This window comes from Girardinichthys multiradiatus, chromosome 4 (genome assembly GCF_021462225.1).
Source record: "Girardinichthys multiradiatus isolate DD_20200921_A chromosome 4, DD_fGirMul_XY1, whole genome shotgun sequence".
Classification (NCBI taxonomy): domain Eukaryota; kingdom Metazoa; phylum Chordata; class Actinopteri; order Cyprinodontiformes; family Goodeidae; genus Girardinichthys; species Girardinichthys multiradiatus.
Window position 1 is genome coordinate 30,410,696 of NC_061797.1, and position 144,179 is coordinate 30,554,874.

General features: G+C 40.2%; 6 protein-coding genes and 1 long non-coding RNA gene across 8 annotated transcripts; 2 read left to right on the forward strand and 5 right to left on the reverse strand.

Moving 5' to 3' along the window:
• Positions 1–11,460: 11,460 nt before the first annotated feature.
• Positions 11,461–14,894, reverse strand: irf8 (interferon regulatory factor 8). The gene is made up of 9 exons (XM_047363407.1): positions 14,743–14,894; positions 14,409–14,619; positions 14,019–14,202; positions 13,815–13,915; positions 13,529–13,586; positions 13,081–13,128; positions 12,602–12,994; positions 12,346–12,461; positions 11,461–12,227 (listed from the first exon to the last, which is right to left on the reverse strand). The coding sequence occupies exons 2-9, from the start codon at positions 14,577–14,579 to the stop codon at positions 12,030–12,032; spliced, it is 1,269 nt and encodes a 422-aa protein (XP_047219363.1). The 5' UTR covers positions 14,580–14,619; positions 14,743–14,894; the 3' UTR covers positions 11,461–12,029.
• Positions 14,895–19,421: 4,527 nt separating this feature from the next.
• On the reverse strand, positions 19,422–49,372 carry dusp22a (dual specificity phosphatase 22a). The gene is made up of 7 exons (XM_047364120.1): positions 49,068–49,372; positions 43,308–43,341; positions 38,796–38,878; positions 38,375–38,424; positions 33,830–33,904; positions 31,795–31,966; positions 19,422–20,639 (listed from the first exon to the last, which is right to left on the reverse strand). Exons 1-7 carry the CDS (start codon positions 49,086–49,088, stop codon positions 20,469–20,471), a joined length of 606 nt encoding a protein of 201 aa, XP_047220076.1. The 5' UTR covers positions 49,089–49,372; the 3' UTR covers positions 19,422–20,468.
• Positions 49,373–53,148: 3,776 nt separating this feature from the next.
• On the reverse strand, positions 53,149–57,650 carry LOC124867454. The gene is made up of 5 exons (XM_047363908.1): positions 57,571–57,650; positions 56,820–56,896; positions 53,857–54,021; positions 53,587–53,718; positions 53,149–53,454 (listed from the first exon to the last, which is right to left on the reverse strand). The coding sequence occupies exons 2-5, from the start codon at positions 56,893–56,895 to the stop codon at positions 53,318–53,320; spliced, it is 510 nt and encodes a 169-aa protein (XP_047219864.1). The 5' UTR covers position 56,896; positions 57,571–57,650; the 3' UTR covers positions 53,149–53,317.
• A 57-nt stretch (positions 57,651–57,707) lies between these two features.
• Positions 57,708–60,862, forward strand: emc8 (ER membrane protein complex subunit 8). 2 transcript variants are annotated; one of them, XM_047363906.1, is made up of 5 exons: positions 57,708–58,210; positions 58,906–58,982; positions 59,073–59,142; positions 59,340–59,434; positions 59,549–60,862. In XM_047363906.1, the coding sequence occupies exons 1-5, from the start codon at positions 57,998–58,000 to the stop codon at positions 59,706–59,708; spliced, it is 615 nt and encodes a 204-aa protein (XP_047219862.1). In that variant the 5' UTR covers positions 57,708–57,997; the 3' UTR covers positions 59,709–60,862. The 2 variants fall into 2 exon arrangements, with proteins under 2 accessions (XP_047219862.1, XP_047219863.1); XM_047363907.1 differs by having other exon boundaries at positions 59,340–59,438; positions 59,549–59,689.
• Positions 60,863–63,053: 2,191 nt separating this feature from the next.
• On the forward strand, positions 63,054–66,432 carry gins2 (GINS complex subunit 2). The gene is made up of 5 exons (XM_047363655.1): positions 63,054–63,277; positions 63,360–63,474; positions 64,962–65,061; positions 65,147–65,273; positions 66,032–66,432. Exons 1-5 carry the CDS (start codon positions 63,188–63,190, stop codon positions 66,152–66,154), a joined length of 555 nt encoding a protein of 184 aa, XP_047219611.1. The 5' UTR covers positions 63,054–63,187; the 3' UTR covers positions 66,155–66,432.
• Positions 66,433–67,938: 1,506 nt separating this feature from the next.
• gse1b (Gse1 coiled-coil protein b) lies at positions 67,939–105,338 on the reverse strand. Its single transcript, XM_047362896.1, has 16 exons — positions 103,429–105,338; positions 95,861–96,058; positions 88,279–88,487; positions 81,967–82,133; positions 81,470–81,670; positions 79,795–79,962; positions 79,320–79,678; positions 77,555–77,885; positions 75,611–76,254; positions 75,386–75,498; positions 74,997–75,267; positions 73,975–74,088; positions 73,419–73,781; positions 72,301–72,639; positions 71,678–71,781; positions 67,939–71,171 (listed from the first exon to the last, which is right to left on the reverse strand). Exons 1-16 carry the CDS (start codon positions 103,544–103,546, stop codon positions 71,031–71,033), a joined length of 3,840 nt encoding a protein of 1,279 aa, XP_047218852.1. The 5' UTR covers positions 103,547–105,338; the 3' UTR covers positions 67,939–71,030.
• Positions 105,339–119,805: 14,467 nt separating this feature from the next.
• LOC124866878 lies at positions 119,806–140,268 on the reverse strand. The gene is made up of 2 exons (XR_007037942.1): positions 139,591–140,268; positions 119,806–121,043 (listed from the first exon to the last, which is right to left on the reverse strand). It is a non-coding gene; the product is annotated as an uncharacterized LOC124866878 (long non-coding RNA).
• Between the last annotated feature and the right edge of the window lie 3,911 nt (positions 140,269–144,179).

Below are 144,179 nucleotides of genomic sequence, written 5' to 3' on the forward strand. Positions count from 1 at the left end.
GGTTCGTTTGTCAGATTAAAAGAAACTGTTGAAAATAACAACCTTTAAGCGGGTATTAAATGTAACTTTCATTAAGTCCCAGTCTCTGAATTAAAAATGTTTTTTATTGGTCTTTAATATTCTAATCTTAAATGTCAAGTTTTCATTATCTGTAAGCAGAAAATCATCATAATCAACATAGATAAAGGCTTGGAAAACATCAGTCTGTGTGTAATTAATCTATATAATGTGCTTCAATTTGTGAACTGAGTTACTGAACTAATGTACTTTTCAATAGTATTCAGATTTATTTAATATGACTGAATATCTCTAGCTTCTTATGATGGATATTTGATTTTTCCTGGCACTTCTGAGCCCATGTTGGCATACATGTTGGCAGTGTTGCTTTAGGGATTGATCCAAGACTTCTCAGAACTGGTCGAAACCTTTCACAAAAGGAAGCTGTGAGGACATACAAAAACGAAAGTTGTTTTTTCAGTATGCTTAATTTCATTTTCATTCTTAATTGATTACTGGTTCTCTAATGGACTTCATTTTTAGAACAATAATTCCTTTCTGTGCATCATACATGCTTGTTTTATACCCAATCCTGTTTTTATTAGTTTTTCAAGTCATCGCAGGATTTTCCAAAACAATTTTTAAAGTGTTGTCTTTCGGCTTCATTTTCTTTCCAGAAAGCATTTTTGAGTGTGTTGTTTTAGTGTGAATTTATTAAAATTAGGACATCACTAGGTTTAAATATTCCCGCAAGATTTATTGCACTTTATATACAAAATTCAAGAAATTCAAACATCTTGTAAAGTAAACAACGCACATATTATGATGCCCATCAAAACAGGAAATACAAAGTTGAGGCCTCATAAACAATGAAATGCCTGATTAATCAAAGCAGTTAGAGCCAGAATTGAATTTCTACAATATTTCAAAATATTCAAAGTTCCCTAAGATCCAAGTGGATCTGGAGTTGATCCCATAATTCCCTTTTCTCAACTCTGAATGAGCTCCTGGTACTGTCAGTGAGAGGACATAAACACTTTACCCTCCTCTACTTTTTTATTTAATATACACATGTGAAAAAAATTGTTGGTACTGCTCAGTTAATGAAAGAAAAACCCACAATGGTCACAGAAATAACTTGAATCTGACAAAGGTAATAATGAATAAAAATTCTATGAAAATGATCAAATGAAAGTCAGACATTGCTTTTCAAACATGCTTTAACAGAATTATTAAAAAAAATAAACTCATGAAACAGGCCTGGACAAATATGATGGTACCCTTAACTTAATTTTTTGCTGCACAATCTTTTGAGACAATCACTGCAATCAAATTATTCCTATAACTGTCAATGAGACTTCTGCACCTCTCAGCAGGTATTTTGACCCACTCCTCATGAGCAAACTGCTCCAGTTGTCTCAGGTTTGAAGGTTGCCTTTTCCAGACGGCATGTTTCAGCTCCTTCCAAAGATGCTCAATAGGATATAGGTCAGGGCTCATAGAAGGCCACTTCAGAATAGTCCAATGTTTTCCTCTTAGCCATTCTTGGGTGTTTTTAGCTGTGTGTTTTGGGTCATAATCCTGTTGCAAGACCTATGACCTGCGACTGAGACCAAGCTTTCTGACACTGGGCAGCACATTTCTCTCTAGAATCTCTTGATAGTCTTGAGATTTCATTATACCCTGCACACATTCAAGACACCCTCTGCCAGATGCAGCAAAGCAGCCCCAGAACATAACAGAGCCTCATCCATGTTTCACAGTAGGGACGGTGTTGTTTTCTTCATATGCTTCATTTTTCCGTCTGCGAACATAGAGCTGATGTGCCTTGCCAAAAAGTTCAATTTTTTTCTCATCTGTCCATAGGACATTTTCCCAGAAGCTTTGTGTCTTTTCAACATTTTTGACAAATTCCGGTCTGACTTTTTTATGATTTGTTTTCAACAATGGTGTTCTCCTTGGTCGTCTCGCATTAAATCCACTTTGCCTCAAACAACGTCGGATGGTGCGATCTGACACTCATGTTCCTTGAGCTTGAAGTTCACCTTTAATTTCTTTAGAAGTTTTTCTGGGCTCTTTTGTTACCGTTCGTATTATCCATCTCTTTGTTTTGTCATCAATTTTCCTCCTGCAGCCACGTCCAGGGGGGTTGGCTACAGTCCCATGGATCTTAAAGGAACATGAAGCTGCTTGGAGATGGTCTTATAACCTTTACCTTTAACAGGCTTGACTATAATTTTCTTTGTAATCTCTTGAGACAACTCTTTCCTTCGCTTCCTCTCGTCCATGTTGAGTGTGGTACAAACCATGTCACCAAACAGCACAGTGACTACCTGTAGCCCTATAAATAGGCCTACTAACTCATTACAAGAATGTAGGCACCTGTGATGCTAATTAATAGACACACCTTGATTTAACATGTCCCTTTGGTCACATTATTTTCAGGGGTACCATCATTTTTGTCCAGGCCTGTTTCATGAATTCCTTTTTTTAAATAATTTTGCTAATATGTGTTTAAAAAGCAATGTCTGACTTTCATTTGTTCATTTTCATAGAATTTTTATTCATTATTACCTTTGTCAGATTCAAGTTATTTCTGTGACCATTGTGGGTTTTTCTTTCATTAACCGAGGGGTATCAACAATTTTGTCCACATGTGTAGGTTAGTGAATAAAAAGAATAGGATCAATAATAGCTTTACAAATATGCCAAACATTCAGTCTTGAAAAGACAAAGCAAACCATCCAATACAAGAATATTATTTATATGGAATATACATATAGTTACATTGTACTGTGGCACTGAAAGAAGGTTGGTTCACATAATAAAAGTAAGCCTGGCTATGCATGTCAGTGACATACAAGGACCAAATTTGATCTGTTTTTTAGTTTAGTAAATTATTTCTAAATCAGCTTTCTCTTCAAATTATATAAGATGAAAAGTTGAAGGAGGTTATAGTTCTAATTACATAATTCTTTGCTTCCTAATGAGTGTTTAATGCCAGCATTGAGCGCAGATTATTAGGTAAGGCCACATTAGCCAGTGTTATTAAATTTACTGGAAATACTGGCCACATCTAAACATACTGTGTGCATTTCAAGGGTAGACAGATTCAGCTTTCTGTGACAGTTTCTGAACTTCCTGTTCTGTGGAAATAAGCCTGTACAGCCTCATTATAATAATATCCAATACACACACACACAGTGAGTGAGTTAGACCCCCCCATCTGTGTTTTTGTTCAATGAACCGTTCACTCACTATTCTAATTTAAGTGAAAGGTAATATCCAGAAATGTCATATGAAGTGCACATGACTTCTTTAACAAGGTAATTTTTGTGACTCATTGATTTAAAAAATGGTTAGAAACTGATTTTTTGTGGTTGCAAACATGTATTTACACTTTCTTGCAACTGTATTGCATTTTTTTGGATTGAAACCTGAAACTTAAATGCATTTCTTGAACTTTTATGTGACAGACAAACATTAGGTACTTCAAATAAGTCCACTTGTCTGTAATGTAATCTCAGTAACTCCATCTGTTCTCTGAAGGTTTCAAAGATTTGTTAGAAAACTTTCATGAGCAATCAGCACAATGGAAACCCTAGGAACAAACCAGAGAGGTAAGGGATGAATTTGTAGTAGTAGTAGTTTAAAGTAGGGTTAGGTTATAAAACAGTATCTCAAGCTTTAAATATCCCATGCAGCATAGTTTAATTAACTGAAAATGGAAAGAATGTGGAACAACATAAACCTACCAAGACATGGCATGTCCACCTAAACTGACCGACTTAGCAAGCAGATTATTATTCAGAGAAGCAGTTAAGAGTACCATTTTAACTCTGGAAGAGTTGCTGAGATCAGGAAATGTTTGTTCACAAATGCTGCCCATATGAACCCACTGAGTTTGAGCTATTTTGCAAGAAACAATGAATACAAAAATTCAGTCTCTAGAAGTTCAAAGCTGTTAGAGATCTACCCCAAAAGACTTGGTTCTCCACAATATTGAGGGCTGGATGTCAGATTTTTATTTGCAAATGATTTTCAAAACCATTCCCCTTTTTTTTCATCTTCACAATTATGTACAGCTATGTGTTGGTCAATCCCATAAAATTGCAGTTAAAAACATTAAAGATGGTGGTTGTAATGGGACAAAATGAGAAACAGTTCTAGGGGTATGAATACCTTTGCAAAACACTATGTATTTTACGGTATCTTGTTTCTAAAAGGGGCATTGTCATGCTTTGTAGATTGTTAGCAGGACCAAAATGCAGACAAGAGCTCGGAGGCAGCATAATGCATGGAATTATTTAACAATGAAATAAACTGCAAACCTACAATAGAGAGGGAAGACAGGACATGGAGCCTGGGCAAAGAACCAGGAAAAGAAACAGTACCACAGAGTACAGGTCAGGAGAATGGAGTAACAGAAGAACCCACCAGTGAGAGAAAACAACCAGAGACCCTAAACACAGAGAAGGAATGAGGAGAAAAACATGGCAAGCAGGTAAGAGTAATCAGGTGGGAAAGAGTAACAGCTGAGATCAATGAAGGCAGAAGAGCTGAGGAAGAAAATTAACAGACAGGAACACGGGGAAGAAATCGAACAGAGAATAATAATACAAAATAAACACAAGAATGAACTAAGAACCCAATCAACAACGACTTAACTGAAATGGGAGCAACTACAAAACATAAACAACAGGGAAGAAACAGAAAGAAACCCAAAGCTCAAGCACCTAACACCTGATTTGAAACAAATCAGATATTTTCTGAACTTCTTCAAACTTTCTGGCAACTTTCAATGAAAGCCAAAATCTACTTTGATCTGGGAATTCACTCAGTAATAGGGCTAAAGTTCAAAATGACCTGTAGAAACCTAAGCCTTTTTTGTAGTAGGAACTGAAAACAAAAACACACACAAACTCACAGACACAGTCATTTTTAAACAATCACTGTTTGGTGTCTCATCACTGCAATAGAGACAATCCTGCATCACCGGAATATGACGGAGGCCTGCATCTTAGCAGATAGCTAACATGTTACTCAATAAGGAACCAAGAAACACATCGTACGTTTAGGGTGTTTACGTGAGACACTTGTGAAACTGAAATTCAGATACATATATACAAACTTCCTCCAGAGGAAAGCAAAGGAATCTATTATGTAGCTCATTGTAGGTACTATTAAAATAACCCTACTTAGAAATGGGACACTACTTTAAGAAGCTGGTACATTATCAGTTCTCATTGATAACATGTACATAAACATACATGACTTAATATACTTATACATGAATATGAAGCTAAATGTACAATTTAGACAAATAATTATTATTTGACGTAGTGCCAATATGTTGATGAAAATATATCTAAAGGTATTGTATATAATGGTTTCAAAACAGTGTACTCTATTCTTCAAACATATATTAACTACATGAAGAAACATAGGATTGAGGCTCATAGGGTTCATCTCCACTGTCTTGAGCCGGTTATGGCTGAAGACAGTGGAGATGATGCAGGAATTCTGGAGAACAACCCCACACTCCCTTCCCTCATCATCCCCGACAACACTGTGTGTCTACTGTGGATCACTTCTCGTTCCTAGCAATCACCCTTTCTTGGGACCTGAGATGGTCCACACACATTGGCACTTCCAACTTAAAAAGTGCGACCTACCACAGGAGCTGCTAGTCATCTTCCACACTGACATTATTCAGTGTGTCCTGTAGACATCCATCACTGTATGGTTTGGCTCATCTACAAAACAGAACAAGTCCAGACTGCAACGATCAATCAGGTCTGCAGAGAGGATCGTCAGGGTTGACTTTCTCTCCATCCAGGACTTGTGCCTGTCTGGGGTCAGGACAAGGGCAGCTAACATCTCTGCAGAGCTCACACATCCTGGACACAAACTGTTTATACTTAAACCTTCGGGTCAATGCTACAGAGCACTATTTGCAAAAACCAGCCACCAGAGAGACAGTTTCTTCCCCCAGGCTGTCTCTCTGATGAACACCTAACAGTCAGAGTGACCAGATTAATTTTATGCATTTTTACACTAATTCAACCATGTATTACTCTTTTGTAAAAACAATATACATATATACATATTTACAAGCATTTTTAAATATATATTTAAATCTAAACAGTATGTACATTGAGAGCAAAATGGAACCAAAGTTAAATTCCTTGTTTGTGGGAACAAACTTGGCTGATTAAGCTGATACTGGTTCTGGTAATACTGGGTGGCAACGGGTTAAATGGAATCCAACAAAAGTTCACTTTGATACGATTCAGCTTATTAGCAAGGCTCACACTTACAATAAAAATAATTTCATATTAAGTTGTGTGATAAAGTCTTTGTCACCTTACAGGTTTCTTTTGTTTTGGCTTTTTTGTCTCACTTAAATGTTTTAGATAATCAAATACATTTTGATATCAGATAAAGATAACCCAAGTCAATAAAAAAAGCTGTTTTCAAATGATTATTTCAAGTGTTTTTGAAAATTTTTGGAAAGATGAAAATTTACCAGACCACATCCAGGCCTGATTACTCCCAGACATGAAGACATGAGCCTAAATAGAACCCGTCCTCAAAGATCTCAAAAAGCAACAAATCATGACCTGGTATTAAGAAATTCAGACGAGATGCACAGATTAAAAAAAAAACACTGACATCTATCAATCTGAAAAGGGTCTCATGGCCATTTGGATGACCTCGGGACTCCAGCAAACCATAGTGAAAGCTATTATCCACAAATGGAGAAAACATGAAACTGTGAAGTGGCCGACCTACCAAAATTACTCCAGGAGCACACAGACTGAGCAGAAACAGCAGCTATGAAAAGATGACAACATTCAAATTGCTGCTAACCAAAAAGAACACAAAGGCCCATCACACATTTACCAAAAACATGGTGATGATCCTGCGAATTGTTTTGGGAAAATATTCTGTGGTTTGAGCAGACAAACAATTGGAACTTTAAAAGATTGTGTTCTGTTACGTCTGGCATAAATCTACAGTATTTAAGGAAAAGAACATGGTCCCTAAAGTCAAACATGGTGGTGGTAGTGTCAGGGTCTGGGGATGCTTTGTTGCTTCAGTACCTGGGTGATTTTCTGTTTTTGGTGGGAGCCTCAATTATACTCTCTGCCAAAACATTTTAAGGTAAAATGTCTGGATATCAGTTTGGGACGTCAAGCTTAAGCACACTTCGGACATGCGGCAAGACAACAATGCAAAGCATACCAACACGTAACCATTCATTTCTGTGTGGGAGTGTGTTCAAATGTGAATATGTACCTACATGATGCAACAAGTAAACGCACTTCCCTTCAAGTGTTGTCACTATGTGCCATTTGGCATTTAATATATTGCTGTCCTGTCCTTCTCTCAACGAGCAGCAGCATGAAAAATGGGAGAAGGAGAAGAATGAGATGAAGGGATCTCACAATTATGAATCACTGAATCACTCAGCAGCAGTTGGTCAGTTCTGTTCCTGTCTTTTCTCTGTTAGTCATCAGGGAAATGTGTCTAAAAGGTTCCCTGTCTAGATCTTTCTTTTACTTTCAAATAAGGTTTTAGTTTCATCACTTTAAACTCAGGGTGAATAACAGTATTTGTTAATAAGTAATGAATATCTCAATGGTGGAGGAGGTCCCTTTGTGCAAAGTGTTTTTTTATTATTGTTGATGTAAGAAATCCCCTTTGGAGGTACTTTTACCATCTAATGTAAATATTCCTGGTCACTATGATTAGGCTTTTTTTCCCCCCAAAATGTTCCTATTAATTGAATAAAGCAGTTTAATTGTAAATGTGAATATTGTTCTCATTTGAAGCCAACATAAAAAATTACGTTAAAATATGTTTTATGTTTAGACATATGGAAATGTACCTATTTTAACAATACTTAAGTTTTTTAACTCATTCAACAAAACATTTAAAGCTGAAAAAAAGTAGTAGGTTTAAAAAAAAAAAAACTATTTGAGGTGAGGAATACATTAGAAGACTGTTGCATTTTCTCCTACTTAAAATGGCTAGAATCAAATAAGTGTATCACATCAGGTGTTTATTATTACAACATTGTTACTTACCATTCTAAAGGTTTGTCCTGTTTAAACATTTGTGTGCTCCTGGCTGGGGAGTGAGGGTGATACCATGGTGAGATCGAAACATCTGTCTGAGGCCTATAGAGAAAAGATTGTACTAGCTTATGAGTCTGGTAAGGGATTTAAGGAGGTCCCAAAAGAGCTTGAAATCAGGAAAAAAGTCTACAAGTGGAAGATGAACAAAATAAATACCTGCATCCCCAGGTCTGGCCTTCAAAGCAATTGTCCCCTAAGATTTGACTAAAGTTTTCCAGAGAGATCATACATAGAGACCAGGACTTCTAAAAGTTTTTTGGTCAGACAAGTCTAAAATTGAGGTATTTTAACATTAACAGAAAAAATATTTGTCAGAAACCAAATACAAGGTTCCATGTAAAGAACCTCAAAGAGACTGTGTAGCATGGAGGTAGAAGTGTCATGGTTTAGGAATGTTTCCTGCACCAGGGTCTGATGAACTCACCATCATAGAATCCACAATGAATTTTGCGGTAAAAACATTGACGCTAAAGTAGAACTGGACCCTGCAACATGACAAACACACAGTAAATACACCAACAACTTGCTAAAAACAAGGCACAGTCAAAACCCAACATTTCTCCTACTGAAATGTTTTGGAGTGACTTGAAACAAGTTGTACAAGCAGGAAACCCCTCAAACAAACTGATTTTAAAGATGACAGATGGCAACAAGAAGCATCTCACTGAAGTCACCATTACACTAATATTAGGTGGTAGGGTGTCCTAACTTTTCCTTGCCTAGAAAATATATTGTTGGTATTTTAGTTTAATAAGTATAGCAATCTTAATTGCTGTTGCTTAAATGTAATTTAACAACTTTCTTTTCCAGAGACAAAATAAGATTACACATTGTTATGTGAACATTTCTTGAGGTGCCCAAATGTTTTCACAACTGCAGGACTGCACCCTCTCATTAAATCAAACTCCAACAAAAAGTTAATTTGTTTATTTGTTCAGGAGTTCAGTTCAAAATGTGAAACTCCCATATCATATAGTTTCGTTTACAACTAATAAAAAGTAAAAATTCAGTTTATAAAAATTTTTTATATTACATCAGAGCAGTAAAACCATATCTTTTCCACAGAATGTGTATTATTTTATAAACTCTGCAATCATGGAGAAAACTGATGACTTGACAGTTTTCCAGTAGAGAGTCAATGACACTTTTTCCCAGGGAGGGTTGTCAGCCAAAGATAATTACTAAAGTAGCTGGGTGTTCACAAAGTTCTACATTGGAAAGTTGAGTGAAAGGAAAAAATGTGGCAGAAAAAGTTGCACTTAACAAAGCTGATTCAAGAGGTGGAGATTTGCTGCCTTGACTTCCTTAACAAATCAGCACTGACACAGGTTGAGGTGTTTCCTCTCTGCCACATTGCAATGATGCAGTATTTTAGGTAACATTTGAGTCCCTTATAGTAAAATATCAAGACATATTTTTCAGTGGGTCGACATTTCTGTATTAAAACTCTTTGTTAATTATTGGTCTTATGTAATATTTAAATTTTCTGACAAGTTTTGGGTTTTCGTTAGCTGTAAGCCACTGTCAAAAATAAACTCGCTGAAAATCTATCACTCATTGTAAACTGAATATACACTCCTTAATCCTTCGTGGCATAGATTCAACAAGGTGGAAACATTCCTCAGAGAGTTTGGTCCATATTGACATGATAGCATCACACAGATGCTGCAGATTTGTCGGCTGCACATCATGATCCAAATCTCCTGTTCCACCACATCCCAAAGGTGCTCTATTGGATTGAGATCTGGGGACTGTGGAGGCCATTTGAGTCCAGTGAACTCATTATCATGTTCAAGAAACCAGTTTGAGATGATTCGTGCTTTACGACATGGGGCGTTATCCGGCTGGAAGTAACCATCAGAAGATGGGTACACTGTGGTCATAAAGGGATGGACATGGTCAGCAACAATACTCAGGTAGGCTGTGGCGTTGACACGATGCCCAATTGGTACTAAGGGGCCCAAAGTGTGCCAAGAAAATATTCCCCACACCATTACACCACCATCACCAGCCTGAACCGTTGATACAAGGCAGGATGGATCCATGTTTTCATGTTGTTGACGCCAAATTCTGACCCTTCTCTCCGAATGTCACAGCAGAAATCGAGACTCATCCGACCAGGCAATGTTTTTTCAATCTTCTATTGTCCAATTTTGGTGAGCCAGTGTGAAGCCTCAGTTTTCTGTTCTTATCTGACACACGGTGTGGTCTTCTGGCACTGTAGCTCATCCGCCTCAAGGTTCGACATGTTGTGCATTCAGAGATGCTCTTCTGCATGCCTTGGTTGTAACGAGTGGTTATTTGAGTTACTGGTGCCTTTCTATCAGCTTGAACCAGTCTAGCCATTCTCCTCTGACCTCTGACATCAACAAGGCATTTGCACCCACAGAACTGCCGCTCACTGGATATTTTCTCTTTTTAGGACCATTCTCTGTAAACCCTTGAGATGGTAGTGCGTGAAAATCCCAGTAGATCAGCAGTTTCTGAAATACTCAGACCAGTCCGTCTGGCACCAACAACCATGCCACTTTCAAAGTCACTTAAATCACCTTTCTTCCCCATTCTGATGCTCAGTTTGAACTGCAGCAGATCGTCATGACCATGTCTACATGCCTAAATGCATTGAGTTGCTGCCATGTGATTGGCTGATTAGAAATGTGCGTTAACGAGCAGTGGACAGGTGTACCTAATAAAGTAGCCGGTGAGTGTATATTTGGGTTTTCAATCGAATTGCTGAAATAAATGAACTTTTTAATGATATTCTAATTTAAGGGATGCACCTGTTTTGTGTTTTGTGCAGCCAAGCGTCATATACAGCACACATGTTGGTGTCTCTCATTCTAGTGCAAAAATAGCATTTATTGTGATGTTTAATTAGCTAGAATAAAATAAGTATATGGCATGAGACAACCAGAACAATATTATGTAAGTAATAAAGGCTTGAAAGTAATAATTTGAATCACTTAAAAACATTTTTGATACAGACGGTAGAGAGGAAATATGCTTGACCCACTGTGCAGTTACATTTTAAATATTGGTTTCACACCTGATTAACCAAAGATTTGAAGAAGCAGACATTAACATGTCATAGGCATTAATGTAAAATGAAAGCTTGCTTTTTGGTTAATAGGTGTGGTGAACTAACACTTATCTTGACAAGTTGTAAAAACAACAATATAAAGAGCAATGTAATTTTTAAAAATAAGGGAGGAAAAATCTGATCTGAATTTTAGTGCTGTGATCTGTCTGAAATACTTTCAAAAGTGACCCAAAACTCAACTTGTGCACTGCTTGACAATTGTTGAAAGACAAGCACATGTCAATTTCAGTAAAAATCTTTATTTAAAATACAGTTCACTCAAATAACTGTCTGATAGTAAAACCTATCTGTACTTTTATGCGACATTGCATCCAAAACATTGTGCAATTTCTGTCAATTATTATAAAAAATATTTTCATTTTCTGTAGAAAATACGATGCGATGAAATATTATTTGGCGGCGTTTTACTTCAACACACAAAAAAAAAATCATCTGAAATTCTAAAACTATAAAAACGACGACGAGAAATATTCAGCTTAAAAACTCAACTGCCTAGTTATATAAACCTGGTGCCAATGAAGCTTTGGGGATGTGAAGTATTTATCCCCACCTGTTTGTAATATAATGTCTTAAAATGATAACGTTTCTATGTACCTTGCATAGGTGTGACCTAAATTACATGCAAACCTAGAATGGAAGCTTTTAAACTATCATCGCTTTTAAAGTCCAATTGTCAGGGAATAGATGATGCTCTCTTATCCTCAGTTGTTTTTCAGTTCCCCTTCTCAGTGCACATGAAAAATATATAAAATGTCTGATATGTTGCAAAATGAATGTTGGTGAGATGGTCAGGCAGTGATGGGCATGTTGTCCCTGTAGCACGCTGGCCTCTGGGGAACACTGTAGCTGCACAAGTCCTGGTAGATTCGGGCCATCTGCTCAGTGGCCACATCATCACTCATCTCCACGTTTGGGTTGCTGCTGTAAGGCTGTGAGCGCCGCATGTTCAGGGACTCCAGCATGTGTTGGCAGTTCACCATGGTGATCTGTCGTCAGAGGAGAAGAGAGAAAGGTGTGTTTTGTTGGGTGAAGGCGTCGGCAGTCAATAATCTTCACCAGATTCAGAATTACTTAGCTGTTCTGTTGTGAGTTAACATATCTTACCTGCACAATGATCAGTTTGCTCTTGGCACTGCTAAGGTCATTCAGTTCCTCTCCAAAACACAGTGTCACTGAGGGATCAGGAGCAGGAATCTGACCTTCCTGATAGAGCTGTAGAGCTGCAACATTTGTGACAAAAAAAAAAAACTCCTTTAGATTACCTTATGATATCATCATACCTTCATCATCTCCTGGCTTCGAATAAAAATGTTAAACATTGATTTTAACTCTCATAACCTTTCCAAACATTGAGGCTCACCTTGAAAAAACCTTCCTGTGTCAAAAATCTTGACTACAGAATCCCTCTGGAGTTTCCCAGGCATGGAGCCATACTGGGAGCTCCCATCCCCCAGCCCACTCCAGAAGACGCGGCTCTGGCACAGCCTTTTGATGAAGATACCTTCTTGGTTTGCACGCACCAGCACACCTCTCTCCAGATGACCCAGCAGCTTGCGGGTGACGTAACGCTGCCGGTCATACTCTATAAGCTCTGCTCGAGGGAAGTGAACGCTCTGCATGCTGTCTGAACTGTAGGGGGCGCCATGACCCAGGTGCTGCTGGGGGGAAATCCGGCAGCCTTCTGGATGAGTTACCACTGTGTTGTACATCAGCTTCCCTCCATAGTAGAAACTAATCATCAACTGGGAGAAAGCTAGAAAAGAGAAAACTGGTTTAGAAAAAATAGAAAATATGGCAGTTCATTGATTTTAGAGCATGTCTTAATGAGGAACTATTTACCTGAACTGAGGTTGCCTGATGGCATTGGGTCCTGTTGCAGAGGGAAAGCTGGGAAACAAAAGGAAGACATGATTTAAAGTCACACTTTTACCACAGTGGACACAACCTCAGTGTCATGTCTGTGCTTTGCTGCATCATCAGAAATAACATACCCTTAGCACGATTTACAGAGAAATAATCACTTAAGTCAGCAAAGTTAAACAGGATATTAGTCAATTGTTCCATTGCAGAATTCAACAGACAGACAAGCAAACAGCTTGTATTTAGCACCCACAGCAGTTAGGACAAACGGCTGAGCTTTCCACTGGGGTTATTTTTAATGTAAAATAAAGTCAGTGCCCCAGAAATACTAAACAGTCTTACAAGGTTTAGGGAAAATTGAGATGCAGACCAATAGTTGTCTCAAAGCAAAAACACTTAAAATAATCATCAAGAAAGCAAGTTTTACCATTCATGCTGCTCTGGGACCAATACTCCGGACTGGCCTGAATGCTGCAGCCTTCCTCCTGCAAAAAAGACACACTTCAGTTTACATTTGCAGGTGGTATAGAACAAAGGCAGTAGGGTAGCCATACTCAGTGCAACAAGTGTTGAGAGAGGCAAATGCAGGTGACACTGAAAGGAAAAAAGTGTCATAAAAGCTGAAAAATGCCTAGAGGTGATTAACGTGAGAGCATCAAGAAGCAAAAGCAAGCATGAAGATGAACTCTTTGAAAGGAGAGGCGTTAATGTACCTCTTTAATGAGCTCCTCTATTTCTGCAGGACTGCAGTCCATATCTGTGAGATCACCAGAGCTGGTGGTACCTGTCATTGGCATCACTGGTACTTTACCATCTGAGGGTGAAGGAAAAACACATTAGGATTCTGTTACGATTTTCCAAAAAGGCATTAATTATACAAAATCATGACATGTTAGCAAGTTTAAAGGAAAACCCACGCTTCTGCTCCTCTTCAGGAACGATGCGATACACCTTGTAGGGCTCGGAAATGTCCAGCTGTGACCTCTCAGTCACTTCCTCAAAGTCAGGACTTTTGTTGAGGGCACAGCGGAGTCTGGTCTTCCATGTTGCTGGCTCAGCTTTGTCCCCCTCCTTAAACTTGCCTTTAAATACAGCCCAGGCCTGTGGAGGCGGCAAGAAACAAAAATGTCAAGGAAAGTGTTAAGAAAGAAAGAAAGAAAGAAAGAAAGACTTTTCTAGTTTGATTAGGCTACAAAAGAAGGACACACAGAAAGCAAAAGTTCTCTCGAAAATCAATGAAGCTTTTGTTTTACGCGCAGCGCGGAAATAAAAAAAAAAAAAAAAGCCTGTTTCCAGAGAACTCAAACCTTGAAAATGGATGCGTCAATTTCTTGGTTGTAATCCTGCTTTCCTGCGTGTTTCCACGGAATTCTGAACATGGTGCGACTTTCATCCTCCCACTGCAGCCCAGAGTACTGTGCGCTTTGGATCTGCTCCATCAGCCACTGCTTCAATCTGCGACCTCCTGGGTTTGACATCTTGACAGCGCGTCTTTTACCTCAGATTGTTCACTTTCACCTAAATACAGAAATACATAAATGAATCCCATCACTCTATTAGGTGTTACTAAAACTGAATCTCTTAAATGAACGCTTGTAAGTACCATCTTTAAACTTTAAAACCAAAAGTAAAATCACTTACAGTCAAACAGTCTGGTGCGCTCCAGGCTCTGTGTGTGATGCTGATTGATGCCTCAGAATAAATCAAGTGCTCTTCCCTGAACAAGCTGTCTGTAAAGTTTGTTGTGCTACATGAATGAAACGGTAGGGGCGGGGGCTGCTAACGCTGCCTCGGTCCGACCAATGAATGCGCCTCTGACGGCCCATTGAGGAAGGCTTCCTTCTCCGAACTGTGGGTATTTACAAGAAATGGCCTGACACAGGCGATGGTTGTAAAGCTGCTGCCCACGCTGAAGGCTCCGCGGACTTTGAGCATATATTAAAAACCGTGAAGTCACAAGTTACAGTGTAAAGTGGGGGATTTCTGCGCGGACGAACGAAGAGGTTGTGCGTTCCTATCCTCACCCCCTGAAATCTAATGTGAAACCGCAAAAAAGAAAGAAAGCAAGCGGCTGCGCTGCCACAGTGGCGCTCAGTGTAAAATGGACCAAAACCAAGTTCCAGATTTCTTCAGAAATATCTATCTGGGTATTCATTATAGAAAAAGATCATTTGAGAATATGCTGTCAGTATAAACAAAGGTAACAAATAAAAGAGGCCTCATAACTGGTATTTGTGTTTAAAACGCGATGTTCCTATTACTTTTCTTCGTCATAAAACATTTCCTCTAAGCTCCTAAACACAGGTTGAATAAATGAAGTTAGGTAAATAATTACTTGTCGATTCATATAGTTTTGTTCAAAATAACAGAAAAAAAAAAGTTTAATGCTCAGAGTTCTTAAGCCTGTTTTTATTTTTTATAAATGCAAATGCATTGGAAACACTGCACATTCCACACAGAAGCAACACTCCCAAAAAAAAACTGATTAAATGTGTTATTACTCACATAAGGTAAGCAGTAAAGGAAAATTAGGCAGGTCAGGAAGTGAAGTACATTCTGCAGTTCCTCTATATTTCTTGGTTTTGCCCAAGAAATGCAGAGGAACACTTGCAATGTCACCCTGCAAGCGTTCCTATCGAATTAAAATCCAAGATCCAAGGAGTCCTTATTTTGCTGAAATACTCATTTCCACTTTGGAATAAGGCAGCATAATCTGTTCAACTAATCTGATGATCCATGATCCATCGTATGTAATAAACAGGCCTGACATCATAAGTCAACGTGTTCTTTAGTCATTTTTCTATAATTTGAGATCCTTTTAGCTGAGCAGCCAATCATTTTCTGCACTATTTTATGTTTTCCTCTTTCCAATCAACTTTTAATGAAAGCAGGCTTGTCCTCTGAACAATGTATGGAACGACATATTTGTACACTATAACCAGCATGTACAAGAGTTGCTGCCTTTGTCCTCATATATGGGCCAACAGTTTATTTGGTTGGTTACACTGCTATCATTTAAAACTCAAATTTTTCAGTTAACGATTATGATACATAGAAACAGCAACAATGACTGCTGTTGGTTTTCTATTACTCTACTACACCTACCAAGCCATGTAGAAACATCATTTCTAAAAACAGTGTTTTATTTTGTTGGTGATACCGGATGGATCTTATTTTGACTGCAACTGTATAACAAAATAGCCTAGCCCACTGATTCTCTAACGTCTTATATCACAACACCACAGCACTGCTTAGTTTTCCAACTACCAACATACTGACAGACATGTTAAAACATCCTTACGACAAGACGTTAGCTTTTTCAGTCTGTTATGTCATAAAAACATGGAAAATGGAAAAAAAGAGAAAATCAGAACAGTTTAAAGGGTGCGATTAAAATGTTCAAGTTTGTAAAATAACCTGAAGGACCCCTTTTTACAAGTTTCTCACCAACATTATTGCCAAAATCAAACGTTATATAAAAAAGTTTGGAAAAAAAGGAAAAAAGGCTTATAAACACTGTTGAAGGTTTTCATCTCATTAAATTTTTCATACTGTACCATACCACCTGTTTTGTGAAGGCAACATAGGGACTGAAAGTACAGTGTTGAGAAATACATTGTTAGATTGTATTGGCAATAGCAACCTGGTCAACAGGCACATCAATCTCCAAATTCCACTGATTTTCCAAGACATGAATAATTTGGGATTGATGTCACTCCCAGATCCAAACTTCAGCTTCAGAGGCAAAATGAGAGTGGCACGAGCAGCAACCAGCACTTGTTGCTCCTTCACTATTGTTCTGCTATGGTTTGTTCTGGAAGTTCTTGGACATTTCTCCACTGCACAAAGTTTTTGATGAAGCAAAGTGCTTGAACAATTTATCTTTCTGCCAGTTAGTTCTTATTAGTCTGAATAAGCAGGCTTTCTCAGATTCAAAGCAGAAATGTCAAACATTTCCAAGATTCAACTTCTGAATTTTAGAGATTTGAATTTGACCTTTTGTCATTAGAGCCAAATATAAGGCATGTTACAGGGTAAAACAAGCAAGTAACAAAACAAAAAGGCAAATGTTGAAATTATTTAACATTATTATGTTTCTATAAAGGCTGCACGGTGGCGCAGTTGGTAGCACTGTTGCCTTGCAGCAAGAAGGTCCTGGGTTCAATTCCTGACCAGGGGTCTTTCTGCATGGAGTTTGCATGTTCTCTCCGTGCATGCGTGGGTTCTCACCGGGTACTCCGGCTTCCTCCCACAGTCCAAAGACATGCCTGTTAGGTTAATTGGTCACTATAAATTGCCCTTAGGTGTATGAATGAGTGTGTGCATGGTTGTTTGTGTGTTGCCCTGCGATGGACTGGCGACCTGTCCAGGGTGTACCCTGCCTCTTGCCCATAGACTGCTGGAGATAGGCACCAGCTCCCCCGTGACCCACTATGGAATAAGCAGTAGAAAATGACTGACTGACTGTTTCTATAAATGGAAGAGATTTTTTATTGATAACCTAAAAACCCAGACAACCTGTTTGATTTGGTGGAATGGGGATTTTCAACAGTTCTTACTTTTGTTTTCTAGACTTACAGTATGTGTAACCGTCTGTTCATCCTTACACATTAAGCAACACTTTCTGGATTTGCTGCCGGGAACTTGCACGTCGAAACATGCCCAGCTGTAGTCATACACATGTTCATAGGATCAGTTTAGTCTGGAGCTACAAGCATTGCATGTGCTTCTCAATAAATAAAAATATTATTAAATTGTTGGTTTATTTCACTGAATACATTAAAATGTAGATTGATGTAGATTGATTACACACTGAGCAATACATAACTAGTGTGATTCTGTAAATTTTTCTTGATTATGGTATACAGCTACTGAAAACTGTTCAGATCACCAGAAAACTTGAATAATACACAAGACCAATTAAAAAGGTACAGTCTCTGCACTCAATATGGGGTCTGGGTTCTCTTGAAAGAATTGCTGCATCAGCGCTGCCTAGCATGGAGGTGATCAACCTGTGGCTCTGCAGAGATGTGCAGGAAGCACAGGTTGCTTTAATGGTGGCCTCCAGTTTGAGTCTGGTGTCTCTCATCTTCCTCTTGACAATACTCCACAGATAGGCCAATCAAACAGTTATACCAAGGTTATAAAAGCAGGTTCTTGTACCATTAGGAGTGTGAGCAGGTGTAAAGTATTGCTGGAAAATTGAGATCAGCATTTTCATAAAGCTTCTCAGCAGAGGGAAGCATGAAGTAGTCATGGTTGCACACTGACTGGAGTTAATCAATCACAGTGGACCAACATTAGCAGATGACATGGCTCCCTAAATCGTCAATGCCTGGATTCGGATCCTCTCCAGTCTTCCTCCAGACTCTGCGGGATTAATTTCCAAATGAAATCCAAACTTTACTTATTTCCTTTCTATGAAAAAACAAATATTGTGGTCTAACCACCCAGTCCTCTGTCCCTTCAGCAAAGGTAAGACCGCACTGCTCCAAATACGCCTGTTTTGATGTGTCCCTTGAAGCTCCGACTCTTGATGCCATCCAAGCCTTGTGGGTTTTACTTCACAATCCTCTAAAAGCTTTAGTTTTTCCTTTTGCTTGTCCACATTTTTCTACAACACATTTTCCTTCCACTCACCTGTCCATTACAATCATATGAACAACTCTCTGTGACCAGGCAGCTTCCTTGGCAATAACCTTTCACGACCTTCCCCTAATTCAAGAGTTATATGCTAACAACTGTAGTCAGCAGCAGTTCCTGATGGATGTTTAGCCCATAGCATAAAATTACTGCATTATTAATAATTTTATGATTGGTGTTTAAAATTATCTGAGAAAACTGAATTTGGGTTACCAACTGTAAACCATAATCATCAAATTTTATATTAAATAAAGCAGTAAATGTGTCCCTCAGTGTGTAACAAATATTTTATTATAAAATAAACTGAGTTTGAATTGAAAAAAAAAACTAACTTTTCAACCAAATTACAATAAATTGAGATCCACCTGTATTAGTTTAGATACTGTACACTCTGTGAAGCCTTCTGGTCTCCCTTCTAGGGTATTTGAAAAGGAAATTACTAAAACATCTTATGTGTGTAATCTCTTCAAATTATGTACATAATATGGCGAGATGATTAAGTTTAAAAAAAAAAAAAAGGGTCAGCTTATAATTGAGCTGGGCCTAGAGCAGGCTGTTACATGCAAGTAACCATCAGATGTCCGATCATATATGATGCTTCAGAGGAAATACATCTCTAATATCCTTATCAGTTCTTTTTGTATTACATGCTTTAACTTGGCTTATACACTCAAACATGTCCCAAAGGTTCAGATTTATTTGCAATTAGGCAATTCTTTATAAAATACAACAACAAAATGAATCATAAACACACCATTAAAACACAGATTTAACAAGAGTCCCATAAAATTCTGCAGGAACTTAAAAAAGATAAATTAAAAGGAAGACAGGTGTTTGGAAAATAGAGGGTAATTACTCTTCAAACTTCATGGAGTTTATTTTACCCCAAATAACATTTTGTAAATGTTAAAACATTTTCAGTGTTTTCAAACCACCATATATTATATGGGGCAATTAAAGAAATCCATTACCAAATGTCACCTTTGGGCTTTATTGTTTGGCTGTTGGTTTTTTTCCCCGCCTACAGCCTGATGATGCGCATAAAGTTAACTTCTCAGCGGGGAAAGTCGGAGTTTGTGGGATCCCCGGCTCACCTAGTTTGTGAAATCGTCATTATTTACACCAGGGTCAGGAAGTTTCACAGCTGGGTCCAGGTACGGGATTTTGGTGGGGGTGGTGTGATCAAATAAAATAAATGTTCCTCTTCTTTTTTTATCCAGATGAACCTAGTAAAATATTTCCATCACATACACTAACCTCAAAAGCTCCAGTTTACTTCTGAGAACCTCAAACTAGTGCATGTAAAAATAAAACATTTTGGTTAAACTTGAGTATTTGATTTTTTTTTTTACAGAGAAACATCTTACAATTAAGACAGCATTAATCATAACTTTAAGGTTGCGGAGTCAATGATAACAAGAAGAAAACAAAGAAACATTTATATTACTCAGTATGGCTAAAGTGCTAGGGTGTTTATCATAAGGCGTCTGTGAGCACCAAAACCCTCTGTAGAGGCAGTGCTTGGTGATATTAGGAATTAAAGTCTGTGGAACATTTCTAAATCAATATCCAGGACTTAAAAAAAGCTGACAAAAAAAAATTATATTTCTGTAATCTTTGCTTTTAGGATTTTCCAAAAAGCTCTAATGTTTTGGAGTTCATTTGTGCACAGAGCAGTAGTTCCAGGTGGCCCTGGGCATAAATTTAGATGGAAAGCAGAGGTTTCAGCTGCTGCCTCCAGGGTCATCGGTGACTACTCCCCGGTTCATCCAGCGGTGGTCCACCCCTCTCCCCTGGCTCTCCTGCTGCTCAGCGTACTGGTTCAACAGAGCTTCCACCTGCTGCTGGTCACTGAACGGACTGGCACGGAAACTGGACTGAAGCCATGCTCGGTACTAGAGACAAAAGAAGCGGGCAATAAAAGGCGTCATTACCTCATGTAATGCTATTAGTGCATCCAATGTTAAACAAAACTGATGTTTTTCTTCAAAAAAAGGGAGCAATGCCTTATTAAACATTTGTATCAGCCTCCAAACCAAGCTAGACAAGACTGGTAAAAGTAGCAAAAATAAAACCGGGAAGTTCTGAATATTTTTGTTGTTTTATTTATTACTTTTTGGATCTTTTATTACGACTCTCCACTGTGTGCAGTTTTAAAAGGGTGTTTTTCCATTTTTTTCAAAGGTAAAATGAATACAATACAACATTCAATTCAATTCAATTCAAAAATACTTTATTAATCCCAAAGGGAAATATACCAATAACATGATTTTTAAAACTAGGACAGGGTGCCTAACTTTGAATTTATAATGGTCAAAAGGATAAACCTAGGCTAAAATATGTTAATAGATGCCCCCCAAATATCCCTTGACCATATGATTCTTCTAATCATCAACAAGCTCCTGGCAGAGTTTTGGCTGAATATCTGACCACTCTTCATAGGAGGGTCCATTTAGATGAGATGGTTTCATGCGGTAGACCCAGCTTTTCAGAATAGACTACACATTTTAATAGGGTTTAAAATGATTTAGCCCGACTTGTTCCATACATTCCGAAAATATATTTAAAAATGTGCTTGGGATCACTGAAACATCCAATTGTGTCCATGTTTCAAACATCTGATCTTAGCAGCCTCCCTCAGACAACAGAAAATCAGTTAGGATGTTTAAGAAAAATCCAAGAACTACCACAGACCGAGCATATTATGAACTACATTATGCTGGAGCACTATGGAGGTTAATTTGTCTCAATATTATTCAATCAAACAAAAAACTAATTTCAATAAAAAAAACAAAAAACTAATCTCAATCAAAAAATATTAAGTTGTGATCAAAACTTTCAGAGTTGTAACGATTATTTTTTTTTTTATGGAATATTTTATTTTGGGGAGAAAAAAAATTGTTTGATAAAACTTTTTTTGATTAAAATAACTCATTTTTTCTCACGAAGAGAAAACAGTTATTTGCAAAACATAAACTTTTATTTGCGCATGTCAAAAATCTTTGGTTACGAGTCTCGCTCTTTTGGTTTTGACGCTCTCTGTTTTTTCTTCTGTAGAGTTGATGTCTCCTCACTGAAGCGACGCTGCAAGCCCTGCAGTTCGAGCAGAGATGCGGGGGATCAGAGTCTATGGCTTTAGTCAGCGCTAACCAATAGGGAAACGTCTTACATCGTTCGTCTTTAGGCCCCGCCCAGGATGTTCATGTTTCCAGGACTCAAAATTCTTTGAGTTCAACCAAAAACAGAGAGCGTCAAAACCAAAAGAGCGAGACTCGTAACCAAAGATTTTTGACATGCGCAAATAAAAGTTTATGTTTTCCAAATAACTTTTTTCTCTTCGTGAGAAAAAATGAGTTATTTTAATCAAAAAAAGTTTTTTCAAACAATTTTTTTTCTCCCCAAAATAAAATATTACATTTTAAAAAAAAATAATCGTTACAACTCTGAAAGTTTTGATCACAACTTAATATTTTTTGATTGAGATTAGTCTTTTTTTGATTGAATATTCCAAAAGTTTGACCACAATTTAATTTTTTGATTGAGATTAGTTTTTATTTTTTTTAATTGAAATTAGTTTTTTGTTTGATTGAATAATATTGAGACAAATTTACCTCCATAGAGCAACAGTGTCACTGTACACAGTGACGTTACAAATAATCAGCCCTTGCACCAAAAATCAACACCTTCAAGCTCGACTGAAATTGCCCACATGGACAAACCAAATGACCTTTCAAAAATTTTTATGGTGTGGTGACACAAAAGTTGAGCTATTTGACCTCATGACTAGAAGTATGTTTAAAGAAGTGAGTACTATACCCACTGTAAAGCATGGTGGTGATAGCATCATGCTGTGGGCATGTTTCTGTGCCAGTGGCACTGGTGCGTCGCTCAAACACTAACAATAAAAACGGAGGACTACCTCCAAAATTGTTCAGCTTCACCTCAAACCATCAAACTTGTGCACCCAATGGTTGGCTTTAAGTCCTTGAAGTGGTATTTTGTTTACTTTTAATACTCTTAAAAATAAAGAATGATTCAAATCAATTATCAAAAGCTAAAAATTAATATGATGTTCATGTCATGAACCCGTGATGAGGTTATGTAAACTCCTCAGTGAAACTCTAGAAGAACTTGAATTCTGTTACAGAGAAGTGTGAATAACCAAAAACAAGAGCATCGCAGTTTTGTTTTTTCTCTTTTTACACAGTGGTAATTTGTGTTATAGTTATCATTCATATCATTTGGAAAACCTTATAAGCTCTAGATTATATTACATTTACTTGCTTTTGTTTTAACAAGTTTCTTGAACATCAAGAGAAGGAACAAAAGTAAGGAGCTCCAATCTCTAAAATGATATCCAGGATTTATTCACTAACTTTGTGACATACTGTATTCTTTGACAAATAAATTGAAGTGAAAGTCATTGTGAAAGCAATACGTTCATCTTGCTAAAATTAGTGTTCTCACATTCATCCAGAAAGCCAAATAGCACATTACAACACTGACTCATTACATCAACACAGCTGTAAAAATGCTGAATTTAAAGAGGGTAGAAGCAGAGTAGATATAACATCAATAGGAATGATCAAGATGTCATCATGTCATCCTGAAATCCTTTATAAATCCTGCCAGAAGCCTGACAAAGCACTTTTAGCTCATAGCTGAAGAAAGGAGTTTGCAGATCAGGATACTTCAAAGGTGGCTCATCTGAGGCAAACAGCGCAAAGTGACACAACTCAAAGCCCCATATTTTACCAGACTTAAACTTATACAGTAAATCTTTTTCTGCAATAATAATAAAAAATAAAAAAGATTCTGGGCATTTAAGCATAAAGCATCAACTCTGAACCTGCTTGAATTGTAATCAAGTCTTATTATCAGAAGGATTTACAATGAAATAACACAACGCTGTAATCAGTGGTCAACTTCTAGAGTGTAATATTGGGCCGCTGCTGTTGTGGCATCTGAATTAACTTAGATCCGCTCTTTTTCCAAATCTATAACTGTTGGAGATGTCAAATAAGGAAGAGAGTCTCCAAGACTTAACACAGATTCTTTAAAACATGTTTGTTGATTTTGGTTCCTGACCTTTTTCTTGTTTAAAAGAATTCCAAACAACAGCGGTTTTAGGGCTTTAATGGGCATTTTAGACCCAGTTTAAGCACCACAGATCCATGTTAACTTGAAATCAAAGTTGTATAGAGACCAAATGGGTAGTAAAAATGTTTTTTATTTTTAAATAAGTGTGCATTAATTCAGTTAGTGAAAAAGAAAATTACTGATGGGTATATGTTAAAAGAAATCAATGGGAAATCATTAGAGAAATTCAATTCAATTCAATTCAAAAATACTTTATTAATCCCAAAGGGAAATTAAATGTTGTTATAGCTCATATTATGAAGGTTTCCTCAAAGAGCTGTTGTAGATGCGGATGGCTGTGGACAGGAAGGATCTCCTGTAGCGCTCCGTCTTACAGCAGATCTGAAGAAGCCTCTGACTGAAGACACTCTGTTGTTGTAGGACAGTCTGATGAAGAAGATGCTCAGGGTTCTCCATAATGTTCTTCATTTTATGAAGAATCTGTCTTTCCACAATGATCTCCAGAGGTTCCAGAGGAGTCCCCAGAACAGAGCAAGCCTTTTTTATCAGCTTGTTGAGCTTTTTTAAGTCCCTGGCTCTGATGCTGCTTCCCCAGCAGATGATGGTAGAAGAGATCACACTTTCCACAACAGACTTATAGAAGATATGCAGCATCTTGCTGCAAACACCAAAGGACCTAAGCTTCCTCAAGAAGTACAGTCTGCTCTGTCCCTTCTTGTAGATGGCTTCACAGTTGCATCTCCAGTCTGTTGTCCAGGTGAACACCGAGGTATTTATACTCCTCCACCACCTCCACTTCTTCTCCCATGATAGAAATAGTTTTTGACTTATTCCTGTTTCTCTTAAAATCTACAATCATCTCCTTTGTTTTAGTCACGTTCAAAATGAGATGATTGTTTCCACACCATGCCACAAAGTGGTTTACCACCTTCCTGTACTCAGCTTCTTGTCCATCTCTGATCCACCCCACGACTGCAGAATCAACCGAGTATTTCTGCAGATGACAGGAGTCTGTCTTGTACTGGAAGTCTGAGGTGTACAGAGTGAAAAGGAATGGTGAGAGTACAGTCCCCTGTGGTGCTCCTGTGCTGCTGATTACCTGGTTAGACTCATAACCCTTGAGTCTCGCAAACTGTGGTCTGTTTGTCAGGTAGTCTTTGATCCAGGAGATTGTTGAGGCCTCCACCTGAGTCTTCTGAAGTTTCTGACAAAGCAAATCAGGTTGAATTGTGTTAAATGCACTGGAGAAATCAAAGAACATGATCCTCACAGTGCTACTGGCTTTGTCCAGATGACAGTGGGTTTGTTGAAGCAGGTGTATGATGGCATCTTCAACTCCAACTCCACAGCGATAAGCAAACTGAAGAGGGTCCTGATGGTTTACTGTTTGCTTACTCAGGTGAGCCAACAGGAGTCTCTCTAGGACCTTCATGATGTGAGATGTCAGGGCAACAGGTCTACAGGTCCTTCTCAAAATATTAGCATATTGTGATAAAGTTCATTATTTTCCATAATGTCATGATGAAAATTTAACATTCATATATTTTAGATTCATTGCACACTAACTGAAATATTTCAGGTCTTTTATTGTCTTAATACGGATGATTTTGGCATACAGCTCATGAAAACCCAAAATTCCTATCTCACAAAATTAGCATATCATTAAAAGGGTCTCTAAACGAGCTATGAACCTAATCATCTGAATCAACGAGTTAACTCTAAACACCTGCAAAAGATTCCTGAGGCCTTTAAAACTCCCAGCCTGGTTCATCACTCAAAACCCCAATCATGGGTAAGACTGCCGACCTGACTGCTGTCCAGAAGGCCACTATTGACACCCTCAAGCAAGAGGGTAAGACACAGAAAGAAATTTCTGAACGAATAGGCTGTTCCCAGAGTGCTGTATCAAGGCACCTCAGTGGGAAATCTGTGGGAAGGGAAAAGTGTGACAGAAAACGCTGCACAACGAGAAGAGGTGACCGGACCCTGAGGAAGATTGTGGAGAAGGGCCGATTCCAGACCTTGGGGGACCTGGGGAAGCAGTGGACTGAGTCTGGAGTAGAAACATCCAGAGCCACCGTGCACAGGCGTGTGCAGGAGATGGGCTACAGGTGCCGCATTCCCCAGGTCAAGCCACTTTTGAACCAGAAACAGCTGCAGAAGCGCCTGACCTGGGCTACAGAGAAGCAGCACTGGACTGTTGCTCAGTGGTCCAAAGTACTTTTTTCGGATGAAAGCAAATTCTGCATGTCATTCGGAAATCAAGGTGCCAGAGTCTGGAGGAAGACTGGGGAGAAGGAAATGCCAAAATGCCAGAAGTCCAGTGTCAAGTACCCACAGTCAGTGATGGTTTGGGGTGCCGTGTCAACTGCTGGTGTTGGTCCACTGTGTTTTATCAAGGGCAGGGTCAATGCAGCTAGCTATCAGGAGATTTTGGAGCATTCATGCTTCCATCTGCTGAAAAGCTTTATGGAGATGAAGATTTCATTTTTCAGCACAACCTGGCACCTGCTCACAGTGCCAAAACCACTGGTAAATGGTTTACTGGCCATGGTATCACTGTGCTCAATTGGCCTGCCAACTCTCCTGACCTGAACCCCATAGAGAATCTGTGGGATATTGTGAAGAGAACGTTGAAAGACTCAAGACCCAACACTCTGGATTAGCTAAAGGCCGCTATCGAAGCATCCTGGGCCTCCATAAGACCTCAGCAGTGCCACAGGCTGATTGCCTCCATGCCACGCCGCATTGAAGCAGTCATTTCTGCAAAAGGATTCCCGACCAAGTATTGAGTGCATAACTGTACATGATTATTTGAAGGTTGACGTTTTTTGTATTAAAAACACTTTTCTTTTATTGGTCGGATGAAATATGCTAATTTTGTGAGATAGGAATTTTGGGTTTTCATGAGCTGTATGCCAAAATCATCCGTATTAAGACAATGAAAGACCTGAAATATTTCAGTTAGTGTGCAATGAATCTAAAATATATGAATGTTAAATTTTCATCAAGACATTATGGAAAATAATGAACTTTATCACAATGTGCTAATATTTTGAGAAGGATCTGTATAGTCATTGAGGACTGATGGGTGAGTTTTCTTTGGTACCGGAACAAGACAGGAGGTCTTCCACAACAACAGAACCTTCTTCTGGGCCAGGCTAAGGTTGAAGAGGTGCTGCAGAATCCCACAGAGCTGCTCTGCACAGGCCTTCAGGACTCTAGGGCTGACATGATCTGGACCTGCAGCCTTATTCCTATTCAGTCTCTCCAGTTGTCTCTTCACCTGACTTCTTGAGACACACAGGTGGAAGGGGGAAGCAAAGGAAGCATCGGCATCTTCTGATATGGTTGAAGGCAAACATGTAGAAGCAGAAGGGTTTAGGGCTGAGGTGGAAGATAAAAAATGTGAGGTGTTACTGGACAGCTGTGGGTCCTGTGGGTCAAAGGAAGATGGAATGTCTGTTTGGCTGTGAGCAGGAGAGGAGGATGTGAAGCTTGTTTCTGAACTGAACCTATTGAAGAATGTGTTCAGTTCATTGGCTCTGTCCAGACCTCCATCGGTCTGATCATCCTTCTGCTTGAAGCCGGTGATCTTCCCTGTCCACACATCTCTGATATTGTTTTGCTGGAGCTTGCTCTCCAGCTTCTTCTTGTACACCTCCTTGCTGTCTCTTATCTTGACTTTAAGTTGCTTCTGTATAATCCTCAATAATTCTCTGTCTCCCTCTCTGAAGGCTCTTTTTTTCTTGTTAAGCAGGTCCTTCAGGTCATTGGTGATCCAAGGTTTGTTATTGGGGAAGCATCTCACGGTTCTGGTGGGGATGATGTTATCCACACAGAAGTTTATATAGTCGGTTACACACTCAGTCAAGGCATTGATGTCCTCTCCATGTGGCTGGCACAGTGAATCCCAGTCTGTAGCCTCAAAGCAACCTTGCAGAGCTTCTTTAGCTTCCTGTGACCATTTTCTCACAGTCCTCTTTATTACAGGTTGCCTCTGAACAAGGGGCTTATATTTCGAGCAGAGAAAAACAAGATTGTGATCTGATTTGCCTAGAGGAGGTCTTGCTGTAGAGATGTATGAGTCCTTGACATTTGCATAAAACAAATCCAATGTTTTGTTTTCTCTGGTAGAGCAGCTGACAAATTGTTGAAACGTTGGAAGTGTAGCAGAGAGTGAAGCATGGTTAAAATGACCAGAAATTGCCACAAAAGCATTGGGGTTTTGTGTCTGTAGCTTAGCAACAACTGAGCTGATGGCATCACATGCAGTGTCAGCAACAGCGGAAGGTGGAATGTAAACTGTTGCCAAAATAACACTGGTGAACTCTCTGGGTAAATAATATGGATGAAAACTTACTGCCAACAGTTCAATATCTGGACTGCAGAGTTGACACTTCACAGTAACATGTCCTGGATGACACCATCTGTTGTTCACAAATACTGCCAGTCCACCTCCTTTACATTTGCCGCTCCTCTTTAAATCTCTGTCTGCTCGTAAGGTTAAAAAGCCCGGCAGAGAGACACTGGAGTCGGGGATATGATCCTGCAGCCATGTCTCAGTAAAACACATGATACTGCATGCCCGGTACTCTGGCTGGGTCCTTTGTAGGGCTTGGAGTTCATCCAACTTGTTTCCCAACGATCTCACATTGCCCATCAAAATCGACGGAAGAGATGGTTTGAACTTCCTCCTTCTCTCTCTTCTCTTAGCTCCTGCTCTGCATCCACGGCGTCTCCTTTTCAACTCATCAGGGATTTGGGGTTGTAGCTGAAGTATTATTTGAGCTTTTGAGATATTAATCAGCTGCTCCCGGTTGTAAGAAACAACCCCGTTGCCATGGCAATGCATCATAACAAATGTCCAAAAATAGAAAGTATTAAGAAAAATCCTCCAAGCTGCACAGCATCCAACACTGGAGTGGACAGTCATCCAAAAAAAATCAACTGTATCCACCACAAGAGGAATAGTTCCCAAAAAAGAATAAATCAGAATCAAAAGTAACAGAGCTACTCCAACCTGCTGCCACCTTGAGCGGCGCAATTCTAGAACTAGAAAGCATGCAATTTTAATATAAATCAGTGCAAATACTCCGCATTAAAAAACTTTTGTCCTTTAGAAAATTAAAGAAAGAACAAACTCTGGAAAAATCTGATGTTTTTCCATACTCAGTTTTCTTTTTTCCTCACTTATCCATAAATCTTTTTAAATGTCAAATGTTTTGGTCCCAACACAATTATTCAGTTTCAAGGTAGAGATTAGATAATGATCTTAATGATCTGATAACTTCACCAATGTTTAGTGTCGGCGATTTTTGTGGGATCTTTTAGACAAATGTGTTTAGATAAATAATAATTCAAAAGATCTTGTTAATAGGATAACATTGGATCCACAAATCATCCATGGAGGTCCAACTTTCTCTCTGACACACGTGGGAAAATCACAGATGCAGAAAAAGCATTTCCTCTTAAAACCTAGAAATCAGTGCAACGTCTCCAAACAATGAGCAGGTTTTTTTTTTTTTTTGTCATGTTATGTTGCAAGATGCTGACAGTAATGCCTAACACGTGATGAGCAGTACCCAGGCTAATGCAATCCAAGCAAACCCCCTGCAGTTCCCCTTCTCTCACACCACTGTCATGGAATCAAACACTCTGTGTGTCTTCTGCATAAGACACAGCCAGCCGCTGCAAGCATGTTGGACATGATCAGTTCTACACAGATCCCATTCTTCTGATGAAGAAATTTACATTACTTTAAATTTACTTGGATATTTTTTTGCCTTGAGAAAATGTCCAAACCATAACAGATACACAGTGCCTTGCAAAAGTATTCATACCCCTTTAACAACGTTCTGTGTATTTTATTGGTATTTATGTAATAGTGCAACATAAAGCACTGTACAAGTAAAAATCTGAAAACTGTGGCATGCATATTCAGCTTTGTAGAGCCACTATTAACCACATTCTCTTCTTCTTTGCAATATACCTCAAGCTCAGATTGGATGATGAGCATGTGTGATCATCATACAATCATTCTCAATTAGATTTATGTGTGGACTTTGACTGAGCCATTCTAAGACTTGCATATGCTATGGTCTAAACCATTCCATTGTAGCTCTGGCCTGTATGTGCAACATTGTTGTCAAGCTAGAAGGTGAACCTGTAATCAAGTCTCCAACAGGTTTTTTTCCAGGATTGACCTGCATTTAGTTCCAGCTATCTTTACATCGACTCTGACCAGGTTCCATGTTTCACCAAGTTCACGGTGGGGATGTTGGTTTCAGTTTGGTGTGCAGTGTCAGTTTTCTGCCTCACATGGTGTTTTGCCTATAAGCAAAAAAGTTACATTTTGGTCTGATCTGACTAAAGCACCTTCTCTCACATGGCTGTATGTTCCCTACTTGGCTTGCAGCAAACAGCACTTCTTATGGCTTAGTTTCAACAAAAGTTTTTCTTCAAGCCACATGGAGTCTAGATTTGTGGGGTGCACAAGTAACACTTGTCTTGACAACAGATTCTCACACCAGAACTGTGGATCTTTGCCGCTCCTCCACAGATGCTGTGGGCCTCTTGGATACTCCTCTGGTAAATGTTCACCTTGACTGCCTTGTCAGTGTAAGTGAGCAACCCAGTCTCGTCTTGTTTGCAGTTGTGTCTGTTTCCTTTATCAGATAATGGATCGAACGGTGCTCATAGAGATCTTCAAGGCTTAGAATATTGTTTTATAACCTAAACTTGCTTTAAACGTCTCCACTACTTTATCCCCGACCTGTCTGCTGTGTTTTTTTTTTTGCTCTTGGGGATCCTGTTTGTTCACTGACATTCTCTAAGAAACCTCTGAGGCCTTCACAGAACAGTTGGAGTTATCCTTATTTACTAATTAAGTGACTTCTGAAGGCAGTTGGTTGCACTGGATGTCATTTAAGGAAATGACATTAAAAAGGGAGTGAATATATTTGCATGTCACCCATTTTAGATTTTCATTAATAAAACGAAATAATTTAAACCCACCTATCCTTTTCCTTGCACTTCACAGTTGTGTGCTGGTCTATCACATAAAAACCCAAAAGAAATACATTGAGATTTTTAGTTGTAATGTGAAAACATGTGAAAGGTATATGAAACATTTTGTAAAGCATTATAGATGTAGAAATTTAAATGCATTCTTGGAAAAATTCTTGTGAACAAAAATTTAAAACAAAATAAAAAATTTGAAGGAGTGGAAGAAATTTATAGATTGCATTTCTGTTTAACTACCATTTTAGTACAAATACAGTATATAGCTGAGAATGTGAATAATGTCATCTTACAGTCATATTCAATAAATTAGAATATGTGTTCTGATGAGGCTCGTTTATGAGATTAAATGTACCTTCTGAAAATAACAATCTTTAAGCAGGAATTAAACATACTTTTCATTAAGCCACGTGTTTAGGACAGAAATTAAAATGTTTCAATTGGTCTGATACAATATTTTAATCTTTAATGTCCTGTTTTTATTAGTTGTTACCTGAAAATCATCATAATCAACAGAAATAAAGGCTTGAAAATATCAGTCTGTTGAGGTTTTTCAATAATATCCTACTTTATTTATTGTGTCTGTAGATCTCTAACTTCTACTGTTTACAGTTACACAAATCATAGTTGCTTGTTGTCCTCTGCAGGAAACAGAAATTAACCCGTTTTAGGAGACTGCTCTAAGCTTATGTGAGATGGCTGCGATTAACAGTTGACAGGTTAACCACAGTCTGCATGTGCACCATGATGGCTGCACGTGTCACATCCTGCCCCGGCCTGAGCAGAGAATCACAATTAACGCATCAAACAATTATAGAGCAGTAACTTACTGCAGTTCATTTTAAATTAAGATCCATAATATTTGTAGCTTCAACATTCAAACCACCAAAGAGTTTTCCTCTCTGCTTTTGCTTTCGTCATGTTTACCTCTGAGACTTTTGTGTTCTCATACTCCTGCAGCTGCTGCTGGAAGCCATAGTTTGGGCCGACAAATGAGCGAACAGCTTTGACTGCAGAGAGACACTCCTCCCAGCTGCAGTGGGTGACGGTCATCAGGTAGGCCACCACCATGGTGGTACTGCGTGACACACCTGCAAGGCTACAGTAACATAAGAATAGTGTAACTCAGCAATCCAGGAACTGAGATTGTAAACACCCTCAGGTATGGCAATGAGTAATTACTGAACTGGTCAAACACTCAGCATGATCATTCATGTCACAGTGCTTCATTGATTCATAAGCACTGCTTTAATAATAAAACAGAGTGCTCTGGAATGAGCATACAACAAACAACTGTAGCAAATTCTTTCAAAAAAAACAAAAAACCTGGGTGCACATTTTTAAATTCATTGTGGATTTTATCACATCCAGACTGGCACAAAGTACCACGCACCACAACAAGCGCCTGGCATAATCCTGGACGGACATTTGATTACTCCGTTTGGCGACATTCATAGAGTTGTTTTAAATGGACTGGTTTCCTATTTTCGACCCTAGCTTTTGTATCCAGTTTGTGCATTGCATCATACAATTATATTAAACAGTTGATAAAGCACCCATTAACAACAACTGTCATCAAGGTATAATACATTATAGATTTATTTACAGAAATATTTAACAAAATCAGACCAACTGACAGAAATAACATGAACTCCAATTTTGTTCTAGTTGTAATAATGAACTCAAACTCAGTGTTTACTGCCAGTTGATAACAGGTTATCTATCTAAAAAGCCCAACCTATTGCATTAAGTCTATATCTATGCAGCAACCCCCCCTCCTGAGCAACCACTCCCTTTTAACAGGAAGAAGCCTTCAACAGAACCAAGGTCAGTGTGAACAACCATCTGCCTCAAGCAACTGAGGGCCTCAGAGGATAGAACAGAGAGAAGCACTGATCCAGAAGTACTTTTCCTTCTGGCTGCATGAAAAACAGAACCAGAGGATGTGCATCATCTAAAGAGAGACCATGTCCATGTGCAGAACTGCAAATTATAGACAAGCTGTTTTAGAGGAGGGGATTTTATCTTCTTTGACATGCTCTCAGGCTTGAGCATTGGTAGCTCAGCTCCTGGGCTCTTCCTGATCATCCCAGCCACTCTACTCTGAACTGAGGTCCATAGTTTGGGTGAGATGGTGGAAACTTGGACACAAGGGGGTGTTCTAACCACACAATGATCTGCTGGTTTTGGAATGAATAAAACAGGCTTTCAGAAAGTCTTACAAATGGCTGTGTCTGGCAGGACCTTTACCCAAATATTGAAGGTATATTTATATATTGGAACGTGTACATATAGCGTGGATAAGAGTAAACCGACAATTATTTCAAACTGCTTGTAAAACACGTATTAATCCAGTTTAGATGTATTTTAATCAAAGAGGTCAGTCTATGGAACAGTCCTGACTATAAAATGAAAACATTCAAGCCAATTTATATGTTTAAAAACTGAAATATTTTCAATGTCACAAAAATATAATTTTGCTGAGTAGCAGATCGGGTTTTGTTTTCAACTGTTATTATGATATTGTGATTTAATAGTACAGCTGTGTTGGACAGCTCAAAAGAACTGGAAATGTCAATAATTTTGTGTTGATAGTGGGCAGATATTATAAGCCATTGCTAATTTCTGCTCCTTTTCATTCATTATAAATGCTGTTGTTGCATTTGATTGACAAAAATGGAAAAAATGGAAATGGAAACTTGTGCACCCAAGTCTTGTTTTAATTGAAGTTGTATGATAATTATACCTTGGTAAAAGAAGGGTTTATATGCATTATCAAAAGGCCAAAATAAATAGAACATTCATGCCCACTATGGGTGGATGTACCCTTTAGACCTAAAGGCCATGTCACTTATTGAAAATGCCTTACACCAGAAAGAGTATTTTTCATAACCCTTATTTAGAGGGACGACTTGACACTCTCAGCTACCATGAGGAAGCTGGTCAAATCTCAGAAACCTACCAGTGAACCAAACAGGCTCCACCGTTGAGGCGACACTCGTGGATGAAGGCGATACACTCTTTGAAATGCTGCAGTCTGGAAGGGAACACATGAGCAACATGGACCAGCAGAAAAATATGCAAGACTGTGCAACATGCAATACATGCAAACAAATGTCATAAAAATAAAAAAATAAAAAATAAAATACAGCGGCTCATGAATTATGGGAGAGAAGCTTCTTGTTTGTCAGTGATGCAGGTTGTGGAGCTAAAAACGGGTTACATTTTATGGGATCTGAGAAAAGACACCTTGAACTGAAACTCCTGTAAAGGCCAGAGCAATGTGCTTCCAATGTTTCAGAAAACATGATGGTGTCTCAATGGTGGCATTAGAAACTGCAAATGCACTGAGTGGCTTACAGATTATCATGAAGTTGTTTTAATAGATTTCAGTCGTTTCTTAGAAACTGCTTGTTGGTAGGTTTTCTTTTTCCGTTTCTACAACTCCACTCATATGATAGAACTGTTGGCTCTGCTTAAACAGAGTTTGTGGTAGACGAGGGAACTGACAGCAGGGTCAGACAAGGGAAGTAGCCGTCTATATTTTCTTTATGCGCAAAATGACACCACTTTCAAGCTTTGATATAAATACAACAAAATAAAATGGCACCAATACAGAGCTGATGTAGTAGTGTGACAAATACTCCTCGGACATCTTGTGTATTCACAGTCTGAAAACAATGATATCCTTTAGTTTCTGCATAATCAAGAAGTGCATTGCTGATAACGCCGTCTCTGGAGGAGCAGATGCTGGTTACTCAACAGCAGACTCAGTAACAGACTGGATCTAAAATAGACTGACTGTCGCTTTTTCTTTTTTTTCTCCTCCTTGTGATCCGAACTCTTCTTTAAAATGTCTTCCTCAGCACTTCGCTCTGTCCTCCTAGCACCGAGGTTTCCGGCGGTGTTGTTCGATGTGCAGAAAACTGACTTGTGACAGAGAAGTTTGAGGTTTTAATAAAACCAAAAAAAAAATAGAGATTAAAGCTGCTATATGTATGAAATGCAATATAAGCTTCTGCAAATCTGTGGTATAGTTCATGCTGATTTGCCTTTTTTCTTAAATTACAATGGTCTGTTTAGCACCAGCTTGGACTTCAGAACAAATGATTTCTGTGCATTAAAAAGAAATGTTCATGAAAAACAAAATGAGCTTCCAATGCATGAAGAAATATAAAGAGTAGCATATATTGCAGTTTTGCCGTCACTCTTAAGCCAGATAAAGTAAGTAGCCTATCGGAACAGTAATGTTGTTCTCTGTTGTCTACCAAACACATAAGAGGGGCCATCAAGTCTGACCGTAGGGGGCCCCTGTGTGATGGTAAGCGTGGCGGGACGGCAGTTGGCCTCACCCTCTCCTCAGTCAGACCAGTGATTGTGACAGAGGGGGCTTATTATAAAGGCCTGGGTGGTCGAAGGAAACAGCCAGATGTCACTGGGAGGTTTCCTTCCTCTGTCGCCGGAGGGAAGGACGCCTGATTGCGACAGTGGAGGTCAGACAACCCCACCACAGCACACCACACCCCACCCCATCCCAGCCCAATCAACAACAGCCAAACAGCCACAACAGTTAGAATCTCATTAACCAAGAGTTTCAACTAAAACAAGTTCCTCTTCAGACCCCAGATAACTTCGGCAGCTGAACCGACTAACGCTGTGCAGTAACTGAGGTTAAAATGGAGAAAACTCAGATTTTTTTTAACCTAATAGAATCAATTCTTTTAAGCTGTCAGGGCCTCACAGGATATAATGCTTCAGAAAAGCTTTCAGCCACTCTTGACACATCAGTGCTGCTGGCAGAAACATCACCGATAACCTATAAATAAAAAATCCCAGTGCCCTAAACAGAGAGCGTTTCTAAAACTCTGAAACACATCGCAAAATCAGTCATCAGTGTGCACCGCAACAAAGACGACGGCTTATTAATCCTCTAACTGTTTGTGCACAGAGTGTAATTAAGAGTTGAAACGAACAGTGTCATATGAAGTCACAGACCTCATAGAAAGAAGCATTACTGCTATGACTAGTGTGATTTGATAGCAGCCACTGCTGAGAGTGGAGGTGCTGCTCATATCTCTGTCAACACTCCACCTGCCTGCTGAAGACACAGCAGTCCATTTGCCTTGAAAACACACAAACATAGAAGATCTAACGTGTGGTTAGTTTAACTGTTACTAGAGAGGCAAAGTTTTCGTTTCAGGCTCTACTTCTTTGGAACCGGGTCGTAGTACGGGTCAAAGACACCTCTTTCATTGCAATTATCAATGGAGCAAAATACAGGTACGTCTAAGTAAATTAGAATGTGCGTTCTGATTAATTCAGGTTTGTCAGATTAAAAGTATCTTTTGAAAATAATAACCTTTAAGCAGGTATTAAACATACTTTTCATTAAGCCCACATATCTGTATTCAAAATGCTTTTTATTGGCCTGATTTAATATTCTGATTAAATGTCATGTTTTCTTTGGCTGTAAGCAGAAAACATCATAATTAACAGAAATAAAGAAAAGAAAGTAAGAAAACATAATTCTGTGTGTGTCATTAATCTATATAATGTGTTTTAGTGAATAGAGTTACTAAAATAAATGAATTTTTCAATAATATTCCAATTTACTGATAAATTTTAAACTTTTTGGTTTTTCTCATCACAATAAAATACCTGTCTAGAATATTGAGCACTCCTTGAAAAAACATTCAAAGAAAATATTTATTGAAAGAACCAGCCTTGGTAGAAAACAGAAAATCAAATTCTCATTGGGAGTACAAGAAGAAAAACTGGGGGAAATCTGAAAAGACAACGTGTTCTGTTCTGTATACGCAGAACATTTGAACTGAACCGCACTATGATTTTAACTTCCTGTTTGGTAAATACTCAAAGCATACAATTCAAAATAGATAAAATGATCAAAAAAACTATTATCCTGTAGGATTTGTATTTTAAATCAGCCTAAATAATAAGCAGCTGAATGTCTTTCTTGTAAACAACAAAATGGTGTAGTAGCCTTCCTTCAGCCAGCTGACCAGCAGTGTGCAGCAACAGGTGATGGATCCACACTGTTATACAAAGATCCATACATTTTATTGAATGGACTTTAAACAATAAAAACAGAATACTACTACTACTACTACTAATAATAATAATAATAATAATAAAAATAACACCTTTCCTTTACAATCTCTTTAAATGAGACAATGTCACAAGAATAACCTCACATGACATCTTAGCTTGTGGCATTATTAGCTGCAAAAGCAGCGTATGAAGATACTGAATCTCCATCGAAAGCAAAATGATTGGGTGACGCAACATGAATGTACATATAAACAAAAAAGCTGGAAAACATTCAAGACCACACCTGTTCTTCTCAGAAGTGTACATCTCATGAAGTTCACACTGAGGTCAGACTGTGCAATGCTCAGAGAAGCTGCAAATAACCCAAGGCTCACATCTTAAGACTCCATTAGTACATTAAAGTTGGACACAGTAAAGTCAGAGAGAGAAAAAGTTAATCAAGTACGGTTGTTTTAAAAAGGTTTCTGAGAGAAAGCCTCTTCTCTTTAAAATAAAACACAGTAATACAGATTAGATTTGCAAAACTGCTTCTAAACAGACCACAGGCCTTAGGGAACAATTATTTCCTTTCGATAAACAAACACATATTTGAGATATTTAGTAACAACCCAGAGCACCGAGTTTGGTAAAAACTCGGTGCTCTGGGTTCAGCAAAAACACCTGACATTAACTAAAACATGGTAGTGGAGAACTCATGGTTAGGGTTTGCTGTACTCTCACAGCACAGTCAAGAAGTGACCATTACATCCTCTATATACCCAAGCATACTTCCGTAAAATGTGAAGACATCTGTTCAAAAGATGATGGTTAGTTCAAACTAGGTCAACAAAAACAGCAGGGAGGGTGGAAAAAGAAACTAACCAAGGTCCACCAAAGTCCAGAACTGAACCTGACTAAAATAATGCATTTAGATCTTCTAGAGCTGCACATAAATGAATGTCCGCATACCTCAAGGAACTAAAGGACCACTGGAAAAAAAAAGGTGGGCCAATCATGTGAGAGACTGATAAGTTATTTAGGAGAACAACTAATTACATTTATTACTGTTAAAGTCACCTTTTACTCCTTGCTTTGGCATTTTCACCCAGTATCTGTTAAATGAATAACGAGACACTGTAATATGCCATGTCTCTTCATCTGAAGTAGTTTACCTCATTTTAAAAAAAAAATTTCTCCAATATATCATAATATGTTGAACATGAGAACTTAATAAATAAGCTAATAAAGCTGATTGGAATTAAATTAAATACTGCAGGAAATTTTTCATTAAATGTATCTCCATTACAGAGATGAATAATTCAGAGATGAATTATTAAAGAAGGATGACCAGTATTTCTTTCATTCTAACACTTAATATTAACCGAGCCAGTCATGGCGGTAAATACAAACAAAAAGCAAGCACCGATGACTCTAAAAATAAGTCAATTTGCTTACTCACAAGTTCTGGCTGGAAGCATCAGCTGCATGAATACAAAGGTATGTAATGTCCTGTAAAACAAGGATAAAAACAGTGAACTGCAGCATTCTGATTGTGATTATGGTATATTTACATCTCTGTTTAATCTGCTCTACTGTGGGTTATTTATCATGAACTTTGATTTTTTTTAGTTCAACTAAACCAGCAGCATAACATCTGACATTTTAGTTTCTGCCACAAACTCTCAATCGAAGGTCACTTGCTCCCCCTGCTGGCTAACAGGTTGAAATGCACTGTATTAAGAGGCACAGCCTTTACAAAACTTGCCAGATAAAATTTTCCACAGGAAGCACTGGTCTGATGCATTAAAAACACAACACGAAACAGCAAAAAATACCCCCTCACACACACACACAGCCCCCAGGCTGGTTTCTTCACTAACCTCATACACCGGCTTAGCATTGTTGTACACAGAAAGGATGTGGGTGATTCCGTTTTTGGAGAGACTTTCTCTGTTTTCCGAATCTGTGACAGGAAAAACAAGAAGCACATCAATCAGGCAGTTGTTTGATTTATGTTTAATTGTTGTCAGCTTAACAGTACGTTTTTCTTTCAGAAAAAATTTGAAGATAGACCGGCAGTTTTCAAAAAATGTGGATTGAATTACACCTAATAACCTTTTCTGAACTGTTTTTGTGTAACAAGTTTCACAACACCAATTGTTACAAAGGCAGTACTGTACAAATTCATCTATGATAGGCCATCATCAGACAATGATCTCAGCTGACTCAGAGACAAAGAAACGCAGTGCCTTGCAAAATTATTCAACCATTGCATTTTACCTATTTTGTTACATTCCAATCTGTAATTTAAATGTTTTTTAAACTTATGTGATGGATCTGAAAAAAATCGTCTACGTTGGTGAAGTGAAATGAGAAGAATATACATAAAAAAAATTTAAACTATAAATTGGCATGTGCATATGTATCCACCCCTTTGCTATAAAGCACCTATAAAGTTCTGGTGCGACCAATAACCTTCAAATGTCACATAATTAGTGAAATTAAGTCCACCTGTGTGCAATCTAAGTGTCAAATGGTCTGTCAGTAAGTTTTCTGAGGCCCCAGAGGCTGAAGCACCACTAAGCAAGAGACATCACACCATGTAGACCAAGAAGCTCTCCAAACAAGTCAGGGACAAGTTGTTGAGAAGTATAAGTCAGGGTGGGGTTATAAAAATTTTCAAATCCATCAGAATACCATTAAATCCATCATTTTCAAATGGAAAGCACATGGTACAACAACAAACCTGCCAAGAGAAGGCTGCCCACCAAAACTCACAGACTGGGCTAGGAGGGCATTGATCAGAGAGGCAAAACAGAGACCAAAGGTAACCCTGAAGGAATTGCAGTTTCACAGGAGAAATGTTCTGTCTGACACAAACCCAACACATCCCATCACCCCCAAGAATAGAGTCAGGTTGGGTCTTGGGCTGCTCCCTCTCCTGGATCGGCTCCCCATCAAATGTGGGGCCTATACCCTCACCACCACACTACCTGCATATTTTTATGGAGAAACCTTGTATACACAAGTGCGCTCACACTTAGACCCACAGGCGTTTAGATTCAGGTGTTAACAGATACACAAATGTTCTATATTGAGCCGCATTTACCACTAAATACGTCTTGCATTGATAAGTACTGTGCACTTTTCGGTAAAAAACTGGTAATATGAACGTTTCTGCAGGTGTAGAAGCAAGCAGAGTGTTCTCTTCTATTCTCTTGATCCTTCTTTCTTTCCCCCATTCTTTTATCCTTCTCTCCCCTTTTCCTTTTTGCACACCTTTCTCTCTTTCATGCTTTTTTTTCCCTTTGCATTTCTGTCTCTGTAACAACTGGAATAATCCCAAAGCAGTTTCTAATAAAGTTTATTTTTATAAATATCAAGCAGAGCTTTAAAGGATTAGCTGTAATGCTCCACTTGTGAAGGTAAATCCTTCGGGCTTTTTCTTGACACTCAGACAACAATTCTGAGCGCTACTCTGCCAGACAGGACACAGGACAAAATAACAGAAAATGTCAGTGTTGATTTATTTATTTATTAACAATTTGTTGTTTAATTCACAATAAAAACAAATAATATACCCTTAAAAGTTGTAAGCATGTTCTTTAAATGAAATGGTGCAAACTCTCAAACAATCCATTTTCATTCCAGGTTGTGAGGCAAGACCGGGGGGGGGGGGTGAATACTATTGCAAGGCACTGTATTTCTTCAAGGTAATGTCGCAGCAAATATCCTGTATCAACATGTCGAATGTGCAGAGAAGTATGATTATTATGATTATTCCATAGACTGCAAATCAGATTAGAGGTGGGGAAAAAACCAAATGTCATTATATGGTATTACTGATATAAAATCATTAGTTATGCAAAGGACAATAACAATTAAAAAAAAGAGGGCTGGTCTAAAAATGTTATTTGTGAAAATCAGCATTTGGTAAGTATTAAACGTATTCTTTTGTTTTTATTTTGCTGTCTGCTGTATCATCCGATAAATCATCAGTGTAGAGGTGGCTTGGTAGATAAACATCTCCACAGCTGGATTAGCTCAGCATATACTTAAATGCCTTTAACTGTTACTGTTGTGATACAACCTGACTAAAATAGAGCCACCTTTGTATTAAAGTTTTTGTTGTAAGCAGACAATCACCACTGCAGTGAAAATCAAGCACATGACACTTCTAAATCTCTGGGTGAGGTGCCCGTTTACTAAGTCTTCAAGCTATTGCTGTCAGACAACATTTCTTTGGCTACCTTCTCCTCACCAGATAACCCCCAGTATAAAATGTTTTTGAGTTTCTGAGTTTAGATGGAAACTATAGACTCTGCTATTAATATTTTCCACTTGAGTGGGCACAGTGTTTTATCTTGATGCCAAAGTTCAGTGTCACAAATGTAACATCTTCACTTTTTGGCAACATTCAGCATCATCCTCAGCTGCTGTTTTTACCCATTTCATCATTTCAGACATTGAAATGACTAGAACTATAGTGAACTACACATCTAAACAAAACTGAAAAGATGTTAAAATGAGGATATGTGCTTCCTTTGTAGTAATCCCTTCTGTGTCAATATTTTACACAAAATAAACAACTTTGACCTGTAGGACTAAAAGCTCTTGCTGAGGCAGTTCTGAGAACAGATTATTTGCAATAGTTAGTCCTGTGTTCTCTTGCTCCTGCAAGCTGGACTAATTTTAGCCGTGGTGCTTCTGCCATCATGTGGGGGGAGCTAAAATTAGCGGACATGCAAATGCCAGAGAAGCTGGGAAGAGGGTGAGTGTCTGGCAAAACCAGCTATCATAAAACTCACATGATCACTGATTCTTATTGCAGTCTTATCAGCAACTTGTTCTAGATGATACTTATCTTAATCAAACACAAACAGAAATCAGTTTGTGACATTGACCCATAAAAAAAGTCAGCTACATGACCAGGGCCTGTATTCACAAAGAATCCTAAAACTAAAAGTAGCTCCTAGTGACGTCATTCTAAGCTTTCATCTTAGCATCTTAGGCCTTAAGAGAGCTCCAAACATGAGGAAATGGAGTAGTGAGGAGGACTTTCGGTGAGCCTAAGTGTGTCTTAAGCAGAGAAGATGGCGGAAAGGCGGAGAGAAATTTTCTGTACTAGAAACAACAGTGAATTAATAAAAAGCAACCGGCTCGACCGTGCAGAGATCCAGCCCCTTAATAGTCGAGTAAATAAGCACACAAACTTCTATAACAATCATATAATTATTAATTCAGAGATAATAAATATAGAGATAAGATAAACCTTATCATAGTTCACTGTTGTTTATTGTATGGAAAATATCTCTCCTTTCTTATCACCTTTTCATACTGTAGACCAAATACAATACAATAATCTAAGCACTATATACATAGAAGGAAGACGTAAATGAGGTGAATAAGTATTTTGCTGTATTGTACATGATGTCAGCAGCCTAAGCCTAAATGGTCTTCTACAACGCTCCCCCGTCTGTGGAGAAGCTCGCTGGTGTGCTGCAATCTCCTCTCTACCTTCCGATCACAGCAGGTACGAGCGGTGCTCACACTGCAGGCTGGTGCTGAAAGCAGAGGGAACGACGCATTGATCTGCTTGGGAACGCCTGTTTGTTCGCACCGTGATCCCAGGTTCTGCTCCTCTGTCCAGTTCGGTTTTCTCCACTTTGTTTTATACATTATACAAGAAGGCATTGACAGTAAAATGCTGAATATTAATATGAAATTTATTAATATGAAATAGATGCGGTATGAAAACGACCAGCATGGGGAGTAAACATGATAATAAGTAAATCAAAATAATGACGAGCATGTAAAGAAGCTATTTTCAAACATGTTGATGCTGTCTGACAATTCATTTAATCTTGCTAAGTTTTCTGATCACGATTTACACATTTCTGAATCCAGTCTAAATTCTATCATCGGTTAATTTCTCTCCATTGATTACTAGGATTGCTTTTTTTTGCCGTTAATCTCACCTCTTAGAAGACAGCGTTACACCAATCACCACACCTCCTCACTAAGATAGTTTTCTGTCCTCTCCTAGCTCAGACTCGCTCTCAGCAGCGAACAGAATCTTACTTACTGGAAGGTTTGTTAGGTGATATTTACAGGACAGAGCATGCAAATTACTAGTGAGTACTTTTATATTTTAAAGCATACTGTGTAGTATTACCCAATGACCTTGAGATAAAACAAAATCATATAAAATTGGTTTAATGGAAGACTGTATGTGTGTGTGTGTGTTGCATCAATCAATAAAAAACAAGCTTAAATATTTTATGGTATCAGTTATCCAACACAGTTATTCTGACTAAAAGGCTAGTATGGCCTGTTTGTTCTGCATTTCCTAAATTTAAAGCAGTAACACAGCAGTAAACATGTTTTCTTACCTCTGATGTTGCCCAGGTAGAGGCCATCAACAACCTGTGAAGCAGCAGCCACAGACATGTTGCATTAAAATCATTCTCTTATCCATTCCAACTCAGAAACCAGAACTCTGCTCGTTCCAGGTCAGGCCAGGTTGGATTTAAGGCTTAAGAACTAAGCAAATGCCCTTCACAGCCATACAAGGCATGATGCGGCCATGCAGAGTGATGAGTGACACCGGAGTGCTGCTTTTGGACCAGAACTGTCACCCTAAAAAAAGCTGATTTCCCTCGTTAATAAAAATTGGACATAAAACCTTAACATCATCTCAGCAGTAAGGATAGAAATATTTTTCCCACTTAGCGTCCTCATTTAATACATTATTAAGATCTGCTGAAATGTACTTTAATATCTTAATGATACTTGATGTACAGGTCCTTCTCAAAAAATTAGCATATTCTGATAAAGTTCATTATTTTCCATAATGTAATGATGAAAATGTAACATTCATATATTTTAGATTCATTGCACACTAACTGAAATATTTCAGGTCTTTTATTGTCTTAATACGGATGATTTTGGCATACAGCTCATAAAAACCCAAAATTCCTATCTCACAAAATTAGCATATTTCATCCGACCAATATAAGAAAAGTGTTTTTAATACAAAAAACGTCAACCTTCAAATAATCATGTACAGTTATGCACTCAATACTTGGTTGGGAATCCTTTGGCAGAAATGACTGCTTCAATGCGGCGTGGCATGGAGGCAATCAACCTGTGGCACTGCTGAGGTCTTATGGAGGCCCAGGATGCTTCGATAGCGGCCTTTAGCTCATCCAGAGTGTTGGGTCTTGAGTCTCTCAACGTTCTCTTCACAATATCCCACAGATTCTCTATGGGGTTCAGGTCAGGAGAGTTGGCAGGCCAATTGAGCACAGTTATACCATGGTCAGTAAACCATTTACCAGTGGTTTTGGCACTGTGAGCAGGTGCCAGGTTGTGCTGAAAAATGAAATCTTCATCTCCATAAAGCTTTTCAGCAGATGGAAGCATGAAGTGCTCCAAAATCTCCTGATAGCTAGCTGCATTGACCCTGCCCTTGATAAAACACAGTGGACCAACACCAGCAGCTGACACGGCACCCCAGACCATCACTGACTGTGGGTACTTGACACTGGACTTCTGGCATTTTGGCATTTCCTTCTCCCCAGTCTTCCTCCAGACTCTGGCACCTTGATTTCCGAATGACATGCAGAATTTGCTTTCATCCGAAAAAAGTACTTTGGACCACTGAGCAACAGTCCAGTGCTTCTCTGTAGCCCAGGTCTGGGGAATGCGGCACCTGTAGCCCATTTCCTGCACACGCCTGTGCACAGTGGCTCTGGATGTTTCTACTCCAGACTCAGTCCACTGCTTCCGCAGGTCCCCCAAGGTCTGGAATCGGCCCTTCTCCACAATCTTCCTCAGGGTCCGGTCACCTCTTCTCGTTGTGCAGCGTTTTCTGCCACACTTTTTCCTTCCCACAGACTTCCCACTGAGGTGCCTTGATACAGCACTCTGGGAACAGCCTATTCGTTCAGAAATTTCTTTCTGTGTCTTACCCTCTTGCTTGAGGGTGTCAATAGTGGCCTTCTGGACAGCAGTCAGGTCGTCAGTCTTACCCATGATTGGGGTTTTGAGTGATAAACCAGGCTGGGAGTTTTAAAGGCCTCAGGAATCTTTTGCAGGTGTTTAGAGTTAACTCGTTGATTCAGATGATTAGGTTCATAGCTCGTTTAGAGACCCTTTTAATGATATGCTAATTTTGTGAGATAGGAATTTCGGGTTTTCCTGAGCTGTATGCCAAAATCATCCGTATTAAGACAATAAAAGACCTGAAATATTTCAGTTAGTGTGCAATGAATCTAAAATATATGAATGTTAAATTTTCATCATGACATTATGGAAAATAATGAACTTTATCACAATATGCTAATATTTTGAGAAGGACCTGTATTTTCATAAATTGTTTTCCAAGAGTAAATTTATAACATGACACCTGCAGACATAATCACATCATTATAGTAAATATAGAAATTATTTAAAAAAATCACCAGGACTAAGGTAACCATCCACCACAGCGCCACGTACCTAACAATCCTAGCTTTGCAAAAACCAGGTAATTAGCGTTTACCACAAACGCATGAACTGGTCGCAAATGAGTTTCAGTTATGTCACGAGGTAATATAAGTATTAACGATTTAAATCGCAGAAGAACCCCAACATTAACAGCCAAGTCTGCTCCATATCTATCTTGCTTTTTCTTGGAGGTCTTTCTAGATGGATCATCAGATCAATTTGAGTGACAGTAAAACATCACACTGCCTGAATAGAGAGTGAAGTTAGAGGGACCACAAACAGAAATAGAAAAATTAGCATTTCCTGCAAAAATGCAGTGTGAATGCTGTAAGCTGAATTTTTTAGCTGAAAGCTGGCAGAAACAAGCTGAAATTGACTGCAGAGAATCTGCTGAAATCTGATAAATTAGTAGAAATAGCAGAAAATGCAAAGAAAAACTGTCATCTGATCTGTTTGAGCAGGAAGACTATTAGCTATAAAACAGCTTAACAATGTAAAGTTACCTCAAACCTACTTGTTGAAAGAGTTGTTGAAAGAACTGACAAAAACTTTAAAAAAGCAGGAAAGAGCTGCCATAGATGAGCTGAAAAAGCATAGACTGAAGCAAAAATATAGCTTAAGTTGAAGTCAGTGCTAAAATACATAAAAAGTGCAGAAATTTCAGAAAAAAATGAATTAACAACAAATACGCTGAAGAAACACAAAAACAAACAAAAAATTGCCTAAAATACGCAAACGTTTTCTTCAGCTAAGAGAGAAGAGAGGATAAAGAGAAGATAAAATGATAACATTAGCATATTGGCTATCACTAGATGAAGGCTGATATTAATTTACCCCATCTACTATGCAAAAAGCAATATATAGCTAAAATTAGCTAAAATGGTAATGCTTACTACAGCATATATTCAAAAGTCTATGAAATTGCCTTTTAAAATTATTCACTCTTCAGCATTCACACAATAATAATAGTAATAATTTAGGCTCTGTCTAAATTTCGCACCAAGAGGCAGGCTCCGTCTAAATTTCGAGCCTGCCTCTTGGTGCGTGCTTCTCGGACCAGAGCCAAAGGTTGTGGGGCTGTGGTACAGAACCAAAGCAACAGAACGGTGTGCATTATGACTGAGGATAGAAGGTTAAGATGTATATCTAGACCTGTTCTTGTTTCACCAGTAATTATGTGTCCTTGCATTGCTTTGGCCAGTTTAGAGATGTGTAGTAATAGGTGCCACCAGGCAATGCCATGGGAGTCAGGCCACTCACTGTTCTCCCTTCATTGCTATGGCAGGCCCCAACTAAGGAATGTTGAGGGTTATATTTTGTAAATATCAGTGTTTGTTTTGAAAGGATAAAGTAGATCCATTTCCATCACAGAGTCCCAGAAATAGTGTTTAGACCAATGCTGCAATTATCGCTGTGTGAAATATGAAGACGTTTATTTTGTAGGGTATGTCTAGGTGTTGTTTTGAAAGTCCAGTATAGTTGTCCTTTCAGGTCTGGCGTACTTCCACTAGATATAAAGAATGTGGTTGCTATTCTAAAATCATTATGTATGCTATTATCAGCTTAAAAAATTACTACTACCTCTGGAAGACTGAGGCTTTAATTTTGAATGTTTCAGTAAGCTTTATTTTAAAAGGCCAACATGGTCCTATTTCCAACACTGGATGAGCTCCAACATTAGTGTGAAGCCCAGTGCTGCAATTTTCTATATTTTAAAATGTAAAGGCTTTTATTTTGTAGAGCATTTTTTGTCTTATTTTGAAAATCTAGCAGGGTTGTCCTTTCAAGTCTGGGTTATTTCCATTAGTCATATACAACCTGCTTGCTCAGCTGAAATCATTGTTTATGCTATTATCAGCTTTAAAAAATAATTTGTAAATATGGAAGGTTGATGTTCAGTGTAAAAAGAGGCTTTTATTTTGTAGAGTATGTGTAGGTCTTATTTTGAAAGTCTAGTGTGGTTGTCAGCTGTGACTGACTTATTGTGATCATTCATGGAAGCTTCTGGCCTGAGGTCAGCCTCAGAGCCAGTCTCTGTCAGAGGTTACTTAACTTCACTGGCAGCTGTGTTCTGTTGCTATGGTAATTAATGAGCGCCCAACCGCTGCTGTTTCTCACTCACACAGCACCACACTTTGTGTCTCATCATGGCCTGGCTTTATAACATGGTGGCACATGCTCCCGAACTACTGCCCATAACTCGGAAACCGTAAGGGCTATCAACGTTATTCTTGGACCGTTTTTCTCAGAACGGACAGGGAAACGAGAATATTAACACATTTTTGTTGAAAATATAATAATAAAGGCACAACGCTAGGTGAAAAAAAGGGAAAAATTGAGAAAAACATAGAAATGCCTGAACATGCTCTTGAACACCTAATAACTCGGAAACTATAATGGCTATCAGTTTGATTCATGCAATGTATTAATCAGCAGGCCCTGGTGAACAATCATGGAGCTTCTCAATTTTCTACAAAAATCTGTCTGGGAGGTGTGACCCTGTGAAAAGTGGATAATTTTGACCATTTTTAACCTGAGTGAAGGTGAATTTTTCACTGTCAAACAAACCTACTTCACGAGGAAACGATAAAAGGTATCCAACTAATTTTTGGACCGTAGGTATCAGCACGGATCGGTGAACAATCCTAGAGATTTTCATGTGTCTACATAAATCAGTGTAGGAGATGTGACAGTGTAGAAAGTGGATAATTTAGAAATTTGTTAATTTCAAGCAATTTTGGGAAGGACAGATTTGGTACTCCTAAACAAACCTTTTTTATGACAAAACGATAAAAGGTATCAAAACAATTCCTTCACTGTGAGCGCCAGCAAGGTCTGAAGATGAATTGGTGCAAAGCTCATGTCTCATGTCTTGAACGGTTTACGAGAGACTGCGATTTGAAAATGTGTGAGTTTAAGGATTTTTTGCTCTGATTTTTTCTGAAATTCCTATAGGTTTTCCATTGAAGGTGTGTTGACTTTGCGTTGCTCCCGGGCGTGTTGCGTGAAATCCATTAGTCCCACATCAATGAGGGTGACATTTTCTGAATCGCGAAAGAGCATCCTACATTTTTATACCTAATTTGTGCCAGTAGAGTGAAAATTGAGCAAGTGAGGAGAGTTTGTTCGTACTTTCTCAGGTTATTCAAAAACCTAGAGTGTACACTAGGTCTGACACTGTACAAAAACGTCAAAAATCTTGCATAAAATTTGAATCGCGATGGTAGAAGAACAGTAAAAGATATCAAAAAGCTGAATCATTTGAAGATAGCTTAATGTCTTGTGAACATTTTAAAAGTTTAATGGTGTTTCTAGCTGAAAATATGCAGAAGTAGTAAGCTGTGAAAGAGCACAAAGTTTTAGCTGAAATTTGTGGAATTTTTAAGATTTTCCATTCATTTCAATGGGCCGAAAATCGGCACAAAAAGCTGAATATTTTAAAAAGTATAAATAGTATTAATACCAAAAGTCATAGTCGTAATTTCCTAAATGAGCTGAACAGTTTTAAAGTTGAATGGCCGAAATAGCACAAAGAATGAAGGAGATAGGTGCCACAAAAAAAAAGTATTAGCTATACATAATAATAACAAAGAGAAACAGGATCTCAATTGTGTGAATGCTGAAGGCATTCACACAATCACGCCTGCTAATGCACAACTGACCTTGTTCATTCCATTTCCCATGGTGTCTCCGGACCACTTTACGGTGAGCTACGCCAGTTCGGATACCTGGAAAAGCGGCGGTATGTAATCATGGACCTGGAGTCCAAAACGCGACGCCGAACTGTTTTAGCTCTGACTCATAAAGCAGACAGTGGCCGACGCCTATTTTACAGCGTAACCCACAGGTTCATCAGGTTTTGTTTCTATGAACATTTAGGATCACTGTAACCTTGACCTCGACTCCGCTCCAGCCACAGCTCAGTCATGCTGCACCGTCTTCCGGATTGTGGTAAGCGGCAGTTCTGTCAGACCCTCTGTATGGCAGGCCATTGTAACATATAATACAAACTACAACCAACTTGTTCTCATTTCCCAAACAATGATAGTATTCTTTGCAATCATGACATGCTAGACAAAACTGTACTATACAGTAACTACAACGCCATTGTAAAAATATTATTTCAAACCTAATATCAGAACAGAAAAAAAAAAAAATCCTTACATAGAGGATAGAGCTTTGTTTAATGCACTGAAGATGGTGATTCAGTGACAGGTAGAGGCTGGCACTGTGAGCTGGGTGAGCTTCTGGTGGAGGATGGGTTGATGATATTGAAAGCAGAGCTGAAGTCCACAAACAGGATCCTGGCTTATGTCCCTGGGTGGTCAAGGTGGTGCAGAATGTAGTCCCAGATTGACTGCATCATCTGCCGACCTGTAAGCAAAACTGCACGAGCCCTGTAATTAGAGCTGAAACAATTAACCGCAATAACCAATATTAATTGATTATGGAAATAATTGTCAACTAATTTAATAATTGAATAATTGACAGTAGTATACAGAACCAGACTGTAAATATGCTCTATCCCAAAGTCCTTAACTTGCATTGTTTTAGCTTCATTTCACTCAAATTCTGTAAAAAATCTCCCAATTATTGAAAAAATTGTCAACAGATAAATCAATTAGCAAAATAATTATGGTGGAGCAGTTGAGGCAGGAGGGAACCTCACACAGCTCTAAAGACTTGTTGAAGATCTGAATGAAGATGGGAGCCAGTTGGTCAGCTCAGGTTCTCATACACAAGGTGTATTATCAGGTCCTGGAGGATTCCTGGTCTTCTGATGCTTTAAGAGCCCATTTACATCTTCCTCAGGAAGATCTTAAACTCTACTGCTATGCTATGCCCTGGCTTCCTCAGATTTGAAGTGAACAATGGTTTATTGTTGATGTATGTGTGAAAGGTCTCTATCTGCACCCGTGTGTTCACAAAAACTGATGTATGACGTCACAGCATCAGTAAATTGGCTTAGATCAGAGGCTGAAGCTTCAAAAACACTCCAATCTGTGTAGTGAGTAAGCTTGTAAAATCTGTTTTGACTCATCAGCAGTGGGTAATCCAGGTCCAGAAAGTGAAAACCCTGCCTAGTTTTCCTTCATTCTGTTCAATTAACAAAGTAATTAGTCTATGTTGTGGAGCTGGAAATGCAAATGGTTGAAACTAATCTCTGTAGAGGCTTTTTACTTTCTGGACTTGGATTAACCACTTCTGCCAGTCAGTCCACTTCCTAACTGTCTAAAACACAGATTTAATTTCTGCCTATAGTTTGGAATGAGATGAAGCAGTGATCAAAGTCCTAAAATGGATCTTTAAAAGCTGTGTAGCAGTGGTCCAGTGTGTTTTTATTCCTGGTGGGACACTTAATGTCTGCATTTTGGATGTTCATTGGAGGGGAGTTCGCTGTTAAAATCCCCCAAAACAATGAGCGAGTCTGGGTCTTTTTTCCATGTCCATCAACTCAGGGAACTGTTTTTCAGCCTCTGGTATGCAGGTCTGTGTCCAGAACAAATGAGTTTGTGGCTGATTGAAAAAAGTGGTATCTAGCCAAGATGTTTTTGGTGTCAATAATGGACAGAATAGCTATGCAGACAGCTATGTACAGGTCCTTCTCAAAATATTAGCATATTGTGATAAAGTAAATTATTTTCCATAATGTCATGATGAAAATTTAACATTCATATATTTTAGATTCATTGCACACTAACTGAAATATTTCAGGTCTTTTATTGTCTTAATACGGATGATTTTGGCATACAGCTCATGAAAACCCAAAATTCCTATCTCACAGAATTAGCATATTTCATCCGACCAATAAAAGAAAAGTGTTTTTAATACAAAAAACGTCAACCTTCAAATAATCATGTACAGTTATGCACTCAATACTTGGTCGGGAATCCTTTTGCAGAAATGACTGCTTCAATGCGGCGTGGCATGGAGGCAATCAGCCTGTGGCACTGCTGAGGTCTTATGGAGGCCCAGGATGCTTCGATAGCGGCCTTTAGCTCATCCAGAGTGTTGGGTCTTGAGTCTCTCAACGTTCTCTTCACAATATCCCACAGATTCTCTATGGGGTTCAGGTCAGGAGAGTTGGCAGGCCAATTGAGCACAGTGATACCATGGTCAGTAAACCATTTACCAGTGGTTTTGGCACTGTGAGCAGGTGCCAGGTCGTGCTGAAAAATGAAATCTTCATCTCCATAAAGCTTTTCAGCAGATGGAAGCATGAAGTGCTCCAAAATCTCCTGATAGCTAGCTGCATTAACCCTGCCCTTGATAAAACACAGTGGACCAACACCAGCAGCTGACACGGCACCCCAGACCATCACTGACTGTGGGTACTTGACACTGGACTTCTGGCATTTTGGCATTTCCTTCTCCCCAGTCTTCCTCCAGACTCTGGCACCTTGATTTCCGAATGACATGCAGAATTTGCTTTCATCCGAAAAAAGTACTTTGGACCACTGAGCAACAGTCCAGTGCTGCTTCTCTGTAGCCCAGGTCTGAGGAATGCGGCACCTGTAGCCCATTTCCTGCACACACCTGTGCACGGTGGCTCTGGATGTTTCTACTCCAGACTCAGTCCACTGCTTCCGCAGGTCCCCCAAGGTCTGGAATCGGCCCTTCTCCACAATCTTCCTCAGGGTCTGGTCACATCTTCTCGTTGTGCAGCGTTTTCTGCCACACTTTTTCCTTCCCACAGACTTCCCACTGAGGTGCCTTGATACAGCACTCTGGGAACAGCCTATTTGTTCAGAAATTTCTTTCTGTGTCTTACCCTCCTGCTTGAGGGTGTCAATAGTGGCCTTCTGGACAGCAGTCAGGTCGGCAGTCTTACCCATGATTGGGGTTTTGAGTGATGAACCAGGCTGGGAGTTTTAAAGGCCTCAGGAATCTTTTGCAGGTGTTTAGAGTTAACTCGTTGATTCAGATGATTAGATTCATAGCTCGTTTAGAGACCCTTTTAATGATATGCTAATTTTGTGAGATAGGAATTTTGGGTTTTCATGAGCTGTATGCCAAAATCATCCATATTAAGACAATAAAAGACCTGAAATATTTCAGTTAGTGTGCAATGAATCTAAAATATATGAATGTTAAATTTTCATCATGACATTATGGAAAATAATGAACTTTATCACAATATGCTAATATTTTGAGAAGGACCTGTATAGTTTCTACAAAGCAGAACTGAATTTCAGATATCTGATTTTAGGATTATTATATGAGCCACCTGTTTGCCATAAGCAAATATCCAATTTTGTTGGTACCAATACATCACTTGAATGACATATATTTTATGAAGATCCTGAGAATACAGCAGAAAGCTGTCATGGATCCTACCAAGCCAAAAGGCTTTTATACTGACATCTGGAAAGCCAGTTATCAGCATGACTTGTAAGACAACCCTGACATATAGTTGATGAACCTGTAACTAAAGTGTTGGTGAAAGTTTTGTACTGTCCAATGTAATGACAGCTTTAAGAGTAACTGGGCTTCTTGCAAATGCACAAATGCTTAAAATATACATTTCTCCAAATATTTCCATCTCACAGGTGATTAGAGAACATGTTTACAAAAAGCATTTGCACAAAAGGTCAACAGAAGTCCTATTTTAAAAACCTGAAAGTTTAATATAAACTTACAGCGTTAATATTTTTAAGATAACCCTATAAAGTAGGCCTCGTCCTTTGGTGATGCCTTCCTTGGGAACAGATGGAAAGGAAAGAAATAACTGTAGAGCTTTTATTTGGTTTAACGCGTTATTTTATTATACACAGGGACCTTAGGAGGAAGTGGCCTTCCACAACGCTCAGATTGCAGTAATTGGAACAATTGATAAAACCAGAAATATAGATATTCTTGTATGAGTTGGATTTGCACAGATCCAAGCAATGGCAGTGGTTGTGTTGGCCAATTACTTTTTCCACTGCTTGTTCTCGTAGTCCCACTTGGCTGAGAAGCCCTCAACTGGGTTGATTCTCATGTCCAACATCCTCTGTAGTTCCTGCTCCTTGTACAATGTGTCAAATGTGTGTGGGGTTGGTCCATACACTGCAAGTAGAAAGCATCAACAAACTATTGAATCAAACTGCAAAAAAATTGACTTTTACCTCTGAAACTAAAATAGTGTAAAAAATTTACATAAAATTACATTTGCTTGCAAATAGATTTTTCCATATTTACCATATTTCCTCTGCCAAAGAACAACTAGGCCAGTGAAACCCAGGAAGAACATGATGCCCCCAACCACACTCTTCCACTCTGCTGATCCCTGGTTCATCTCAGCAAAGCTGTCTTTGAAGCTGATGCGGTACACTAAACATGGCAGACACACAGGTCTAAATAAAGTCTTTCACATATTAGAAAATAAGAATATAACAAGATAATGTTTTTTCTTATGATTAAAACTGTTTTGACTAGAGAGAAAAAAGGCTATGTGTCATTAAGTCTTACAGGCAAGCTTTTCCTCATTAGTGAGTGCAGCCCAGGAGCCCTTCTCCTTCTCCTTTAGAGACTTTTGTTCTGATGTAAGTTGCTGCACAAAAGCCACATCAGGAAGAGGGGTCTCACGCCTGTCAAAGTAGGGGGGGAGAGTGTAGTCCTCGACCTTAGCAACACCTGCAGAAAAATACACAAAGGCTTGTGTGAAATTGTATGTTGAAATCAACATATGCATTCAAAGACCAAAGACAAAAGAGTCAGAAGCTTCTGACATCACCAAAGGGTATGATATGCAAGATTTCCTCCTGTGGACCCTTACTGGCTTATTTTGAAACAAAAGATAACCAAGATAGTCTTCTAACAGCATTTTTGGGGGGTAGGATAAAATGAAGAACGTCAGGCTGAAACAATCTAACCCATGAGACATAAACTGGTCACAATTTGATTTAGTCATACTTGTTTTATTCTAGTCTGTGTGACCCAGCTGCAGGGGAAAAATCAATTTTCTGCTTAAACTGAAAACATTCATTAAGTTCAGAAATGACTAAATACACCATCCAGACACAAAAGCAATGAATTGCATCACATTGTTCTGTTAACAAACGACTTATCAGTCAACTTAACTGACAATTATTTATTGCAATGGTTTAATATTACTACCTTTGATATATTTACGTTTAATTTTTCCACCAGCAGGCATTTAATAGTTTAACTTACAAAGACAATTAACTTATATCAATATGTAATGCGAACTATTTGTGTTACCAAATCATATTAATGATAATTACCATTGAAATAGACGACTTAAATAAAAACCAACAGTTGATATCAACAGAAAAGTGTAAAGATATAAAGATAATAATATAAGGATCTATCTTAAACCTAAAATGAGGCATCCTAAATGCAGTGTAATAGTACCCCAAATCAGTCTAAGGCTATATAAGGTAGAACTGTCTGGTAACTTTACTTATTAGTAAACTTAATTTACCTATTGTAATCGCTCCGTTTATTATTATTCATCCGGCAAATGAATTGGCATTTTTGGAGGCCACACATGTATAAAAACTCATCGAATTTTGCACGGGCGTCAGTCCTGATGTTAAATTACATATGTCATGCAAAAAGTCAGTGGAAGGTCCTAAAACCAACAGAAAGTCGGCCATTTTCAGTCAAAGGGTCATTTGACATTTCGTACATGTTGAACTTTGACGAACTCCTCCTAGGGATTTTGAGATATCAACTTCAAATTTGGTTAGTATGCTCTAAAGGCATGGGGGATTAAAAGTGATCAAAATTGTGAGTTTTTGAAAATGCTGAAGAGGCAGGACCAGGCCTCAAATCTTGACTACTCGACAAGAAAAACAAAAGTGTTACAGCTCCTACAAGGAAAGTCGCAGAGACATGAAACCTTCTGGGACTGAGCCTGATCTGGCTCCAAAAACTATTCACTGGTTAAATGCAGACATCACTGAAGCCTCGCCCCCTGAGAACAGGAGGTGTACTGTTTTAATTTGGAAGGTCCAGATATCATCCTCATCCTCTATGGTTGATCTTTATCAACCCACAAATGGTTATTTTGGGTAACATTGGAAAATGGATCAACAGTGCGCCCTAAGAAATTTCAACCGCTTGATCTCCCTCATATATAATCAGATTCACTTTAAATTTGGTATGCATCATCATAGATGAATGCTGAACACAATCGCACAGTCAACTGACGACATCACATTAGCCCTGCCCACTAACAACCAAGTGAGCGCAGCTTCCATTGGGAAGGTCGGATTTCGCCCAAATTTTAAACACTTCTCGCCGGAGCAGAATTTAGCATGAACGAAGGTCGTATGAAATCTTGCTCACAGTGCTGCCTAATGGCGAATTGCGTAACTGAGTGGTGGACTCGTCAGTTGTGTGGAGGCGGCGATGCCAAGCTACCGCAGTCGCTACACAAGCCGAGCGGCGCCGAACTGTGAGGGCCACTGAAGGCTGCTTGCAGTCTTAATTTATACTTTTAAAAAAATATATTTTTATCCGACTGGGAAAGAACAAGCATAGAGTCCCTTACTGACCATAAATCAAACAAAACGTGTGATTAACTAAAAGTATCTCCACACTAAACAATCAAAAATAACAAGAAATTAATTTGTCCTTAATTCAAGAAGCAATGCTGAACTTCTCTCAAAACAAATGTTTACAGTTACAACTCAACTGAGGGAGAAACCACCAGATTATTAAATCCCTGGTGGCATATTCAACGGTTATTTGAGTCCAACAGTCTTCACAAATCACAATAGAAAACATATCATCAGATGCCCGAAATTTCTGTATACTGCTGATTAAAAACAGGCATGTGGGGATGTCAACCACATGTATACCATCATTACCAGCTTTTTGTATTCACGTTCTGCTGTTGCTCTTACTAACACAATAAGAACATGTGCACACGTGTGTTCTCTCCTGATTAAGGTTAGCCATTACCTGTAGCAGAGGTATCCATCATCTAACTGCATGAGCGCCAACAATATAATAATGTTTGGTAAGAAAACATGCAACATTAACATGCCCACTCAGAAATATTTTGCTAGTTCCCCGAAGTCCTCAAGTAGGAGCTCCTAGTGAAAACTTTAAACTGCCTGTTTGTATTGAGGTTGTGTAAATAGAAATGTGATCTGAAGCTGTTCCTTTAGCTCGCATTATACCGCTTATTGTAAAGTGATATATATATATATATATATATATATATATACACATACATACAAGTGAACATGAGAACTTTGTTGTTGAAAATACAGCACCTTTGCAGCCACATTCTGCAATGACATGAATACTATTTATGGACCAATAAACTCTAGTTTAAAACGTTACATTTTAAACCTCGTTTCAGAGCCGTATAATTTTACCTGGCATCAGCTCCTTGTATTGTTATATCAACCGCCAGAAAAGGAAGCCATTAAATTCAGTTTGGCACCATGACCTACCATGTCCTCCACGTACACAGACAGATGTAGAAATGGCACGTTTGCCAATAAGGCTCAGGGCTCTTGTTGCCAGCATTCTGTGGAGACAATGGGAGATCAATTTCAAAACAAGTTGGCCAACTTTTTTTGGACTTTATATTCAAAACGGCAGCCTATTTTGTCACAGACCCGGTTAAAACCGCATATGCATCAAATGAATGTAAAACAAAATATATAATCCTACTTCTTAGGTTTCTATCGGGTTAAATGATTATTTGCGGTCGTCATTAATATAACTCACTTCATGTCATTTATACTTGGTGAAGCAGATATATTGTTTAGGCAGTGCGACCAAACTAAAGGTTTTCCGTTCATTGTTAAGCTAAGCTAATGTTAGCGTTAGCTACAAACACAAGGTCACAGAGTCCCGGAAAAAACAAAACCAAAATTGTGAAGATTTTTAAAAACAGCATTGTGTTAATAATTGTGTTTTTACGCTCGGAAAAAACATTCCCTTAAGCCCATGGCTCAGCAATAAAACCTTTTCTACATCCACATCTTCAGCCTGTGCAAAATTTGACTACGAATGCTAACGATAGCTAACCGGTAAATTAGCTCAGACTCGCTCTACAAAGTGACCGAAAGAAACTGCCGTTCCCCGGCTGTACTGCATGTTGTTATGATACGTTTAACGTTACACGTTAAAATTAAAGGCAACTGTGTTATATTTTCGTACAATCCAAAAGATTTAGATCAATTTTGAACAAACGACCTGCAGCGTTTTCCTTTCTCCTGTCCGCCGACGGTCTGAAGAGAAGTGGGTCGCCGTGCGGAAGAACGTAAGGCCTTTGCGACCGTAGGAGCTTTACGACTACTTGTTTCTGGTTTACGGTAACACTGGTGCTACAGAAAAGAATGGAAGGTGGGCGCAAGATTAGCTTCTCTGACTGAAAACCAGTTACTCATTTTACAAAAAAAATGCTTTTATGATTACCAGTAACTACAAAGAGTGTATGTACTAATCTGAAGGCATAACTGACTCCTTGTATTCAGACAAAAAGGAAACTGCTGAGGTATATTTCTACTTTTCTTCGGGCATGATTGGTAACGACAGCTAAGCAGCACCAGTCGCTCTTCGCCGCATCTAGCCGCTCCGACACTTTGAAAGGAACTGTCCCCCCACCTGCTTTCTTACAGACATGCCTATTCAGTTGACTAGTCAGGCGTACTGTAAAATGCTTTTACATGCTGCTAAATATCCCCACTGTGCTGTGAATGGGTTGCTGGTGGCTGAAAAGACAAAAGAGAAGAAGAAAGATGGTCACAGTGGTCCAGTTTTGTGCGTGGACTGTGTCCCTCTTTTCCACGGTACTCTTGCTCTAGCACCAATGCTGGAAGTAGCTTTGACACTGGTAAGTTTTCACCAATGAAACTCTGCACGTAGCTGTTAGTTTTTGTGGCAGATCAGGTTGGAATGAATGTATTCTGAGCCTAGCTTTATTTAAAGCTTCTATGGGATTCACTTGGTTGTTGAAATGCACACAATTTTAGTGTGCTGAATTGCGGGTCAGTAATTCAATATTTTCACCCCTGTAATTCCACTGAGGAAAAAAAAAAATAGTTGCAGGTTTTACTACATAAAATCAGGGTGACATTATTATTATTTATTAAAAAAACAAACAAACAATACCTTATTAGGGTTAAGAATTTGGGATCTAACTTGTTGATTTATTTTTTTACTAACTCATGTCTTTTTATTATTATTTAAAAAATTCTAATAAGATTAACATAAAAAGAAAATGCTACAGGTTTTTTCATAGAGGAAGTAGTTTTGAATCTATGCTATGATGTGAACAACAGAGTTTAGTTAAGTTAACAAAATAACTGTAGAATGGACTAGACTTTAGACTTAGCACTGCAGCTCCCAAAATTAAGTCAACTGTTATCACATATAGTTTTAACAAAGCCATCATTTTGTTGAAATTGTTTTCTGCTTTGTGCATTTAATAAAATTACAGTTTAGTTCTTTGTCTCTTAAAAACAATCCTAATCTGACCTCAGCTGCCATTCTGACCCTACATGTTTTCTTCCTTCTTTCTTTTGTCAGATTGATACTTGGTGTAAAGAAAATAACTACATCATTGTTGGATATTATCAAGCCAATGAACAGACGCAGGATTCTAGGTACAAAGATTTAAACCAGTATCCCCTTACTTTTTCAGTAAAACGAAACCCATTAGTAATCTGTGTTGCATAATTCTTTCATCTTTTCAGGCCAAATCAAGTTGCTCAAAAAGTGGCTGCCAGGATTTCTGAGAACTTCAATGATGCAGTTATTGTTATGGTAATGTTTGATCTTTTAAACTAAATCAGCATCAAATAGTTTTATTGTGATTTGTTGATATTTCAGCTTAGAGGTATATTAGAACCTACTGTACAGATGAATTAAACTGACTTTGGTACATATCCCAAATATTTGCAGCACATATATAATCACATCTTCCCAATAATCCCTTTCCCTTCCTCATCATATGTTTGTAGGTGGACAGCAGCAGATTAACAATGAGCTGTTTTGAGCCTATTCTGTTTATCTATGATTACATTGAAAACAAGTGGAAAAAGAGAGAGGTAACAATGTAAGTAAGTATATGTTTGCATGTCCTTTGTTTCCTGCACATAAACTGTGTTTTACTAAAGCCAAAGTAGATTAGCATGTGATTACTGGGTGGATATTTTTGAATATCTTCTAGGGATGCTTTTGAGGACTGGAGCGAAGCACAGAAGATCACATCGGCTTTGCTGGTGGGCAGGTCCTATGAGAACTTGATTGACTTTGACAACCACTTGGATGATCTAAGAAATGATTGGACCAACCCTGCCATTAACAAGTGTGTCCTGGATCTATGTTAAGACAATCAGCCCAAGTCTTCAGAGTACCATGTGAAATTTTGCAGCCATTTCTGCTTGCATGATGCTAAATCAGAAACCTCCTGCACTGAAAGAATCGGTGGAGCACTGATCCCCAAGGCTGAAATCTCTCAAGTGCAGTCACCACACATGCACTGTTAGCCTGTGTCCACCTTTACAAGGTGATACTTAGGTGATAAAAGCAGTTTGTTCTTAAATTAAACTTTTCTGGCTTTTGAAATGGTTTGTTTATTTGGATATGTGCAAAAGCTCTAGAGTATTTGATTTCTGCTAATTCAATAGCTAGTAGCCATGATGAAATCAAGTTCTAACTATTTAATGAAGCATAGGTAATGATTTTATTTTAAAATGTGAGAATAAATCTAAAGAGATCACTTCTAAATGTTAAGCTTTCGGAAGGTTCAAAACAAAATTCACATATTTAAATGTGCCCTGATGCTGGAAAACCTTCCCTGACCTACTTTAATGCTTCATGCATACACACGTCTGTGTTGTTTTTTTTGCTTATTTTCATCACAATGTTTTTGGATGTTAGTTTTGGCTCTACAAGAGATGTACAGAAAGGTTTAAATATGCTGTACGTATTTAAATGTCGGAACTGTATCGGGTCAAAGGAATGTGTGGATTTTGTTTTGCAATAGATGCTTGCTTGAATGACTAGTTTATAGGTTGTGTGTGTGTGTGTTCTTAATTGACTTCTCTAAACCACTTAAATGTTTTAATTATAAACAGATTTTCAGGTTATAGGGCTGCCTTTGAGGTAGAACTGTGCAGAATTAACAAAAGATTTGTTTAAAAACGTGACATTTTTACAGAACCTGTATGAACTGAATGTAGAATGAAATTGATTTCTGAAAGAGTCAGGATACTCACTGAACTCTTTTTCATTTGTGAAATAAATTTCCAATCTTTTATGCAACTGTCCTGATTGTTTTTAACACTATAACAAGGGTATTGCAGATAAGCAGTGCCATACTAAAAGTTTCTTGTTATATAACATACTTCAATCTGTTGATTCGTACTAAAATTCTGAAGTAAAAATGTAGAAAAAGCAGTGATGAATATTTGGAAGTGAGAGTTTGCATTTCTGAATATGATTGTGATGAATATAATAAAGTAAAATAACATGATCCATACACAAGAAAAAAAGTAATTGTTTTGATGTGCTATGTGTTTATTTTGTTTCTGGAAATTTATTGTTTTAAGGTGCTATTATTACAGTAAATAAATGTGTATATATATGTGTATATATATATATATATAATATGTAAACAATTTTAGAAACATATTTACATTAAAAAGATAAATTCAGAACCTCTTACACTTGAAAACTTAGTTTTATTGTAGATCAGCTCTTGTTCAAAATCAATTAGCGGTTTTTTGGGTCTAAATGCTTCTAACTATACAGGTCCTTCTCAAACAATTAGCATATTGTGATAAAGTCATTATTTCCCATAATGTCATGATGAAAATTTAACATTCATATATTTTAGATTCATTGCACACTAACTGAAATATTTCAGGTCTTTTATTGTCTTAATACGGATGATTTTGGCATACAGCTCATGAAAACCCAAAATTCCTATCTCACAAAATTAGCATATTATTAAAAGGGTCTCTAAATGAGCTATGAACCTAATCATCTGAATCAACGAGTTAACTCTAAACACCTGCAAAATATTCCTGAGGCCTTTAAAACTCCCAGCCTGGTTCATCACTCAAAACCCCAATCATGGGTAAGACTGCCGACCTGACTGCTGTCCAGAAGGCCACTATTGACACCCTCAAGCAAGAGGGTAAGACACAGAAAGAAATTTCTGAACAAATAGGCTGTTCCCAGAGTGCTGTATCAAGGCACCTCAGTGGGAAGTCTGTGGGAAGGAAAAAGTGTGGCAGAAAACGCTGCACAACGAGAAGAGGTGACCGGACCTGAGGAAGATTGTGGAGAAGGGCCGATTCCAGACCTTGGGGGACCTGCGGAAGCAGTGGACTGAGTCTGGAGTAGAAACATCCAGAGCCACCGTGCACAGACGTGTGCAGGAAATGGGCTACAGGTGCCGCATTCCCCAGGTCAAGCCACTTTTGAACCAGAAACAGCGGCAGAAGCACCTGACCTGGGCTACCGAGAAGCAGCACTGGACTGTTGCTCAGTGGTCCAAAGTACTTTTTTCGGATGAAAGCAAATTCTGCATGTCATTCGGAAATCAAGGTGCCAGAGTCTGGAGGAAGACTGGGGAGAAGGAAATGCCAAAATGCCAGAAGTCCAGTGTCAAGTACCCACAGTCAGTGATGGTCTGGGGTGCCGTGTCAGCTGCTGGTGTTGGTCCACTGTGTTTTATCAAGGGCAGGGTCAATGCAGCTAGCTATCAGGAGATTTTGGAGCACTTCATGCTTCCATCTGCTGAAAAGCTTTATGGAGATGAAGATTTCATTTTTCAGCACGACCTGGCACCTGCTCACAGTGCCAAAACCACTGGTAAATGGTTTACTGACCATGGTATCACTGTGCTCAATTGGCCTGCCAACTCTCCTGACCTGAACCCCATAGAGAATCTGTGGGATATTGTGAAGAGAACGTTGAGAGACTCAAGACCCAACACTCTGGATGAGCTAAAGGCCGCTATCGAAGCATCCTGGGCCTCCATAAGACCTCAGCAGTGCCACAGGCTGATTGCCTCCATGCCACGCCGCATTGAAGCAGTCATTTCTGCAAAAGGATTCCCGACCAAGTATTGAGTGCATAACTGTACATGATTATTTGAAGGTTGATGTTTTTTGTATTAAAAACACTTTTCTTTTATTGGTCGGATGAAATATGCTAATTTTGTGAGATAGGAATTTTGGGTTTTCATGAGCTGTATGCCAAAATCATCCGTATTAAGACAATAAAAGACCTGAAATATTTCAGTTAGTGTGCAATGAATCTAAAATATATTAATGTTAAATTTTTATCATGACATTATGGAAAATAATGAACTTTATCACAATATGCTAATATTTTGAGAAGGACCTGTAGCTCCCGTTAAGTCCTCAATAACTTTAGGGCACATAAAGTTACCAGTCAATAAATGGATGGCATAAAACATCGCCATCTAGTGGCGAATAGCGGAGACTTCCGTCACATGGTGCTGCTCTTCCTGTACTAACCGAACCCTTCATGGTATGGTGTGTGTCGTCATCAGCTGGCCACTGACTCGACAGTCAACACTGTTCAGACAATATATTTATTTTTTTAATCAATCGGATCCATCTGCTGCAATAAACTAGAATATATAGCTGTAAAATACTTTAAATATATTTCAGAGCACGCGCTTCATTTTGCGGTGTCGTACTTCCGGGTGATGACGCAGTTGTCCACTACTTGTTTACTCTGTAGGTTTGCGCAGCTCGTAGCGCGGGAACTCTCGGCAGACAGAGTGGTTGGTATGAAAAAGGTTCTGAAAACACATTAACAGTCGGTTATGGATCCTTCAGAAGTTGAATTTCTTGCCGAGAAAGAGTTTGTGAAGATAATACCAAATTTCAGCCTGGACAAGATCTATTTAATCCGGGTAAGTATGCAAGGAGCGTTGTGTCAGATGTGTTGTGTATATTCCTGAAAACTTACATTTTAACATTTATTTCTTACTTCAGGGCGATTTGGGACCATTCAACCCCGGACTTCCTGTTGATGTCCCCGTGTGGTTGGCCCTAAACCTAAAACAGAGACAAAAATGTAGGATTCTTCCCTTTGAGTGGATGGATGTCGGTAGGTTGTCCAATGCCTTGCGTAAATATTTCATACTCCTTGTAATTTTCACATTTCGTCAGTTTTCAGCTAAAACCTTTAATACAGCAAATACTTGTGAAGTGGAATTAAAATCATACGTGGTTTTGTTTTTGAAAATATTGTGGCGTGTATTTGTATTCAGCCCCCCTCCGTCAAGACTTTGTTTACCCTCCTTCGCTACAATAACTGCTGTCTTGTGATGTGTGTTATATCAACTTTGCATATTCAATTCAATTCAAAAATACTTTATTAATTCCAAAGGGAAATTAAATGTTGTTATAGCTCATATTATGAAGGTTTCTTCAAAGAGCCGTTGTAGATGCTGATGGCTGTGGGCAGGAAGGATCTCCTGTAGCGCTCCGTCTTACAGCAGATCTGAAGAAGCCTCTGACTGAAGACTCTGTTGCTGTAGGACAATCTCATGAAGAGGATGCTCAGAGTTCTCCATCTGGAGTCTCAAGCTCAGTCAGAGGCGACGAAGAGCGTCTGTGAGCAGCAATTTTCAAGCCTTGCCATATATTTACAATTGGACTGAGGTCTAGACTTTGACTGGGCCATTTTAACACATGAATGCATTTTGATCCAAACTACTCCATTCTAGCTATGGCTTTGTCCTACTGGAAGGTGAACTTCCAGTCCAGTCTCAATTCTGTTGCCGACTCTAACTGGTTTTCTTTTAGTATTGCCTTCTATTTAGCTCCATCCTCCTTTTCATGAACTGACCAGCTGAAAAGCATCCCCACAGTATGATGCTGCCATCACAATTTTTTTACCGTAGAGATGTTGTGTTCACGGTGACGTGCCAAGTTAGTTTTCCAGCAGAATTTAGTTCAATTCATCGAAATATTTACTGTGTTCTCTGAATGGCTTGTGGCATATTGTAACCCAGATTTCTAATCGGTTTCTTTCAACTCTTGTCGTCACCTTCCCTGAATATCAGATATGTGGAGAGAGCAAATATTCTTTTAGTTCAGATGATGGACTGAACAGAGCTCCATGGGATGTTCAAAGCTTGGGATATCGTTTTAAAACAGAAACCTGCTTCAAACTTCTCTGCTTTATCCCGGCCCTGGCCTGTCTGTTGCTTTGTTTTCACGAGGCTTTTTGATGTTTTCTAACAAACAGAATAAATTACACACAGGTGAACTACGCTGGATTTTATTACGGGCTATCAGAGTAAAGAGGGCTGAGTGCATATTCATGCCACACTGTTCAAATATTTACCTCTAAAAAGTTTTAAAAACTACGTACCGGTATCCTACCACTTCACAACAACAAAAATACGTAAAAGCAGAAACACAGCAGAGGAGAGATGCATAGAGAAGAAAAGGGGGGAAAATTAAAAACCGTTGAGAAGTATTGGCACAAAAGAGAAGAATTTCACAACAAGCATTTTTGCTGTGAATTATGTACACTTCTTTTTTCTGGCATGGTCTTGTTGTGAATACCTTCCCTCGGTCATGCAGAGAAACTGGAGGAGATACGAGAGCTTGAGAGAAAAGAAGATGCCTTTACTCCTGCTCCCAGTCCGTACTACATGGAGCTGACCAAACTGTTGCTGAACCAGTGAGTCACATGCCGCCGTCCAACCCGAGTCGGTCTTTGCTGAGGTGACCCTCGATCTTACGTGGCCGTTTTTGTCTTTCTGTAGCGCGTCAGACAACATTCCCAAAGCGGATGAGATCCGGACGCTGGTCAAAGACATCTGGGACACCCGAATCGCTAAACTGCGCCTGTCTGCTGACAGTTTCATCAGGCAGCAGGAGGCTCATGCTCAGGTAACACAGATCATGGGACTAAATCACAAAGCTGTTAGATTCATCTCCTATCAGCAGGAGATACAAGCAGAACCGATGCACATATAAGATTATTCTGAACTCACTTCAACATCTGTGGTTTTTATTTTGGGTGTTTGCAGATCAGATATAAAAATTAGTCTTGTTTTTTGTCGAGGAAACCTGACTTGGTAAGAACTCTAAAACTGAAGTTTTATCTAACATGAAATGACACAGAGAGTGAAGACAAATGTGATTAGGTTCATCATCGGCTGGTCCACATTAATTTGGCAAACTTAAGCTTGCAGCACCTGTTGCGTCACATAACAGGATTACCAGTCATAGTCGCAGCGTCTTGCAAAATATTTCGGATTATCCTTTTATCCCTTTAGCCCATGTCCCGGCTGGTTCCTGTTTTGCTCTGACAATGCAACTGACTCTAGAGAAAAGGCAACTTTAAGATCCTCTGGTGTAACATGAAAAGTCAGTAAATGTTTTATTTATTTATTTTCCCAACTATCGTCATTGTGTAAGGGAGACGAGTTGTAGACAACGTTGTAAAAAGAATAAATACCTGCCTCTAAGTTATACTATGGCCTGCTGCTGGCAGAAGCCACACAATATTTCTTTAAAAGCAGCTTTATCTCTTAATAATTTCAATATTATGCATTTAGAAATAGTAAATACCTGTATTAGGATGTTCCCTGCCAAGTGTCAGAGCACCAGATTTCCTGTCTCATCCTGTGTCCTTCACTCTGCAGCTGGACAACATGACACTGATGGAGATCAACACCATTCGAGCGTTCCTCCTCGACTCTCTCAACTGCATGTACAAGCTGCGCTCCAACCTGCAGGCTGGTTCCACTAAGGGCCAGTTTGTTTGATCCGAAACAACGGGGCCTTTTGGATGTTGTCTGAAGATTTTTAGAAGACTGGACTTCAGCCGTTGAACTATAATTTGTTTCTACTAACGAGGCGCTGCATTTCTTGAAGTTTGAGCAGCATTTTAAGGAATCACACTTCTTTTGTGTGGAAGATTTGGATTCATATAAAGCATGTGGATCAGCTGTTAGTGATGAATAGTGTTAATTTAAATGTGTCATGGTTGCTAAATGTTTGTTTTTAATGTGTGACAAAATAAATGTACTTTTGTGCATGTTGACTAGTTGTTTTGTGCTGTGGTGTTTTGGCACTTCATTTGCACAATAATGAATATAACATCTACAGTGCTCTTAAAAAGATTTCCTGTTACCAGACATGAAGAATGAATCACTTAAATAGAACTACAGAGAAAGCAATATGTCATCCCCTTATCTAAAGAAAATTGTCATTGACATCCATCAGTCTGGAAAATTTATAAAGGCTTTGGGATTCAATTGAACCACAGTCAGAGCCATTATCCACCAATAGAGAAAACATGAAACAGTTGTGAACCTTTTCGCAGGAGTGGCCAACCTATCAAATTCATCCAAGAACCTAGAACCACATTTAAAGCAAAGCAATGCCTTACCTCCTTCATTTAAGGTCAGGGGTCATGATTTAACAATAAGAAAGAGGCTGGCACCCACGGAAAAGTTCTAAGGCTAAAACCTTTGCTGATAATAATCCTTAACAGCAGGAGGCGCCTATTTCCAACGGTCATTGGGCGAGAGGCGGAGTACATCCTGGACAGGTCAACGGTCCATCACAGGGCAACACACACTTTAGAGAGACCAGTTGCGTTTTTGGAGGAAGCTGGAGTACACGGAGAGAACACACGTAAATGGACTGAATTTAAATAGCGCCTTTCCAGTCATACAGACTGCTCAAAGCGCTTTACACTAGAGCCACATTCACCCAATCACACTCACACATTCATACACCGATACACAGATCGGTAGTTAACTTGAGGTGAAGTGCCTTGCCCAGGGACACATCGACATACAGCAGGAGGAAGCTGGAATTGAACCCACAACCTTCCGATTGCAAGATGACTACTCTTCCTACTGAGCCACAGTCGCCAGATGTGCACAAGGAGAACATGCAAACTCCATGCAGAAAGACCCCAATTCTGGACCTTCTGGCTCCAAGGTAACAGTGCTAGCAGCTGGAGAATATCCACCTACTACTTCGTCACCTTAATTCTAAATCCACCGGGGTTATCTGCAGGACAATAATCCAAAACACACCATTAAACTCTGAATGGCAAAAACAAACCAAAAAAACAAAATGAAAGTTTTAGTGTGGCCTAATCAAAGTCTGGATTTTAATCCAATTAAAATGCTGTGGTTGAGTTAAACAAGTCTGTAAGGAGTGGACGCAAAGCTTTCCACAGAGACTTAATGGCCGTTGCTGCTGACAAGGTTGCTCAACCAGTTTTACGGCACACGCTTTTTCACATAGGATCAGGCTGGTTTGGGTAGCTTTTTCCTATCAATAAATTAAATAATTGCTTTTTCATGTTTCTCTACTTAGGTCTTTGTGTGATAAATTTGTTTAATGATCGGAAATGTGACCAAAAAGCAATAAGATCAAATATGCAAGTATAATCTAAGCACTTTAAGAAAAACATCTACCAATCTTTACCATTTTCATAAAAAATTTAAACATACTATATGGGAATCGAGTCAGCTATCCATTCCTCAAAGAAAATTCCCATCCAAAACACAAATACTCCCACATTTTGATGTTTGACATTTTGACAAAGTATTTTTATTTTCTTTTTTGTCTGAAATCACAGCCATATATTCATAAATACCTAATTACTACATTCAACAAAGAATATATTACATTACAATGAATTTAAACAGGTACATTTAAAAAAACAAAAACAAAAAAAAAACAGGATTTCACAGCATCTAGACATCCTCCACTGAGTAAACAGGGCTATTGCATGGGAGTGCGTGGGTTGGAGATGGAGACCCAGGGAGGCTGAGTAAGAGCCTTATCTTACTGAACTTTCCTCTCCAGCTAATTGGCAGCTTACCTCAGCATGCCTGCGTCCTCATTTACCGATAGGCTGCACGGTTGGCTCTCTGCTGCTGTGGAAAAGTAACAGAGTGCACTTTTTAACTCTCATCTGGTTTAAGCCTTGCTTATTCAACAAAAAAAAAAGGTTGCAAGTGAAGTGATTTGTGTTTAGAAAAACGCATTTAGTGTCATCTCTTTGACTTATTTAAAATGTGAGAGATACTGCAGACACTTGGATGTAAAGTCCCTGATCGCTCAACGTGTGGACAGCGACTAATTCACATGCTCCCAAATTCCTGAGGCACTTGGAAGTGATATAGGGTTCGTGTGGCATAGTTGTGCTTTAATCTTTGTTATAAATCGACTTTAGGTACATTTAAAATCATTTCTCTTTGAACGAATTCACCCTTTTACGTCAACACCTTAAAAACAATGATGTGGTCGTGTCACTGATGGCCTCCAGGGTTTCAGATGGCACATCCAGCCCTAAAACTGAGGTTGAATGATTCTGACGGTAAAAGCAGTCTGTGTAATACTGGACAGAGTTCAGGGCAGACGAGGGGTTATTTTAAAAAAAAAAAGAAAAATGTATGAAAGGTAAAGCAAACCCTTCCTAATCATGTCCAGTTCAATTGTGTAACTTTTGTGGCTAATAGGGTTGAACATGTTGACAGCTTTAGGCAACAGGGGGATTCTTATTAAAAAAGGTGAAGATGAGAGGAAGGTTCTCAGTTGAACGTTTGGCTCTCCAATTGCAACTCTAACCAAGTCAAGATTATAAAATGCTTCGATTTATTTGGCACTGTGTCCTTTAATGGCTGTTTGGTAAGGACTTCCTTTCAGCTATCATTACTGCAGCTCCAATGTACTGTTTTAAAAGCTAAAATAAAGTTCCAATATTTAGATAAAGCATGAAAAAGCAGTATCTTCTGCTGGCTGCTTATGAGATTATTTATATCTGTAATGGTGCATCCCAATAACTTGGACTATCAAAAAGTCAATTTATTTCAGCAATTCAATTCAAAACTGACATGAATGGCAACACAAGTCAGTGATGATTTGGGGTACCCTGTCATCTGCTTGTGTTGGTCTTCTGTGTTGCATTCATCTTCCAACAGGATTTGGCACCTGTTCACACTGTTTAAAGTACCAACATCTGCCTAAGGACCCTGTTATCACTGTACTTCATCGGCCAGCAAACTGGACTGAACAAAAACCCACATAGAATATTTGAAGTTTTGTAAAGAGCGAGATGAGAGACACCAGACCCAAACATGCAGAGCAGTTGAAGGTCTCTATCGAAGCATCCTGGGCTTCCTTAACACCTAAGCAGGACCACAGGCTGATCGCGTCCATGACACGCTGCACTGATGCAGTAATTAGTGCAAAAAGGAGCCCTGACCAAGTTTTGAGTGCAGACACCGCACAGTACATGGAAATAGTTTTCATGTCTGTTTTTAAAATCTATTTTCCAAAAAACAAAATTTTTTTTTTTTTTATTAGATGCAAGACCATCAATAAAATTAACCAAAAATAATCACTTGTAATAGATCACTCTATATATAATAAATCTCTGTAATATTTATTGTAATATTTATGTAAGCCTTGTCAATTGAAAAACTGAATAAATTCTCAATGATATTTTTAAGTATTGAGATGCACCTGTATATCACTGTGAATGTGGTTTATGGATGAGGATATCACAAGCTAACTAGTCATGCCAGCAGCAGTGAAGCATAAAAGAGGAAGAGTGAAAACACAGGTATGTTGCTGTGCAGCGACGGGGAGACTATGTTTCAGGGTCTCCGAGCCAGCTTTGCTGAGCTCAGAGGCCAGGTGAGGTGGGCTGTGGCTGGGTCTCAGCTGCTCAGTCCGGACAGAAACGTCCTGCTTCTGTGGAACATCTCAGAGTTAATGTTTTCCGGCCAGCAGCAGCAAAAGCAATAAAAGCAAGGCTTTTTTTTTTTTTTTTCAACCCCCCCCAAAAAGCATAAACATATAAAAATGGCAGGCTTTTTGTTTTAAAAGAACAATGAATAAAGTAATAAAAACATACAAAATTCATTAAAGTCTTCATAGTATGTACAATACAAGGCTGAAGCACCCTTTAAAATTCTTATTTTCAAACTTTCTATTTTGAAATAAAACATTTCCTTAATTCTTTTCAAAAATGTACATTTTCTAGGTTTTTCTCTAATTTGAATAGTTCTTTATTGTAACACAGTACCACCAGGTAGTTCTTCAGCTTTTATTCTTAAGTGCATTTCCAGTTCGAAAGCTCACGTGGCCGATGTCGTAAAAATCAGTCCCAACTGGCCGGAAGCCTTCGTTTGGAGATTTGGAGCTTTCAAGTCTTGTGATGAAACCCTCCCCCGGGTGGGGGGAGGGAGGGGGCAGCTGCTCCTTCATTGGCAGGATTGTCTGTGTGACTGTGGGGATGCAGGGACAACACAGCAGCGCAGCAGGAGCTGAAGAATGGGACTAGCAGGCAACTGCTTATGACTGTGTGTTGATCTTCAGGTTCTCCTGTCTGGCTGATTTCAGGGTTGGCTACATTGGCACGTGTCAGTGGCTTTTGGAACAGTCCCTGGCAAGCCACGATCCAAAGACTAACTGTCCTTCACTGAATGGTCCTGTCTCTTGTGCATTCACCTGTTTATTCATTCACTCAAGCCATTGAATTCACTAATCTTATCTAGCCAGCCATATTCCCCTCCATGGAGCCACGAGGACCAGGCGGTGAAAAAATAAACTTCAAGTCTGAAGGGGAGGCAGCTGGGGGCTGGGGGTCTTCAGGTTGGCATGTCGGGGTCACCTAGGAGGGTATCCTTTGTAATGGCTGCCTCTTGGCCAGTGTGTCTGCGGCAGTGTCAGACACTTCCTGAAGTGCTCCAGCTCTGCTTGTAGCTTCTCCCTTTCCACTGCAAGCTTCTGTCTCTGGGACATCAGCTCCTGTGCAACAGAGAAGGAGTCAAGCATTAAGGAGGAAGAAAATAAGCAAGGCTATGAAATTCATTAATTCATGTCCGCCCATAACCAATTTGTACCCCCATGCTGTCTTTCCTACATCCATTTTTTACCAACTTACTGGGTAACAGTATATTTCTATTTGTAGTTGAGATAAATAAATCATTAAAATGTAACATGTTTCTTCTGACTCAAAGTAATATTATTGATTTAGAATGGCTCAGCCAGAGTCCTGACTTGAATCTCTGGATGGGAGGTAAAGATTTGAGTGATGGCAAGGAGGACTACAAAATGGATGTAGGAGAGAACAGAATAGGAGTAAAAATTGGCCATGGGGGGAACTGCCTGGGAGTCATAGAAGGATGCAGAATAATTTTGACTATAAACCTGTCGTGATGCTAGAAAAAAATCCTCTTCTGAACTGTTCGCAACTCACTCAGTGCTGAAGCTCTATGTGGCTTTATTATATGTCCTATGTGTGTGTGGCTTACCCCCATGCTGTGAGACAGTTGCTCAGCTGTCAGACTGAGGTTGTAGTTCTGAGCTTCTAGTCTTCGACACTGGCTCTGTAATACCTGTCTCTCCAAAGTTTGCTCTGTGAGATAATGCAGAATGTGGAGAAAAAACAGTGTTACACTTAGAAATGAAGTAGAAGGCCAGAGAAAAGCATGCTAGGTTAATCTATAGGTGCAAATCTTCATATTCAATGTCTGAAACACAACTGAACAAGATAAATACCGCCCTCTAGTGGTGAACAAATGCTACAACTACATATGTTTTGACAGATCATGTATTTTTTATTTCATTTGTAGAATTTGTGATTGATTTGTTGTATGCATTACCCAAAATTATGGTCTTTTTGCCAGTTTATATCTGTACTAAAATAACATGATGTACTCTAATTAGCAATATAAAAAGCATTTGATTGACTGAACTTTAAAATCACATAATTTCATGCATTTATTTTTAACAACAAACAGAACTAACATATGAAAAATGTCTCAACTTAGCATATTTTCACTTATTCAATATAAGTTGACATGATAAAATTATAAGAACGACAGAGATTTTATATCACCAGTTTCATCACTGCATATTTTATTGTGCCGTTTACCTTCAACATATTCCTGATATGCTTCAAATATAGATTCAATTCCCTGCCACTTTGGAACTGGAGCCTCCTCTTCCTCCTCATCATCTTCCTCTTCCAAATCCTCTGGACCAGACAGGTCCTCCCTCATCACTGCTGCCTCCTTGTGGAGGGGCATTGGAAAGTGCTGTCCGTTGGGTTGAGAGTGAGAGTGGGAAAGGGGATGGGGAAACGGTGGTGCATTCAAGTGAGGCTGTGCAAGTGGCTGAGGCGGACGGCTAGGGGTGTTCTGAAGCTCAGGAATGTTATAGTGGACCGACGACTCCTGGAGGTGAGATGACTCTGACACACCTGCTGCTACTCCTATAAAAGAAAAGCAGGAGAAAGAAATAATTATTTATCCATCATGAAAATGTGTTTTTTTGTTGTTTTTTTTTTTTACACAGAATAACTTGAGTAGTAGCAATTTTACAGTATTTCTGACAAACTGGGGCAAATTTCCAATTGTTTTCTCTTTTCCACAACCTCTTGTCACAACATCTTTTCCATATGTGGTTTCTTTTTTATGTAGCAGTAATAAGAATAAATATCTTTATTCAGCTGCAAGAGAGTACAACTAATCAATTACATTTAACTACTAAAAATAATAATGAACTTATTCCATAAAATAGCAAAACGTTAATAATAGACAAATAATTACTGGATTTATGCAGAATTTGCTGACAAGATGCAAGTTTAAAGCTATAATGTGGGTGAAATGGGAATCCTGCAACATGTGTTTTTGTAGAAATTACTTAAGAGAATAAGGTTAAATCCCATTTCAGACTAGCAGACCTAAAGTCTGTAATTTTGGAACAAATATATATTATATTTATACACATAATTTTTTGTTAGTACATAGGGAAAACATTATTGAATATCTAAGTTATAAATGATAAATGTTTCTATTAAATATACGAGAATATTAAATCATGTATGTTTAAGTTGGAATCAGTGAGAACTTCTCAGCTTCATATTTTAACCACCAGCTGAATTAAATGTCCAGTGATTGTGGAAGTAACCTTTGCAAATGGGATTAAACCTCAGATTCAACTATAGTGATATTGTGCGTTAAAACTACTTTTGCACAGGAATCTTATTACCTTTGTGTTTCTGCAGAGCTTTTTGAGTGGACTGAAGCACAGATTCATGGAACTGCTGTGCGAATTCCTCTGGGGTGAAGCTGTCCCAGGGTTTTGTGCGGCCGTTGACGCTGTGAGGTCCCTCTTTAGCCTGCAGGGAGAGCGGCGGCCGCAAGCTGTTGAGCAAGCTGGAGTTCCTCTTCGAGATGGATCCCTCACCAGTCCCCCGGTAGACAGCTGGGGAGAGGGGGGGCTTTGGCCGTAAGGTGTCCCCAAGGGGTTTTAGATGACCACTGGGGGATGCTGGGCAATGTGACGGAGGACTATGCTGTCTGACATTATGGTGGTCTTCAGATTCAGAGGAGGGCTGGCTAAATGCTGGATCTGCAATTGTTTCAGCATATGTTATTCATGATGAGGTCAATATCTGCATTACCACTACTATGGCACTGCAGTCAGATATTATTTCAGCTTTACATTTACAGCTATCTAAATATGTGAAAAGAAAGTCTATAAAAATCTTCTAAATACTTAAGTGAAGAAAAAGTGAGTGATTATCCAGCGACAAGCCTCATACCAGAGATGTGTGCTGGAGGGCTCTTGCACAGTGGGTGAGGTGTGTGTCTGATTGTATCCAAGGTTACACTTTTTTCTTTAATGGCTTGAAGCAGTTCCACCACCCTTTCATTGTCTAAAAGAAAACAGTTTACCATTATTCATGTTTGTGAGGTTGCCATTACTGTTACTTACATTCAAGCAAAACTACTGCTGCTGTAGAGCTTCTGCTAAATTCCAAGTTCAGACCATGTATGCCACCTTTAACAAAACCAATTAAACTTTTAAAGACATTTTAGACTCTCTTTAAAAGCCACGTTTTGAGGCTATTATTTGGTTTGAATGCTAACTTTCTAATTGAGAAAAACCAATAGGTAAAAGGCTTAGAGATGCAATTCTTTAAATGTGTGTGTGAAAACCTCTAGGAGACAACTCCTCTCATCAAACTAGGGCAATGCAAAAACTAGTCATTGTGCAAACATTGCTCAATACATGCTGCATATAATATAGGGATATGAGGTTGACATCATTTTTTGACCCTTTTATAATTTCCTTTGAGGCTTGAGTCAGCGTGTTCATGGGAGTGTAGTGCAAATAAACCAAGCAGCGATCATCTGAAGTGAAGCATCAGCAAGCCGCAGAACAGACTGCTACTGACTACTGCTTTTTAAGATCCAAATGGGCATCACTCAGCTAAAATGAGATGCCCAAGACAAAACATAACAGAAGTAACTGATGTGTGTGTTTTTAATGCCACTGAGTCTGTTAGTAGTTCCCATGTTCTTTACATGCAAAATATATATATATTTTTTTGTACATTGCCTTTTTAGCAAAAAAGTGGTTTAAACTAAATAGGCCCCAATTTATCTTACTAGTATAAATTAAGATATATTTTTTCTACCTTTTGCATTAAATGCGTGCATACTTTTGTCTAGCAATTATCTGTTAATACACCGAATTGTCTCACTGAGGGACAAATAAAAGATCATTTTGTTCTATTTTATTCAACTCTATGGGATGGCTTTTCCTTCTCCACAGACTGACCTTTTCTCTCCTCCACGTTGATATGAGAGAGTTTAAACATGGTGAGAAATCGCTTCTTGTCCTCCAGCTCTGGTGCTCGGTCCATTTCCTCAGGAGTGAAGCGTGTGCTGAGCTGAGCAGGAGGTGGTGGGGGAGTGCGTTTGGACTGTGAAGCAGGAGGTGAAGGGCTGCGCTCCCTGAGCATTCTCCTCCTTTTCCTTCTCTTTTGCTGCACAAGCTCATCACGCTGGCTCACTGTGGTCAGGCTAAACATTTTCAGAAACTCTAATTTCTGTATGGAAACAAAACAGTAAATGTGCTGTAGTTTGGTATTATGATCACTTGTATTTTCTTTCAACATGTTGAAGTATAGAAAGCATATGCGTTTTTTTTTTTTTTTTGTATTTTACCTCTGTAGAGTCATCTAGTTTCAGTGGGGGCTGCTCTGCTACTCTCCTGAGATGGGCTCTCACCTCCTCCTCATCGCTCTCATCATATGAGTCATCCAGCTCATAGTAGTAACCTGCAGAAACAGTGTCACAATGTTTCCCACTTCCTCTTGTAAAAATGACAGATTAGGATACGTGGCGTATTACCAAGCAGAGTCCATCTGATCATATTCCTGTGACAAATACCTTTCTCTCTGGCCTCTCTTCTCTTCTTCTCCTCCAGGTCCAGCTTACTGACAGGCCTTCGGTGCTGCTGAAGAAACTCATCATAGATCAGCAATGTGTCTGGACCCATTCCTTGTGCAGTTACTGGTCCAATCCCAGATCCTGCTATCATTCCAAGACCTTGTCCATGTCTGCTGTGCACTGGATGTCCCTGAAGGTTCTTCAGTCCAGCATTAATTTTTAAGCTTCCCTCCATTTCATACTGACTTGGCAGAGACATTGATGCCCTCTGCTGGCTAAGGAAGGACTGGGTGGATTTCTCTAGATCAGCAAGGAAGGTGCTGTGCTCGGGGATTACTAGAGGAGCTCTGATAGGGGGATATTTCTCCATCGTTGCCATGTCTCTCCTTCGCATTCCATCTTCATATTTGGAGGGCCCCGAGGGGCCCCGACTGAGCTCATAGTGTCCCATCCCTGAGGGCTCATGGTTACGTCTGGATTCTGAGGCAGTTTCTATGAGAGAGGCAGGGTTCCACAGGGTTGTTGGAGGTGGAGGGTGGTGCTCACGTGAGGGCTGCGGAGGTTTGGGCGAGATGAGGGGTGGAGGGGCACCTAGGTGGGGGTGATGTTCCCTGCTTCCTGGTTCATGGTGGTTTTGCATGGACCTGAAGAGGTAGAATCAGGCAGGAAATTTTTATCTGTTAGATTCATAAATAAAACAATTTTTATTCCAAATAAAAAGTATTTCCTGTCAAACATAGAACAGAAACACACAACAGAGCTCATGTGCTGTGCCGGCTTCCTCTCAGCCCTGTCAGTGTGTCTGTGCAAAGCAGCGTTATCAAACCCAGACAGAGTAGCCCTGAGCAGAGTAAGGATGTGGCCAAGGCACCCACTTTCTTCCCAACACAGAGGCTGCTTTTTGTGATCTGTTAGGCCTTTGTAGTGAGGCATGCACAGAAGAGAGCTGTGTATGAAAGAAGAGGCCAGCAAAATGTCCTCCTGACGAGGTGCCAGAGGAGAAAACACCAACACATGAATAGTAAAAAACAGTCATTTTAAAAGGCCATAAAAAATAAATATACCTATAATAATATAAATAAAAACTGTTACAGTGTTGGGAAAGGAATGGTAATGGGGAACAGGAAGGAAAAGGTTGGCTGATGGGCATTTCTCCCCCCCCAGTGTATTTCCACATTAAAATGTGGAAGTACTGCACACGCTGCAAGACCACTTTAATTGTCTTTGCATGCAGTTTTGGTGTATGTGGATAAGTAGACTGGGTCTTATCTGCAATCTGCAGCCCTTGAGCTGTGATTATGTGATTACACTGAAGGGTTTGAAGGGTTACTGATAGTATGTGTGTGTGTGTGTGTGTGTATCACTCCAGTCCTGCCAGCATTAGCCACAACCCTTACCTCTGAATCACAAACAACACAAACACAGGCACCCTCACAATGAGAGGTAGGCACCAGGCTTATCCTGGGCATGGTTGAGAGGATTAGCAGAGAATTAGCCTTTGTGTGTCCAAGTAGTCTGACTCTTTGCCTGTTTGAAACCCTTATCGATTCCCACTCATAAACAAGAATTCTTAGGATCTAACGTTACCAACTTCATCAGCACCCATACGCTGTAGTTTTTCTTAATTTCAGCACTACAAGGAAGTCAGAAGGGAAGTAGAGCAGAAGTCATGTTCCAGAAATGGTTTATCTTTTTCCTGGAACTGCCTAAACCAAACTTAACGCCTGCCTGGTTTTAGAACTGCAAAACACAGTAACTACTGTCCCCCGTAAGCTGACTGAAGTGGATCAAAATCCCACTATTTGGGTGTTTTGTTGCCATCGATCCCAGAACTGTTTGTCGTCATCAGATAACAGTAGAAAACAGTGTAATCACTGAATGAAATTATAAAAACCCTGCCATGTCATGAGGTTGGAAAATGTGTGTTTGAGAGTGTTGGCTCACCTGTGAGAGTCTGTCCTGTGATCTGGTGCGTCAGCGGGACGGCTCAGGTCCAGATGCTGCTCCAGAACCTGCTGGCGGAATTCAGACACCTGGGACTGGCGATCCTCTTTTTCCTGCCTCAGCCTGCGTTGGCGTGCCAACCACCGCTCCTCCTCGTTGGCCCTCTGTGTGATCATTGAGGCGGAGAGTCCTGTGCCCACAGCACCAGAGCCCATGTAGAGGCCATGGTTGGAGATCAGACCAGAAACGTGATGATGAGGCTGAACCAGTGAAGGGTGGATTCCAGGCGGTACGGGTTTGGGAGCTGGAAGAGCGGGCTCTTTGGCTTTTTCTACAGCGAGAAAAGTGAGTGTCAAAAATCTAATATTTAAGTAGGAGGTACTTATTGATCATTTTTAGCCCAATTAATAAAATAGTAAAAGAAAATATAAGAGATGCATCAGTCACTCATCCAGATTTTGGAATAAGCAGTTTTTTCCCTGATCAGCTCTATTTAATAGGTACAATAAACTAAGGACTCACAGTTTTTGTCTATAAATGCAGCAACTATTTTTTTGTGTTTAAGACATTTTTTGTTACATAAATAGGAATAAACTTATCTGGCTTTATATCTGAATTCATCATTTGTTAATAAATCCTCCATATTGATTTATACAAAAAGCAGGTAATTGCTAGTGGATTATTTCTATATCAAGATTTGTATGCTCTTAGATAAAATATTTTATTGTATTTTTGAAAGACAGTTTTATGTCATTTCTACAGGCAGCACAGTTGCATGTGTCTTTTAGATACCTAAAAAGGTTCCTATATTGTAACGAGCACGTGCAAAATGAATATAAAAAAAAAAATATTGAGGCAAAATAAATTCATTACTGTAAACATCATGCCAATTTAAAAACGTAAGGGTTAGTTTCCACTAATTTGATAAAGTTTTAGTAAGGATGAGCAATATAGTAATGAGTAATCATTGTCCATTGGAGAAAAAAAATTGGTATACGATTGAAATGAGTCATCTTGTGACTATAACCCAAAACAGACGGTCCAATTAGTCCAACTTGTTTTTACAATCAAGTTCAACTCAGTTTAATTTATGTAGCACAACATTTTTAATCAGGCTACATTGATCCAAATTCAGCTCAATTAAATCAAATTCATTCCAAAACAATCTGATCCTATAGTTACATTGAAGGGACATTGAGCCCAAAACAATCCAGATTACAGTACAGTACAAAGTGAGTTGATCATATATACAAACTGGTAAAACATTATCTAAGAAAGTCTAGCTGACTACATTTAATGGAGGACTTCGCTGGAAAAAACAACTCCTGCTTTACAGAAAGAAACCTCCAACAGAACCCATCCCAGCATGGGAAGCCATCTGCTCCAACCATGAGAGCATCAATAAATGCTATGTTCAAACTATGATTTATCATATTTATTGTGTTCAGTTTCATATTGTAACTGGTGAAATGAAGTGGCCTATTTGATGTGTAATTTTAAAGCAAATAGTTGCTTGTAAGGCCCTGATTATTCAGTGATACATTTACACAAAATAATAATTTGTTAAAATACTTTTTCTTGTCACTTTTTTTTTTTCATCACTATAAATGACAACCCCATCTGTCAGCTGGTCTTGTCTGACTAACAGTTCAGAGGTCATCAGAAAATACTTAACAGAAATTTGATCTAAACTGTTGCTGTTTCAGTGTCTATAAGCAACATGACTGTAGCTTCCAGAGGCAACATAGGGAACAGGGAAACATACCAGCCCGATTAGGGGTTAGCCTCTCAGGCTTGCTTCGTTCCTCCTGTCCTCTCATGTTGTGGAGCTCAGCCAGATAGTGGTTCTCAATGGCTTTGGATGCCTGCAGTTCCTTCTCTCTCAGAGCCCTCTCCTTCTGCCTCTCCAGCTCCTTCTCTCTTTCCCTCTCCTTCTCTCGTTCTCTCTCGCGTTCCCGTTCACGCTCCCTCTCCCTCTCTAGCTCCTTCTCCCGCTCCCTTTCGCGCTCTCGTTCTCTCTCTCGCTCTTTTTCTCTCTCGGCCTCACGCTCCCTCTCTTTTTCACGCTCGCGTTCTCGTTCACGCTCCCTCTCACGCTGTCGCAGCTCATCTTCCAGCTGGAGTCTGGAAAAATAAATTGCACAAGGAAACAAAAGGATGTCAGCAAAATTAGAAGAAGACAGCACATAATTGCAGCACACTGCTGATTTGGTCTATGCATTTACCAAGAGGGACATTACCTCTCAGACTGCATTGCTGACAGTGAAGGGTGTGCAAAATCTCCAGGGTAGCGGACGCCTGGTAGGTGCATGTGAACAGCAGAAGGATGAATGGGGGGTAAGGCTCCCCCTGTTGGCAGTGGATAGAAAGGTGACCGCAAAGCAGAAAGGCAGAACGGGTCATCCATCCTGTGATATAAGTATTACAAGAGAAAAAAAAGAAAAGGAAAGTCAGTCTCCCGATGTGACAGGGCGGCTTTTACTTTCATTAACCTGTGTGCCTCCCTCTCCCAAAGAAGCGACATCACTGAATCTTCCATCATTTCCAGGAGGCAGCAGTATCTGTCAGCTAAGCTCCATCATCACACAGGAGCCAGGAAAAGACAGCGCTGTATGTTGATGCACAACTTATGTGTATGTGTGTGACATCCACAGCGCACACCTCATTAAATCCATTATAGAGGAGCATATGTGATGGGTGCTGCAGTCCTATGATGTTAAATGACAGAGGCACGCAGCCAGTGTGAGAGCCTGAAGCAAGAAGGATTCTTCTCAACATGCACACAATCATCAGTAAGTTGCATATAAACTATTACTGCAAAAGATTTGGAAAAATATACAATTACAACATTTTATTTTAATATTGAGATGACGACATTGGTTGCAATTCACACACATTTTCTTCATTGTTCTCTTTCATGTATAATAATCAGGATGTTCCCACTGCTTTCAAAAGCTTTAGCATTTCAGACACTAACATTTACATCAGGTATCAAGGTCAGTGAGAGTCCATCCAACTAGCCAAATATAATACTGGGATGCAGAGTGAGAATGGATTAAACTTGAAATGTAATACTCTATCTAAATAATGCATTCATACAGTCTTCTGCAATATTGCACATGCTGATATTGCATTGATGATTGTGATCTGAGATGGTGCAGCTTTTTTTTAAAAGGCATTAATCTAGAAATTTCAAATCAAATATTTAAACAAAATCAGACGACATGTCTCCCCAACTCATCACTGACTGTGGATGTGGAAACTGATGGACCTCCAGCTGTTTGGATTCTGTGCCTCTCCACTCTTCCTCCAAACTCTGGGACCTTTATTTCCAATTCAAAATTCATTCATTCAAACTTTCCATTAATATACTGGGAGAATATATTGGGCCTGTCGTCCTTGTGGAGGGTGACAATAGCTGTCTGCTGGACAACTGTCAAGTCAGCAGTGTTCCTCATGGTTGTGGAGGTCATAAGAGACAATTTCTGTTTAAAACGTGTTTTTTTAATTGGTCTCTCTTAAATCTTTTCTAAAAAACTCAGATTTGGGTTTTTATTAACTGTAAGTCATAATCATCAAAATTGACTGAATGAATGTTTGAAATATATAAGGGTTTATATACAAGTTTCCTTGTTTTTAGTTGAATTACTGAAATAAATGTATTTTTCAATGATATTCCAATTCATTTATATTCACCTGAATTTGCTCGTCTATATGTTTAGATTTTATGTAACTTGTATCTCCAGGGTTGCTGATTGTGCAGGGTCATGATTAAGCAGGTACAGTAAATAGATGAATGGATCCAGTTCACGATCAACTATGCACCAACAAACACATATAATCATAGGGCTTGCACTATTAATAATCTGAGAGAAACTGTGCAAAGTCAACAAAAAGATGAAATAAGATGCGTACCTGTATGGTGTGAAGGAGGGGTGGGGAAGGTAGCTGGGGTGGTAGTACGCCGCAGCAGCTGCTGCTGCTGCAGGGTCCAGGCCAAGGGGCAGAGATTGCATCCTTAGGGGATCCTCCGTTGTGGCATAGGGCCGAAAACTCCGGATGTACTCCTCTGGTACAGCACCAGGAGGCACTGCATTAGGCAACTGTCTGGGTAGACTGAAGGGGACGGGTGGAGGAGCGAGGCACAGCAGAGAAAATATAGTTTGTTTGATTTTTCTCTGTTTATAATTGTGTAAATTCATCAGTATTCAATAAGAAACAACATCAACTAATTGCTTCTCAGCACTAATGTCAAAAAGATGAATGTCTGCTGTTGTAGCTTATTCCAGAGAGCCTGATATACAGAAAAACTATTGATCACAACATCCAAGTGAGCTGCTACTTCCTATATAAAAAAATAAACACAGATTTAGCAAATTGATAGAGTAAAAAAAAAAACAAGTTTTACTCACTTAAGAGGCGGAAACCGTGAATCCTGCATGACAGCACCAGGGGTGAGACCGAAGGCATAGGGGTTTCCCAGGAGGTGAGCAGGGACTGAGGGGCCACCTTTCTCCTGGGAGAAGCTCCCCTCCACACCCAGACGTTCCCTGCTGGCCCCACGGGGCCCCGAGTCAGCCTGCAGAGAGATACAGGGAAAGAATCTTGGTCATTGTTCGTTGGGACCTGTGACCGTCACGGTTGTCACTGCTCATGGAGCCAGTCCTTTGAGTGGGGAGATAGAAGAAATAATAGGCCTGTTTGTGGAGTGGCAGCCTTCCTCGCCCAATCTGCTTACCTCAGGCACTTTTATACAGTTTCTTACACAGCATCCTCTGTTAAAAACAGCCGGTTTTACATTTCCAATAGTAAAGGTATTTTAAAGCAGTAGAAGCAACTGAATAGAGGTGAAAAAAACAGTTTTTTCCCCACTAAACTAAACAAGAGTTGACATCCGTATGATCGATGAGGACAGCGATGTTGCTAGTGATGACAACTTTGATCTGAGATAAAAAGTTTGCGTCTGTGATTGTGTGCACAACAAAGTCCAAAAAGCTACATCCCGATGGCTCCCTTCCCATTTCTTGCCTCTTTTCCTTCACCTCCCTCCCCCCATTCCTCCTTTCCTTTTGGCAACAAGCCTTGTCTCAATTTTTCAATTTCACAACAAACACACACAGACACTGTTTCAGAGTTACAAAAGGCATCCCACTGCGTGAGTGGGAGTGTGTTTTCTGAAGCTTTGGTTTTCCTCGGCCTACAAACACAAGAGCAGAAGAGTGATTTTTACAGTCCTTCTAAGTTATACAAGGAAATTGCTCAAAGGAGGATGTACAGTCAAGGTTTTCCTGAGAAAGAAGGAACATTTATCACACATCTTGCAAAACCCGACTTGAAATTGGCAAGAGAACAAGTAGGAAGAGGAGAAAGAGGGGAGACAGGAAAGATCAAGATGAGGCAGTAAAGACAGTGAGCAGGAGGAGTTGGCAGTTCTTGAACCCAGTAAATTAACCTCTGGGCTCCCTGGGAGTAGAAGAAGACCTTACAGCAGTACCGCCGCCTCTCTCACCACTGCCTCTGATAAAACAAATCCCATTTACTGAACCATTAACTCCGCAGCTACTGACCCAGGCTGACACAGATGCGCCAACATCCAATCTTAAATGCCTCTAATGGTCAGACTCCTAACACGACCCTTTGTTTAAACCCCCTCTCTGCACTTTCCAGTAGTCTAATTCAGCTATTTACTCCAATCGGTTTGCTGCACTTCACTAAACACTGTGGCCCTCTATTCCCCCACCGAAGCAAGCACAGTCTCCTCAAACCCCAGTCCAGTCCAGACCCTTTCAAAGCTTTATGAGGACAGGGAGAAGGTGGACGTTCACAAATAGCCTCAGCAGCCATGTGGAAACTTGACAACAAAAACCATCCGAACAGTTTCGGATATGGTAAAGATTCAATATTTCTTCACTTGTTGATTCAATCATGTGAAAAGATTAAAACTGCTTGTATCGCATTTATTTCCAGTTACAATGTTGGAATAAATATGGCAATAGTTTTGGTAGCCTATGATGTATTCATGCGCCCTTGCTTCTGAATGGACTATTAAGAGGAAATTAATTGTTATACCCATCAGATGACCTCAAGGTCAGCTTTTGTTACAGGTCACCTGGTCCCCTAGGTTCATTTACAATCAGCCATAGGGGAGTGCAAACATTTTTGACTACACGGACACAGAGTAACTACTAATGGCTACTTTGACCCTGAATCAACATCCAATCATGCAACACAAAACAATGAGCAGAACATTCATCCTAGCGGTTTTACTCCGCAATGTTTTACTAAGAGAATGATCTGACTCTACACTGATTGCATGGACATGGATGAGAAGCTTAGGAGCAGCTAGGAGAAAAAAAGAGCTATAGACAGAGTGGCATGTCAGTCTGCAAAGCTCCAAACAGTAAGTGCACAAACGAGGTAAATCTTTATGCCTTCACCAATGAGAAGTTGCCATCTGGGAGCCAATGATGTCAAAACTCTGTTTAGTTTGGGTTAAAATCCCACATTTGTACATTAGGCCATACAAAGATGTACTGTGTTTAAGCATTCCCTCTATTTTTCGGACTGAAGTTACGGTTTCAAACCATAACATTTTCAGTTTAAAGTACTTTTAATGAGGTGATATTGCAATGGTACTGTTTAAAATTGCAATGATAATGCTGATATCAAGCCTGTGTTCTCCTCACTACTCTTTCATTTCCATTGTCACAATGTTCCCCACCACTCCCACAGAGGTTTCTGATCTTGGCTCCAAGATCTATATCGGTTGTGGGCAAAACAGACAGTCAAAGTGCATCTAAATGTTACTGGAACGTAAAGTTTCAATCCATGGCGGCTGAAATTAAATAGTCACATAAATCACACGTCTAAGCTCTCTCTAGCAGTTGTAGTAATGCACACACTCAGGTAGCAATGATGACTGCAATTCAATATATTGTGCAGTTCTATGCAGGTTGGAATATTTTGCAGCATTAGGAATAGTATTTTAATAGAAACATATAAATCATACATTTTGTTTTAATTTATTGCGAAAATACTGTAAAGCACTGTATTTTTCTAAAGGTTATCATATGGTCAGAATTTCATTCCGACCCATACCTAATGGACTGTGACTTGCAGAAATACGTACTTTAGAAACAGATAAGGATGCAGTTGGTGAAAAAAAAAAAAAAAAATCCCACACTGACAGCTCAGTTTTTACATGACTGGTACTATGCTGTACATCTACGCTGAGGAAACCCTTGCAGATATAACCTTAGGTTTCTTTTTTACCTTATTCTATTTACATACATACAGGTCATCAAGCTTCCATAATGAGGATCAGCCAAAAACTTGGATCAAAGCAAACATGAATCAAAACCCTACTGCCCACTGGTGATGAATCCATTTTGTAGTTAATGACCTCAGACTATCTGGTAACCAGCAGCTGGTATTAGAAAGCTGAAGCTGTGTTCGGCATCCTGCGTCAGACTATGTGTGCGTCAAAGAGCCACCTTTTTTACCACCACGACTGTGATGCAATTACTGTGAATTGGTCCAATCTCCAGACACAGATTGCCACTGAAATTGAATCAACTGTTCCTTTCTAACAATTTTCACACAAATCTTATAAGAGGCTGGAACAGCAATAATTAAGCTGCTGTCGCAGCAAAATAACCACCAAGGTTAACAAACAAGGTTTGATTTCTTGTTTTAACAACTTATAGGGTCACTAAAAGTGAGCAAATCCCTGTTCAACGTACAATACAGACAACAGGATGTGATGGCTATAACAAGGCATTGATCTGTATGAGATTCTCACAATATAACGTTGCATAAAAACAAAAAGGGGGTGTTTAAACAAAGATTTTAAACAATCTAAATGTTTTTATTTTAAAAACAGAGCAACATGCAATCCTACTGCTGTCAAAATAACATTGTTCTTTATGGTTATAATAATGCTGTTGATAAAATTCATGTACAGCTATTTTGACACACAATACACACCATTTATCATAAATATAGACTGCTTATTGTACAAAATATACATTTTTTGCATGTAGTGAACTGGTTAATTATTTGGGCTATCTGCCTTGCAGTCAGTTGCTTTACAGTCACATCAGTGGCAAATTTCTTACCTGTAGTTTTAAAATCACATCATGTTAATTGGAGTGATAGGTGGTGCTATTTAAGTTTCTACACTCTGACTGTCTGTGTTTTTCCCACGCGAAATATTTTGAAACAGCCAAATGTATCCTTCTTGAAAGCAGGGGAAAGGCTTAAGAACTTTCTTTCAGCCAGACGCCTGGCAGTGTGCAGCAACAGGTGGAGGAATGAAGTGCTGCATTAATTCAATTCATTTTAAATCAATTTATTTGCAAAGCACAGATTCACAACAAATCCCATCTCGAGGCACTTAATAAACCAATCAGGTTCAGTTTATTACATCAAACCCCACCTATTTACATTAAGTGATTATCTCTGCAGCAATACACCTGCTGAACGGGTATGTGACCACATTTTGATTGCATCGAGTCGTAAACTTTGCAGAAATCCCTCATACTGAGCATACACGAGCATTACTCCTTACTCTGTACATACATCCACTTTAAAACCTTGGTATACCTTGATTCGAGTAACTGACCAATGCCTAGTCATAAAATCTTCATGCAATACAACTACGACAATCTTTGTTAGTCTCTGTTTTCTGATCTCAGTCTTTGGGAATCAACATGACTGTATGTATACACCCTCAGAAGGGTATGCAAGGTGTAGGTGTAACAGGTCAGACCTCAGATAAGGCCTACACCACTTCGTCACTGCGGCATCTACATTTCCAACCAGCCATGCCATTTTGACTTCTTCCTAACTGAAAATGCACTATTCACCAGTAGCCCATCACTCTGCACACACTAACAAACACAAACACAAGCACTAAACTCTAAAGACACATCCATTAACAAACAACTCCCTCTGTGCCAGCCAGGCCCCTGTAACCCTCAGCGAGGGTGGGAGACTTTGCACATTGTAGAGTGCTCGTTTATGCCTCTCAGATGGAGCCATGAATCCAAATTGCCAATTATAAAGCAATTACAGGCAGCAGTGGGAGCAGACTCCCGCAGTCATTAAAGCAAAATGCCAACGCACCAAGGCCTCCCTACTTCACTGTGCTGCCTGTCACCCCCACCTCTGAAAGACAAACTCCTAACTCAGCCAGCGAGACACTAAAATACCCCTCTAATGCACAAAGGACACAAACATTTTTGCTCACAGAAAAAAGACGAGTGTTTATTTGACAGTCTGCGAAGGATTCAGACGACACACTTGTGCCTCTGAATAAGACCATTTTCTCTTTTTGTAACCATAGAGTGCTACCCTGTATTAGAAAAGACTGCTAGAACATCATCTTTGTGAAAACATATTTTCATGGTGTGTGCTTCTATGAGTGGCTTTTATAGTCCTGAGGTTCGCTTCATGGCTGCAGCAGAAACATTGGAGATGCCATGATGCCGGCTTTCATGACGCATTTCCCCTGCTGTCCCCCCCCAACCTCTGACCCCTCATCCTAACCTCTTGCCACCATTACCTCGCTTAGCCTCCTCATTCTTTGGCAATGTGGCCTTAAAATGCTTTTGGGGGCAGCGCAAACTCAGTGACCTGACCTCTGCAGTTTGAGCGTGACCTCCTGGATACGCAATCACAGCCGTTGTGCACAAACACACAAACATGCATACGCTTGAGAAATAGGAGCTCTACATGCACGGAGGTAAGGTGGGAGCTTTGGATGCTATATTTTTCCTACTGCTACATGAAACTGCGATGCTAAAGGAACAACAAATTGCTGAATTCTTTCTGAGAACAGACTCATCTATCCAGCCCCTCCTTACATTGGCTGACCCTTGAACTGCAAACGAGTCATTTTGACAAAGCTGTAGTTGCAGATTGCAAGGTTCAGGGGGGGTATCCAGGAGAGAGGACAATGGCCTGAATGCTACCACACATTGTTGCTAACCGACCTCATTGCCCAACCCTCACTGTCCCTTTTCTTGCTGTCCCCATGGAATTATCTAAATGTCTCAGAGAATTTCCACATGTTGCCAAGAGCTGTTCATAACCGTGCACTTGGCCTTAACCATTAGCCCTGAGCTGTGATAAGAAGGCTTAAAGCGAGGCCATAATCCATAATCCACTCCTTATCAAAGCAAGCAGCTCTCCCACTTTCTCTCTCCTCCACGACGCAACTAAAGAGTGCGCATCAGGTTGATGGGGCAAAGGAGGCATTGGACTGCTGAGGTGAAACGTGCTGGGGGTTAAGTTGGAGGGTTACCAGTCTTAACCCCAAGACTGGGTGAGACTAATCCAAGGCAGGAATGGGAGCGGGCCGACAGGGGCACAGATGTTAGCTGCCGTTGTTGCAGTCACCTCGCTGTCCCAGTGGCAGCTGGCATTGTTTACTGCATGTAGTCAGTGGGTTGGTGGAGCTACACTCACAGTCCTGTTAGCTATGTCACAGACAAATATGTCAAGTGTATACTGACACATTATGATCTGCAAGCCAGCAACAAAATCCACTGATGCTTAAAAAGCCCATCTGGATGTACTGCATGTGGTTTGTGCTTGGAGACAAGCTGAAGAATGAGAAGATTTGAACACTACAGTAAGAAGCAGGAAAAAAAGAATTGGAAGCAAGAAAGAGAAAAAAACAGACTCATCGTCAGTATGTGAATTTTTGAACATTATTTTACCTGCCGTCCCTCGTTCCTCCACAGGCCGTTGCTCGTCTTTGTTGGAGCAATGGTGACTACAGGTGGGGTATTTGGCACACTGTGGCCCACTGGGGGAACCAGGACAGGCCCCGGACCAAGGGGGCCCCTCTTGGGCGTACTGACTGGAGAGCTGTGGTTTGTGGCTGGTGAGGAGACGGGAGACGACTCGCTGCTGATGGAGGATGCAGCTGGACACAAAGACAACACGAATAAAGTCAGAGAAATATCAAATATTGATATGTAAAAAAATAAATAAATCTAAATTGCAGATGTAACAACTCAAACAAATGACACACTCCCATATTTAGTTTTTTATAAAACTGTTCACACCTATTGAATCTTTTCATTTTCTGTCAAATTACATACCTAAAAAGGACAACGTATTTTATTAGAATTTTATGTGATAGGCATAATGGAGGGCATAATTATGAAGTGGAAAGAATATTATGTATGGTTTTAAATGCTTTTTACGTTTTTACATGTTTCCCAAGTGTGGTATGCACATTTAGAGATAAAAATGTTCACCCTTCATCGTTGCAATATAATTCAAGCTCACTCAGATTGGCTTGAGAGCTCTGAACAGAAATTCTCACAGAAATTCTCAGTGGGATTTTGATCTTCACTTTGACTTCACCATTCTAACTCATGAACATGCTTTGATTCGAATCAATCCATTGGAGCTCTGGTTGTATTTTTATCGTTTTGCTGAACGCTTATTTCAACCCCAGTCACGAGCCTTTTTGCAGCCTCTAAAAGGATGTCTTCCAGGATTGTCTAGTATTTAGCTTCATCAAACTTCCCATCAACTCTGAACAGTTTCCTTGTCCCTGCTGGAGAAACGTATTCCCCATGGCATTATGTTGCCACCACCCTGTTTTACTGTGAGGATGGTGCGTATAAGGTAAATTTTCATGGTACTTGGCACGTAGGCCAAAAAGTTCAGTTTTGTTCTCATTTGACCAGAGCACCTTCTTTTACATGTTTGCTTTGACCCCTAAATAGCTTGTCACAAACTGTATGCAAGACTGCATGGTCTTTATGATGCTCTTTGTTCTGCTTTAATATCAATACCAATACTGTATGTATATGTGATGCTTACAGGCACATAAGTGCCCACCATCGCCTTCGTCTTTCCTCCATCCATACACATGCACAGCAGGTGATGAAAAGCTAGTCCAATGAGCTCCTCTGCTGTGATGTAGCTGTGCAACATTAACAAAGCCCTCCAGGGAAACCCTGTAGCGCAGGGTCAGAGACTGGTCACATGCCTCACTTTCAACATATCTTGCTTTCTCTCTCCCAGGCTACAAAAACCTCTAATATGATGTACCCACATTCACATGCTTTTGTTTAGACTTTCATCCTCCTAACCGTAACAACCTCTGCTCCATTAACCTTCTGTGGCTCCCAACCAAATCCTCTCTCTACTCTGTTCCTGTCTTCTAGCTTTTTTACTGATAAGCTGTCATTGTTCTTCTACAAGCCTCCCCCTTTTCCTATGATGGTACAGTGTGATGTATATCACCTACTCTCAGAGGAAGTACAGCATTACACAGTTAAACTGGGTCACAACCTGCGCGGTTGGACGGCGCTGCCGAAAGGACAATGAGAGGTGAGTGTTTTGGCGCACTATTTTGAGTAACAGCCTGCTTACTTCAAATTTATAAAGAGCAGAAACCCAGGGCCAGTTTTATGTCTGTCTCCTATCTAAATTTCTTCTCTGCTTTGGTTTCCATGGCAACATAACCATAATAACAGACATCGTCATCTCACGATAGGTGCCGTGAAGACTCAGGAGGATTTTACACCCCTCGGACAGACTATAACCATTAAATAGTAGAAGCGATCAATGATGGCAGCGAGGTGATTTCTACCTTAAAACAAATCTATGCGGGAGGAGCCGTGTGGCGGGACTGGCAGGGGACAGCATGATGGTAGTGACACGTGTGGAGTGACATGAAAATGAAAAATTATAGGAGCTGGGAGAGACCAGAGAGGAAAGCAGAGATAAGGGGTGCAGATGGGTGAATGGTGGATAGGGTTGGGGTTGAGGCAGTCATATCTTGTCTGCACAATGGCAATTAGTGGCCTAATCCCCCCCCCCTCACCTCAGAGAGCCATTACTCTCCCCTACAAGACTAGGCCAATCAATAGCAGCCCACTCAGCCTGGGGAACAGAGCTACACTTAATACAGCTCTAGTGTCACAGCCTATTCAATCATCACACACACATGCACACTCGCAACATGCATACACAAGGATGGGGAAGCAAATAAAGCTGGAGAGGGGGGAGTTGGAGAGAGGAAATGATGGTGGTAGTGGTGCGGGAGGGGGGATCACAGTGATAGTCTACTGCTAAGCAACAGACCTGCACTACATCTACCCCCACCTCCCCTTGGCACCACCCTACATCTCCTCTTCATTGTGGAGGCAGTACAGACCAAAGAAGAGGCAGGGCAGATTAAATAATTAAGAGCAGGAAGGGAAGCAAGTAAGGGAAGGGTGGAAATAAAAGAGGCAAGAGCCTTCAACCAACAGCTTCATTCTCTTCTCTCTGCTTGGTGAATCTGCGCACACTTCAAAGCATCCTTCCTCAATGAGTTTCCACATTATACAAGAGCGGAAAAAACAAAAACACACCTTTCTTACAGTACCCCTACACATACCACCTCTTCCTACCCCCTACTTCATTCACCTTCTGTTCAAACGTGGAGCCTGCCAACCAGACGCTGATTGAGATTTCTATTAGACTGGATACATTACATCATTCAAAATTACTCACACCCCTTTAACTGTAACATTTTGTTATCTAACAGCTACAAACTTCATTTCATCGGGGTCTAACGTAGTTGTGCATTACTGCAACGTAAAAAAAAAAAAAAAAAAAAACCGTACAAAAAGTTTTCAATTGTCTGATTTAATACAATGTAAAAATAACCTCTTGCTACTATTACACCTGCAAGGGTATCTCTACCAGCTCTGCACATATACGGACAGAAATTGTTGCCCATTTTCTTTGCAAAATGGCCCATTCTCAGTCAGATGGAGATCATCTGAGAACATTAATTTTTTAAGTCTTGCCAAAGATTATGTTGGTTTAGGCCTAGGCCATTCAAACACATGAATATGCTTTAATCTAAATCATCCAAATCATCACCTCTGGCTACATGTTTAGGGTCATTGTTATAATAAAAGGTGAACCAGTGTCAAGTTTTTTGCCATCTTTAACAGGTTTTCTTCTAGATTTGTCCTGTATTTAACTCCATCAATCTACCCATCAGCTGTGACCAGCTTAATGTCTCTGCTAAAGAAAAGCATTGCCAAAGCAGGTACTACCTCTTTCATTTTTGTGTATATGCCTATTTGGTGCTTCTCTGAATAATGATCTCCTTTCTCAGCTAGTTTAGGTGCATTCATGGCTTGCTGTTTGCAGTTGTGCCATATTAATATTTTCAATATATGTTACACTTGGGATACTATCCCTGACCTTTCTACTGTGGTCAATGGTCTTTATGATGTTTTATGATTCTGTTAATGAACTAATGTTCTCTAATAAACCTCCCAGGCCTTCACAGACCAACTGTATTTATACTAAGATAAAATTACACAAAAAGGTCCACACTTCAGATTTTTATTTGCAAAACATTTTCAAAGCAATGTATCACTTTCCTTTTACAATTAAGCACTACTTTAGTGTATCACACTAAATGCATTGCGTTTGTGGTTTAAATGTGAAAATGTTCAAGGGGTGTGAATACTTTCACCAGTTTATTTCTTTCTTCATCCTTCTGCTTCCACCCTTTTATGCACTTCCCACTGTTCCTCAAGTCTTTATCGTCCTCTTTAAGATTTCCTTGCGGACCATTATCAACCATCCTCTTCACCAGTGCCTCTCCCTCTCATCATGCTACCATGTGATAGGACCAAAATCCTGCACCCAAAACATGTGACTGGCATCACCATGGTCTCAATGCTGCCATATGCTCCTCCCCTTCTATCTATAGAGAGAAGATGGCCACACACACTGGGCCTGCAGGGAGCTGGAAGAGCAAGAACGATCATCATCCCCAGGGTATAAAACAGGCTCGTCAGCTCTCAACCTGCACTTCATTAACAGCACTGACTGTCACTTTCTTGATATGTTGGGGTGCATGCTGCGTGATGATGGAGTCTGTAGGGGGGTTACAGGGAGAAAGAAATTTTTGGAGGAGGAAGACATTGAAGGAAAGAGGAACAAAAGAGATAAGGGGAGAATCCTGTCTCAGTACCTAGCTCTATTATGATTAATGTGAAGGTTCTTTCTCAATCGCCTCCTCTATTACCAGTCCCCATTCTCTCCGAGTGTTTCCATACTTGATTGCTCAAGCTGATCCACATGCACACACACAATCAGGGAGCAGAAGCAATAAACAAACCAAGCAATCTGTGGTCAGAGGCTGTGGCCAAGTGTCTGTGCATAGCCAATACATTTTACATTAACCAGTGACCCCATACACACAAAAAACTACCACAAGTCTTCTGTGGGTCCTTTCATTCAGACACCGACTCTGCTGGCTGTCCCTCGATAGGATTTTAGGAGAAACGCACAAAAAGGGCTTTGATGTTGCCACACCCCACCCAGACCACTGCCAGCACCACCATCACCTCTGTCAAAACAGCCGGGAAGGCATACTTCTCATCCTGCCAAGAAGTGGCTTCTGTCCTCCACCCCCTCCACCAACACACCCTCCTTACCCCACCTCCACACCCCTCCCTCCCAGCATGCATTACAACAACATCAGCACTTAATTAAACAGTCCATTTCACACCTGGTGTGCATAGCAGTGCCCAGCCAGCCCTGCATCCATATGCCACCCCAACCACCACAAGCCTCAACACGTGCACTCTTAACACACAAATGCACGCTGATGCACACAAGCGCTGCACACACCTGCTACTACAGTCTTGGACATGCACTGACAACACAACACAAAGCCTGTAATCTGCATCAACGAGTTGGGGGGAGGGAAAAACATGCGCACGCACGCACACACACACACACACACACAGTATGCGTGTTGCTGTGCCAATGAGAGAAAGGAAGATGGTACAAGATGGCGGGTGGAAATAAGAGAAGCAATACTGAGTGCTTTCTGCTGACTGTACAAACTGTACATACAGCTAAATAATGCCTCATTTGTGATCATAGTCATGAGAAGTGTGCAAAGAAAGACCGGGGGAAGGTAAAGGAAATGAGCTTGTTTGTGGTGTTTCAGGGACAGTAACAGCCTGAAGGGTTTCTGCCTTTCAGAAACACACACACAAAAACAGACACACTGAGCACAGCAAGGCTGTGCAAGCTCCAGGCAGGCTCCAGATGGAGAGGTCAGAGACGCACTGCCCTGCTGTCCCAGCATGCTCTGGGCTCCCAGAAACAAGGGAAGCCTCAGGCCACACACATGCACTCCAACACACACACCCACACACACACTTAATAACAGACACTCCTGGTTTTCACAAATCTACTTATTACTTCCTAATCCTTTTATCTACCTAGTTCAGTTCATTCCATCTACTCTGAATACCTTTATTCTCCCTCACTTCATGTTCTCTCCAGCTGTAAAACTCTTGTCGTGTTTATGTGTCTAAGCAGAGTGGAGAAGAAACAACCGAGATGATTAAACCCAGATCGGCTTAATTAATCAGATATCAGGAGGTCTGCTTTTGCGAGGCAGCGTGCTGGCTGCGTCTGCGCTGGTTTGCTTACACATGTGAGCGTACGCCGGATAAGAGTGTCCTTTATGCTGCTCCGATACTCATTATCCATCACCTCCCCTCTTCAGCACAGCTCTCAATTCACAGAGCTATTCATTATGCTTGCCTCAGACAAGCGAGGACGTATGTGCCTGTGTGCGTGTACACACGGGTGTGTGGGTGTGTTTAGAAACAGCAGCCGTGCTCCGGGTCTTAAATCAGTTCACCGACTGGTCGCTGTGATACTGGTGCTCAAACTGAACTAATTCCTTAAAACCTTAGAAGTTGAGTCATGACATCTCTCATACGTATATTGCCCCTGAAAGCATACACCACAGGCTGAAAAAGAGAAGAAGAGGCTGAGTCAAAAGGTAATGAAAGGACAGCAGGCTGCAGCATGCAAAGAAATCACAAGGCTTATACCATTGCAAAGACAACTGTTTATACATGTGGGGGTGTTTGGGTGTGTGTTAGCTATAAATACAGACTCTGTAGACAGAAAAATGACTTCAGCTCAGGAGCCATATGACTCTCTGCCCACCCTGGAAACACAAAGCTTCCTACACAGGCAGTTGCACCCATCTGTATGCCCGACAGCTGAGTCACAGACACCTCACTACCTACTCCAACCAGACTGGGCAGTCCTTGGAGATAACAAAGGCAATGTGCTTTTAGTAACAAGGAGGTACATCTGCTCACTGTATGACAAAGGGAAAATGGCAGCTCTTTCTTATGCCAATTGCGAATTACCAACAGCTCTTTGCACATCTCACAAAGCATAAAACAAAAATATTAAAATCATTAGTATTAAAAAGGGGACATGCAAGGGAAATAAGGTGGAACATTTTGAATGAAAAGAAATGGGTTCTTTAGAAAAGTAAAATGCAGCATTGAATTTTTGAGATGAATTTTGTGTTTGACAGAGCAACAGTCAGAAAGCGATATGCCTGACATCCAAGGCTAAAGCAGAGTGGAGATATACAGGTGGGAAAGCTGACTCTGACTGTATTAGGGTAATAAATTATCTGAGGGGTTCTGGGTCCCAGACTTTGTTGGGTTGGGGAGCAGGGTATCCAGGGACAGCAAACTGGGAGGGTTCCCTGTGATTTAGGAGCAGCAACAATGTTGTGAAAGATCGGGTAGCGTGGCTTCCTTAGTGCCAAGGCCAATGGAGCAAAGATTTTCCTTTTCAAAGGCACTTGAAACATTTCAACCAGACCTTTTCTAGCCCACCCGTCCATCACAGATCAAACCCAATCAAGGGAAAACAGATAGATTCCAATCTCTGGGTGGTTGATCGGGTGCATGACCAATGGGAAAAACACTGCAATTGTCTTTCATCTCTTTAAAAGGACTTTAAACTGTAAGAACAGTATGATGGAAGCTTTCTCAATCTGTTGCAGTCTGATGAGTAAATCTCTATCAAAAGGGAAACATAAAAATGTTGCATATGAACCAGAATGAAGTGTTTCCTTTATACAGAGCCATTAGATATATGGAAATTCTGCTCTTATGACGACGAACCAAAGAGTCAAGAGATACAGTGACAAGTGCATCCAAGCGTACGGACTCACACAGTGCATTAAATGGGTCAACTAGAGAGCCTCCTCATCATACCATGTATCTCCAGGGACAATATCAGGTTCAATACAGCAGGGATACAACATGATTCATATTGGCAGTACTAACCAGAGTTTGTAGATAATAAATCAAAAATGGCAAAAATATTCCATCATTCTCAGTAATAGAACCTTCTTTCTTCCTAAAAGAACATCAAACATCCACTAAAGCAGGAATCAACCTTAGCCACACCAGATTTGACTTTTACCTCGAGGTTCTTCTGCCTGTTTTGCCAGTTTACGTAGGGCTGCGGCGAATCCGGAGTGGGCTGACTGGGCAGCTGGGCTTCCATTTGCTACGATGGAACCGTTAATAGGTGACGGGGTGAGGGGGCTGACCGTCGCCGTGGTACGTGTCGCTGTGGAGATCATTCCTAACGATGGTGACTTTGGCTCATGGCTCATGCCTAAAGAAGCAGACAAAAAGAAAGGAGGTTGGGAAATATTAATTGTGTGCTACCAACAAGAGATCAATTCCTGTCCTACTCAAGCAAAAAAATGCCACTTTGCCTTTAAAATAGCTTCCACAGAAATGATTGTCAGAGGAACAATGCAGACAAACATAAGTGAGAAAGGCTGTTAGGCTGTTTCCTTTGATACAAAGTCAGGTGAAGCAGATTTTGATGGTGGGTATCTGTGACAGCCAGAGAGGGTATGGATTCAGGGTCGTACATCTTATGGTCAGAGGTGTATGGTTGGGGGGGGGGGGGGGGGGGGAATTCGCGCATGGCCACCAGAGGCCCACTGTCAAAATTTACAGAAAAACTCTACTGAGCATGCTCCAACCATCCTAACCTGACTCTTTCTTGCAGTAAAAGCCATAAATGCGAGCAAACTCACATCCAGAGCTATGGGTCTTCCAGACAAACATTCAAAAAAAAAAAAAGAGCTTGATTTGTATAAAAATGTAATGCTAAGGAAGAATACGAATGAACCAGTATAAGATTCTCACAGCATGATAATCTTGATGGTTCCGTGATAATAACACGCAGACTTAAGGTTGCCTAACCAGCACATAGCTTGCGACTGTAGTTTTAAGTTAATGATGGAACTCCTTTAGTTTCCACACGAGTTTTTTTTTGCAACATTTTCTGACGGCAAAAATGTATGAGAAATACAAATGTGTCAAGGAGGCTTGTTCTGGCTGATACCAATTTCCGGCTTTCTTTATGGTTTGACCTGTGGATTCTGATTTTTTTTCTTAAGGAGTAAACACAAACAAATAGAAAACAAAAATGTGCTGCAGGTTCATCAATAACTTTTTAAAACATCAAATCTTTAAACTAGTTACTGATCCATGCATATAATAAAGACAAATGTTTAAAAACAAATGCACACAGGGAAACGCTGTATTTAAATTGTTTTTGAAACAATATAAAGTACATGTGAAAAGAAAAGGTTAGCAAATATGAAAAAAGATCAGATTTAAGCAAGTTTTGTGGTGAATAGAGGGTTTTGATAGTGTGAAGAGAGCTGTCCCTTTCCTTCCTGTACATGCATGTGTGTGTCTGTGTGTGTCTTGTAAAATGAACCATGCTGACAGCCTATCTGTTAGTGGAATCCCTAAATGCCAGAGCGGAGCCTGATAGCTCTACGTGCTCAGGCAAAAAAATAAACACACTCACAAATAGGGGTGGCTCAGAGGACAATATAAGTTCAGACAAGTGTAGGTTCAGCGAGCTAGAAACATTAACATTAAAATACATATCCTGGGAACCATTAAAATAAAAGCCCCCAAAAAACTGGTGAATCAACATCCACTGAAATCTTTTAGCAAACACCATCACTTTCATTAAAGATTTAAAAGAAAAACTGCAAAATATGAGCTGCTTACTGCTGATAGACCAACACCAAAATTAGATAAGTAGGAGTTATATCTGGGTTTATCCCAGAGGTTGAGAGAGCTATAAAAAGATCACGTTCCCTCCTGAGAAGAGGGCAGAAGCTCAGCACCCTGTGAGTGTTTAAGCAGACACACACACAAACTCACACACATGGTAGCAAGTGAGAAATGAGATGGTGAATAGCATTCCCAACACCTCTCGAGTTGTCCTGCCTGTAACCTCCCAGTTACCCAGTGCACTTTGAATGAACCCAGTAAACAATTAATAAAGGAATCAACAATGCCTACTGTCTGCACAGCAAACGGCACTGCTGAATAAACCCTCAGTCCAGCAGCCCGCCTTTGTCAAGACAATGCACTAGCACTACAGGCTACTTTCTCTCGCAGAAGATTCTGTCTGAAAAAGTCGGATACGGAAGTGAAAGAAATCTATCCTCAACTTTCTGAGAGACTAACCTGCCACAGAGTAATAAGCAAGAGCACAGACAGGCAAATTAACAGAGCGAGAGATGAGACATACAAGAGCTTGATAAATGCACACATCTAGAGGTCTAGCAGCGGGTCATGAATCCCTCCGTGAGATCAAAAAGCGGATGGTGTGAGCGTCTTACTGCACAAAGAAGCGGAGCCGCCTTGATCCCCCGCGGCTGCATCTTCACGTTGAGCCCATCCCAACACACGCCGGTAGCCACCAACACCATCTTCCTGCACTCCTCTTTCTATCTCCTCTTTGCCATCAACCCGCACCCTCCTTGCCAGCCTGCCTTCCTGCCTCTCGCAGACTGTTTAAAAGCTTATCTAACAAAGCAACACACTACACAGCCTGCCTATCTCTCCCCTCCCTGCTCAAGTGCTCTCCCCAAGTGAGAAAACAGAAATTCTTAGGCTAGCAGCTGCTGCGATGTCACATGACCTCGTCCCCGTGCCCCCGCCCTCTCTTCCTCACTTCTCCTCCTCCCCTCTCAACCTATAATTCCTCAGCCATTTGTAGATAACAGACACAGGCATGCATACCCTGCCAAGGCGAAGTGGAGGAGGGGGAAGGGATGGAAGACAGGGGAGAGCGCTCGGTTGATCACTACATGTGACCCCATTGCCAGGGAGCGTCACTCAGACGGAGTGTGTGTGTGCATAGACATGGATGGGTGGGAATCTGTAGGTTACTTACACATGTGAACCGCCCCACATCGAGCAAAAAACAAAAAAAGATTACATGTCTTGACCTGTGTCAAGTCCGACTGCTTGGTAAAGAAAGCCTTTTGTATTCGAGTATTCATCTCTTAAAATAACACAACACTCCATCTGGAAATAATAAAGAAATTATGCTCTCTTAACTGAACATTTAGTATTACCCTCAAACAAGGAAGCTATGTCAAAAATGCGGACCGGCTATCTAACCGACACACAAAAGACCCTGATAGGGTTTCCACACCAGCCCCCTCCACCCTGATAACAATTGCTTGTAAGTGTTCATGAGGTGGAGGGCTCAGGAAAAAGGGTGAAAGCGTGGGTTTGACTTCCCCTTCGTTGGTCCTGCTCTCATTGCAGGGGTGTGAATGAGTTGTTTCTTTAGTCATTTCCTCCTTCCGTCACTTTGCTGCTTTTCTCAGAAGAGTGATAGAGCATGTGACTGATAGAGATAGAGACACCCAGGCCAGGGTTGTACAGAAGACAGCCTCCTTAAAATACACCTCCATGTTTCCTACCTTTACTCCCCAATCTTAAAGTATCCTGCTGGTTTGGGATAGTAGTGTCTGGTTAGCTCCTAGTTATTCGATAAAGGATTTCGTTTACAGAACATGATCTATGTGTAACTAATGTAAAACAAAAACAACATGACTTTATTGCTTTTATTTCCTGTTAATTTTCCTGCTCTTTCAAAATGGATTATGGATACATAGACTTCAGCAAAATTCTAGAATAAATATCTACTAAATTTAGTTACATTTCTCAAATGCTTTTGGGACAAAATGACATGCCTTTTTGCCATTCTGTTCTTCATAACTAGCTAATGCTAGCTGGTTAATTAGCCTGGGGTAGCCAGGGTGTTCCTCAATGGTTCACACATATGAAGATGGCTCTTTAATGTTTTTAGGATTGTTGAGATGTAAACGTATATGATTACGTAAGCGCAATTTTTTACTTTTTAAAACCTTGGTACAACAGTGACTGTGTATAGTGCCAACATAACTGATATCTAACATACCAGCAGGTAAGATTTTCTCTGTTTTGATGCACAATGTAGACAAGAAATAAATAAAATAAACGGGCAATTACCAAAAAAATAGAGCTATAATCAGAGTAGCAATAAATTATAAAATTATTGTCCAGGCACTGAATAATATTAGAAATGGGATTAAATATGGTCTAACCAATCAAGTACTCTCAAACCTCTCATCATTTTGCTTTTTATCAGCAGAAAAGCAACATACGAGCTAGGGCTGTCGTTTCACTCCAACTATTGAGAAATATTGTGATATGATGCAGTTTATGATGAGACATTTCTTAGGAATTTCCAGAAAAGTGAGCCAACCTTTACATATCGTCATTAGAGTTCTCTGTTCTTCAAGCATCCAGCAGATGGCATTGTGTTACAGTTAATCAGGCAGTGACACAGCATGGTGTCAGAGACCTTAAAGCCACTAATAAACAAAAGCAAAAACAGATTAAAAATAATACTGTTGGGGATTAAGCAAGCAACAAAGGCCAAATCCAGTACCGCAGATACAAATCCTAATGCAAAGCTCCTATAAATTAGACATTCTGTATCAGAGGGAAAATGAAATAATCATTTCCTGGCAACCTGGGGATAATCAGAGGTCTTCCTGATGCAATTAACTATTTGAGTGCTGCTACGCCCTCAGGGAAAACAGAACACGCCCCTGAAAGAAGAAGTTAGATTACAACAGACAGCATGTAAACAGGATACACCCATAAACACAACACTTGGTTACTTTTACAAACACACACATATTGATTGCTAAATGGCATACAGTAAACATACAGTTTTCACACCCAGCTGGGAAAAAAGCCGATCACCTACTCCTATATTCAAACACACTGACAGACACACACTCTGTTCCACCCTTTTGTTGTTGGAATGCATATTACCCTCTCTCTCTCTCTCTCACACACACACACACACACACACACGCACAGACATACACTCACACACAGGGCACACAATCCCCCTGGCTCCTGTGTGCCCTGGCCAGTAGAGAGATAATGCAATTGCAGCTCAAGCGGGTGGTTAATCTTTAACCAGGAAGGGATTTGCCTATCAGCTTGTTAAAACTAGCGCAGTACAGCTGGCCCATCAACGCGATCCAGTCACCAGGATGGCTTGACAAAGTCTAACACGGCAAGTGCACCACCTCTAGCTACTGTGTATTGATTGCACACACACACACACACACACACCAAAGATAAACCGTTTTATAGAGGCTTAGAAAAGCACACTTTAGCTCCAATACTGAGGCGCTGCTTAGGAACAGAGCCAAACCAGTGAGTGCCCTGCCCTCAAATGAGCAATAAAAATGTCTTGGCAATAAACTAGTTCGCACATCGAATACTTCTGCAGCGTTGTTCCTTTGTTCCACACCTACGTCCCTGTAATTACTTCTCTCAAACACGAGGCTTAATCACTGTTTTCTGATCATCCTTCCTGTAGTGTCAGAGCTACAGTTACCAGAAAGAAAAAACAAAACAAAAAAAAAACACTTACTGCTGCTTCAAATGTTATCCAAAACATTTCTTTTCTGCCATTAGGTCTGTAAAAATACATGTGAAGTCTCGAATAATAGAGATACACCGATCAGGCTTATCGTCGCTGGTGTCCCTTTCCGTTTTTCTGTAAGGTCTGACCTGCTGATCCTGATTATTTTTCTCGAATGAATGTAACACGTCAAGAGAAAACATTCACTGCAGGTTCTTTATTAGAGGTAGTAGATGAAAGTGAAGAAAGTACAAGATCATTCCTTTCTGTGCATTTAAGCAATATGTGCCTTTATTGGATTATTAAACAAAAAAGAGGCAACAAATTACATGTTGTTGGATGATTGAGGGGTTAAATGAAAGGCAAGAAAACAGCACTTAGATTTTCTCAGAATCAGAGCAAATTAGGGCCCGTTTCAATATCTGGCTGATTGATTTATGCATCCCCAAACTAAACAGGTTAGTTGAGGAGCTCCAGGTGACATCACACCAACCTCCAACAAGATATGAAGAAACAAAAACACAAACTACTCATTATGTTTTTTTGCATTCAAAAATAAAGGTGTCACTCAATAGAAGAGCGTTCCTCAGCCAGCAGCAGCAACTTCAACCATCCTGCTGAAAAGACTAAGTCACTCAGTTCTCGATGGAGGAGGGATTTTACAGTCGGCCTGGCGAGAACATGTCAGCACGGATGGTTTGCTGAGAATGTGCTGACAGGTGATTAAAAAGCCTGCGAAAAAGGTATTTAAGAAGTCAGTCGATCATCAAGGAACCTTCAGGCATAATACAAAGAAATTAAACAAAATGAGGTTGCCTAAAAATAACCAGTGAAACAAAAATGTGGATGAAACCAACCAAGCAGAACGAGATGTAACATAGGCCAAAGTCACTCCTACTATAACTGTAACTGACTGAGTAACCACAGGAAGCACAACTTTGTGGCTGACAAAAATCAACTACTTAGGTGACAAACTGCTGATAACTAACACTTGTGTACCGAAGCTGCAATGAAGACTAAAATGAGGAGTTTCTAGCTGTATGGATAAATCTAGGTACTATGAAGTTTTATTTGCTGATTGGCAAACAATAATACAATTAAAGATTTACTACTTTCCTTTTCAAGCAATTAAATTGAATAAATCTCATCTTTAAGCCATTCATTTCTGAAATATTTAAATTTACATCGTAATCCACATGTCAAGATTATGCACAAGAACACAGTTATTAAAGTATTCCACCAGATGAATCATACATTGCAGTAGAACAGGTCAGCTGGAAAGGACAAGGAAGTAATCAAATGGCATTTCTATTTGCTTAGTTTGGCTGCTTTTATCAAGGTAAATAAATAAAAAGAAACTACTAAATATGCACAAAGACACCTGATCAGCTCAAATGATGGCAATCCAACACTAATGTAATAACCCTAACAGGTGTAAAAAGATGATGACTCAAAAATACCAAATCTTGCATACCAACTGTACATTTGAGATGATCTCACTCCTTTGGGCACGCAGAAATATGCCAATGTATCCAGGGGCACTGCAGGATAAACCTGCTCTAGTAGTTCCAGTTTTGTTTGATTTCTGAGATGAGATGTCAGAGCTAGCTGCCCTTAGGCGCTATACAACGTATGTGTATCACTGTGTGTTTGCACGGAAATGCACACCTTTTGAGCGACATCTCTGTTACTCCCACACCAAAGACAAAACCCCTAATATCAGAAAAATCCTGAAACAGGCGCACCGAGGCTGCAGTGCGGCGCCATCAAAGGCAACAATTCCACTGGAGAATAAAGGAAAAAGACAGACGAAGACGCCAAGAGAAAAGTGCTGCTGTGTGTGGAGGAGATCAATCAGGATAACAAGAGTTTAACCACTGTCTGAACTGCCATTATACAGCAGGGTTCTATTAGGGCCCTACACTGGAGTACAAAGTGCACCACCTCCTGACCCGACCAACCTCACACTGTCCTAAATGCATGGACCCAAAAATATCTCTGTGCAATAACCAGAATGTGCGGTCCTCTTTCCTTTTAGCTTGTGTGAATTCAACTGACAAGCTTGTGTATGCGAGTGTGCACAGCTTATTATTCATACCCCACCTCCCACTTCTTCTTTCTTCACCGTCACCCCCCAGCCGCAACCTGTATGACAGCAGCTTGCAACAAAAACAGAGAGAATTCAAAAGACCAGCCACCATCCATCTCCCTCTTCTCACCTTCTTCCCCACCTTCAATCCTCCAGCAAAACACACATGGCGAAGCTACAGAGGGATGGTGTGTCTTGAGGGCACACACGAGCTGAGGTGACTTTCTCCCCTCCCTTCCATCCTGCATCTGCCTAAGCCACCCCAACAGGGCTATTTCCTCTGTCTGTTAATTACATATCAGCTGTGGTACGGCTTGCCGGGGCTGCGGTTGTGTGCATGTGTGTGCATGTCATCTGGGAAGTGTGTAGTTGTGTTCTCTGAGACACCGGCGTGGGCGTATGACAGAACAGCCTGGTTACGCTTCACAACGCTGCTTAGAGAGTGTGAACCCACACATGAAGACGCACACGTTCAGCCACACAAACACACATAAGAGCCTCCTGTCTGTGTCCCTGCCTTTTTGTGGTCCTTTTCTCCCTGAAGTCAAGCTGCTGCCTGGATGGCTGTGCCTTTCACAGTCTCCTTCCAAGGGGGGACAACAGGGCCGCCACTCCCTGGAGGAGGGACTCAGCTCTTACTTATCGCCACCATCGCCACCATATCCTGTTTAAACTCCCTTTTTTTTTTTTTTTTTTTTTTTATAAAATCAGCCTCATCTGCTACAGAAGAAGAGAAAGGTGGTTCTCTTCAAACAAAGAGGGAGAATGACAGATGTTCCAGATCATAAATTCCACAGAGCAGAGCTGCCAAGGATCTTTGTGTGGTTTCTGCACCTGTTGTGTTCTTTGGTACACGTTATGCCACATAAATGTTACACACACAACTATCCACATATATGCAGGCAAGCTTAGATGTCGCATATACCTGGCTAAATTGTACAGTTCTGAACTAAAATTCTTTCAGCGCCGGAGGACCCCACTGCATGCAACATATTTTGGTTGTTATCATCTTACAGCTCTCTCTCACTCCCCCTCTCTTTCTCTCCCTCCATAACCACCTCAGGAGATGAGCTCTGCTTTTGCTGGCTCCCCCTGCACACGTTCCTCACTTCATCCCGTCTCTCCGTTCTATTCTCTCCTGCTCCCTGTGATGTACTCGGTTAGGTTGTTGCCGCCTAATTAGCACTGCGAGTGCTCTGCATAGGCCCTGTCTCCTGAGTGGCTCCACCAAACACACACGCATATATACGCACAGACACAGACACTCACTTGACTTTCCATTGCTGGGTCCAGTTGTAGAGAGTTACCCTATTATAATCCTGTAATTGGTATAACTGGAGCACATGCATGTGCTTGTCAGAGAGCGTGGATGCTTGATGAGTGAATCGGTTTCATCTGGGCACTTCATGTCACAATGACCTCATATCTTGGTATTCTACATAAAACAATTGTAATGCATAAAACACAGACCCGAGTTTTGTATCTTTATTTAGCACAAAGGGGTCAGTAGAGATTTAACTTTGTATGACAACATGTTTGAAAGTAAAAATAAATAAATAATTAAGCATGATACCAGGCAGATGGGCTACACTTACAACAAAAACTCACTGCAAACCAGTCACATTTGTGTAACTACAGATATGCAGGGTGTTCTGAAGCCTAGTTTGAGATGCATCACATAATCCTAAATTGCAGCTGCACAATAACCATCATTTCTCTCATTCTCTCTCTTTTTTTTTATATCAAGATGTTCCCACCACTTTTCTGAGCTTCAGCATCTAGTGAATTGAAATCATTATCAGGTGTGGGCATCAAAGCTTACTCAACAAAAATTATTGGCACACAGACCATGAATGAATCACTCTTGATATACACTCCCCGGCCAACATGGTGGTACAAGGTTGGACCACTTTTGCCTTAAGAACTGCTTGTACATTTAGGTGTAGTTACATCCCTCAGAGTTTTCTATCTACGTGGGGATGTTAGCATCATGCAGTTTCTGCAGATTTGTTGAGTTTACATTCTTGATGCCAATCTCCCATTCCACTAGGTCCTAGAGGTGCTCTACTGGATTGACATCTGGTGACAGGGAGGCCATTGGAGTACAGTGAACTCATTGTCTTGTTCATGAAACCAGTTGGAGTTTAGTGACATGGTGCATAATCCTGCTGTGGTGTTTTAAACAATGTTCATTTGGTACTAAGAAATAGAGACCCATCAAACTAGGTCAAGATTTTCTAATATGTTTCTAACAGGTTCACCATGTTTGGTGAAGATATTTTGCAGCTTCACTAAGTATAGGCAAACCAAGGTGATTATGTTGGTAAGATGATCCTTCCTACAACACGGCACTGTCAAATTGGTGAAAAAATTAAATCTACAAACTTAACTAACTAATACTCCATCGAGCCTGTTTGCTCTCACATCTAACGCCTAAGCTTGCAGCTGTGGAAGTGCAACATTTTTCCATCTCTAATTTCAGATCTGAGGTGCTCCTTCTTTTAAGGGTTTGATTTAGAGATGGTTTGAGATTGGACTGGCCAATTCCAGTTTTTACTTTTTTCAGATGGACTAAAACAAAAAAGAGAAAAAATGTAAGGCAGATTTTCTGATTAGACTTTGGAAGCCAACTAAAAACAAAAAAGAGATTTTTCCCCATTTATGAATCCAAGGATGTGTCCCTAACTTTTATTGGATTTCTATAAAACTAAAAAGAAGAGGAAAAACTGAAATTATATTGTTTGGTGTGTTTATAGACTAAAAATAATGGTTAAGTTATTTATTTAAAATTTCTCAGTATCTGACCAGCCAATCGCTGATCTAAGCCAATCAAGAAAAAAAAAACTGTCAAATCCCAATTTCCTGATGATTAATTGGTTAATTTCTAATACAATTTGATACCACTATGATCTGATTTATCTTTACACTAACATTGTTATTGTCGTTTCAGGGCCCAATATAAGTCATTATAAAAGAATCATACAGAAAGGAATGACCATGTCTTTAAAGAGCACTAGTATGAATGACTTATCTAATCTGCACAGAGAATATGCGACTTTAAGATACAAGTTACAGCTCAGTTACAATACATTCAGATGATTGTGGAGTTTCTTTTCTTCTGTTGTTCAATGTAAATCAACATTTAATAAAAAAAAACTAATGCTCTTCAATTTAAAAATAATTAAATAACACCCTCACTTAAGGAAAACATGAGATAGTTTATAAAATTGCATTTATTAAGCTACAACAAAGCCAAACATGTTATCAGAACAGGACCTTACTGTATATTTCTTCTGCTTTCTGAGTTTTTGTACATCATGCAACGCATAGGGGAAACCCATATGGTTGATGAGAAACTGAGATAGGAGACAATGCGTATGAGAGATGTGAAGTAGAGATACAAACCGACAGACAAACAAGGGAGTCCAAAACTGAGGCTCTTTAGTTATGCAAATATAAGCCAGATGAAACAAGTTTAACTGGCAACTGCAGGCCCGCTATCAGAGCATCGACACAGCTCTATCCAGGAGCTGATCAAAATACTTGGCCACAGAAGCCTGCTTCATTTCTTCGGGCGTATAACTGACCTTGCTCTCATACACAAGGAGGCAAGCTAACAAACTGACACATACAATATGACAGTCAGCTGATGTAGCAGTTACCACAGAGACACACAGAGAGAGAGAAACAGGGGAAACAGGAAAGACTCACTGAAGAGGCATGGAAGCAGAGGCAGATAGAGGCTAAAAGAGAGCTGATGACGTTATAGCAGAAGAAAAGACGATTGTTGAAAAGTAGCCCCTTGGCCTAATGCTGGGTTACAACATAGTGTGTTAATGCAGGGTGCACAGAGATACCGATAAACACAAAGTGTGTGATTCATGCTGAAAAACATACACACACCCAAAAACAATTGGTAATGAAAGCAGACACACTCTTTTAGGGCAATAGTCAAGTATGGTCAGTATTGAGCATGTGCGTGATCTTCTTATCTGCTGCTCTCATGTTGCCTGTGTTGTGTTTGTTTGGCAAGCGCTTATCAGGCTCTGGGGTACAACAACGACAACAGCAAACATGAGCCACACACACACACATCCGTGTTTTACTATCTTTATGAGGACTTTTCAGTTACTTCCATTGACTTCCATTCATTTTCCTTGATTTTTAGTGCCTAACCCTAAATTTCAGATCTGTACGACTTACGGTTCGGCCTATTTCACGTTTGTGGGCGTGGCTATGTGGTTTGGGTAAAATCGTGAGTAAGAAAGAAAGAAAGAAAGAAAGAAAGAAAGAAAGAAAGAAAGAAAGAAAGAAAGAAAGAAAGAAAGAAAGAAAGAAAGAAAGAAAGAAAGAAAGAAAGAAAGAAAGAAAGAAAGAAAGAAAGAAAGAAAGAAAGAAAGAAAGAAAGAAAGAAAGAAAGAAAGAAAGAAAGAAAGAAAGAAAGAAAGAAAGAAAGAAAGAAAGAAAGAAAGAAAGAAAGAAAGAAAGAAAGAAAGAAAGAAAACAGACAGACAGACAGACAGACAGACAGACAGACAGACAGACAGACAGACAGACAGACAGACAGACAGACAGACAGACAGACAGACAGACAGACAGACAGACAGAAAGAAAGAAAGAAAGAACACCCAGTATGGGGATTCTTAGACACAACAATCCAATGAAATGCACCAGATCATGCCTTCAACCAGAACAGCACCATGGTTTGGATGGGGAAACACAGCAAAAGAGGGAGAGAAAAAAATGGCAGAGGTGGAGGGAGACACGCTGACCAAGAAAAACCCTTATTTTATAAACATCCTACAGCGGTTTCTCTTCCAACACACAACCAGACCACACAGAAACCCTGCACTGACACACACTGAGCGGTATACACTCCCACATTTTCATACCACCTAAGGACATTGTTATAATAGTAGTCAAAGCCAAGCCTCGCCCAGTCAAACACGTCCCATTCTTTCCAATTGAGAGGTATGTAAACCCATGCAAAAGTCCCTCTACAGTCTGTGCTATTCAAAGCTATCAATGTGGGCTGTTGATAAGAAAATGCAAAGTGGGTCACCTTTAACTCCAGGCTCCTTGTGTAAACAGAAAAGGGAGCTGTTTGGGACTCTCCTAATCACTCTTTAAACAGAGCCAGGTGCTGCTGCCACAGACAAACTGTCACCAACACTGCTTAGAACAGCTGCTGTCTAGCCCCCAGACATCACAGCACCACAGGCTACCGCAGCACGACAAACGGCACCACGACACCTGAAAACATGCCAACCTTGGAAAAAGCATTGCAGCGTTAAGGTTAAAAAACGCTTTTAACGACAGATTAGTAGTAAGAAATTCTGTACCTCCGAGGAAGCTCTGCATAAGTTATCTTATACTCTCATCACATGCTGATCCATCAGATACATGAAAGCCTGTGATGAAAGACAAGAAATCCAACTAAAATCCTATAACCTAATGCATCCTTATTCATTTAGCAGATATGCAGCAGACATTTATCTTGGTCTGACTGTTTGATAGAAGTCCATCATTGCATAAACGACAGAGATGTCCAAACTTCACTGTTGTACCTGGACTTTGCAAAAGCATAGCTGGTTGTGTCTAAATAATTTTCAAAAGATGGACAGTGAATCCCTGAGGCTGTATGGAGAAACAAAATAGTGAGTCACAGCAGCCAGACATAAAGAGCTTAAAAGTAGCAGTGATATTAGAGATGTACTGATCAAGCTTTTCCAGCCAATACAGATTTCCTGTTTTCTTGGAGGTCTGATGTGCAATTTCAGTTCTTTTTTTTCACCAAGGGTATATAAAGCATGAGAAGAAATGTGCTGAAGGTTTCTTAATAGCAGTTTTAAATACAACAAAAAGAAAAACGTACAAGTTTACGTCCCATACTTTTGCCTGACGTTGATTAAACACAAAAAAGTGCATTAAAGTATGTGCGCTTACTGACACAAAATGGTGGTAGAAACTTTACAGTAATTGATTCATCAATCGCTGATCAGAGACCATCAAGGGAGTGTTGGCAAATTGTACTTTCTGCCTGACTGATTGGTGCATCTCTAGTGATATGAATTCCCTCTGCTCCCATGAAGATTGAGTTTAAAAACAGAAACATGCTGGAAATTGTGAGTGACACCTTGAGTCTTGAGTCAATGTGACATGTTTTCTCCAGGAGACGCATGAAGCAAACACACAACATAATTCAACTACATCTGTGAGGACGACTTTGACGTAGGCCTTGGATTATGACTAAGCCAAAAGACCCACACATCATCTTCCAGCAAAAATTCCCCTAACCCTGAAAAAAAAGCACATAGATGCTTTTCATGTAACCTATTGGACAGCAAAAAAGCATTTATTTTGCAGGCCAGAAGAGATTGCCACGTGGTGAAATTCCAGAAGTAATTTACAATGTAGGTAAATGTTAAGATCTATGCTTCAAAGATTTACAAATATAATTTTAATCAAGGGGTCGCTCTCTAAAACTAGGTTTGCTCGAACAGGGTCTCAACTGAGCCCCATAGAGAAGTTATGTGATTATTCTTGATAAAGATATAATTTAGGACTGCTGCTATTCAGCTATGTTGCACGTAGAATACAATACAAACTAGTGATAAAACAGAAAAACTATGCAGAATAAGGCAGGCAAACAAGCCTGTAAATTTTTTTAGACGTGGTAATTTAAAGTTGCTCCACGACTCAAAAATCACAAAAAGACCACAGAGTTGCCACAACTGTACAGATGTGGCAAAGGTACAGGTAACTCAAGTGGTAGCAACATTATCAACCAACCAAAATATGAAACGGTACTAACAGTAACAATGCATCATTAGCAGAGTGCACTGACTAAAACAAAACAAGAGGTTTTTAGGTTTACTCATACCTACCTCATACCTCTCTTGTAGCTTTGTGACATGTTTATTATTTCAGAAACCTAATGGAATGTCATTACATAGTGATATTAATGTCGAGAACACCGACGTCTGTTACTGTGCTTCACTGTCTACTGTTAGAAATAAAGGTGTCCCCTTATTCATTATTAATACACCTATAATGTGTTTATCTGTACCTGACCCTTCTGAGGGAAAGCAGATTGTAAAAAGTATTTAAGGTATATCAGGAAATGGTGGATAAAATGAGAAGACATGAAATTCCATTGGGTATTACAGAAAGCCGGGTGAGAATAGTAATGTTACGAAAAGCGAGTATTTCATTTATGCTCCAAATACTTGACTGGTGATTATGCTACTGGCTGCATTGTCCTCTCAAAAAGCCATGCTTTATATTTTTGTTTCATTCCTTTTAGCGACATAGCCTGTTCTAATCGTTAAAGGATAAAGAATATTCTCTGTCACTCGTTTTAATGGGGAAAATATAATATTTTACAAAAAAATGAATGTGACCTTAGGCTAAATAAAAGGACATATTTGGCATGAACTATTTTTTATATATATACACACCTTGTAAAACTTATATGAATATATTTTTGTTATTTGGATCGATTTCTGATGAGGACTTTCAGACACAACAGGTGCACTGATTTGTCACCTCAGTGGGGTCTAGACTCCTATTTTGGGAGCCATTGGTTTAAGTGGCATTTATTCTAAGGACAAAAATAGGTAGCTTATTCATGAAATATCACAGCAACTTTTTTAATTAAGCATCTTTGTGACTTTGGTTAAAACTTCTTACAGGTTTAAATGTAAGCTGAATAAAATAAATGACCCTTGAATTTCAGCATTTAATTTAACTTGTAACACACACACATACACATACACGATCTTGACATAAAAAAGGTATTTTAATGCTCTTTCTGGGAAAAAAAAATACATTGAATAGTTTTCATAATATTGCCAACAAACCTAATGACATTCTACAGCAGAAAGTTCCAGTTCCCTTATCAGCAGGATGTACAACACGGTTCCGTCTGACTGCAGAAAAACTCAACAGTGTGCTCAGTGAAGCCTGTTGCTTCGCCGCTGTGTTTGTAGACCGTGTTTTAAACCTGGAGTGTGTGACGAGCCTGATGAGTGGTGGGTCTCCCTCTCTTTCTCTCGGTGTGCGTTCACTACAGAGGCAGCTGTTGGACGCGCCTGCGGTTCAAAAGAAGTGAAGGAGCGCGTGGGAAGTGATTCAACACGGTCCACCTGCCACGCGCACGCACATAACGCGCGCGCGCGCACACACACACACAAAGCTTCTACCCCAGGGGTCAAATCCCGTATCCAGAGTGCACCAAATGGTCAAAACGTGTCACTGTAGCAGTCAGTCACAATAACATCGAGGAAATGCCCCCGTCCCTCCTCTCAGGGAGCACCTCAGACCAGACAATCATTTTAATGGAGCCAGTCTGACTGGAGACTCCGAGCTACTAAGAAAACAAACAATTCCGTTTTTTACACGCACAAGCGCAGACAGATAAAGACACAAACCTCCCTCCTTGGGTATGTTGCTTTACATATTAATCGCAACAGATCACCGGTAACTATGTTACAAGTTAATTTGGAGAGGGTGGGGGTCGCCCGCTTTTCTTCCTAACCCCTTCGAGATGTTGTGCGTTTCTAAACGCGACCACCTGAAAAACCCTCAGCGCTAAGACGGAGAAACATTAAATATAAACGCGTAAATAGTCACCTGAAGGCACCGGAGCGGCTCCTTCTGTCTTTTGCTATCGCTTCTCCTTCATTCATACGTCAGAGCGCGCTCATGCGCCGACCTTCGGAAACACACACACCCGTTTCCTCGATATAGTAATGACTTCCTCAACAAAACCCCCGCCGTGTGCTTGCTCGTTCACACAAACAACCTCCGGGTTAGAAAACACAGGCCAAATAACACAATTTACACAGAATTACTCACCGCAAACATAGGGGTTATTCCTATGGGGATTATTCCGCCGGCGTTCATAAATTAGTCAAAAATGATAATAATAATCACAACAAAATGTATCCTTTTGTTAATAGTCAAAGCTCGGATCCATCTGCTCTCCCGTCGAGAACAGCGACTCTGTACTTTTTATTGTCACGCAGGAAGCTCCGACGCCAAGAAAGGCCACAGGGACTGAGCTGAGCGCAGCAGACCGCCGAGGAGAGGAGGAGAGAGGCGGCCGGCTGCTGGGAGCCGGGAGGTGGAGCTTCCGTTCCGGCGGGGTCCGGACACTCAGAGGAGACAAGACGAGTCGGTGGCCGGAGCTGGCTGTAGGGGTATAGGGTTGAGGCACCTGCTCTCCCTCCCCAGACCGCAGTGCTCTCCCTGCATCGCTTTATACATAAAAATGCCTCCCCCGTTTCCAGCCAGGAAGAAAAGAGACGCTTCCTGGACATATAAATAATGAAATCTAATTTTAGACCTGTTTTCATCTACTAAAGACAAATTACAGGAAACACGAGAAAGTAATTCTTCACACTCATTAAGCGCGGTAAATAATTTAAAAGCGCATGCTTGTTCTACTGATGTTTTTACAGGCAGCATGAATTATTTGTGTTTGCGTCCGCGTATCTTAAAGTGCACTTGGAAGATTTGAATGGTAATTTGTTTGTGATTTTGAAATACAGTTGTGATCAGGAAAAATCAGGTTATATTCCCCCCAGTCAAAGAATTACAGCTGTATTGTTTGTAAACAACAGTGTCCATGTTTTCGGTGATGTTCAATGTCCAGTCCATGGTTTACACTTACCTTGCTGCACTTAATTGAATTTCAGACCAACAATCCAACTGTCAACCTTGATCAACACCGTATGATACAACAGAATTGACAGCACTAACAAATATGTGACTAGGAAGATAGGAAATTATATAAATTTTGGGCTGATCCTAAAATTTGATCCTGGTTTGTAACAAGACCATACAGGAGTTAAGGGGAAAGTGTAGTTTTGGTAAGTGTCCACAAGGGGACAGTCTGCTATAAAAAGCACACAGACTTTTCAACTGAGAGTCTGAACCTCTGTGTGGCTTATCAATTGTTTTCCTGTGGATTAGATAACAGAGACTGCACAGGCTGTAAAATCAAAGCCACCCCTGTAGGCATTAAATGCAGGGTTTTGTCCAAATGCCAAAGATGAAAATATAAGAATTGAACAGGTACTGCCTAGTAAGGAGGTGGGCTGAAGCCCTTTGTATGTTGTTTGGTGAGTTTACTAAATGCAGGATGCAGTGGATAGAATGCATGCTTAATTGCATATTGTTTGTATCTCCTGCCATATTTGAAGTTTATTAATTTACAGTGAGCACTGCAGGAGATGGACAAATATCATTACACTAAAAAAAGCAATCCTCTTCATGCAGCACACACTCATTTTAAGCCTCCTTGTTTCTCTTTGTAGATTTTGTGCTGTATCCTTTACCTTTGCATGACCTTAGCGAAGGAAAGAGCAGTAACAAGACATCCTAACTAATAATGCAGCTCTCAGAGCTCTGATCTGCATTCTGTGTCCATGTAGGCACAGAAATCAAAAATACCAAATGTGTACTAAAATATTAAGTTACTGTATACATTTTTTATGATTTTGTCCAAATACATTTATATTTTCTTTTTTTAAATTACTAATTGCTTGTATGTTCTTAGCCTTTAGTTATTTGACAGTTCTGCCCAGAATATATACAACATTGTCATCTCTTGCACCCCAATGCAATTCATTAACACCATGCATGAATGTGCTTATCATTTTTGTGACAAAATAGTGAAATAATTTGATTCTCAGTTAAATGTACTGATATATTTTGAAGACACAGTGACACTAAGCTTAGTTGCTAATCCAAGACCAAACTGAGCAGAGGCAAAGAGCTTGTGAGAGTGTGGGTTTATATGATCCAAAGTGTGATTTTGCATCTGTAAATGTCCCAATTTACTGAGTTTTATTGTGCAGTTATTCTTCTCACTGCATATAACTGCAAAGAGTCAGCATTTAGCACGAACGCAATTAACATTTGACTAAAGCAGTGTGAAAACAGCTTTGATATGCCTGGCCCATTTAAATACAGAGTGGTTAAACATTTGCCATTTTGTCGACAGTTTTTGGCATACTTTCAAAAACACACATCTAAACTGTGGATCTTTCACAGTGAGGCTTTAGATAATTACTCAGTTGCAGGTGTACGGCTGTCTAACCACAGGAATCTGCAGGGTGTTCAACCTCTTCTCCTCCTCCTATTCTCCTTCACAAGCCTTTTTTTTAACCTCCTCCACTTTCTTCCTCTGATACTGAACTCCACCCCCAACCCATTCCTACCATCCCATTCCTCATTCATTTGACTACTCACCATTTTCACAAAATCTCAACACTGCTCCCTCCTCCTCTGCCTCTGCAGCCCTTGCTTCCTCTTGCACCACCTCTCTTTATTCTCCTCTCCCCAGCACACTCCCTCTCTCAGCAGCGGACCTGGCCTTAGGCATCGTTAGCTTAATTTAATAAAGGGGCTTAAGCTTTTGAGAGGCTTTTCAAGGATCTGACTGCTGTTACATTCATTACAATCTATCAGCCACCAGAGACACAGCCTTGTTGCATGGCTGAGAAAGAGAGCAAATGTGTGTGTGTGTCTGTGTGAAAGGGGAAGTTGTACTAATATTGCTTTTAATTATTAAAGCCACATCAGAATCATGCTCCTTGCACTATTCCCTCCTGCTCTGGCGGGTACAATCTTATGTTTCACAAAGGTCACTGTACATTGTGTCACAGAATACATGTTTTGTCAACATGATCAATGTGTACATGTCTCAAGGATTATAGTTCTAGAAAGCTATGTCACTGAAGGAATAAACACTACATACCAAAATGTTTCAGAATCAGCTGCCCCCTACACCTATACTTGCCTCCATTATGCTGACAACAAGTGGCAGCTTATGTAGCCTTGGCCCCAAGGGAGGCATAGCCAGAGTGGACAGGCCAGAAAGACTTCATCCACCCCCTTTACAGTCAGCTTACTATGTAGGCAATGCTAGGTTTACCCCTCAAAACCAGCAGTTGTGGCAGACACACACCTAAAAAAGCAGAATAACATGCTCAACTTCTGTGTATCTGTGTGCAAGTGTGAGTGAGTGCTGGAAGACATAAGCAATACCTATGAGGAACGCGTTTCACATTATTACTGTGGAGCCAGATATTAAATTAAGAAGAGAGGAGAGAGGTAATTAACATGCTGATCAGATGTTGCACGGAAGACAGATGAGGGTCTGCACAAGTGACAGGTTAACTGAAAAACAGACAGAGACAGTAAAAGGAGAAATATGACCCACACTGTTGTTTACCTCACTGTCTGTACTGGTGTCACTCCTGTGTGTCACACCTCCTGTGTGTCACACCTCTGAGCAGAGCTGGCCTACACAGATGCACAATGGATGAAAGCAGGAAGGAGGGGGTGACTAATTATTATTATTGTTACTATTATTATTGTAACTGTTTATGGCAGGCTTTTTTGTAGTGGATTAATTATTTTTCTTTACCATGCCAACAAAAGAAGTTTGTTTTCCAATTAATAAAACTATTAGTGCACAATGCACATAGCACAATGTAAATCATTTCGGTTCAGCAAAAAAACATTTTCATCTCATCATGACAGTAAACATTAGTGAGATCCCCATATGTATATTTAGCAAGGCTGTTGATTACTATTGATTTGTTGATGTAATAAAAATAAAACAGAACAAAAAAAAAAACCTACAAAACTGAACATACATTTTCTTTCTGTGACTGTGCCTGTGCTCTATTCTTATAATAGAAACAAACAAGAAGAAGTAGAAAAACCAAAAGACTAGTTTTTGACATTTAAAATTTATTAATCCCCATTTTTCTTACTGATCTAACAAGAATCTTTTTCCTTTTAGCCAAATACCACCAGGTTAATTCTGATTGACAAGCACACGTGACCAATCAGAAGTCACCACTGTTTGCCTTGGCTCATCAGAACAGCAGAGGATTGGTTGTCACTAAGCTCATGTGTGCGCAAGGCGTCTTTGAGGAGATTAGATGAGTGTTGCGCTGTAATCTCTTTCATATTTACTTTACATGGCTGTAAAACGCTGCTTATCTGCCCCTCGCCTTATTTACTTGGAAACACATGCTGTGTTTCTGCAGGCTAAGGCTTACTGTTAAACTGGGGTAAAGATAGCACAACAACGACAATGTGGAAGTAAATAAATGATAAATAAATGTAGAAGTGCAAAAAAGATGTGAGGTTAAAGATAGGCAGACAAGACTGAGGTTGTCTGGAGTAAAATGTGTGCTCCCTCCCATCAGTGTCCAATGATCTGGACGTCTGTGTGTGTGGGAGCAACAGGGGAGTGTGGTGAGGCCTATTAACACACGTAGCGATAATAGGCATGGGGAGCCAGGATGTGTCTGAGCCACTGACCTGCCCATTAGCTCTCTCCAGTCTGCTAAGCCCTCACATCGATCACCCAGCCACACATCATTGATCCGGAAAACCAGGCACAAACTCACGCGCACACAGATCTGTGTTGCTGTACAAGTGTGTGCGCGTGTGTGTGTGTCAATAGGAAGGCAGGTTGGTCTTGTGTGTTTAACTTTCCTGAATGTTCATCAACAGGCACCTGGGACTGAGTGGACACACTGATATCCGTTATTAGGAACTGCAATGCCTGTTATATCATTTTTCCCATTATTCAAATGTATTCCACCTTTCCACCCGTCTGCCGAGATGTAATTAACAATGTACACTCTTCTATTAGCCACGCTGGCATAAGCTAATTGTTAGCTGTCACTGTGAATGTTGAGGGCACACAGACACCCTTAACCCTTCTCTACGCACATTGTCCACACATACAGCACAAGCCAGAAGAGGTTTACAGTATATTGTGTTAACACACTTGCTGCACCTACTTGTCTTGTTCACCTAAACCTGACAGGTTGTGCACTAATTATAGTAGCCATTATTTAAGAGTAGAGCCTTTAAGAGACTGCTAATTAGATTAAATTGCTTTTGCCATGATGGTATTCATAAAGCCTCACTTGCTGCTCCTTTCGGTAAAGAAGCAGAGACACCAGATTCAATACTAAAAAAAGAAATAAAACAAAAACTGTAGGATTAGGTCAGAAGTAAAGCCACGTGATCAAAAAAGGGAGTAACAACAGGAAGCATGTGTCAGGTAATGTTTCTAGAAGGAGAGGGGGACTTTAGGCAACTGCTGAGTTACATTCAACTATTTATACAAATCTGCATCATATTCTTACTTAAGCAAATTACTTAAGGGTTGGGATTAAGGTAAGAAAGACCTAATGCTTTGCATTTAAACAGCCATGTCCTCTAACAAACACTGAATGCCTGTACAACAGTCATGCAAAACATTAGAACTCCCTGCCTAAGTGTGTTGGTTGCCCTTTTCCTGCCACAACAGCCCTGACCCATCAACGCATGGACTCCACTGGACCCAGGAGATGTGCTGTGGTATCTGGTTCCAACATGGACTTTCTGAAGTGGCTAGCTGTGCTGCAGCGCTAACACTAGCTTGCATGTAAACAGGAACAGGACTCTGTTTTTCCTTTCTTCTTTTTTTTTTTTAAAGATATATATTCAGCACTAGAGGCCTTTATTTTTCATTTTTCAACAGTAGGCAGACAGGAAAGAGGGGCAAAGATAGAGGGTGAGACATTCAGCAAAGGTCACCAGATCCGGGACTCAAACCCGGGACGGCCGCATCGAGGACTATAGCCTCTAAATGTGGTCATGCGCTTAACCCCTACACCACCAGCATCGCGCCTTCCTTTCTTCTTTATGTTTTTTATTTCTGTTCCCATTTCTGTGGCAGTTCTACAACAAAGAAATCTTTCAATTTCATCAACACAATAAAAATAAAATATTAGTGGATGGTGCTTGGTTAAAATCTTTGCTTATTTACGTTACTGTATAATTTAAACACCACAAGGTTGGCAACAACCTGGCAGGTGCTAACTTTCAATGTTAATGGATGTGCCCTGGTTTCAGAAAAAAAAGAACAAAAATAAACTCAGAAGACAGAGGAGGAACTCATAAAATAAATGTGTGTCTCAGATTTTTTTATAGATGCAAGCACAAAATGCTTACAATTCAGCAAAAAAAGCAAAACAGACAGCAATGAATGAGCTCCAAGCATTAAAACATTTATTGTAAAGAATAATTTGTAAAGAAAGCTACTGTCTTTTATTTGGAAAGATTTCAAAAAAGACAAAATTATTGACCCAACCGGAATAGACAGAGGAGAAGGAGTGCTATGTAAACCCCCAGGGACAACGTTGTCATTTAAAAAAAAATGAATACATAATCCATAAAACCTGTGGATCTTTTTAATTATCTCTGCCCTCTCACACAAACTCTTCATTACTCTTACCCACTCCCATAAGCCCACTTACCCAGAGACAGATGGCACAGGGATGATGGAAACCAGACCAATTATTTATCTAGTTATGACTTATAACTTAGTAGCATGATTGTGTGTCCTGCTAATGTTGGGTATTCATGTTGGGCTGTAACAGCAAGTTAGGTCAATCTAAACAAAATCCTTACAAATGCAGTAGATTTAATCGGAGAATGTCCACTCAAATGTTATCCCATCATACACATTTTTATGAATTTATTGTATTTTTTAAAGATCCACGTCCAGCCTCAATGTTTGAGTATTTTAGTATTTTAAGTAAGTCTTTGTTTTGTTTTATGTAAATGTTTAACTGTACTTACATATTTAAACAGATGCTGGTCTCCCTTGTCTGCAAGACAAATCTTCCAAGGGTAGGGTACTAATTAAGTCACCTTATCTCACATATTACACACCATATAGCTGGGTAAAGTGAGTGGTGTTTCTAATCATTTAGTAGCAGATATGTTCACAATCTCTGTCTATTATTATGTTCTATGCACAAAGTGGTAAGTGCACAGGAAACAAAGAAAGGGGGGTGGAGATAAATGTTGCAGGAGCCAGGGTGAGTTCAAGCCCATGCTAATAGGATAATTGCATTGATTTCCATTTAGCTGCACTCTCTGATGTTATTTACAACGTTTCGCCCCGCAAACAAGTCCCTCCCTCTCCCCCCTCTTCCAATTTGCTTTTAAGCAGCTGTGACATGCTATCAGCCCCCTTTCCCTTAATACCCTGCTCCTCTTCACCCTTTTCACAACTGTCAAAACAGACAAATACATTATTAGGACATTAATAGCGGTCATGCTTAGACATTACTCAGTCCTTATTCATTCCAGCATCACAGTTCCTCCCGCCTTCTCTCTTTCTCAGGCCATCTGGCATGAGCACTGAGCTGCTTTGAAGTGACTCCCTGAGTCGGTCCAGTCTGAGAAGTCGCTGTGTGTGGTGGCACGAAAAGTCAGTGGGGTCTTTTTTGGAACAAAGTGTAATAAAACTGAAAGCCCTACAAGTGTTAATATCAAACTATGACTTGTAGGTTGTAGTTCACCCCTAAATAACTTTTCACAGGAGATTAGAGTCATAGTAATGAGAAATAGAAAACCACTGAATATAAGAATCAAATCATGATAAAGGAGATGGTGTCATGACAGACAGATAGCATAGATTTAGTACCTCTGTAGAGGTCTGTCTTCTCTTTTCTCGCTGTACAATAGACTATATATGGGAACATGGGAGAGACTGCATGAGAATGATAGTAAGCAATTAGCATGCAGCAGACAGTGCGCTGTATTAGTACAATATTAATGTGGTGGTCACGTCCAGGACACAGACAGAGTGCATTAAGCTCATCATCACTCTTCTGCACACATCAAGGACTCCAATGAATCCCACAACCGACCACACCGGTTACAAAGCAGCAGGAGTTGAGGTACATCTTAATGCATGTGGTGTACATATTATGTTTTATAAGCACTTGTTTGTGTACAGTAACAGAGTATAAGTCTACATAGGAGCATTTTGCTTTGGAACATTTAAATATCTGAAAAATGAAAGGTGAAACCTGGATAAATTGCCATGCATGCTTCCGTATATGTGCAAGGTTACATGCATAGTTTTAGTACATTTAGCCAATTAAAATGTAATAGTGATTTGCGAAAGTCATAAAATGCTGAGGCCAGTAAATTTGACTTCTTGTTAAAGCACATATGGCAGGACCTTTTTGTCACTGTTTGACTGCATAGTATTTGAACAGGATCTGGTACCTCTGCATTTTGATTCTGTGGAAAAGACATTACTAAAGACCATTAAAAGTTAAAAATAATAAGTATGTGCCTTTCAAGGCACCATGGGTAACCTTATAGAGAAAGCACAAAACAAATGTATAAATAATAGGTAATTATTAATAGTTTATAGCTAATTACAATAACTTTATGATTTACAAACGGAGGCGATCACTTTTGTACAAAGGGCGAGGTTGGTTTGCATCGAGGCCCCCATCTTAAAATAAGATTTTGGTGACAAATTCCTACATTTCCCACACTTTCTGCCATGTTGTAATTGGACGGGGAGGTAGAACAAATTTGAACCACACTAGGGACGAAGAAGAGGAATACACTTGTCAGTGCGAGGCAGAGAGTGGACGTGACACTGTGCATACTAGCGACAGCTGTTCGGAGCAGTGTGTCACATAAAAACAGTTTGATGTGGAGACTTTTTCCTGCCAAGCTGTTTATTGTGTGGCACAATGTATGCGTACATGGTCGTAATACTTGAGCTTTGCTCAGACATGTCCAGTGGACGTCCAGGTGGGTCCGCGGAGTCAAGTACGTGCGACTATGTTTTGTCCTTAAGTGGGAGCGAAGAGGTGGTCTTAATGGAAATGAAGAGCTGGGTGTCATCTGCAAAGGAATGAAAACTGATATTGAATTTGCAGAAGATATTGCTAAGAAAAGCAGTTAGGTGATGAACATGTAGGGACTGAAGACAAAACATTGAAGAACACCAGCAGTAACTGGTGTAACAATCTTTCAGTGTTTAACCCTTTCTCTCTCCTAGACATGGCGATTGACTGAGCTTTTACTGTGACTAACTATGTGCTCTCTTTCAGACTCTAACCTTGAAAACTGGCTCAAAGTTTATCTGTTCTTTCTTTCTAGGTGAAACGACTAAAGGAGCTACATCCATTAACATTTACTTTTCCTTCCCATAGAAAGTATTTCTGGATCAGTGCTTCTTTGTTCTTTTTGTGTCTCTGCTCTGTTCTCTCAAACCCCCAGTCGGTCGTGGCAGATGGCCGCTCACACTGAGCCTGGTTCTGCTGGAGGTTTCTTCCTGTTAAAAGGGAGTTTTTCCTCTCCACTGTCGCTACATGCATGCTCAGTATGAGGGATTGCTGCAAAGTCAACGCCAGTGACTGTCCACTGTCTCTACATGCTCATTTGTGAGGAGTGAATGCTGCAAGTCACTGACTGGATGCAATCTGCTGGGTTTCCTTAGATAGAAAAAACTTTTTATCCAGTTTGAATAAATAACTGAATCTGACTGCACTGTTCAATGATTAGGATTAATTGGAATGTATGTACCTGACTTTTGTGAAGTGCCTTGAGAAGATGTGTTGTGAATCCCTGACCATCAGCACCGGTTCCCCCCAAGGCTGTATTCTCTCTCCTCTGCTCTTCTCCCTGTACACCAACAGCTGTACCTCCAGTCACCAGTCTGTCAAGCTTCTGAAGTTTGCGGACGACACCACCCTGATCGGACTCATCTCTGATGGTGACGAGTCCGCGTACAGATGGGAGGTGGACCATCTGTTGGACTGGTGCAGCCAGAACAACCTTGAGCTCAACGCTCTAAAGACAGTGGAGATGGTTGTGAACTTCAGGCAGAACCCAGCCCCACCTGCCCCCATCACCCTCTGTGACTCCACAATTGACACTGTGGAATCTTTCCACTTCCTGGGAACCATCATCTCCCAGGACCTCAAGTGGGAGCCAAACATCAGCTCCCTCATCAAGAAAGCCCAGCAGAGGATGTTCTTCCTGCGGCAGCTGAAGAAATTCAACCTGCCAAAGACTATGATGGTGCACTTCTACACAGCCATCATTGAGTCCATCCTCACCTCCTCCATCACCATCTGGTACGCCGCTGCTACAGCCAAGGATAAGGGCAGGCTGCAGCGTGTCATTCGGTCTGCTGAGAAGGTGATTGGCTGCAGTCTACTGTCGCTCCAGGAACTGTACACCTCCAGGACCCTGAAGCGGGCAGTGAAGATTCTGGCTGATCCCTCCCACCCCGGTCACAGACTCTTTGAGACTCTCCCCTCTGGTAGGAGGCTGCGGTCCATCCGGACCAAAACCTCACGCCACAAGAACAGTTTTTTCCCATCTGCCACCAGCCTGGTTAACAAAGCCCAGAAACCACCCTGACACTCTCCCCCCCTTTTTTTTTTGCTGACAGGACACCTGTAACCTGCAACTCTATGCGTTACATTAACGCTCAGCTAGGACTCCTGCTTTACTTGCACAATGATCACCTGCACTGTTGTATTGCTCTTGCATCTTATACTGCTCTACTTTTACTCTCACTCACTTAAAACTGTGCACATATATTTATATTATATTGTAGATATGTTTATACTGTTTAATTTGTACTGTATTGCACCGACTACGCCAAAACAAATTCCTTGTATGTCCAAAAACGTACTTGGCAATAAAGCTTTTCTGATTCTGATTCTGATTCTGATTCTGATCCGGAATTGGCACTATATAAATAAACTGAATTGAATTGAATTAACTGGAAATGATTTTTATCTTAAGGGTTCGATCTTAATGTGCTGTGCAGCCAGAGAGATAAGATTAAAACAAGTTCAAGGTTAGGCCATTGATGTCAGTTGAAGGTAATCTTTTCAGCAGAATGTGATATGATTAGGTGCAGTCCACAATAAATGACTATGCATTTTAGGACAATGTGTAAAGACAAGTAGAAGCGCTGCATTCCTTAGGTTACTAAAAATGCCAATGCAGGGTGTGATCAGTTAGTGTAATCGTGGAAGTTACAGAGTGATTATATAGCAGGTTTGCAGTAGTAATGTCCTTGTTGTGTACTACTGCGTAATATGAGAGGTAAGTTGCTGAAAAACAATTTGGTCTGGTGAAGATAGAAAAAGAGCTAAAAAAATAATGGGCATGTGCATTATGTGGTGATCTACAATGATGACATTTAGCATTAAGCTGTGGATGGTATATTGCTCAAGTGTGGATTGATTTACCCATTTAGAGAATACCTACAATGAGCAAGTTGTTTACTTCGGTATTTCTTTCTTTTCTGATGGGTGTGGCTCCTTTTAAGATAAAAACATTCAACAAGCAAAAATCCACAAGCAATTAGTGGTCACTTAGTGGATTAATGCAAATAGATATCAATAACATATAGAAGACATTTTGAAAAAAAGTGTTCCATGAACAGAGACAATTCCAAGAAAAGCTGAAGCTTCAGACAGGCTTGTACATAGGGTTCCATATAAGTCACTCTCAACACATGCTGAGAACTGGATTCTTAATTGTTAAAGCTACTATCAAGTGTTTTTTTTTTTTTTTTTTTTATCAATTAAACGCACTGTTTGTGAAGTGTTACAACAACATATGGTCAGTTTTTCTTATGTTTTTAATTTTGTTGTAAACAATTATTTAATTAAGATAAAATCTACACTCTAAAAAATAAGCTTATAAGCACACATAGTTCTGGTGACATCACAAGATGCATACGGCTATTGATCAGAGTTCTTTAGGGTATGAATATTTGTATTTTTCTTGTTTTTTCCTTGTTTAGATATTTTAAAGTCAAATTCCTCTTCAAAGTAATTTACGTGTATTCTGTATGGCAGCAGCAGAAGTTTGAGCCGAAAAGGAAAACATTGTATGGGTTTACTTTAAAGGGGTTCGTGAAGAGGACATCCTGCAGTTTAAATACAAGCTTTAATAAACAGCACTGTTTTTATTGTGAGTGTACATTTGGTAGCAAAAAAATACACAACTCTTTAACTAGAACAGACTGATTTGAGAGGAGCTCTCAAAGTAGAGACTGTTCTGTCAGACCAAAATAAAGATATCTTAAGCCAGAAGACAGAATGGTAAAAATGTGAAAGCACCAAAGAGAAAAGAAGGATAAGTGAAAAAACAATATAACAACTAAACTGGGTTTCTTAATTAATCTTTGAACGCTTAGTTCTACTTCACTACAAAGCAGATCACTACTACGACTTCTATCCTGTTAACGTCAGGGCGAAACTGAGGAAACAACACATATACAAGTTGCCCACACCTTAGATTGTTTCACATTTTTCTGAGACTTCCCAGTGTCACAGCATTAATGAAGCACCACAACACCATGTTCTAACCATAAGACACCAGCAGCTACTGTTTCACCCATTTGTATCTTTTTTCCCTGCTTTGTATTAGTGAAGAGTCTCCTCATTTCATTAACATTGCTCTGCGTGGGCAGTACAGTGGTATGATATTAACACTACAGAGACACTAGTATGGAAGTGTTTGTGTTGTACATACATGGAAATGTAATGTTTTTTATTTTTTGTTTATCTACAGAATACTGCAGTACAAGAAGCTCCCACGCTGTTTGCCACCAACCTGTACTCCTGACATGGTTGTGTTAGTGCAATCAGGAAGCATCTGCATCAGTTAGTATCACAGACAGTTACGGGATAATCAACTAAATGCACCGCTTGTAGGTGGTGTATGGTGTAGGTTCACTTCAGAACCTCCCCCTATAGAGGTAAGGGACAAAGGCAGTTGAAAAAATGGTGGAAGAAGTTTCTTTCATTTTAGGCTGTCCCATTTACTGTACTTCTTGCTTTCTTTTCTATTTATCCCCCTTTTATTTCATTTAATTAAATACTGAAAGCCCATTTGCCGTGTAAAGCATCCTTCCTCCAGCTATTGGAAGCATCTTTTATATCTGCCAGCTCGCTTTCTTCCTTTCGGTCTCTGAGACGTTGAATTAATTGTACTGATAAAAAACACAACCAGCGAAACATAATGATGCCAGTCTCACTTTGTGCTCTGCAAAGAGCTTCTAGTACTAGCAGCAGACCTGCTATGACTTTGCTGTTACAGGGAAAATTAGCAATGGTGTCTTTAAAAAGCAAAAAGCACGTGTAAAGATTTACATTTGGTGTAGGTATGTTCTTTTTCACTATCCCTCCGTGCGTTACTTTCTTTCTCCCCGGGGGCTCACTCAGCAATAGCAAGAACCATACTGTAAGACGATAAGGGAGGCTAAGGCGCTTCTATCCCCTGCAGAACATACATACTCAAAGGGATAAGCTATGGGCTAGTTGAGATCCTTGATACACAGAAAACATGAAGAAACAGACGTTACAAAGCAGAAGCTCTCGTCTCGCTAAGCAAGCAGGGGAAAGGAGGGAGGAAGATGAGAGAATGGAGGGATTTAGTCTCCATCTAAAGGATGAACATGCCATCTCCTCCTCTCAGTTAGAACAGACTCCTGCTTTCCTTTTGCCTCTGATCACCAATTCAGCCCACTTTTTCAGCTCAGTCAGTGTGCCCTCTAAACACCCACAATCATTGGACAACTGGGTTACTGACGACGGATACATGAAGTGTTTTGTAACACTTTGCATTCCAAATCAACATAAGCTATGGCTACGAACACTGGAAACACGTTCTTCAAGCCAAGCACACGCTTCACACTCCTCCAACACACTCTCACTATGCAGATGGTGTGTTTAAAACCAGCAGGGACAGTCTCTGCATGTGTGTGTCTGCGATATGCATGCAAACTGGTCGACGTACCCTCAACATCTCACCTGGGGGACAGGAAATTAACACGAGCAAATTTCTCTGCTCTCATTTTTGTTTAGATGGTAACAAGACCATCTGCTTACCATCCTGCTCCACCAAGGGAAAAAAAATAAAGAGAAATGGATTGCGCTGCAGTCAACCCCAAGGGCCCTTTCCTCTACACCCTGCTCTAGATCCCATCTGCACTCTCTTCAACACAACGAGGGGCAGAGATAACACCTCAAGGCCAAGGTGTTGCTGCTCCCATTACATCCTTCACTGTGGATTTCCGATGAAACAGAGGTGGCTGATTAGAGAAGAACAACTCAAACACTTTCATCCACAATAACAAATAAAAAAGGAGCAGAATTAATCTAGAACACATGCTTATTTGCACTGATCCTCATTTTAATTTTTAAATCAGACATTTGCAGAAAATATGTAAAATCTAATGCGAATTTCAAATATTTACATTTGTTTGCCTAACAAAAGAACACAGCAATTATCAAATTTGTTGCATAATAACTTTATTAATTATTCTATTTTAGATTATCTACGGATGGCATACTATCTCCCTGATTCCAGCCAGTGGATGAAAATAGAGACTTGTTCTGTATTGCATTTTCAAATTACTCCAAAATAATGGTTCAATACGTAGATGGGAGTCAGATCCGACCAGGAATCACGATGCTGCCATATTCAGACATAGATAGCCATAACAGTGTATATAAGAGGCTGACATTACTATGACTAATGAAGTCACTCATTTGTACACTCCCATACTGAGGTCTGGCATCAGCTCAGGCCATCTTCCTCTTATTTGGATAAAAAATGATTGTGTTTTTGTACAAGTTGGTGGAGCAGGAGTATTTTTGTGAATTAAACATATTTAATGATGGCTTAATTTTCAAAGACCATGCTTGAAGCAGTGAATCAAGTATTTAGAGTTGAACACACCAAGATACTGCTTAGTGTATTTTAAAAGCATTATTTGTATTCCTGTAAGGATTTAAAATATTCTTGAAGGTAAGTTCACAGCTCTTAATTATAAGTCACCACTTTCTATGTGAAACAGTCATTTATCTGTACCAGTCTGCAGGGGTCTGACTGTTCCCCCCACAGCTGGCTACGTACAACATAGCCTTTTGCGTTGTGTCCAATGTCAATACAATGAAAAGTATAAATTACAATTAAAAAGGTGCCAGAAGACCCCGTGTACAATAATGAGCAGAAAAAGGAATTTAGACAACTTAAAGTGTCTCACTTTACCTCTAGTTGTCTAAGTCAATAACTTCAATTAGCATCACACCAACCACAACGAAATACAACAACTGAATGAATTGCCCACTTCAGTGTTAGATTACATTGTTGCCCTGCTACGCATATGTGAGAAATAAAGTATTTGCAAGCTGGCGAAGTCCCAATGGCCTTGTGCAAGCAAGCATGGAAATCAAGTCAAGGTTTTAACTATATATACTAGTACTTTAGCTATTTAAATCAAATATACTATTGTACTTTATATGAATCAAAAAAGAAAACTCAAAATTCAAAACAACCCCTTTTATTCAGAATCAACTTTAGGATTGCACACAAAAACATGCTGAATGTTTGTTTATGCATGTATTAGAATACAGATGGGGTCCAGTAGGCTGTTACAAACCCTCTTTGACAAAGGCTTAACAAGGACCTAACAGCCTTGTGACTCCTGCATCTGTTTCAATGTTTAGGTGCTTAAAGAGACAAACGTGTCGCTTAGGAAAATATTTAGTTTACAGGAACACACAAGGAACACACAAGTACCATTATCTTCCTCTCCTATGTTTTAATAATAGAGCTGATCCTTTTTACTCTACATGAAGGACTGTTTTTGCAGGTTTCACTATTTTATTAGTTAGAAACAATTAAAAGAACAGGAGTGAAAAGAAAAGTCAGATTTAATTAGCAGTTAGTTAGCAGCAAAACAGTTGAGTCCAATTAAAGGGCATATTGTGGTGTAAAGAGCTGGAGATTATAAGTGCTATCTTGTTAAACAAGGCTGTATATTACTGCTTTTACCAGAAGACACACTTAGTGCACCTAGCTGCTAAACTTTGACAAACATGGAATAAAAGGAAACTGTGTTTATCTTTGCCTGAGAGCTAGCTATACACACATCTATATTTGTGTGTATTTTAGAGGTTTGGCTGATAGTACAGAAATTGAGAATGTGTGTATACACTGTAGTGTGTTTGCAGTTGTCGGATACAGTTAAGACTTCTCATTAACAGCCAAAATCTTTAGAGGCCATTTAGAGCAGCCCAAAACTCAGTTGCCACAAACACGCTCTCTCCCTCACTGCTCCCTTCTCTCCTTCTGGCAGTGTCTCCCCCTGCCGGCAGGTGCACACTGCGGTGGCAGCCAAAGTGCCAACCTGCCCTCCATATGCCCGCCTCCGCAGTGCCAGCTTACTCTTGCCACTCCCCATGAGGAGTCAGCTGGCCGGCCGTCCCCAAATCTGTTCCCGCTCCCGAACACTTGCCCTCCCTCATACACACACACACCTCGTAATTTTCGTCTCTTTTTCTGTCCCATTGACTTATCTTTTCTCGTTTAGCCCTTTTCTCACCTTACAATGCGTTTCTCTGACCTTCATCTGATGCTTTCGCTCTCCCAAGCATCCCCAAGTAGTTGAGCTTTTTTCTGAGCCCTTTCCTGACAGGAGGCTCAGACACTGGAGCCAGGCAATATCAATCTGAACATGAGTGCATGACGACTGGGTGTCAGATCAATAAATCATCCCTCAACTGGCAGTGCCCTGGGATTTACTTGAAAATATGCTTCTAAACGAGTGGTATAGGGCAATTTTTACCACCAGCCACTGACTCCCTACATCAATGCATGGTGGAAAGTGTCTTTGTATTTATGCACTGACACCAATTAACATCATAAATAAAAAAAATCCCAGCAAAAAAATACATACGGGTAATTTCAAAGTGCCTCTCAGGTCACTCAAAGACTCTGTACAATAAAAGACACAAAATAGGAAAACAGTTTAAAAAATGCAATAAAATTACTAAGAGTATGACTTCTAAAACGTGAATTTTGAGTCTTGATTTAAACAGAGAGAGAGTCAATTTTATGAATGTCTGGCGGGAGGAAGTTCCAGATTTCGGGAGCGAAGTGGTTGAATGCTCTACTCCCTGTGGTGCTTGCTGAGATGGCTGGAAGGCACATTTAGGTGGATGGAAAAGGATGACCTAAGGGAACGGGAGGGGGTGGCAATGTGCAAGAGATCTGACAGATTGAGACGGGCAAGGATGTGAATGGCTTTGGATGTGCACAGGAGAATTTTGAACCATCTGAAGCTAATGGAGATATTCGTGAAGAAGACCACAGAGGAGAGAGTTACAGTAATCAATGTGAGAGGTGACGAGGCTGTGAACAAGGATAGAAGTGGTTTAGGGGGGGGGCAGAGGTGGTAAATGTTGTAATTGAAACTATGTAGAACGAGTGATATTACTGATGTGAGCCTGAAATGACAGTGAGTTGTTGGAAACAGAATAAGTACCAGCTCTGGATAGTGTAGATTTGGTACTAACAAGGAGTATTTTTGTTTTATCACTTTACTTTACTTTAGGGAAATTAGACGTAAACCATTACTTTATTTAAGATAAGTAGGTGGAGGGAGGAAGAAGGGACTGCTGAGCAGATAACAATTCTGGTCAGAACTGGAAGGCCACATCACTTTTTGGGCTTTGAAGAACAGTTTTTGTCTCAACCAGTCATTTGTCACTGTGGTGACTTACAAACCAACTAGACTTTCAAAAATGTGTTTTTACCATCAATAACTTGTGAACTGTGCTACATGGTAAAGTTATTGACTGAGTTTCTTTAATCTCTCCATAGAGTGCCAGTTTGTTAGCTATTCTCTGGCAATATATCTCCTGATATCCTGATAATTCATCATATAAATCTTTAATTTATGAACTTAGATTCAAACTGTCGACTTTTCTGTCACTTCTTTAATCTTGGGTGACATTGTGCTGTGCATACCTGACATTGTGCTGTGCATACCTGAGTTTGGTCCTCCAGATGTAACATCATCACTATTTAGCAGCTTGTGGTTGCATTTTCAGCTACCTTATTCTTTCTCTTTTTCTTTTATACATTTTTCAATATTTCTCACATTTGTAAAAAGGATGATATGTTCCCCCTAAAATTGTGGAAAATATAGGTATGGATAATTTCATGTACACATATTGTACAAACGTGCTGACAATGCAGTGGGTGAGATTTGCAGCCAGTTCCTTATTTTTTTTGTGGTTGCTTTATAAAACTTTCACAAACACAAAATGATGGAGCTGTAATCCTGTGCCTTCTTCTCATTACCCTTCCTTCTCCTCATAAGGAAATCATCTGACCAGTTCTAGAGTGTCTAATTCAGGTCACATCCATCTTCTACCATCCATCAGTGAGCCTCTCAGCCACGCACTCAACACGCACGCAAATTTCCTGTGCAGCACTGACTGAGAGAATATTAAATCCAATCCTTGCCCCATTCAAAGCCGACATCTAAGAACGACAGACAGCAAGGAAGAGTGAGCGAAGAAAGATGCGGATGAGGCAGGAGAAGATTGAGAGAGGGGGTAAATAAGGGAGAGAGAGGCCTCGCCTTGAGTCATCTCCTGTCATTAACAGGATGTGATGAGCTCTCGCCGCTCTCTTAATCTGTTTCCCATGATTCAATTCCACTTCCTGTGTGCCGAAAGGACGGTAGCGTTGCACCGATCATCCACACAAACATAAATGTAACTCAGACAGCAACATCCTTTGTAAATAAAATGGGAAACAGAGATTATTCATTTACACCCCATGACTGTACGAAATTACACCTCCCACTAATACAGCGAGGTTGTTGGTTGTTCATTTTAACCCCCTTTTAACACTCACATATGGTGATACGGGCATTTACTAACTCATCTATAAACACCGCAGCAACCTCACTGCTTCCTCCTATGGACTGTAGATACTTACTGAGGGAAATAACACACCACATGGGTAATTATCATATAACACCTCGCCAAAAGGTGAAATATTACAGAGGAGGGTTGTGGAAAGTCATCTAAGAAGCAGGCGTGAATATAATATGAAAGAAACTGCATATATGGATCCTAGATGAAAGGCTGTAATGGGAGAAGGAAGACAGGAGGACTGGTTGTTGAAAACTTCAAGTATCATCATCATAATTTTAGAAATTTAAGCGTTATGCTTTGATTCTTCAGTAGAAGCGTATTCAAAAACAATAAAATACCACTTCTTTATAAGACTTTAAAGAAATGCATCATTTCTCATATCTTTTAGTTTTCCTCTCCTATTTCCCCACATCAATCAAAACCACACACTAATTACAACAGGAAGTTAGTCATTATATCTTATTTTTGTGCCTGTTTCATGACTAAAGGTTCATTTGTTGAACGGTAAAAAAAAAGGGAAAGGGCGATCTAATTTCATCAACATTTGTCAGCTCTGGAGTGTGTGCTGATTTGAGAGGGCTCACATTAAAGTGAGAGAGACTATTAAAACGGTCAGGCGTGACAACTTAACTGCCTGGCCCGGGTCTGGTAAGCAGGTGCTCTGCCAGGGAGGAAGTGAATAAAATATTACTGAACCTCTGCAGCAGAGCAAAGGATGCTCATCCAGCAACTGCTGCTACGTACAATGATCAGGCAGAACATCATGAGCACTGATGGTAAATTCAATAAGAATAATTATCATTATGAGCACAAAGTCAACAATTTCTGCTCAACGTAGAAAGAAATGGGAAGCGAAAGGATTTGAGCAAGTCTGGTCAGAACATTGGAAAACTGCAGTTGCTTTGGGGTGTTCCAAGTCTGTAAGGTGCAGTGGAGTCCAAGACTTGACGGGTCAGGGTTTTATTGCCAGTACAATGGGGACCAACATAAAATTAAACAGGTGATCATAATGTTATGCCTGATTCATGTATCTACTGCCTTATCTTAACATGAGTCTGTTAGCAGGGACATAAGTAATCTCAGACAAATCTTTCTCTTAAGCATTTGAAACTCGTATCCATGAAAACTTCACTTAACAAACCCTCTAGGCTCAAGCTTGTTTTTTCACTATATTTGCTTGTGGATCTTTAATTTACTAGTTTGTTAATGTTTTTATGTACTATAGGCTAAGATATCTAAAAAACTGAAAAGTAATTGCACGACTGAGTCCCCTGATGTGTAAAATTAAAATCATCCACAGGATGTGACCTGTAAACACATGTCTAATAAAGGTTGTACATGGAAAGTCTAGGAAAGCTGAGCCTTCTGTTTTACAGAATATAAGGATATATATATATAGTACAGTCAACTTATACAATAATCTATACCTTCATTTAATATGTTAAACAAATGAATAGATTAGTGCAGACAGGACTCTGGCCCCAGTCTGTCTGAACCAACAGGCTGTTCTGCATGCTTGGACCATCCTGAGTCCAGCTTTACCATCCACACATCAGCGTTTTGTCCAACATGGTGTTATTGGAGAACACAATATCAAGCATCCTGCAGAGATTTTGTGCAATGATTGTGCTGCAGGCCAAAATCTATAAAACATTCTCACTTTAATAAAGACACACTCTATTACCTCACCAGGCTTCACTTCATGACTGCCTTTCAATGCATGGCAGGTTGTGAATTTACCATCTCTTCCATATTTATTCTAATATTGTCACAAATAAAAACACAAAGGGTACAGCAGATGTGCATGTGCTAAGATGTAACAATTTACACCGAGTCTTTGTGTGTGCATATGAGCATCATTGCATGCATGGAGGGCTTAATTAGAGTTCTCTATAGTCTAATTTGATTAGTGGAAGTGAGAGAAGATGAAGGCAATTAGGGCTCAGTTATTTCTGCTGCTGGAATAATGTTTCAACACTGAGGTGACAACACACAAACATGTATTTAATGGCAAAATGCTAGCGAGCACACATTCTTGTTTCACACATTCCCCCCAGAGTGTTTATGAGAGTTTAAGGTAAGTCAACCCAGAAATGAAGAGGTGAGTGTCCGAGTGTTTGACGAGCACATCAAATGTGATATGTACAGACGGCTGTAAAGAAAGCTGTTTATCAGCTCACTTCTGCTTCTGTCTATACATCTGTGTGTGTGTGTGTGTGTCTGTGCTCTGTCCACAGCAGAGGAGAAGAACAAACAAACCCACATGCAACACAATGCATTACACAAACTGCATTGCGTCTCCCTGGTGCCAAACTGACAAGACTACAGCAGGGAACATAAAGGCAAAGAGAGGACTGACAGCGGTCCATAAATCATGGTCACTGCTGCGATACCAGTAAAGCCCATGTTACCCCTCTGCACCCGCTAGCACATTAAATGATACCTGGAAAATAAGTGTGTGCTTTTCTGACAGAAAAGATAACAGGAAACATTTGTCCAATCAGAGGATAACAAGAAACTCATGTTTATTCTAGAATAAGTTATTTTATAAGTATTTGGTACCATGTCTTTTTTTCCATCCATCCATCCATCCATCTATCCATCCATCCATCCATCCATCCATCCATCCATCCATCCATCCATCCATCCATCCATCCATCCATCTATCCATCCATCCATCCATCCATCCATCCATCCATCCATCCATCCATCCATCCATCCATCCATCCATCCACCCATCCATCCATCCATCCATCCATCCATCCATCCATCCATCCATCCATCCATCCATCCATCCATCCATCCATCCATCCACGCCAACTCCAACTGCAGAAAGACCTGGACTTGCTTGCTGCAAGGCCACATTGCTACTAACTGCGTTTCCATGCAGCCCAATGTCCTAATTTTTTTCTCACTAATTCTTGCCCAAAAGCAAATTTGGAGATTGTTCTTCCAAAGACATTATTTCTTTATGTATGATGGACATTTTTTTGTTAACTTTTAAATACGGGAACTGGTCATAATTATAATCAGCCAATCAGAACCTCCAAAAAAAATTGTTATGAACCCCAATAAGGAGGAACAATGCATATGTAGTGTTTTTATACAAATGGTGTGTTTGGTTCCTGAGCTCTTCCCACACAGTTTGTGGTGGTGACTTGTGCCCAGAGATGGTCCAGAGGCTGCAGGTTTGGAGGGTCGGAGTTTAACAGCTCTGGGTTCATGAGGAGGTTACCGGGGCAGTCGGTGTGACGAGCCACCGCCGACTTTACAGCCGTGACCGAGGCGGTACCACCTGCGGACTGACTTGGAACAGATGCCATACTGTGTATGGGTCAGAGCTTTTATAGCAAGGGCAGAATGAAAAAGAGGGAGAGAGAGAAGGCGATGGGGGAGGAGTGGGGAGAAAGCATGAGGGAGCTGGTAGTCTATCATTGTGACTGCTTTACTGCCATTCCTGCCATCTAATGACAGAGCTGTCAGAGCATATGGAGCGGGAGGGATGGAGGGATGGCAGGACCGTGAGGCAGAGAGCGAGTAAAACAGATAAATGGATACAATGATAGAGTGAAGTGAGGGATAAAAGCATAGAGGGAGGAAGAGAAGGACACAGAGAGATGGCTGACACTGAAGTGGTTGCTTGCATCAAGAGACGAAGATACAGACAAAAGAGATTTATGGGAATTGATTGGAGGAGATGGTCTCAGTTAGGAATACAGGGAAGGAAGGATATTGCAGTTAATTGGATCTAATGATTTTACTGGTGCACAGATAATCTTCTAACACAGTATGGATTCCTCTGGCGGATTTATCAATGGGAAATCTCCAGCACATTCAGATTTAACCCCTACACTGTAACAACATGCACCACTGGAGTTATTTTATTTTTTCTTTTAACCCAGGAGTCATGAGTGATTAGTCCGCACTCTGATCCAGGGCTTAACACCCAACATCGCTCACACACAAATTGATTATCCTGTTAGGAGCGTGTCTGAGACACAGAAGAAAGATGTTCTGTCCATCATGTTGCTTCTCAAGGAATTGATTTTAAAAGACATGCAAGGAGGTGGGAACAAAGTGCACAGCAATAACCAAAGTGGGTTGGTTGCAGATTTGTTCATTTGTTACCTTGTTCTATTTTTAGCATGCAAAGTGCAATTTAAAAGGTGTGTTATATGTTTGTTCTTTTTTTTTGTTTTCTGTATATTATGTTGCATCACCAGACTCAACTAAACCTGATCCTACTTTAGCAATGTGAGCCAAACTCTCAGGTTTCTTGATGCTCTGAGGAATGATGCCTGCGTTTATGTGTGATGCAAACTTGTTATGGATTTCTGTATTTGCCCGAGGAATACCACAGAGCAATATTGGATCTCCTGCTAACCCTCTAATGTTCAAGTAATGTTTTTCATTGACAGTTGGAGAAAGCCTACACTTTGATAAGAGCGAATAAAACTCCACACAAAACGGCCCTGGCTGGGATTTGAAGTTGGAGTCTTACTGCTGTGAGGCAACGGTGCAAACCCCCAATACACCGTGGAGAATCAGACAGCAATATAAATATGTGCCGGTAGATTTGACAAGTCATTTTCTCTCAAAATTTATATATGTTAGGAAGTTCCAGTGAACAGATGAGCAAAAATGTAAGGATAATGCAAAACATATCCAAGAAGTTAAAACTTTATTTTTTTTAACCATCTTCTATATTTCTCCATATTTTTATCCTTTTAAGCTAGTTTTCTCAGTTGTATTTGTGTTTATTTCCTAATTTTTATGAGGACATTATTTGTTTAATAATTTATACTTACTATTTATTCACTTAGTAAATGTATTTGTACCACCTTATTTAAGAGTAACAATTGTTTTATCTATTTATTATTTGGGTTTTCTAGTAGACATAGCATCTTTCAAAACAATCCTATTCATGTTAATATAACAGTTAAGACATTCAAATGTATTTTGGTGCAATTTTGACAAATGCTTTTAACTATTTTGTTTTTGTGGCAATCTGTTTATCATCCTGTAAAACACTAAGAAAATCGACTTCTGATTTTGAACCGATTCTGACAGATTTACTTTCAAAGCCAAAATGTTGTTTTTCTGTGGTTTTTGTAAGAAAATGCTCTTCACACGTTGTAATTCATTTTACTTATTACTTATTACCTCTGTGGAATGTGGTTTCAAAAGAATACAAAAAAAAAAGAAATGCAAATAGACTCCTTACATACCTGTTTCTCTACTCCATTTTCTCCTTCTCACTGATTAATCAAACAACTTTAAAGGGACATAAACACAAAAAAGAGCTGGCACATCCACAGAAGGTTCAAGTAAAGGTATATATTAAGGACAGATGTAGGAAAAAAAGAACATTTTAAGTATACTGCAAAGATTGGAGCAAGAAGAATAACAACATTGCAAGTTTAAATAAGTGAGGATAAGGCATAGGTGGAACCATTGACCCAACCTCCATTTTGAAGTGGTTGCTCTCTGGCTCTGCTCTACCTCGGCTGCGATGTAAATGCGACCCAAGTTCAAGTGCTTCTCCTCTCCGCCTTTATCTCTGCTCCCCGCACCGTTGTTGGCTCTTAATACATTTTTTCTGCATTCCGCCTGCTTTCTTTCCATCAAAACCTCAGCCACCCCTCCCACAAACACACACACAGCCCATTCCTTTTTATTTAACGCAACCTTTTTTTGTTGTCAAATAATCATGGAGAACTAGCATGTGTCTGACATGGTCTCCAAGGCAACGGCGGTTAAGATGGGAAGGCAGGCAGGGGCTCATTCAGTGGCTGAATGAAAGAAGGGGGAAGAGAAGAAGCAACCCACAGTGTCGGTCTCACACACACACACACACTAGCCTGACTAGCTTTGGCCTCTGTCACAACGAAGATGCTCTCTCACTGTCTCTATGGGTCATAGGGGGCAGTCTGTACACACACACACACACACACACACACACACACACGCACACACACACACACACACACACACACACACACACACACACACACATGCCTACACACACACACTAAGCAAAAAAGAGTGGGTAATGGGGTTAAAGATTTGAAAAAGGATGATAAAAAGACATGAGAAAAGGTAGATGAAGGAGATAATGGGTATAGAAGTCCTTAAATGACAGAAAAGGTGTCAGTTTTTTCTATTTTCTTAAATCTTTTGAGGTTTTCCTTCAATGTATTTCTGATTCGAGTTGCAATTTCATTACTATTTTATTCCCTTTCTTCCCTCTTATATTTTTGTTTGCAGATTCCTACACCACTCTGTTTCAAACATGCACTACCTTGAGAGTAAAGAGCAGTCTGGTCAGAGGGTTAGACACATGTAGATGAGTGCTGCATTCAGTCCTTTGTCCCCGTCTACAACCTCTGACACAAGCACCTCTACATGTCTCTTTATGTCTTTATTTCTTACACAGCAGGATCTCAGTGGCCTTTAGCAGCAAATATCCATCTCATCCTCCCCCTAACCCGCCCTTTTTTGAAAAAAAGAAATGGAAAACAGGACTCTGAATCCGTGCTGCATGAGAATTACTGACGAGGAAAGGCTCCTAAAGAGCTCCTAAAGTTGGAAAAAGATGAAATGATTGTCTATTTGGCTCATTTTTATTGCTTTAATAATATAACATTGGGCCTGCACGGTGGCGCAGTTGGTAGCACTGTTGCCTTGCAGCAAGAAGGTCCTGGGTTTGATTCCCAACCGGGGGTCTTTCTGCATGGAGTTTGCATGTTCTCCCCGTGCATGCGTGGGTTCTCACCGGGTACTCCGGCTTCCTCCCACAGTCCAAAGACATGCCTGTTAGGTTAATTGGTCACTCTAAATTGCCCTTAGGTGTATGAATGAGTGTGTGCTTGGTTGTTTGTGTGTTGCCCTGCGATGGACTGGCGACCTGTCCAGGGTGTACCCTGCCTTTCGCCCATAGACTGCTGGAAATAGGCACCAGCTCCCCTGCGACCCACTATGGAATAAGCGGTAGAAAATGACTGACTGACTAATATAACATTGTCCACGATTTGTGAGAAATACAATATCTTTCTTAAAATTTAAAGGTGTAATCGATGCAGTTTCCCTTTTTTAATGATCATTTATATAATTAGCTGGTGAAACTTGTATCCTTTAAAAGTGGTTTTCATTTGCTTTAGTCATAAAAAATAGCAGTTCTGCAGAGCAAAAGAATGTAAATAAGTTGTATAATAAAAGCTGTTATGTTTCTTAGATGCCTTTGCAAGCATCTTACATATTCAGTCTAAAGTACATCAACTCCAATAGTAGTCTGTGTACACAGATCTGCACCAAGACCAATGTTTATCCTATTATATGAAAATAAAAGATCTGCATTAAAATAACATTTAGTTTTTTCGGTTTTGCAGCACATACAAAGAAAGGCTGAGATCTAAAACATTGCTGCGAAAAAATCAGCAATGTTTTAGATCTCAACCGAAAGACGCTGAATCTGTTAGAACAGGCTGAAGCTCTGTTGGGTCAAAACATAAAGGATGATTATTTCAATCTGAAGCTGCACAATACATCAAATTATGATGTCATCTTCAGTTTCAAAATCCAAAATATAACAATTGCAAAGAGCTGCTTGAATGCAATATTGGGAAGGCTATTATAGTTAAGCTTCCATGCATTCCTGCTCTGCATGCTGAGTTTATTGGGCCAGTTGTGTGGATTCCCTTTGAGGCCCAAAACTGACATACATTTTAGAGATCAAGTTGTTGTGATGATGGAAAAGAAAATTGAGGTAAATGTTCAATATGGTCATCACAATATTCAAAAATAATACCCCAATTGCATAGTTTACTATTTCTAAGGCTGCATTAGGCATTTCTGGGATCAGAAGGTGAGACAAAAAACAATTGCTCTTGTAGAAAGTATATTTTAAATGTATATTTTCATTGAACAGGTGTGTAAACACAGTGTACATGCCAAAAAAAAAAAACACAGGGAAGACTTTTACACGTTTCTGGACATTTTTCCATTCCTCCCACAGCAGGCACACATTTCAAGTAAATCAGACAGCTTGGCACAGAAGCTTTCTTTTCCTGAAGTTTATCTCTGTCAGATTCTCCATTTCTTCTCCAGTCTGCCTTTCTCTTTCCCTCCCTTACCGCCTCTCTTGGCTGTCCTCTCCACAATCATTGCCCAGTGAGCCGTGACACGCACTTAAGCGCCGACCGGTGGTAGCCGCATTAGTACTCAGTTTTTTTTCACACACATGCACACACTTAACCACACACCCTAACGAACATGTGTCAATGCATGCACTGGCAAAAACAGAAAAACACACAGGTAACAGATAAAAATGCATATAAAACCCATACATTGGCCTTGGTGCTTCTTGCGAGGCTGTGTTGAATAAAACACAGTCAGCCAGTTACAGTCCTGTTCACCTGCTGGCTACCACACTGATAAAAGGCTCAGAGGTTAAGTGTTGCTGTCAGGCAGAACTACAAGTGCTGTATCCCCTTTTCAGAACTCAAGACTGTCAGCACAAAGAAGAGTACAGCCCTGTGTCAATCTCCAAGCTTTCTCGCACTTTCACAAAACAAAACAAAACAAAACAAAACAAAACAAAACAAAACAAAACAAAACAAAACAACACATTGATGTATATTGCTGCATATGTCACTGTGCAAAAACTGAAATTAGCTTACCTGGTAAATAATAAAGTGGTGCTTTTAGTCCAAACATTGTCACTGTTTACGTGTCATGAAGCAACAGCAACCTGTTTAAAACTTGCATGCAGACGATCCTGTCCTGGATGACTGAGCGGGAGAGGGACGGTGCCCTCACAGCCACCCAGAAACAAGGCTCTGTGTGTGGTGAAGCAGGGCTGGAACTCAGCCTGTCATCCTAGCTCTCTAGTCCTCGCTAACCAAGCGTGAGGCTGGGACCGCCCAGCCAGCTATGGAGACACACACACATACATAAACCCCCTCAGACAGTCACACGGATGCACACAGACAGAGCAGTGCAAGGGTCAGCCCCCGATCACGCCCCCGCTCTCGACCCGCTCGCTCTCGCCCCAGATCCCCCGGGCAAAGGGTCACGCACTCGCTGTCCGTTTCTAAGCGGCAGCAGGAAGCTCACTCTCTGTTGCCTTTTCTTTCATGAATCCACACGGGCACACACCCAAAGAGTCGGGACAGCCAGGGAAGAGATGTAAAACCTGGAGGTCTGGAGCCAGGAGGAGGAGAAGAGAGGTAGAAGGGGAAACAAACCCAGGCTGGGGAAATCCTGCAAACGAGAGCAAGCCGCTGATTCCTGGGACTGTTTATTATCCCTCTATCCAAGAAAAATGATCAGAGGGAAGATGCTTCCTCCGCTCATGCTGCAACTATCTTCCTTTCCCTTTCTTGCTGTGTGATTTTCTCAGCCTCCCTCTTTTTCCCTCCCTCTCTTCCTCTGCCGATACATAGAGAAGGAGGTGGAGGAGAGGAGGAGAGAAGCAGGGCAGAATGAACTCCCTCCAGGCATCAACACAGCCAGAAAGGAAGAAAGGGTGTGTGTGTGTGTTTGTGTGTATGTTTGTGTGAGAGGAGTGGTGGAGGTAAACTGAAAGGGATAGAGGGTGCAGCAGCAGGGACAAGCACGAAACACCAGCCAGGAGAAGAGTGGCCACAGTTCAATTTGGAGTAAGGGTGACAGCTGATTGCACAGCCCCGGTGACAGCGAGAGGCCAACGACTATCAAGGGAGCATCTGTTCACACTGTATCAGACAGTAGGAAAGGATTGACCGACAGCAAACACAGAGAGAGAGAGAGAGATGGCTGTGGGTCTTCAAGAGCAGCTCACAATAGAACAGCTACGTGTTTGGAGGAGGAAAATACAAAAGATCCCCCGCCTCCGTTCTCCTCTCTGAAAATGAGAGTCCTCGTCTCGGTCTGTGAGTGTGTGGGTGCGTTTGTGTGTCCGTCTAGGAAACTTGGCTGGTGCAGCCTGGTGCACAGACTGCTCACCATGCTGCACTGACAGCCGACTATCCCCCATCCCCCCTCTCTCTCTCTCACACACACACACACACACACACACACACACACACACACACACACACACACACACACACACACACACACACACACACACACACACACACACACAAATCTGGAATAAACACACAAAGATCCTGTGTTGCTCTACCGCCCGTCTGCACACAAACCTGAATGTGATGAAGGCAGTTAGGGGGTGAGGAGTTAACTATCTGCTGGGAAGCGTTTATGCTAAAACACACATACAAACACACACACACATGCCATGCACACACACAAACACACGCACACAAGATAAGAGTTGTACAGAGGGAAAAAAGGGATGGGGACAATTTGTCTCCCTCTCCAACCTCTTCTGTAAAAACTCTAGGGGGAGAAAGACATGGGAGATTGGCAGCAGTTTAGTGAGGAAGAGGAGGGAGACACATTGAGGGGGTCCTATGCCATCAGGAGGACTGGACAAGAAAACTATTACACACATTCCATGAGCACAACAAGCACAGCAAGAGTGAGTGGGAGTGCGAAAGGCATGCTCACAGGCAAATGGGGCAAATAATCGCTAATAGGGACTGATGACTTAAGGAGGAGACAAAACAAGCAGAAAGTAAGTGTGGAAGAGGAAGAGGAGGACGGGGGGTGCCCACAGATCGAGAAATGGATAGAGGCAGGGAGGAGGGGGGAGTTATTCTAGGAACAAAGACCTTTTTACAAATACAAAGAAATCAGCAAATATTTAATGTGGCAACAGCGAGTAGGTGTGCATGCCACAGTACTGAGACAGATAAAGGGAAACAAACATATTCACTTCTACCTTCACAGTGAGGCTGAATGTGTGCAAACAGCCCACATTGTCATCGCTCAAAGGCATGAGCATGCCTCCATGCTGTTTTGTTCAGGTGAGCGTACGAGGCAGGTGTCAAAGTGTCTCGCACCATGCTGGACAGGGTAGGAGGTGACATGCCATCGCAGTCTCAAGGTGCTACAGCTTTAACAACACAATGACAGACACTGACAAAGAAGAAAGACAACTGAAAATGCAACATCCTGCTCATGCAAGGTGGACAGGATGGAGACAGAGTGAGCCAGGAGCGAAAGACGATAAGATCCAGACAGCAAAGAGGATCTGGTGTGTGAGCTCACAAACATTTTCCAGCATGTACAGGTCCTTCTCAAAATATTAGCATATTGTGATAAAGTTCATTATTTTCCATAATGTCATGATGAAAATTTAACATTCATATATTTTAGATTCATTGCACACTAACTGAAATATTTCAAGTCTTTTATTGTCTTAATACGGATGATTTTGGCATACAGCTCATGAAAACCCAAAATTCCTATCTCACAAAATTAGCATATTTCATCCGACCAATAAAAGAAAAGTGTTTTTAATACAAAAAACGTCAACCTTCAAATAATCATGTAAAGTTATGCACTCAATACTTGGTCGGGAATCCTTTTGCAGAAATGACTGCTTCAATGCGGCGTGGCATGGAGGCAATCAGCCTGTGGCACTGCTGAGGTCTTATGGAGGCCCAGGATGCTTCGATAGCGGCCTTTAGCTCATCCATAGTGTTGGGTCTTGAGTCTCTCAACGTTCTCTTCACAATATCCCACAGATTCTCTATGGGGTTCAGGTCAGGAGAGTTGGCAGGCCAATTGAGCACAGTGATACCATGGTCAGTAAACCATTTACCAGTGGTTATGGCACTGTGAGCAGGTGCCAGGTCGTGCTGAAAAATGAAATCTTCATCTCCATAAAGCTTTTCAGCAGATGGAAGCATGAAGTGCTCCAAAATCTCCTGATAGCTAGCTGCATTGACCCTGCCCTTGATAAAACACAGTGGACCAACACCAGCAGCTGACATGGCACCCCAGACCATCACTGACTGTGGGTACTTGACACTGGACTTCTGGCATTTTGGCATTTCCTTCTCCCCAGTCTTCCTCCAGACTCTGGCACCTTGATTTCCGAATGACATGCAGAATTTGCTTTCATCTGAAAAAAGTACTTTAGACCACTGAGCAACAGTCCAGTGCTGCTTCTCTGTAGCCCAGGTCAGGCGCTTCTGACGCTGTTTCTGGTTCAAAAGTGGCTTGACCTGGGGAATGCGGCACCTGTAGCCCATTTCCTGCACACGCCTGTGCACGGTGGCTCTGGATGTTTCTACTCCAGACTCAGTCCACTGCTTCCGCAGGTCCCCCAAGGTCTGGAATCGGCCCTTCTCCACAATCTTCCTCAGGGTCCGGTCACTTCTTCTCGTTGTGCAGCGTTTTCTGCCACACTTTTTCCTTCCCACAGACTTCCCACTGAGGTCCCTTAATACAGCACTCTGGGAACAGCCTATTTGTTCAGAAATTTCTTTCTGTGTCTTACCCTCTTGCTTGAGGGTGTCAATAGTGGCCTTCTGGACAGCAGTCAGGTCGGCAGTCTTACCCATGATTGTGGTTTTGAGTGATGAACCAGGCTGGGAGTTTTAAAGGCCTCAGGAATCTTTTGCAGGTGTTTAGAGTTAACTCGTTGATTCAGATGATTAGGTTCATAGCTCGTTTAGAGACCCTTTTAATGATATGCTAATTTTGTGAGATAGGAATTTTGGGTTTTCATGAGCTGTATGCCAAAATCATCCGTATTAAGACAATAAAAGACCTGAAATATTTCAGTTAGTGTGCAATGAATCTAAAATATATGAATGTTAAATTTTCATCATGACATTATGGAAAATAATGAACTTTATCACAATATGCTAATATTTTGAGAAGGACCTGTATTTCATTACATTGAGAGGAGGAATTCAGTGAAAAGGAACAGATTTACTGATGCAAACATATTTGAATTAGTTTTCTGCTTTCAAATTCAATTGAAAACCCCAAGCCTATTGTCAATGCATGAGTCTAGCAAGTTTGGACAGTAAATGTAAATGGTTTGTTAACAACACTATGGACAAATCTAGTGTATATTGAGTGTGTGATATACCAGTAGCCTGCTCAGTATTTTTGTAAGAAAATAATCTTTACAATTTTTGCTGCACTTATTTTGCATTGCAATAGCCAAAAATAACTGACTAGTCAGGCGCATGTGTGTGCCCATGTACTCGTTAGGCTATAAACTCATTACTTGGTTGGGGCTGCTTTGCACGAATACCTGCATCAGTGCTGTTGCTCCGTGGAGGTGTTAAGGAAACCCAGCTTGCATTAATAGCATCCTGTTTTGTCTTCATTGTGTCTCTTATCTGGCTCTTGACAATCCTCC

Excerpts from the sequence above, each read along its gene's own strand:
- irf8 (XM_047363407.1), bottom strand. The coding sequence starts at position 14,579 with ATGTCAAACCCAGGAGGTCGCAGATTGAAGCAGTGGCTGATGGAGCAG. Across the intron at positions 13,129-13,528 it reads GTCCCAGAGCAGCATGAATG|CTTTCCCTCTGCAACAGGAC; the intron begins GTAAAACTTGCT and ends TTTGTTTCCCAG. Across the intron at positions 12,995-13,080 it reads ATCAGGCAACCTCAGTTCAG|CTTTCTCCCAGTTGATGATT; the intron begins GTAAATAGTTCC and ends TCTCTTTTCTAG.
- dusp22a (XM_047364120.1), bottom strand. The coding sequence starts at position 49,088 with ATGGGAAATGGAATGAACAAG. Across the intron at positions 33,905-38,374 it reads GATGCTTCCAGCCAGAACTT|ACTGCAGCATTTCAAAGAGT; the intron begins GTGAGTAAGCAA and ends GTTCCCTTCCAG. Across the intron at positions 31,967-33,829 it reads GGAGCCTGTTTGGTTCACTG|CCTTGCAGGTGTGTCACGCA; the intron begins GTAGGTTTCTGA and ends ATGTTACTGTAG.
- LOC124867454 (XM_047363908.1), bottom strand. The coding sequence starts at position 56,895 with ATGCTGGCAACAAGAGCCCTGAGCCTTATTGGCAAACGTGCCATTTCT. Across the intron at positions 53,719-53,856 it reads TAATGAGGAAAAGCTTGCCT|TGTACCGCATCAGCTTCAAA; the intron begins GTAAGACTTAAT and ends TGCCATGTTTAG. Across the intron at positions 53,455-53,586 it reads TCTTTGGCAGAGGAAATATG|TGTATGGACCAACCCCACAC; the intron begins GTAAATATGGAA and ends TTCTACTTGCAG.
- emc8 (XM_047363906.1), top strand. The coding sequence starts at position 57,998 with ATGCCTATTCAGTTGACTAGTCAGGCGTACTGTAAAATGCTTTTACAT. Across the intron at positions 58,211-58,905 it reads TGGAAGTAGCTTTGACACTG|ATTGATACTTGGTGTAAAGA; the intron begins GTAAGTTTTCAC and ends TTCTTTTGTCAG. Across the intron at positions 59,435-59,548 it reads AAAAAGAGAGAGGTAACAAT|GGATGCTTTTGAGGACTGGA; the intron begins GTAAGTAAGTAT and ends AATATCTTCTAG.
- gins2 (XM_047363655.1), top strand. The coding sequence starts at position 63,188 with ATGGATCCTTCAGAAGTTGAATTTCTTGCCGAGAAAGAGTTTGTGAAG. Across the intron at positions 63,278-63,359 it reads ACAAGATCTATTTAATCCGG|GGCGATTTGGGACCATTCAA; the intron begins GTAAGTATGCAA and ends TTCTTACTTCAG. Across the intron at positions 65,274-66,031 it reads AGCAGGAGGCTCATGCTCAG|CTGGACAACATGACACTGAT; the intron begins GTAACACAGATC and ends TTCACTCTGCAG.
- gse1b (XM_047362896.1), bottom strand. The coding sequence starts at position 103,546 with ATGCAGGATGGAAGGGAGGGGAGAAAGTCACCTCAGCTCGTGTGTGCC. Across the intron at positions 79,679-79,794 it reads TCAGCAATGCAGTCTGAGAG|ACTCCAGCTGGAAGATGAGC; the intron begins GTAATGTCCCTC and ends TTATTTTTCCAG. Across the intron at positions 71,172-71,677 it reads AACTGTCTCACAGCATGGGG|GAGCTGATGTCCCAGAGACA; the intron begins GTAAGCCACACA and ends TCTGTTGCACAG.